General features: G+C 41.9%; 1 protein-coding gene and 1 pseudogene across 1 annotated transcript; both read right to left on the minus strand.

Moving 5' to 3' along the window:
• Positions 1-18,799: 18,799 nt before the first annotated feature.
• On the minus strand, positions 18,800-82,098 carry LOC124606292 (trypsin-1-like; the record flags this gene model as incomplete). Its single annotated transcript, XM_047138275.1, has 2 exons — positions 18,800-19,171; positions 81,790-82,098. Coding segments are annotated over 2 exons (681 nt in total), but the record flags the coding sequence as incomplete, so codon positions are not given.
• On the minus strand, positions 23,025-23,142 carry LOC124607785 (annotated as a pseudogene).
• Positions 82,099-144,179: the final 62,081 nt, after the last annotated feature.

Consider the following 144,179-nt stretch of genomic DNA (forward strand, 5'->3'; position numbering starts at 1 on the left):
TAAACCTATTCATATTTCGTAGACACTAGCCACATATACCATTGGATGCACCTGAAAATTGTATCATTCTGTTATACATAGTTCAGGAGATAGGACATCATAAACATTGAGCTCTTTGAAAGTGAAACTGCAGAGTGAAAATCGCTAGAGATACAGATGAACTATATGAACAAATACGTATGCTATATGTTAAAAACATCTGAACTACATCTGACACGAGCGGTCTCAGACAAATACACGGGTTAAAAGCTCATCCTAAAACTCTGGACAGATTTCAACCAAATTTGGTGAAGATATTAGTTACAATCTGAAAAGAAACACTTTGGGGATAAGAACCAATAGCTTTCTTTTGGAGTAGGGGTCGTCAAGTGGAGAGAGAAGGGAGGGAGGGGCAGATGGACAGACAGAGAGGGGGAAGGAGGAGATGGTTCGCAGATACGAGGAGGTTTGCGACAGGGGTAGGGGGTGGAGAAGACGGGCAGTGAGAGTGGGAGGAGGAAATGAACAGAGGAAGTGAAGAAGAGGAAATCGGCAAAGAGTGGGGAGACGAGGAGATGGACACAGAAAGGCAAGAGCAGGAGATGGAAAGAGAGGCGGAGTAGGGGGCAGAGCTGGCCGGGGGGGGGGGGGGGGGGGGGAGGGAAAGGAGATGGACTAATAGAAGATTGTGGGGGAGGGGATGGGAGGGAAAGGAGATGGACTGACAGAAGACTGTAATAAAGACAAACGCGGACCTTTTTTGTATATAAATAACTGTTTAACTGTGGTATAGCTAACTGAGAAATGAAGATGATAAATGTTCGAGAATATTAGGAAGATGATGATCATTGGTCTGCAGGTTTCATTTTCGAAGAAGCTGTACCGTAAAACGTTTGAAGGTTAGAATGTTCGTTCGCCTACACTTCATCAGATATAATGGTTTTGAAGAATGCACTTTTAACACTAGTATTTATTAAATGCTTTTGGTCGTCAAGTTTATTTTTGTTGCATAAAAGTGAAAGCTGAACATTTTGAAAAAGATGGTTTAGTGTATATTCATTGATATTTACTCTAAACATATTACACTTACGGAAAAAGTCGACACCAATATCGAGCGGGGTAGCCGAATAGTTAGCTCGTTGGACTCGCAGTCGTGATGACGACGGTTAAAACCCGCGACCAGCTACCCTGATTTAGGTTTCCCGTGAGTTTCGTAAATCGTTTAAGGCAAATGCAGGGATGGTTCCTTCGAAGGAGCACGGCCGCTTTCCTTCTCCTTCCTTCCCTAATCTGAGCTAGTTTTCCGTCTCTAATGATCTAGATGTCGACGCACGGTAAAAACCTCCTGCAACATCAAGGAGTTCTGCAACATAAACGACCGTTGGTAGGCGCGTTTCTGCATCTGAAATATGATGTCTATTCAAATTTCGCTCCAGCCACATATGCGTGGGGCTACTAGGTTTGCTTAAAACGGTCGTGAGGGTTAGTTACCTTTGAGATTGGACGTGGTGAGTTGTTAGTTAAGAAAACCATTAAGGCGACGAAGACCCTATTATAAACACCTCACTGACTTTGGACGAGGTCGTGTAATAAGACAAAGAGAAGCTGGCTGTTTCTTCCGCGATACTGCAAAAAGACTTGGCAGGAATGTAGCCACCGTACGTGATTGCTGAGATCTGTAGTCACTGGAATATATGGTCGCAAGAAGACCGGTATCTGGACGGTCACCTGGCAAAAGCGAGAGGGAAGACCATTGTGTTCCGCGTGTGGCTCTGGTGATTTTAGTGCATCTGCAGCAACGAACTGGGCAGTAGTTGGTACAATGGTGACACAGCCAACTGTTGTAAATCGATTAATTCAAGGATAGCTCTGAGACACACGCCTTTTAACGCGCATGCCACTGACACAAACCAACGCCATTTGCGACATCTGTGGTGTCAACGAGACCTCATTTGAGGACATGATGGAGATCTGTTGTCTCGTGAAAGCTGGTTCTGTTTCTGTGGCAGTAATGGCCATTTGTTGGTTAGAATGAGGTTAATTGATGGCCCGAACCAACCTGTCTTCATGCTAGAGACACTGAACCCAACCCTGGACTCTCGTGGTAATCTCACGCATCGTGATTACGTATTAGTACGTCAGTCTGGTGATTTGGTCTGTTGCGCTGCCATTCGTGAACTCCATCCCAGGGGTATCTTGCGTAACGATAACTCTCGCCTACTTTACGCTGTTATAACCCAACCTGCTCTTCATAGTGTTGACATGTTATCTTGCGTGCTCGGTCACCAGATCTGTCTCCAATCGAGAACACGTGAGACATCGTCGGAGGACAACTCCAGCGTCATCTACAACAGCAGTAACCGTCCCTGTAGTGACAGACCACTTGCAACACGGATGGAACTCCACCCAACAAACTGACCGCCGGTACCTCTACAACACAGTGCATGAATGTTTACATGCTTGCATTCAACATTCTGGCAGTTGCAACGGTTATCAATGTACCAGCATTTCACATTTGCAGTGTCTTATCTCGCATGTACATTACCCTGATTGGTGTTGTCGGGCTAACACATCGCGCTGCTGAGGCGGGCAGCCTCTTAAGGCCACTGGCATTGATGTTAGCGGTGTGTCGCCTTGTGCTGTGATGGTGCCCCACTCGGGAGAGTGTCACTGCCACGGAACGTGAAGACCACTGTGCACAGGTTAGTGTTCTAGCACCAAGTTCCACTACGAATCAGCATAGGAGTTGCTGCGGTCGTTAGATCGGAAGGGCTGAGGCACGAAGTCCTGTGAATGACATAGCGCAGACGGCAGGAGCAGCCCGGTCTCAAGTCTCGAACCCATGGCTGCTGGTGGAGCCCAGTCGTGTCGCCATCTGATGTTGCTCTTGTATCGTGGTGGTACTGCTGGCTTCCGGCGATGACAAATGATCTTCAACCTAAAATCGAGACTTAATTATACTCTTCCAGTGCCCATTTGTTTCACTAACATCCATGGTCTTGTAACGTTGCGAATACGAGAGACGTACCTGGTGTGACGACAGCGCCCTACTCTCTACACGGTTACGGTGTGGTAGGGAAGCTAGAAAACCTGAGAAGGGAAAATGCTATGGCTCAATCTCGATGCAGTGTGGAGTCAGAGAAGTGAATCGGAAAGGACCTCTGGTCAGATGAGTATAGGGCAATATCAACAGCAGCAGAAAATGAAACAACGAAAGTAGGTTTCGATATGAACTGGAAGGTAGGGCAGAGAGTGAGTTACGGTGCACAGTTCCATGATAGGACTGTTCTCATCAGAATCGATAGCAAACCAATACGGACAAGGTTGTAATCTTACCCTCCCACACATCACCATTAAATTTTTGTTAGTGTCTTCATTACTTTCAAAATCTTCGAGAGGTGTAACATTTACAAAAGAAAAACTTTTACTTACCTTCATTTCTTCTTCTTGTTGCTGGCTCCAAATCTTGCGTCTAGGGGATACATTCTTGATAATGAAATTTTTACTTGAAACGTTATGGGTTCCTGATGACTAAATAACTCATGAAGAACTATCTGTTGCTGTGATTTTCTTTTATTTTATCCCGTTCTTCTGTATCACACTGACTTCTCGATCTCCATTTTCATGCAACCACCGATTATACCACTGTGGACTAAATAAAAAAGAACACGTGTATTTCCATCAAAGGCATGATCACTACTCCCCACATTCTGCGGCACTCACAATATTCCAAAGAGTTTACAAAGCAAAAGAGTTCACAAAAATTCCTCACAAAAGTAGAATCTTTACCACATTATATAAGTATCTCATAAACGAATCCAGAAACAAATTTAATGATTAGCGTCAGATTGGGCAATTAATAATACGAATTTTAAGTATACCAGAAATTTCACAATTTCAAATATTCATGCAAGAAGAATAACTTCAGCTGTATCGATTGTAACAACTTAATTCCTTTTTATACATTTTAGCCTGAAATACAATACATCGTGAACAAAATTAAACGAAATTCTTTCAGAGAAACAGTTGAGAATGTTCACCTATACCAGATTCGACAGTATACATGGTATCGGTTATTTCTATAAAAAAAGAGTAGTGTTAGAGGAGGGTGTCCCATTGCAAGGTACACATGCCGACGTCACAAGTCGAAGATGAGGAGATAGAGAAAGTATATGAGGATATTGAACATGTAATTCAGTACGTAAAGTGAGATGAAAATCTAATAGTGGTGTGAAATTGGAATGTGGTTATAGGAGAAGGAGTAGAAGACAGGGTTACGAGGGAATATGGGCTTGGTACTAGTAATGAGTTAGGAGAAAGGCTGAGGTCTTCAGTAAATTTCAGGAAGTAGTTGCGAATACTCTATTGAAAAACCGTAAGTGGAGGAGGTTTACTCGAAAAAGGCCGGGAGATAATGGAAGATATCAGTTACATTACATCTTGGTCTGCCAGAGATTCCGAAATCAGAGACTGGATTGGAAGACGTACCCATGAGCAGAAATAGACCCCGATAACAGTTCAGTTACGATGACGGGTAGGCTGAAATTTAAGAGACGTCAGAAAAATCATTGCGCGAGGAAGAGGGATACGGAAGTACTAAGGAATGAAGAAATGCACTTGAACGCCTCTGAGGCTATAGATACTGCAATAAGGAATTGCTCAGTAGGCTGTTTAGTTGAAGATGAATGGAAATCTCTGAAAAGGCAATCACAGAATTTGGGAAGGAAAACATAGGTACAAAGAAAGTAACTTCGAAGAAACAATGTGTAACAGAAAAAATATTTCATTTCATCGATGAAAGAAGGAAGCACATAAACGTTCAGGGAAATTCAGGAATACAGAAGTACAAGTCATTTAGAAGGAAATAAATAGGAAGTGCAGGGAAACGTAGATAAAATGGCTACATGAAAAATGTCAAGAAATTATAAAGAAAATGATTGTCAAAAGGACTGACTGAGAGAATAGAAAAGTCAAAACAACAATCGGTGTAATTAAAAAGCAAGAGTGGTAACATTAATAGTGCAACGGGAATCTCTCTGTTACAGGGGAGAGAGGGATTGGGTGGAAAGAGTACGTTAAAGGCCTCTGTCAGGGGGAAGACTTGTCTAATGACATGATAGAGTGTCGACAGGGAAGAGGTAGGGCATCGAGCATTTGAATCCGAAATTAAAAAAGCTTTGGAAGACAACGATCAAAAATGTGAGAAGCGATAGATAACATCCCACCAGAACTTCCAGAATCATTTGGGGAAGTGAAAACAAAACGACTGTTGACATTGGAGTGTAGCAGGTACGATGTACTTTAATTGATTCTGTACAGAATTTAGCCAACTTTACCTTCACTCTATAACATTTACGTATTACCAAAAATTATGTCCCCACAAACTGTTATCCAAAAGCTCTTATGCTAAACTTCGTGTGATCTTTACACAAAACATACGTATGAATAATAGTATGCTTAACAATGTGAACAATGATTTAAAAAGAGTACAACGTTAACAGAGAATTTATTTAAAAATCAAACAACTTAATCAGTTAATATGATAATGAATTACTCAGGGAAGTGGGATGGCCTTTCTCTCAGCACTGAGCAAGTTAACTAGCTGTCAATAATCATTGCTAGCTGCGCAGTGCTGCAGTCTTACGTCAAACTTCTTCTCTACAAAAATAATAACATTATTCGAAGTAATATACTCTTCGCTTTCTAAGGTATTCGTCTTACTCATCCTTGCTGGGCTTTATACTCAAGCTTTCTTCATCTAACAGACACCATCACAAGTCCATACAGCACTAATGAATGCGTCCATCGCCTACCACACGTCAACTACGAATGTATCAGACTGCGCAGGGCAAAGACTGCTGCCATGACAAGATTGTTTAACAGTAACGTAGCTGGCTCTCTCTCTGACGTGCACACCGATGACATTAAAAATCGAAATGACATGACCACCTTACAAAGAGATTGAAGATATAACATCTCACCTCCGGAAAAACATCATCCACACTATTCTGAAGGTTGCAAGAGAGGAAAAGTGTTGATAATGGAAGCAAGGCCAAAGAAAAATCAAGACACGTTCATAGGGTTTGTCGATCTGTAAAAGGCATCTGACAACGTCAAATGAAGCAAGATATTCGAAATTCTGAGAAAAATAGGTGTAAGCTATACGAAAAGAAGGGTAATATACAATATGTACAAGAGCCTAGAGGGAATAATAAGAGTGGAAGAGCACGAATAAAGTTCTAGGATTAAAAATATGTAAGACAGGGTTGCAGTCTTTGCCCCTGCACTTCAATCTGTATACCGAAGAAGCAAAGACCGAAATAAAAGAAAGGTTCAACAGTGGAATTAAAATTGAAGGTGAACGAACGTAAATGATAAGCTGCGACCATGAAATTGCTATCCTCAGTCAAAGGTAACAAGAATTACACAATCTGCTGAATGGAATGACCAGTGTAATGAATACAGAATAAGGATTGAGAGTACATCGAAGAAAGACGAACGTCATGAGTAGTAACAGAAATGAAAATAGCGAGAAACTTAACATCAGGATTGATAGTAAAAAAGCAGATGAAATTAAGAAATTCTGCTACCTATCCAGCAAAATAACCCACGACGGACGGAGCAAAAAAGACATAAAAACAGACGAGCAATGGCTAAAACCGCATTTATGGCCAAGAGAACTCTGTTATTATCAAACATAGGTCTTAATCTGAGGAAGAAATTTCTGAGAATGTACGTTTGGGGCACAGCATTGTATGGTAGTGAGGTTCAGAAGTGGGATTAAAATTCAGGGTGAACGGGGATCAATGATACTGTTCGCTGATGGCATTGCTATCCTGAGTCAAAGTGAAGAAGAATTACAGGATTTGCAGAACGGAATGAATAGTCTAATTAGTACAGAATATGGAGTGAGCGTGAACTGAAGAAAGACGCAAGTAATGAGAAGTAGCAGAAATGAGAACAACGAGAAACGTAACATCAGGACTGCTGGTCACGAAGCAAATGAAGTTAAACAATTCTAGTACCTGGGCAGCAAAATAACCAATGACGGCAGAGCAAGGAGGGCATCAAAAGCAGACTAGCGCTGGCACAAAGGGCATTCCTGGCCTAGAGAAGTATACTAGTGTCAAACATAGGGCTTAATTTGAGGAAGAAATGTCTGAGAATGCACGTTTAGAGATCAGCATTGTAAGGTAATGAAACATAGACTCTGGGAAAACCGGAACAGAAGGAAATCGAATCATTTGTGACGTGGTGCTGTAGACAAATATTGAAAATAAGGTGGACTGATAGGGTAAGGAATAAGGAGGTTCTACACAGAATCAGAGAGGAAAAGAATATGTGGAAAACACCGACAAGGGGGAGGGACAAGGTGATAGAACATCTGTTAAGACATCAGGGAATGACTTCCATGGTAGTAGAGGGAGCTGTAGAGGGCAAAAACTGTAGAGGAAGATAGCGATTGGAATACATGCAGCAAATAATTGAGGACGTAGGTTGCAAGTGCTACTCTGAGATGAAGAGGTTGGTACAGGAGGGGAATTGGTGGCGGGCTGCACCAAACCAGTCATAAGACTGACGACTCAAATTTTTTTTATTTATTTCTGAATATATCAGGTTACTGTAATAAATATCGCTAATCTTTCCTTCGTAAGTGACTTTATATCAGTCTAACGTTTGATTGTATTTGCTTTTCAAGTGATGGTTTGCCTATTCTGACACATTTGACTTCAACTGCTTCAGTACAATACAGTTCAAGCATTTGAATACAAAAGGTCCTTTAGAATAACGTAATGATATATATCAATTATCAAGTAAGATTAAAAATTGATGGGAGGAAAAGATGTGTATATTTGTGACGTTATTTTTTTCAGCTGTGCCATGATTATGGCTTGATACGCTTTTTTATTCTATGTTGTTTCCTTTTTTTGAGAGATGTTATGAGTTAGTACTAGCTATGTAATTGTACTTGTGCATTACTTGTAAGGTTCTCAACAGTGTGTAACTTCACTAGTACAGTGATCTGGAAGCTAAGATAATGCTATGATGTACATCTCTGTCTTTATGTTTGCCTAATGTTGATTACTGTCTCAAAGGTGATACTGAAAACTTGCCTGTCAATTACACTGAATGAGTTCCACTCTCTATGAATGGTTTTGCATATTTTATGGAACCTGTGTTCATAATTTGAATAAGGATACGGCATTTTCACTTTTGAAACCTCAAAATTTGTTATTGCGGTGCCGACCATAAAATAACAGTTGTGATAAGAAATAGCAATGGTTAATCTATGACTGCAGACTTTCTCGGCTTCCTCCAGTGACATAATGTTCTCGTCTGGTTAGTCGATTCTCCTGAAAATAATGGGTACAAAACTAAATGAAATGTTGCGACAAGATGACGCCACCTCTCAGTTCATCACCTGAGAAATTTTTATTTTATTTATGACTGTCAGCTTTCTGCTTAGTGACAACTATGTCCTATGACATGACTATTTACGCTGCCTGAGAACAAGGTTGATCGTACGCATCTATGCCACAGAGACACCTATCCTTTTCCTTTCCAGCTCTAGCTGTGGATTTGAGGTAGGTAATTATATTTCCTGTAGATACGTACAACGTGTTCTGGGTAGATGAAATGTGGTTGTTATCATTTTTTTTTACAGGGTCCCCCAAAAGATTCTCCAGTATTTCTAAAGGTAACTCCAAACAAGATACTAAGAAAATTCTTTGAAATGTGAACAACAAATACTATGCCATTTTTCACTAGCTGCTTTCAAAAATTATGACCGGTAACTGATATCCTCAGTAGTTGAGACGTTGAAAAAAACCTCAGCAGAAGTTGTCCAAACGGTATTTTACGGACAATAAGACGCTACGGACTGTAAGATGTACCCTAATGTTTCAGCCATTTCATTTTTAAAAGGAGCGTTTTCACAATTTTATTTTTAGATTCCAAAGAGAGACATTAAAATTCTTGGAAGTCGTCATCTCACCTTCCTTCTTCTTCTTCTCCCTTTTTGCGTCATCGTCGTCCTTTGCGTATATAAGATGGTCTTCACTGCAACCTAGAGCTTTACGTATGCCGCACTTCTTGGAAGATTTAACAATAATGTCTTCTGTCACTGTAGACCACGACTGTTTCATCCACTGATACACTCGTTTGATTGCAGGTCGATTTAAAGCTCGTCTCGGCATGAATTCATGTTGGGTTTCATCCATCATCCACTTGTTCCACTCCTCTCTCATATGCGCATTAAGTGATCTATTTATCGAGACATCAAGAGGTAGCAGTTCGAAGTAAGTCCTCTAGGAATAGCCACAAAGTCGGTATTTCCCTGTCTTAATTGCTCTTTTACGGAATTTTTCAAATGACTACTAAATTGATCTAGGACAATAAGAGAAATATTCTTCAATAAAGCATCTTTCCTTCTCTCCCATCCTTTGTTAATCCACAATTGCACACCAGCCTCGTCCATCCGACCATTGTCATGTACGTGCGCCATAGACCGCAATGAGGCATCATGGGCTGGGCAGTGTTCTGGTTTTGTGGTAGCGGGGCGGGAGAGAGACAGTGATAGCAAGCTTGTGAATCAGACAACTCACGTTCGTCGCATCGGTGCACTTCCGCTGCCAGTTGAATCCAACGTTACCAGGTAGTGACAGGTTTCCCGCGGTGCCGAGTATATGGCCATTTTTTAGAGTAGCGGAAAACTGAAATCAAACGCTAGACGTTTTTATATTAATTTCGTGTATAAGACGCATCTGAATATTGGAGACAATTTTTCGAAGAAAAAAGTGCGTTTTATGGCCCGTAAAATACGGTAGTTTTTCGTGACATTTCCTGTGGAAATTTGAGGTGCGTGCATCTCAAGACCTCTGTGCAGGATTATCCTGTCACACAGTCCTAGGGCAGCTGCATGTTCAAGTGCTGAAAGCTTTGGAGACTGCAGAATGGACGCCCTAAAACTCGACTCATTTTCCGAAGCTGTTGCATTCCGAAGTCGGCCAGCAGATTTTCTTTTTAGAGGAGAACATGGTGCTCGAAAGTCTGATACCTGAACTCGAAGTGCTTTCCAATAGGAAGAGAATTATGTGCGCCAAATTCGAAGCGATGCAAAGTGCTCGCTGAGTAGTAATTACAGAACCACTACTATGAATTTACTGGTCCACAGGAAACTCATGATGTTTACCTAATCAAGCCATTGCGCCTGCTAGAAATGGAATATACACCGCTCTGGATCGATACCCCCCTCCATCTCTGTATCTCCACCAAAGCCCACACAGCGGCCTCTCCAAATACGGGAGGTCTCTTTGCCGGACCCTGTATAAGAACAAAATAGACTCTCCTAACCCGTTCAAACGCGAATATGGTTTACCCGGTGTTACGGGTCACTCCAATGTTCTGATGGCGGTCACAGTGTGGAGACTCGGTTTTGGGATGTTGTCTTTTTGTGTCTGTATATACAGCGTCAGGCAGTAAGTATAAAGTTTCCATTCGCTGCTATCGATAACTTTTGAGCATAATGCTTAACGCAGATCATTCATTTCGCGAGTTTTTATTTGCAGGCGAAATTTTTGTTTATCATGTCTTGGTAGTCAATCACGATTGTCACGTATGTGATGAAGAATTTATTTTATCAGAATTCAGAGTGGTTTGTGTCAAGAAATTGTTCTAATCCCTTCTTAACGTTATTCAAGGAGTATATATAGTCTGTTCGCAAGAAGACGAATGCATTCTGAACGGAGTGTGGAGAGCGGAAGAAGCAAGCTCTGCGCACCGACCCATAGCACGAGGCAGCGGAAGGGGGTTCAATCTGTTCATTTATTTTTGCTCCTCCGCGCTTAACGTTCAGCGATATTACTACTTATTTTCTACCTCCACTCCGTAATCTACTATTCCTTATCCTTCTCGGAGGAATGGGAAAAGTATCTGGCACTGTCCATAATGAGCCAGAAGTACCTTCGTCATTGATCAAGAGATGTGTTATTATAAGACGCAACACAGTCAGTTCGCAAAGTCTACTTACACAAGGTTCTGAGGTTGACCGCGGCCGGATACATAACATGAACGGACCGAAATTGATAGGCGACGCAGAACTAGGGTGCCCTCGTTCATCTCTTTGTGAATAGACTACACGCGAAATACACTCCTGGAAATTGAAATAAGAACACCGTGAATTCATTGTCCCAGGAAGGGGAAACTTTATTGACACATTCCTGCGGTCAGATACATCACATGATCACACTGACAGAACCACAGGCACATAGGCACAGGCAACAGAGCATGCACAATGTCGGCACTAGTACAGTGTATATCCACCTTTCGCAGCAATGCAGGCTGCTATTCTCCCATGGAGACGATCGTAGAGATGCTGGATGTAGTCCTGTGGAACGGCTTGCCATGCCATTTCCACCTGGCGCCTCAGTTGGACCAGCGTTCGTGCTGGACGTGCAGACCGCGTGCGACGACGCTTCATCCAGTCCCAAACATGCTCAATGGGGGACAGATCCGGAGATCTTGCTGGCCAGGGTAGTTGACTTACACCTTCTAGAGCACGTTGGGTGGCACGGGATACATGCGGACGTGCATTGTGCTGTTGGAACAGCAAGTTCCCTTGCCGGTCTAGGAATGGTAGAACGATGGGTTCGATGACGGTTTGGATGTACCGTGCACTATTCAGTGTCCCCTCGACGATCACCAGTGGTGTACGGCCAGTGTAGGAGATCGCTCCCCACACCATGATGCCGGGTGTTGGCCCTGTGTGCCTCGGTCGTATGCAGTCCTGATTGTGGCGCTCACCTGCACGGCGCCAAACACGCATACGACCATCATTGGCACCAAGGCAGAAGCGACTCTCATCGCTGAAGACGACACGTCTCCATTCGTCCCTCCATTCACGCCTGTCGCGACACCACTGGAGGCGGGCTGCACGATGTTGGGGCGTGAGCAGAAGACGGCCTAACGGTGTGCGGGACCGTAGCCCAGCTTCATGGAGACGGTTGCGAATGGTCCTCGCCGATACCCCAGGAGCAACAGTGTCCCTAATTTGCTGGGAAATGGCGGTGCGGTCCCCTACGGCACTGCGTAGGATCCTACGGTCTTGGCGTGCATCCGTGCGTCGCTGCGGTCCGGTCCCAGGTCGACGGGCACGTGCACCTTCCGCCGACCACTGGCGACAACATCGATGTACTGTGGAGACCTCACGCCCCACGTGTTGAGCAATTCGGCGGTACGTCCACCCGGCCTCCCGCATGCCCACTATACGCCCTCGCTCAAAGTCCGTCAACTGCACATACGGTTCACGTCCACGCTGTCGCGGCATGCTACCAGTGTTAAAGACTGCGATGGAGCTCCGTATGCCACGGCAAACTGGCTGACACTGACGGCGGCGGTGCACAAATGCTGCGCAGCTAGCGCCATTCGACGGCCAACACCGCGGTTCCTGGTGTGTCCGCTGTGCCGTCCGTGTGATCATTGCTTGTACAGCCCTCTCGCAGTGTCCGGAGCAAGTATGGTGGGTCTGACACACCGGTGTCAATGTGTTCTTTTTTCCATTTCCAGGAGTGTAGTTTTATGTGTTCATGCATGTGTCCACGTAATTGTTAGCGGCAACACTGTTTTAAAAATCTGTATCAGCCCATCTTTTGTTGATTAAAGCCTAGGACAGCTGCAAAAGTCAGCATGAGTTGTAAAGATCTGTCGAAAAATTATTCTACGTGTCTAGGGAAAAGTGTACTTCTCTCTATTTCTATATATAATTGCAAATAAATATCAATAACTGCACTTGAATTAAATGAACGACAATTAATCTTACTAAGTTTGCTGGCCAATTAGTTCAGTAGCGTGGATTAAATTTCGGGCACGCAGCCGCGCAATTAAAATTTATTCCACAGGTATTTCGGCCGCGCCCATCGTCACAGTGAGCCTTGCGACTCTCTGTGAGGGTGGTCGGACGACACGCGGCCTAAATGCCAGTGGAATAAATTTTATTTGCGAGGCTGCATGTCCGAAATTTAATGGACTATTCATTACGCCGCGAAAAGTTGATAAAGCGCAGAAGCGTATCGTGTTTCCCAGGTAGTTACTTCTCATGTTCAAATCAGAAATTATTAGAGCCAGTGGACAGTTAGCAAGCTACTGATTCCAATCTAAGGTAATAAAGTTTCACAGCACAGTTAAATAGATTATATCTGTGCAGTATTAGTTTCAATATACTATTATCACGTAGATTATTACACCAAAGCAGTAGCAACCATTACCAAGTTTTCGTGTGAACAAACAAAAGCTACCAAGTTATTGTTCACTGATGCTAGGTTACAATCTACATTACATTTAGAGTATTGCTGCAAAGTATTAACCATTACTAAGATTTCTTGCCAAAAAACAAAAGCTACAAGTTATCTTTTACAGATGCTAGGTCACGTTCCATATTACGTTTAGAGCACTGCATATAAACAAAATCTGCACGTTACGTTCGGAGTGATGCATTTACCACATTGCATTTTTGGAACGTTGCAGCACAGATAATTTCAGAGAAATTACAGGATGATTCCATTACTAACACACCACATTACATGTATGTCTTGGTATGCACACTACACAGCAATCACATTAGGACTATACACTTAAATTTTACACAATTACAACATGACACATGAACGTTAGACACCTAACGATTTAAAACATAACATAAACCTTAACGTACCTAAAAAAAATGTAAACACTTGCAAAAATGGTTGTTATAACTTTGAGTCTTGGGATTTAATTGACGGTTAACTCAACGCACTGCGATTAAACGCCTTCGAGCATGATATTCCTTCTACATACTGCAATTACTTTTCAGTATTACGTATGATTAATAATTAAATTCAACTACAATATACTAACCAATATGCAATGTTTTCAGAGATTTCCGTAGACGAAGATTAGTGTGCCTCAAGAACACTGAGATCATTGGCTAGAAACTTGTTATTAATTCAGCACGCACAACTTAGCTGCAAACGCCATCCATTCACATTTTTTGTAGCAAAAATGTTTTTGATCGGTTTGTTTCAACAGGTAACTTTTGGGAACATTGCTGTGTACAAAATGTGAACATCTCATTATACTTATTCTACTTGCAGCCAAAAGTCTGCAGTACAAGAAATGAATATGAATTATTAGCCTTTTCTAAGTCTGATGTTTGTAAGACAGGTGCTGACTATAAGTCTTCATTCGATCACAAATTATAGTTTTTCATAATCTCTGTCGTCGTTGGTGGTACTTGGTGGGCTGTCGTGAAGACTATGTTGTGATTTAAGAATTCAGCAACAACAACTGGCTAGTAAGAACTGATACGAATATAATGTTACTAGCTGAGTACCAGGCGCAGCCCTTGTATGTTTTTATTTCGATTTTCTGTGAGTCTCTCTCCTCCTCCTTCTCCATCTGCTCCCCTCACCTTCTCTCTCCATCACCAAGGTATCACCCCCACCGCTATAGCAGTCTCGTGATTCTTATCCCACAGTACATATTACCAGATAGTATGTAATATGTTTATCAACTTTGGTTGAAATCGAACCATGGGTTTAGGAGGGGCTTTTAACTCTCAGCTCTGGCAGAAAGCCGACGTATCACATGTAGTTCATATATCTTCGACATATTTCACATATATTTGTATACGTATTGCACAAGTATCCGTTGGGAATTTCACTATTCAGTTTCGTTTTCAGGCAGCTGAATTTCTACGACGACATATCTCTTTACCAAAGAGTTGTACAATGACATAATTTTGGAAATAAATTCAGTGGTATATTTGGAATGTCTGCAGTATGTGTTACAAAAAAACGTAATAAATTAAAACGTCATGCATGATGAGAAAGTTTTTCGATCATCTCAGTATTTATGTCGTCATACGTCCTGAACTACGCGTTAAGGAATGACGAAATTTTGCAGGTACATTTAGCGCTATACGTGGATATTGTATGCAAAATGTGTCATGAATACTGTTATAGTAGTGAAGAATTAATAAATTAAAACATCATGCCTTATGCGTCAATTTTACTGGATGAACAGGAAAATGTTCTCAGTGACAGACTTTTTCCTTTCATCATTTTCTGGGAATGGTTAGGGAGAAAAATATGTAAGGGTTTAAAATTATGCGAAAAGTTTGTTGCGTGTCACCAAGTCATCTCATTTAAAGATAATGGATGAATAAAATCTGGGTACTCCGCAACATGAGCTACACTCTTTTCACCCCCACGACAACCATTTGATACGTATGTAGTTCTTACTCCCACAGCGATTCTTTTCAGATATATGTATCAACTTTGGTTGAAATTGGTGCTGGCCAGTGTGGCCGAGCGGTTCTAGGCGCTTCAGTCTGGAACCGAGCGACCGCTACGGTCACAGGTTCGAATCCTGCCTCGGGCATAGATGTGTGTGATGTCCTTAGATTAGTTAGGTCTAAGTAGTTCTAAGTTCTAGGGGACTGATGAAATGAGTGGTTAACATTATCAGTTCTTTCTGCCTTATTCTTATTCTATCTTAAGATTTCCACGTCTCTTTTTAATCCTGATTCTAATACTGCATCCCCTATCAACTCCTGTTTCTTCTTCTGTCACGTCATTAGACGAGTATTCCCCTCATAGAGGCTTTCACGTTACTCTTTCTACTTACCCGCTCTCTGTTCTGCAATTAACAGTGGCATTTCCATTGCACTCTTAATGTTACCACCCTTGTTTATAATTTCACCGCAGGGTGTGTGCTGATTCGGTTCGCGATTTCGCCTGCTCTTCCTGTTTCTTTCATTTCTAGTGACCTGTATTTCTGTGTTCCTAAATCTCTCTAAACATTTTTGTACTTCCTTCTTTCATCAATCAACTGATGTACTTTTCTGTTATTCATGGTTTCTTCGGAGCTACCTTCTTTGTATCTATGTTTTTCTTTCCACCTTCTGTGATTGCCCTATTCAGAGATGTCCATTCCTCTTCAGCCGTACTGCTTACTGAGCTATTCCTTATCTCAGTATCTATAGCCACAGAATATTTCTACATTCCTTATTACTTCCGTATCCCACTTGTTTGCTCCTTGATTCTTCATGACTAGTCTCTTAAATTGCAGTCTACTCTTCATCACAACTAAATTGCGCTCTGAGTCTGTTTGTGCTCCTGGGTACGCCTTACAATCCAGTATCTGGTTTCGGAATCTCTGTCTGACGATGATGTAATCTAACTGAAATCTTGTCATATCACCCGCCCTATCCAAGTATACATACTCCTCCTGTGATCCCTAAACTGAGCATTCGCTATGACCAGCTGATGTTTATTGCCGAATTCAATTAGTCTTTCTCCTCCCTCATTCCTACAACCAAGTCCATATTCTGTTGTTACCCTTTCTTTACTCCTTTCCCTGTTACTGTATTCCAGTCACTCATGGCTATTAGGTTTTCATCTCCCTTTAGGTACTGAATTACTCATTCAACATCCTCATATACTTGCTCTATCCATTCATCTTCAGCTTGCGACCTGGGCGTCTATACATAAACTGTCCTTGTCGGTGTTGGTTTGCTGTCGATTCTGAGCTGTTCACAGTAACTCTCTCTCTACCCTAACCTCGTACTCGTAACGAATCTTACTCATGTTATACCGCTTTCTCCTACTGTTTATATTACCCCATACTCGTCTAACCAAGAATCGTTGCTCTACTTCAGTTCACTGCCCCCACTGTGTCTAGACTGAACCTTAGCATTTCCCTTTTTAGATGTTCTTTCTTCCCTACAACTTTCAGACTTCTGACATTCCACGACCCGACTCTTAGAACGTTGTTCGCTCGTTGGTTATTGAATATTTTTCTCATGGTCAGCTCCCCACTTTGCTGTCCCATCGCAGAGCTCTAAATGGGATCGAGCCCGGAATCTTTTGCCAATGGAGAGATATCATGACACTTCTTTCTGTTACAGGCCACATGTTCATATGTCTTTAACGCAGTTGTTTCCATCACCTCTTGCGTCCTAACGCCTTTGTTTATTGTTGATTCTTCCACCTTTTGGAGCAGATTCCCACCCCAAGGGCTAGGGAGTGGTCTTTGACAAGGGCTGAATGAGGGTGACTTTTTTTATTCGAACCCAGGTCGAGACTGTTTTGATTAATGATGAAAGACGATAAAACATAGTAGATCACTTTTCCAATATTTATCAAATTTTGCTAGGTCGTTAATCAAATAATGGGTATTAAATAATTAAACTTTCAGTCCTTTCAGAACTGTGTCCATCACCCAGATCATGTTTAAGTGCAGTTCCCACACTCACGATCACACAGTTATACTCGTTGTAGCGTGGAGGCAAGCAACTTCCGAATGTCATCTTGATGAATGTCTTGCCTTGCCTGAGAAAGACGTTGTGCCATTCATGAAGATTTCTGACTGGATGTTGATATGAATGTATATGTCCTCCACTCACATCTCAAGCATGATTCATGGGTGGCTGATCAAGAAGCTGGGCAGGCTGTACATTCTTCACAGTGACTGTGGTGTGAACTGAATTGTGGGATTTCCCATTATCCTTCTGGAATATGCCATTTAATCTTCTGTTCAGGAATGGTTTATCATTCTTACCACGTACTGGTGAGATTTCAGCCCACCTTCAGATCTGCGAAATCAGCCTTATACTCATGTACAATAGCACCTAAAGCAGGAGATACTATATATATATATATATATATAGTAAATCAAATATATATAACAAATAGTATATGTGTAGGCGAGACTGCCTTGATAACTTCAGTGACAATGCACAACAAGATCCGTGCCTCTTGTGGGATTACAGTACTTTCTGTGTGCAAGTAGTGAATGGACTATGGAATTTACAAGTGTGTTAGAAATTGAGAATTTGGACTCGACAAGACGTGTGTCCAAATGAGTGAGGTAATTAAAGGAACCACGCATGTTAAGTGGCAGATGTGGAGTCAGTTCCCAGTCCAGCACAAATTTTACAGTGTCACTGTCGAATTGTTTTCATGCCCGATCATGGCAAGTGCCAGTCTTTTCTCGAAAAGAACCTATGACTATTATCTTACAAGTATCTAGTAATCATCCTGTAAAAAATAAATCAAATCCCACATAACGATAACGTCATCGTATATACTTCTAGAGATGGAAAGATCGCAACTAGAGTTTCAGATTAAGTTGAACAAACACACTGTAGTTAGATTTTTCGTTTTATTCAAAAATAAATAAATGCTTACATTTATGATCTAAAAACCATTTCTACAAATTTATAGACAAATATTTTAATCGTTAGGGCAGGACAGCACTACACAATATACATGCAGAGATTTCATCGAATTGTTGTCCACTGAAATATATGGGAACAAATATCAGTAGTTCTGTTTAAAGTTCATTATTCGACTTGTGCAAGTCTTTAAAAGTGTTTAAAAACTCTGTTCTACATTTTTCAGTGTATGTGTGAGGGCTCTAAAGAGTATATAGTAACCCACATTTCGTGAAGACATTTTTGATGTAGGAAGTTTGATGTAAATCCGTCGCAAACCATAATTTTTTTAAATTTTGTTTCTGCGACCAGTGTTGATGTGTAAGTGATTACTTTTCTGTGTTCTACTTATGCTGTACTCCATACGGTAAGCTATACACCAGAAACAGAAGATTAAATATTAGCCAGATGACGACTTTCACGTCAAAATGAGTCGTAGAGTAATAAATAAAAAAGTAGCAGCTTGCTGAGGTTTTTCATCCAAATGTCTACGGAAAAATATGTGCAGCATTAGTTAAAGATTTTACAGGTACAGTGTGTGCTGCAGACAGAACAGAGGGTCGAGAAAGGTCAAGCGGCGCCTATGTGCTCAGTGATCCAGGGCCGCAGGGCGGCGACGTTGGAGAAGACGCCCGGCAGGCCGGGCCGCGCGCAGCCGAGGCCCCAGGACACGATGCCGACGAGAAGGCGGCGCTGCACCAGCGGGCCGCCGCTGTCGCCATGGCAGGCGTCCCGGCCGCCCTCGGGGAAGCCGGCGCACAGCATGCGCTGCGTGATGCCGCCCAGGAAGGCGTACGCCTCGCCGCAGCGCCGCGGGTCCAGCACGGGCTCGGTGAGCGCCTGCAGCTGGGTGGCCGGCGGCCCGTGCTCCGACAGCCTGCCCCAGCCGGTCACCGTCACCAGCGACCCCACGGCTGGCTCCTTTAATGGCAGTCCCGCTGCCTGCAAGTGCGAAACACGAACAAATATTGTATTTTCTCACTGTGAGAGAACTGAAGGGCCATCTGTTTTAATTGTAAAAAATCATTCAAGAGCGAAGAACGAATAAAATATCTCTTTATTGAAGACAACCGGTTTCGACAATCGTTGCCATCATCTTCAGGTCTTAAAATCTTGAGTTGTAAAACATGTTAGTTTTACGCTGAGCCTCAAGCACATGATGCCAGTTGAATAAAATTTGCATATTATAAAAGCTTTATCATCGCTAAATTTTTTAAAAACATAAAGCACCATATACGAGTACATATTGCTCAAAAATTCTTGTTGCATCATTCAAGCGTGGAATAAAAAACACATCTTTTTACGTATCTGGACATATTCTAAACTGTGCGAGTCCACTTTCAATTGCGTAGAAGGTACCTTTCCATTTAAAGTGGATTCGCAATGTTTAGAATATGTCCCACATATGTAAACAGATGTGCTACTGTGTGCCTTGTTCGTACGATTTAACAAGATTTTGTGAGCAATAGGTATGTAGACATGGCCTTTTTGCATAAGGTTCTTTATGTTCTTAAATATTTTAGAGATGAGAAACCTTTTATACTGTCCTGATTGTTCTCCATTTGACATATTGCGCGTCAGTCCAGACTAAAATGAATATGTTTTATAACATAAGGTTAAAAGACCTGAAGTTGACAGCAAAGTCTGTTGAAACAGGTTGCCCTCAATAAAGAATTATTTTATGTGATATTGGCTGCTGAATATTTGTTTACAAACAAATCACAGAAAACACCAGACGTCATACAATAATTAACCTAAATGTTGCATATTGCGGAAACTTTAATATTGAACTTTTTGATCCATAAGTATGTTATGATATCAACACATTGGTTAGGTTTTAATGTAATTCTAGCGGAAACAGTTTATGTTTCTGCCTTGAGGGGCAGTTCATTGTGTCTGTTGCAACCGTGTCACCTGTAAACATTGCAGTAGATTTCTTACGCTTCAGAACGTTTCAGACAACAGTAACGTATGATCAAGGGCTTCCTGCAGTCATTCAAACGAAAGAGGGAATGAGACAGATGGACTTGTCACTCTGAGTCAAAATGATATCTCCAGAATCTGGAACAAGTTCCTAGCGATAGGAATAGTTGATTATGGTCTCAGTAGTGGTCGCGGAAATAAACGAGTGCGCAGGACTGATATCTGAATATAAAAACAAGCAGAAATCCTCAACACAGTGCTACATGTTTATAGTGGTAGTTCCAAACAGCTGTAGGGCTGTAGGGGTGTAGGTGTCAACACAAACGATACGAAATAGGCTCCACAAGGAGCAATTACTTGCCAGAAGACATCTGAAGATTCCGCCTCTAAATTGGGTTCAGAGAGGGTCTGGTATCATATGGGCATGGCACCACTCTTTGCAGACTAAGAAGCACTGCAACACAACCTTCGTTTCTGATGAGACCCTTATCAGTCTCCACACTTATATGAACGTGTGGAGGCAACGTTTACACCCTAACTGTATCGCAGACCACCACCCTTCTCAAGACGGTTCAGTTATGTTTTGGGGTGGAATAATGATGACTGCAGGACATATCTTATGCCAGTACATGGGTGGTTATCTGGTGTGAAGTATGAGGATGACATTCTTGCATGCCATGTAACTCTTTTTTGTGAGGGTTTGGAGTGGGAGTAAAACAGATGGACGACAATGCACGCCTTCATCGTCACACTCTAGTGAACACGTTCCTATTGGAGCATAAATCAGTAAGACGGAATGACTGCAATTTTCTCCAGATCTCAGCTGCATAGAGAACGCGTGGGACGTGCGAAAACCAGCGGTCTGCAATCGCCCTGTCCAACCAGAGACCTCACAGGACATCTCAGAGGCCGCTGTTGAGGAACAGGACAATACCCCGCAGGCTTATTTGGACGGTTTGACAAGTAGTGGGCCTAGCCGCCTTCAAAAGTGTCCCCAGTTACATGGAGCTCAGTTGCTTCATAAACAGTGTGTTATACAGTATGAAAGTGAGAAGAAACTGTATGGTCTATAGTGGAGTTTTCTGTAAGGTTTTCTTCTCGTTATTTTTTTGTTTGTGTTATCAAATTGAAATATGTTTACCTTCTTTATTGTTCCTGATCACTGTCTCTAACACAACAAAAACAGTTTTCAAATGTTCAAAATGTGTGTCAAATCTTATGGGACTTAACTGCTAAGGTCATCAGTCCCTACGTTTACACACTACTTAACCTGAATTATCCTAAGGACAAACACACACACCTATGCCCGAGGGAGGAGTCGAACGTCCGCTGGGATCAGCCGCACAGTCCATGAATCAGTTTTCAATATAAAGAAAGTTTGTGATACGAAGTTCTTTATCAATTTATTTGTGTGTATGTACACTGGATTAATAGTTTCGACAGGACTCAGCTAACATCTTTAGATCTTCAAGGTAAACAAAACCACAGAAAATATTTACATTGTAGTAACTGCAGTCGTAAAATAACGATTTTACATAAGTTCCTTTGGCATACACACAGAGTACACGCTATGAAATCATACTGTGCGATATACTGCATAATTGTTTTCGTACCATCCAAATGGACAGTGAACTTGAAATAAAACAAAACTACATTTACAGAAATTATTGTGGTACACATATCCCTTCTGTTACTGGTACAGCCTGACTGGTATCTGGCAGTAGTGAGGCAGAGCTGAAGCTGGAAAAGTCAGAATTGTTGACAGATTTATTGAAGATGGTGTCAGTAGATACGGCAACATTGCAATGATTACATTAGCAGATGACATCATGGGTTTTTCCACAATGCAGTATCTGTCCCCTCCCCATCTATCTCCACTCACATTTTCTAACTAGGAATTGGAGGGAAACGTTCAGTCTGTGCTGAACTGTTAGTGTGGAAGGATCTCTTTATATCATCATTTTTGGCATGTGCAGGTGTTATCCTGTTTGAAGAATTTTCTTCAGTTCACAATACCACTTGAAATTGGAGGGGGGTGGGGGGAAATCACAAGAATGTAAGTAGTACCCTGTTGTGTCCAACAACAACTATGTGCCCTAAGTACACTGCTACAGATCATCAGTTTAAGTCAGTTACATAAAACTCATTTGAGCAGCTGCAGAGATCCATCACATATTGCAAAAACAGTACAGCTATAAATCTTATGTACAGATCATATAACGATACGATACGATAAATATCGAGAAAATCAGTATGCCAAAACAGCTAAATACCTTCCCTAAACTCAACCTACAAATCATAAAAAATCATAAACGTCTATATCCACAGCTACAGATCCAAACATATAGCAAATATTGTGAATCACAGTATACCAGCACTCCTAAACATCACAGATAATAAACATGCACCTTACATATCGAAAATGTATTCTAGATATCACAAACGGATATCCACCGGCACCTTCTAAGAGAGAGGCAAGCACATGAGCGTCGAAGGTGCGTGAGAGTAAGCGTAGTTTGAGGCTTACACGCTGCCAGCGCCCTGCCTCAGCATGTCCATTAACATCGGTGTCCAAAAGCCTAATGCATGTGCAGGGGTCACTAGAGACCTAACTACTGCTACTACTACTACTACCACTACTAAATTAAACTCCGTCCGAACAGGCCTCGAAAGACGCTAACGGTACCGACCGGCCACCGTGTCATCCTCAGCCTATAGGCGTCACTGGATGCGGATATGGAGGGGCATGTGGTCAGCAGGTATGTGGTCAGCACATCATTTTCCCGGCCTTGTCAATTTTAGTGACCAGAGCAGCTACTTCTCAATGAAGTAGCTCCTCAGTTTGCCTCACAAGGGCCGAGTGCACCCCACTTGCCAACAGCACTTGGCAGACCGAACAGTCACCCACCCAAGTGTCAGCCGAGCTCGACAGCGCTTAACTTCGGTGATCTGACGGGAACCGGTGTTATCACTGCAGCATGGCCGTTGGCTCACCAGAGAGCAAATGATTAAATGTAGAACCTCAAGCTGCCTCGCCTAGAAGTACTGTATCGCTGGCCCTGACTGCGTGCTTGGGCACAGAGGCCACCAAATTAAAACCACATGGCAGCTGGGGGAACTACTGCATTAGACACCACGTGACAACACACGCCAGAGCGCTCTAGCGGTGGCCAGCTGTATCTCAACGAACCCCCTCACCAGCTGGAGGTTGCAAGAAACCTGTTGCCCTTCGTGGAGACGTGTGCACGCTGACGTTTGATCCCACATCCTGCAGTGGTCCCCATTGTTGATCTGGATAACCACTTATTGTAAAGCCCATTGCAATTGCACAAGTGGTTCACAGTGCTCTCGGGGCACCGGTGGGACAAGATACCATGTGTGGGGCAGGTGCTTTTGAGGCTGAGCTTCCTGTCTTCAAGCAAAGACCACCAGCAAATCGTTAAGCATGGAAACGTTGTGTCTGTCGGCGACCTCGCAATGGCAGCGTTTCCTGTCATCACGCACATGTTTCAGAAACATTACTCAGTTTGTCCAGACTTGTAAAAGCCATCCTGTTCTTTCCTGGAGGAGGGGCAAGCGCCTGGCCTCTTAAATGTCACCGACATCCACATTTCACTGTCAACGAGCAATATGTTTCCCATCTTCCCACCAGCAAATCGTTAAACATATTGCCTCCCTAAAGATGTGCATTAGAGACACATCGGGTAACGCTAATGCTGTAGTGTACAGGAAGATGTCGAAGTTGATTGGCTGTAGGATACAAGATGACTTAGACAAAATTTCTAGTTGGAATAATGAATGGCGCAGAAGAGTAGCAACAACCAATCTGTAACCTTCATATCCAGTATTAGTAACCTCCTGCTTACTATAGTCACCACATTCCAATATCTGGGCGTAATGTTGCAAAAGATATGAAATTAAATGAGCATCAAAGGACTGGGACTTGGGTTTATTGGAAGAATTTTGAAAAAGTGAGGTTTATCTATAAAGGAGACTGCGACCTATTCTTGAGTATAGCCTGAGCCTTAGGGGATCAGTATCAGGTTGGATTAAAGGAAGACAGCGTACCAGTTCCAAAATGGACTGTTAGATTTGTTACTTGTAGGTTCGATCACAGACGAGAATTATCAGATGCTTTGGAACTTAAATGGGAAGGCGACATTCTTTTAGAGGATCACTCTTGAGAAAATTTAGAGAACCAGCATTTAAAGTTTGCTGCTGAATGACGCTGCGGCACCAACGTACTTTTCGGGTCAGGATCACAAAGATAAGAGACGAGAAATTAGATCTCATATCGAAGTATACAGTTAGCTTTTATTCTCCATCGCTCTACTGGCAAGTGGAAATGACTTGTAGTAGTACAGGATACCCTCTGCCATACACTGTTCGGTTGCTTGTAGACTATGTATGTAGATGTAGATGTAAGTTAAGTCTACCTATTAAGATGTCAGTCCACCGATTAGCAGACACACAAAACTCACGGAAGAAGGTTGTCTCTTATTTCTTAGAAAAAACAAAAGACGGAACTCCAGTTGATGATTGTCTCTTGGTAAAATACTTTTTTTGCCCCTAATTTTTTCATTGCAGTCACTTCGCGAGACGATGCGGGAGGGAGTAACATAGTTCCTCATAACACTTAGATGGAACTCACCTCTCTGCCTCCCTTTTGTCAGAGTATCTCTAGCCCTCTTACATTCTCAAAATTCTTCCAGGTTCCGATATGGCAGTTGTATCTTCCTGAGTTACAAATAAGTGATGCCTATAGCTAATTGTACCCTGCTAATTCTATCAAAATCCCATCACGTTGTGACAGCAGTGTTCCGTTAGTCAAAAGACTGGCTAGTCCTCAATCATCCATCGCTGGCTGTGTAGAGAGCTACCACAACGAGGAAAACAGTACACCAACGTACAGGTAGAAGTTCACCATCACGCGGGTTGCTACGTCCAGATATTTTTTCGATTGGTACTCGTTCTGGTGAATTTTAGTCAGTGGCGTCATAGAACTGTAGCAGGTCTCTTCGAATATCTTAGATTCAATAGCTACATTTAGCCATACTGTTCTCCAACTCCCACCAGTCCTCAAGCCTATGCAAACCTCTATAGCTAACCGGTGCCGGTGCTACAACCGTGCTATAGACAGAGCTTACTTCTAAATACCCATTCCGCAAACAACTGCAGCGTGTCGAATATTCTGTAGCAGTATTTCTTCGTTCCTTTTCCACTCACATATGTAATTGTCGAGCAGAAAGTGATTGTCTGCATGCCTCTGTACGTACTGTAATGTCATCTATTATCACTACGCCACATATAGTTAAAAAAAAGTGGCCAATGAAACCTTACTGATTCATCTGTAGTATGAAGAAAATCTGATTTATCTGCAGTCAATGACATCGAATGATTGTTCATAAACGTGCCTCTGTATGTGCGCTAGTCCCATTTATCGTATTGCAATGATCGCTACGATAGAACTACGACATCGTGGTTGTGTCAGAGTCTCCGCTAACAGCATAGTAATTCGTGAGAAGTACATCACAAGTATTTCAACTGCGATGTACCTCCATACTACGATTCTAACAGTTTGACAGAGGTTCCAACATGCACACTATCCTTTGCATCATTTACATTGGCGCAACTACCTCGCACCTACAGAGGCATACTGCAAGAGTAGGGAATGATTCGGGGTATAATCACAGCATTGTTCATCCCCACCCCCCTCCCCCACGTGTTATCCGATAGTGGACCGACGACGGTACCGCATTGCACCTAGAGCGGTGGATAGTGCGCATTTGTGTAGTTGTACTTTATTTATTTAGAAGCAGGTCCAGGAATTCCAAGCTTATCTGACTATCGTACATCGATAGCCAATCAACCAACACGTGCAAGTCAGACCAAATCAATGCCGATGTCTCCTCCAGCAACAGCAATCATCTTAGAGGTATACTTGAAAAAGAGACAGCATTGTTCGTATATTTTTTACTATTGCAAAATCGATTTTCTGTCACTGAGTGACCATCTTCAGTGCTATATTGTATAACTTAAATTGGGATGCACTGTTGTCACTAAACTTACGGCAATCACATAGATTGCCGTAAGTTTAGTGACAACAGTGCATCCCAATTTAAGTTATACAATATAGCACTGAAGATGGTCACTCAGTGACAGAAAATCGATTTTGCAATAGTAAAAAATATACGAACAATGCTGTCTCTTTTTCAAGTATACCTGTTACCTGGTCGTAGTGCACAAGACAACATGGAGTCGCCAATTAATCATCTTAGAGCCTTTTACATCCCGATCGTCCGAATTTTATCGCCACAGTCTCTAGGTGAAATGCTGACAGAATTTGCGGCCGTTCTCCTTCTACATTGCCACTTCTTTGTGTGTCGATTACACCCTCTTAATAATCCATGCAAATGATTTTGAGCCTGACATTCTTCTGCTCTAGCGCACCGACCTATCAGTTATTAGTCTTTGCGTTACTTCACTTAAGATTCCAGCAGATGAATAATAATCCGAATATGTATTCTACTTCAGCTCGCCCCAGATGCTTACTACTACTCATTTTACTGCAGTTAGCGCTTCCACTCAGTGTACGGGATTTCTAGTCCAGTTATCGTCTAATAGATTCAGTTGAATTCTGGTCAACTACCAACTCCATCACTTGTCTTCCCACCTGCTTGGAGACAACTCTGTCTCATGCGAACATTCAACATGTAAAACAATTACGCCGCAAATGGCTCTATAGGTGGGGGTATATCGCACCATTGTTATCGATTATCCGATCCCAATGTCAATAGTGGAAATTGATAATGTATAATAAGGTACGAAGGGGTTACTCGGTCAAATAGAGTGGCAGACGCTTTGTAGAAAACTGACATATATATCAAGTGGTAGTTGGCGGCACGACACCATCTTCTGTAGGAACAAAAAAAAAGTTCAAATGTGTGTGAAATCTTTTGGGACTTAACTTCTAAGGTCATCAGTCCCTAAGCTTACACACTACTTAAACTAAATTATCCTAAGGACAAACACACACACCAATGCCCGAGGGAGGACTCGAACCTCCGCCGGGACCAGCCGCACAGTCCATGACTGCAGCGTCTGAGACCGCTCGACTAATTCCGCGCGGCTCTGTATGAACATTAGATAGAGATGTGCTGTTCGTGATTTCGGTCACTCAACCGTTCTAGTGTCAACAGAAGTTCATTGCAGGATGGTACGCCCACTCCAGCAGGTTTTGCATGCAATAACTGTCGAATTTAAAGCAAACAAGAAACAGTTACTTGCGAAATACTGTCACATAGTTTCCAAACGTTAGTCAGTGTTATATAAGTACGGTGATATTGTGTGTGCTACTCCATCCCCGTAGTTGGAGCTTAACACAGGTTTCTTTTAGCGGAGGAAAATATAGAATTATCTCCCAAACGTTACGTAGTCGCACACATTCACTCTGACAAAAAATATCTAGCGGTTTATCCTAATCCATAACCTAATAGTCATCTATATAAGACCATTACAATAGAACATTCTGATGTTTCATTTCAATGTCAACCAGCTTTGCTTATGATGAACTTTTTCATTTCACACTACATACATACCAATTTCTCCTAATATACACCATGCTCCTGACTATGGCATATATTACAATGCCTGTAGACTGTACAGAGTTCTCCCTACTGCAGTACTGACATATGACATCGTGCTTCCATCCAGCATATATATCACACGTTAAGAAACCAAGCACCTTCGACCACCAATTCCGATTATATCTGTTATATAATGCTTTACACGAAAGTAATACTACGCTTGGTCGTAGGCAGAACTCAGATTTTCTTTTACTCTCTGCAATACACCCTAATAAAGAAACTAGTCACCTCAAGCTTTGTGGTGTGTTCATGTCACAAAGCTCTTGATACCAGATCATATGGAAATCTATAGCACATATCTTAACAATATGGAAATCTATAGTACATATCTTAACAATAGTAGTCTTCTGCAGAAGCAGATGGTGGTTCTTAGTTCGACGGAAGAATGTATACGTTGACGAACCGGTGGTATTTTGTCAGTTCCATGCTTTGACACTAAAAAAAAATCACGATTCTGCAATACAAGTCAGAAGGTGAAAAAATCACAGCGGAATCATAGCTATTATATTAAGAGTAAATGGCTCTGAGCACCATGGGATTTAACAGCTATGGTCATCAGTCCCCTAGAACTTAGAACTACTTAAACCTAACTAACCTAAGGACAGCACACAACACCCAGCCATCACGAGGCAGAGAAAATCCCTGACCCCGCCGGGAATCGAACCCGGGAACCCGTGTGTGGGAAGCGAGAACGCTACCGCACGACCACGAGATGCGGGCTAATTAAGAGTACAAATAAGTGTACCGATGTCGGGAAAAACAAAAAAAGAACGTATTTTAACACAATGGTTATTCTTCACAATGTGAATTATCAGAGTATAAGAAGTACATACCAAAATGACAGTATCTGTTGCAACGTCGTTGCGTTCGTCGAAAATGTTCTTACTGTAGCTGACACACAGCAAACGAGGAAAGGGTAGGTCTATATTTAATGTGGGCAGCAATTCGTCACACGGAAAGAATATTATTTCCATTCCTTGGTGAAAGAAGATTTTTACACAGGCGAGCATTGTCAGAAGCTCTCACAGTCACGTGACGTTCGGTGGTGTTTACAGAAGATTTTTTGTAGGTTTAATATTGGCTGCAACCTTTATAGTAATTTTTGCAACTTTTTTCTGACATATTATCCAGCACAAGCTCTTCTAAAATCACACACCGTATTCAACTCAATAGTTACCATTTCATCACAGTGTTTCAAACTGTTTTCCACAATGGAAACAAATGGTTTCACCTCCATCACCAGTATAAAAGAATACAGTTTCACCTGGTTTATCAGGACGATGCTTAAGAGAGCAAGACCAAACTTTGACAGGTGTCAGCCTCACATCAGATGTTCTACATTTTCAGTGAGCTAATCTAATCTCCTCCACAGCACAAATTGAATTGTATAATGATGCTAATTGAGGAGATGAATGTGGGAGTATCTTCATTCCGCACGGGTTACGAGTATCGTAGAAAACAAACAGACCCACATATATCTCACCAACACCCTCAGACATTCACCATGTTAGAGAGTGACCTGCTTTCAACGCTCCCCTTATATATAGTTTACTCTAAGGCTCCAAGATGCCTACACTTCCGCTCATGTGGTCAGGAATTCACTTCTGGCCAAAACTCTGATTCTGGCTGTGAATGGTCGGATGGAGTGGCCATGCGGTTCTAGGCGCTACACTCTGGAGCCGAGCGAACGCTACGGTCGCAGGTTCGAATCCTGCCTCGGGTATAGGTGTGTGTGATGTCCTTAGGTTAGATAGGTTTAATTAGTTCTAAGTTCTAGGCGACTGATGACCTCGCATAGTGCTCAGAGCCATTTGAACCATTTTTGGCTGTGAATGTGGTGCAACAGTGAACACCTATGGTAATTGCCCTGTTTTGCTGTATGTGTCTGTATCGGTTTCCCTCGGGGTCTCCAGAGCCTACCACGGCCCTATTGCTAATGAATCCACATCCCGACACCACCCCAGACATATTGCGTGTGTCTTCACCTGTGTACCCTATCCTGGCCGTATCGTGTGGAACCCTAAGCCAGCTGTAATGTCTGGTGGGTTCGCCTTCGAACCCTATCCCGGATCCAACGATGGTGGCTGTACCTTACAAGATGTATCCTGGTCCTGCCCCTGACATACTTGTTCCATGAGGGTCTCCTGCAAGAGACTTACATACATACGTATGAAAAATAGTGCAATTTTCGAGGTTTTTATGCTTGTGTTATATTCACAAGCAAATTTAGAACACATGGCTATAAGTTACGTTATGATAACGTGAACAGAAGTGTCAGAATCTTGAATCTTTAAATTAAGCTATATGTAAAGGTCTCTCTTTAATGTAGGGGATGTCTGACGGTGTTGGGTGTTGGGGAGTAATATCAGTGGGTCGAACTGTTTATTTTGTACAATTTTGTACCTTGTGGAGAATGGAGACAATACCACATTCATCTCCTAAATCAGCATCGTTATGCAGTTCAATGTATGATTTGCGAGAGATTAGGTTAGGTCACCCTAAATTCAGAACGTACGATGTGAGCCTGGCATCTTTCAAAGGCTGGTCTTTAGCTAAGTGAAGCTGAATTCCCTTAAGCCACTTTGGAATTGAAACCGTGTGTTTCCATTGTGTTAGAGGACCAAAATATTGAAATGAAAGAATAACCGATGGGTTGAACATACTGTATGGTTTTGTGGGCAATATTTGTCAGAAGAGAGGAGGAAAATTACAGAAAAGGCTGCAGCTAATATTAAACCCCCATCAAACCTAATGGAAGCAGTATCAAAACAAAATGTGATTTTGAGAGCTCCTGACAAAGTTCACTTGAGAAAAATGTGATCCAGTTAGAGGTGTGAGTACTATTCTTTTCCTGCAGAGAAATTGCTGCTTCCATGATATGTGGATATACTCTCTCCTCGTGTGCTGTGTTTCAGTGGTCTGTTCTAGCTACAACGAGAGCATTTATCACGAAGACAACTATAGTGTTATAGATACTATTGTTTTATATTATACTTTTATTCTTTCTTAATGCATATTGTGAAAAATGAAGAATTATCGTTAAAATGCATTCTTTTATTACTTTTTTCTACATAAATCACACTTAGGTTTTCTCTTATTCGGATAGATATGATAACACTATGTTCTTAACACCTCCTTAGCTCCATTGAAACATTGTGACTCTTTAGTACTAAGCAATGGGATTGATATATAATAGCATCGGTTTGTGGAATACAGTCTTCCGTGGGGTTAGGAAACATCATTTTCTCCGTCAGCATAGTACTATTGTTAAGATTTGTGCAACAGAGTTCCATATGATCCAGTAACAAGTGCTTTATGACATGTACACGCCACTAAGCTAGCACCAACTAGATTCTGTAATGGGGTGTATAGCAGGAAGAAAAACGAAATCTGAGTGCTGCCAATGGCCACGCATCTTATCAGTTTAGTATAAATCATTTCACAGTGGACGTAATCGGAATTGCTTGTTGAAGGTGTTTGGTTTCTTAATGGATGCTGTTTATGTTGGATGGAAGGTTGGTGCCATATATCAATACTTTAATTGGGAGAAGACTGTGAACTCTACAGTCATTGTAATATATGCCATTGTCATGAGCATGGTGTATATTAGGAGAAATTGGTATCTGTGGAATGGGAAATGAAGAATCCATCTAAAGCAGAAATGGTTGACTTTGAAATGGCCATCAGCCAATACTATTGCAATTGCTTTCTACAGATGACTACTACTTTCTGGATTAGGTACAACTTAGATTTTTTTTATCAGAGTGGATACATGCGACTACATAATGTTTAGGAGGAACTTTTACATCTTCCTTCGCTAAAAAGAACTTGTCTTAAGTTCTAACTATAGAGGTGGATTGTTCGAGTTTGATCCTATCTAAATGCTAGTGGTATAAAAACACATTACTAAAATCAGAATGAGAAGTATGTGGCGTGGAAGACAGTACTTTTAGTGGAACATTTGCTAATGATGAAAGAAAGTACCCCACACAGAATCACTGTACTTATACAGTACTGACTGTCTTTTGGAAACTGTAGACAATATTTCGCAAAGAATTGTTTTCAATTCCTCATTTTTTCCATGCACAACGTGCTACAGTAGGTATACCTCTTTTCAGTGCACTTTCATTGATATTACAACGACTGAGTGACCTAAATCACTAACAGCACATCTCAATGCTCTCACTACATTAAGCAATAAAATACCACAGATCTACACCCCGCTTCAGCGCTACACATCCCGTCTCTTGCAGAACATGTGGATTAAGTGCTCTTTGATGCTATAGAAATGCATCTTGTGGTGACCCTCGAGCTGTAAATTTTAGCGTAGAAACACGAAGTACAATGTGCGTTAACGCAGTAACACTGCTGCTGTCGAACACTATAATGCCAAGACAGAAGGTGTCGTACTGCCGTTAACTACCGCTCAATGTATACGTCAGTGTGCCACACTTTTTCTTCCCTCTGTCTGAAAGAGCTCCACCTTCGTACTTCACTATAGATAATTTTGAGGTAATTGTCAGCTGCTATCCCGACATCAACAAGCATTGACCCATTTGTGGTTGAGTGACACACACTTCTGAAGAGTAACATCGATTCGACAGCTCAGAACTACATAGTCTCTGTCTACCAATGCTGTGAGCTTACAGCCCACATCTGTCCATGTTATGCGACTGACCCACGAAGCAAAAGCAACATGTGGATGCTGCTAGGATGAATAGGTTGTCACATTTCATTCGAATATGTGACGAAGAAAAAAAAAAATCCCAGTGAAAGGCGACGTATTTTTCCCAGAAACATATGAAAGTATAGAGACAATAGTTTTCACCAGACCATCGTGTGATCTTGGGGTCGAAGGGTAATGGAGAATACTGGTGCGATGTACCCTCCACCATGCAATATACAGACACTTGTGGCGTATTTGTTTTAGATGTAGGATATTCGCAGTTGATGAAGTTGTGTGCAGCCAGGTGGGAGGAACTGGTACTTCATCCGAAGGTAACGGAATTTGTTGCACGTTAATAGAACTGAGAATCCCGTGCACTGCCAGAGGAAGCGTTAACTACAGCAAAATACGGAGCGGTAAGCATCTGGGGCGAGCTGAAGTAGAATGCATATGTCGGGCTCATATCCATTTGCTGGAATATAAAGGGAAGTAACCCAAACACTAGAAAGAAGAATGTGTCAGGCTCAAATTCATCTGCAAGGATTTCTAAGACATTATAATCGACACACTAAGAAGTGGCACTCGTAAGTCTCAGCTAGATACAATTGACATTTATCGAAAGTTGGAAGATTCGTTAGAATTCGTTACCAAAGAGACAATCCGGCAACGGAAGTTACGTCTTTTGTTTTCCCGATATATAAGAGAGACAAACTTCTTCCGTGAGTTTTGTGTTTCCATAAATCGATTGATTGCCATCGTAATAGGTGGACTTCACTTACATCCACATCTGTACCACCATATGGTGCATGGTGGATGGTGCAGTGTACCAGTAGTAGTCATATCCTTTCCCGTTCCACTCGCAAATAAAGAGATAGAAAATCTACTGTCTACATGCTTTCGTATGAGCTCTAGTTACTTGTGTCTTATCTTCGTTGTCCTTACACGAAAACTATGTTGGTGCAGTAGGGACGTTCAGAAGTCACCTGCAGACGTTGGTTTTCTAAATTTCCTCAATATAGTTTTCGGAAAGAACGTCGCCTTCCCATTTGAGTCCTGAAGGAACTTATTACCACTTTTGTGCTGTTCGAACCTGCCAGTAAAAAATCTAGCAGTCCGCCTTTGAACTGCATCGGTGTCCTTCTTTAATCCAACCTGGTAAGGAACCCCATCACTCGAGGAGTACTCAAGACCTCTATGCAGTCTCTTTAATAGATGAACCAAACTTTCTCAAAACGCTCCCAATAAACAGAAGTCGACCATTTACCTCTCCTGCCACAACCCTCATATCGCTTAGCAGCTTTACTCCGAGGTATTTATATGTGGTAACCAGTGTAGCCAACAGTTAAAGAGAGTTCCCCAAAGTGCAAAAACCACCAGAAAACCACTAACAAAAATACCCCTGCTCTCATAATCGCTAAAATTTCCACCAAATTTTTTAAAATTATTATGAAAGAAAATAATAAGTATATTATTAATTAGTTTCCTTTATTAGCAAGTAACAAAATATTCACAATCATTAAATGAACATACAATAAATAAATCATCAATTAAAGGTCAGGAACATACAAAAAGTTCTATGAGAACAGCTGATTATTTAAATGAATTCGTCTGCTTCACATAAATCATTTTTGTCTGCACTATCATCGTCGTCGGTTTCAGACTGATACTATACTTTGGTAGCGATTTGTTTTACAACGTTTATTGGAATATCATATTCGTTGCAGCATTTTCCTTCCAACCTCAAACCACAGAGTATTGTTAATATGGCAGTTAAAATATTTAACTTCGTTCTATTCCTCTGCTTGTTTTTTTTTTTTTTATTACACTCGTACTGTTAAATAGTCTCTCAACATCGGCACTGGAATGAGGCAGTATAAGGAGAGTAATCGCAAAAGTAGCTAATTCCTCAAATCTGGATTCCCCCTGAGATCTTTGAAATGCAGTACTTGATTCCAAAATTTATTTTGTCTTTGGACTTGTCTTAGTTCAGCAAATGAATTTGTTGCCACTGATCATCCACTCTTGCTATAGATTATAAAATTTTGTGGAACTGAGCCATTATATCAATTATATTTTGTTTGTTGTGATTAAGTGGTTGTTCAGCACTTACTCTGGAAATTTTTTCATCAACATCGATTTTTTTGTAACTTTTTTTTTATCTCTTCTCTCAGACTTACTACAAAATCGACTACGCAACATTTCTTCGTCTTCTCGTGGTAATCCTTTTCCTCTCATTTCAAGCTAATGCTTTTCAAAGCGGAATCCCAGATAACATCTTTGATCTTAGAAATGACGAATATTTTGAGTAAAAATTTTAGCTTTATTTACAGGTAACGTAATTCTGTTGACAAGCATATCTATCAGGTTGGTCAACTCATTAAAGAGTTTGGTGTGATCTGCATTTTTCAACTCGAACATTTTATTGCCTGTGTTTATTTCAATTAATATTGGAAATAGAAATTAAATATATGCGTAATTATACTCGTTCGTATACATAGCGTGCAATACCTCTGCCATGTAACACCTTTCGCGCACTTTAGCTCCGGAAAAATGTGTTTATAGCTGTGACCATTGGGTGTATATTCTTGATACAGCGGATTCAATTGATAACCACCTTTTCTAGTACGCTTGAACTATTTTTGACGATTTCTGTCCATCGTTGATGGTTTTGTGTAGCTCCTTAGAAAGAGGTTGTCTGGAAGAGGAGTGACTAAACCAATAATATGTTTCTTTAATCCAAAACTCCAAATTTCTCGGTAAAAATTCTTTTGCAGCAGCTAAAACAGCCAGTTGCAATGAATGGCACAAGCAACGTACTAAAATGAGGTAATTACTCCGTTATTTACTCCAAGCGTGACAGAGACATTTCTGTACCAATGCCCACTAAATTTTCAAGTCGAAAATCGAATCGTTGAAGTGTCTTCATTAGAGCAGAGACAATAGCTTCAGCATTACACTCGTGCAGTGCAGCATGGTTCAGATATGTAGATACTATTTTCTGGTGTAATTTAATGCAATAAACTATAATCAATCTCAAGTATTTATCTACAGCAATATCAGTAGATTCATCAATTAATAAGCTGAATGGTAGGAGGTGAAGTTTGGAAGGTAGGAGAGGAGGTACTGGCAGAATTGAAGCTGTGAGGACGGGTCGTGAGTTGTGGTTGGGTAGCTCTGTTGGCAGAGCACTTGACCGCGAAAGACAAAGGTCCCGAGTTCGAGTCTCGGTTCGGCACACGGTTTTAATCTGTCAGGAAGTTTCATATCAGCGCACACTTCGGTGCAGAGTGAAAATCTCATACTGTGACACCTTGCTTGGAGTGGTAGTTCGAGTTTCAGGGGCTTGAGGTGCTGTGCTCAGTTGCTTGCTGTCTGCCTACCCGGACACACGGCACAAGGCTTCCGGGCACTGCACTGAATGGGCACGCCGCGTTAGGGTGCTGTCTGCACACCAGCTGCCAACTGCTTGTGGTCTTAAGTGCATTTAACTCAGATGCTCATAATTATATTTTGGGCCCCTCTTTCAGTAGTACAGGTGGATATCCGTTCACGATATATAGACTCCGTTTGCAATATGTAGGGTCCATGTGTATGATCTGTAGGTAAAGTTTAGGGGTATTGGTGTTGTGTGGGCAGAAGAGCCAACACCGTGTTACTAGTGAAGGCCGAAATGCACACGTTTTAGCTCACGCAGGCTGGCGTGAGGAGGGAAGGTGTGGGGCGGCTGTTAGAAAATTTACTGTTGTATAAATGTTTGAATGTTGAAACACTTCCCGGTCGTTTAACCATATGTGGGGCGGCTGGTTGGAATTATTGTTGTTTATGATGTTCCTATTATTTATGCTGTCTTTTGCCGTTCTCTACACTGGCTCTCTAACTACAATATTGGCAACTAGAAAGTGATTAGCAAAACGTGAAGTCTGTAATTAGAATTCCTAGTGCCCACTTCATCTGAGAAATACGCTTATAGCTACAACTTAAAGCTCTGAGAAATTAGGACATTGTCTGGGATTCATAATCAAAAACGATTTTGATGAAAATAGTTCAGTATATTCTGAAAACCACAGATGAAAAAAAAAAAAAAAAAAAGAATCCACACAACCTGACTAACAGAGCAGTTCAGAGTCTAATGCGCTGATGCAACTGTAACTGTACAAATTAAATGTTTAAATGAATGCTCGCCATGATTTGATGATATGCTCATCAAACGCCACGCTAAATAATGGTAGAATGTCTGTCCCGCGGCGGCACGTGAAAATACGACATACGCAAACTGAAGATAGATAATTAAAGTCATCCCAGAATTAACACGTCACTCGAAACTAATTTCATGGCTACGCGTATCCCGAGTAACTTAATACGGCATCCGAGGTTGTATACAGCAATGATACCGATGCGACGCGACTCCCGACACAGATGGTGTGCTATTCAGCATCTGGAGAGAACTGGGGCCTTGCTTCCTCGCGCAGCGTTCTTATATATAAAGCCGTGGTGCGGACGGATAAGGGAACGCCTGATCAAATCGGCTCTCCCGACTAGCCGCTGGGCTAGTAACACACCACTTTAAGTCATTGAATAAATCATAGCTTCTTTTGCTGATGGCCGATGAAGCTCTCAATTTAAATGTGCATTCAGCACACAGGTAATAAAAGTTTGACGTGGCTAAGTTAAATATTTTGGGCGAGAGAATTAATTTAATTACACTGCACGCAGTAGACGAGCTCTGAACTTGCTCTTTGGAGATACGCCATCGCTATAGTTCTATAGTTATTCAAATGAAACTTCTCACATCTTTATTGTTATAGCGGATCTCGATTTTACTTAAATATAAACATCCTAGCCTTATTTATTAGCCTAGTTAATCTATCTTGCTTCCTTAATTTTTAAGACAAAAACCAGAAAATATTGAATTTCAACTAAAATCTTAATTTGTGAGATCCAAAGTACTGTTTCTATTAAATAATTATGAAAAAGGAATCTGAATATAAATTTTTAAGTCTCTAGCTCTTTTCTGTTGCGCCAATGATTTTTACAGAAAAACGTGCAAATTTCGAAAATGGTTAAAGTTATCGAACTGATATTCAACACATATTTATTTAGTATTACTCCTGACATGCTAGAACCGTTTTAGGTTATTTAATTGACTTTCAAAGTATTGCGCAACATTTATGACGTCAGAGCTAGTTACAGCGGACTGGCTGGCACACAATGGAAAGAATGATGCGAATTTATTACGGCGTGAGTAGGCTGCTTCCCTACATTACCCTCTACTTAAATTTTTTTGTTGTTGAATGTTAATGAGCGAAAAAAAATTCAATTACAAAAAGGGAAGCAAGAGTACAGCTTAACTCCCTATGAAAATTTAAATTGAAATGTAAACATGTAGAAATATTAAAAGAAAACTGATTACCTACATTAATTATTTAAATTGTTGGCGTGTACACTGCCTCTTAAGCAACATTATCCCTCAAAATATAAGCAAAATCAATTAAACACTTTGGCATACATATTGCCTTAGACAAACAAACACATAAAATATGTAAAATTATGAAAATCTTAAATCCATTAAATACATTTTTACATGCACAAATTCAAAGAAAATAACATGATACGTAAACAGATGATTATCTCTTAGCAGTCTTTTCCAAACCTGAAAAAAAATTTCACAAATAATTTTTACACACGTGGTTGTAGCCGCTTTGGCTGGCGTCCTACACTTCCATTCACAAGGATAGAGGAGGGGAAGTTGCTGTGGTGTGCGTCCTTCACGTTCACTCTAATTTACATGGGGAAAGGGGAGGGGTCACTGTGAGTTGTGTCCAAGTCACTCCACGCTTTCACGCAGCTACCAGGCTGCCATTATCTGGTTTGTCCTGTAGAACAAACAAAAAGAGTGCCTCAGACTCTGTTCACTTAATATCTAAGGGTGGGTCACAATGAAATGGGGATATACACATTTTATCTTTCAATATGTTGCTGGAACAAAGTTAACAGAACCTTTTTAATTTTACTCTCACGGTTACTTGAGTGTCATGAAATCGGTAAACAAATGGCTCAAAACGCCGTTAGTCACGTACTAGAGAAAATTTATGCTCAAGGCATACAATCATGAATCCTATTTAATTTCAATTTATTATTTCTGGGCCGGAACACTGAACCAATGCTCGGTACATTCCTGATACATTTGTATTTTATTCACTTAGCTGACTCATCTTTGATTACCTTATTCTTAGAGATAGTATGAGTATATTTGATTAGTAATTGTCTTCTCAGCTTCTTTGTACATGTGAGTAACTTGTGGTAATAGTACAGTTCTGAGTGTTCAAAACACACTATGTTTAGTTGACTACTACTCCACTTGTTGGTCCTCTGCTGCTGTGTCAGTTCCAGATTTGCAATTATGTACTTACTTTATCGAAGTGTATTTATGCTGAACTATAAATAATGTTTCACGTCTGCCATTATGTTACTCAATTATGTTGCTAGTGTATGTACTTATTTATCACTCACTCTATTAACATTTAAAGCACAGGATAGCACATTTATTTCGTATCTATAGTGTATTGTGGCTGATCAATTTGCTCACGTGGCAATCCATTTCCACTCGATCGGACGCTGAAACAACAGGTAGTCTCTCTCGACCTACCGCTAAAGTGCATTAAGTAATTATGGACGAGCGTAATGCTAAATTCCTTAAACCTATAGGACACCATGAGCTGCTCTGCCTCATCTAACATAAGGGTACCTATGGTCGCATTCACGCCTCCAACTCATAACCTCAATACATGTAGGTGTGTCCTGTTACACCCAACACCAAATAACGGCCAGCTCCAATCTTATAAATATTTCAGGGACGTGTCCTTCACGTCTCAACCACAAACACTGTTCAATTCTATTACACTGCCATTCCTTGCTACACAAGGTGAGTTCATTTTTACAACATATCTGCATATTTTCGTAACACTAAGCACTCTCTTCTACTATTTATTAGTTAGCTCTAATGCATACACTAGGTTTCACTGCCACTTCAGATCCTGCTTATACACGAACTTGTATATGTTTTTTAAATATTATTGTGGAACCATTTCCAATAAAACAACACTTTGTGCTTACAATATTACCAGGGTTCTATACATACTTGTTACTCAAATACATTTGTATCTTAATTATGTCATACTTCTCTATTGTTTACGTCACTGTTAGGTTTGCCACATTAGGTATTTTTCTTCACTAATCGGTGGATAGAATGGTTACAGACCTCATGGCTTGATAGCCATGACGGAAAATTTTCGTATTGGAAAGAAGAGGTCGAAATTTTAGATGGATAGAAAAGATGAAGAATGAGTGAGACCTGAAATGGGAAAGAAGATCTCACACAGCTGGGACTGCACAGCTGCCACACTGTGTAGAGGTTACAGAACAATCTCCTCGCTATAGAATTCATTGGTTTCAGAAAATGTTTCATATTGGAAAGAAGGGGTCGAAATTTTTGTGGATAGGAAAGATGAAGAGAGTGAGTGAGATCTGAAAAGGAAAGAAGATCTCACACAGCTGGATTGCACAGCTGTCACACTGTGTAGAGGTTACAGAACAACCTGCTCCCTACAGATTTCATTGGTTTCAGAAAATTTTCATATTGGAAAGAAGGGGTCGAAATTTTTGTGGATAGGAAAGATGAAGAGAGTGAGTGAGATCTGAAATGGGAAGGAAGATCTCACACAGCTGGCACTGCACAGCTGCCACACTGTGTGGAGGATACAAAACAACCTCCTCCCTACAGCATTCATTCATAACCTTTGACCACGCCACGTCGATCTGAAAATACCTTATGATGCCTTTTTAGAACCTGTCCCAGTTCTTACTTCTTATTAGCTGAAATTTTATCGATTTCCTGCAATTTAGCTTCTATTTTGTCCAAAATAATTGCTTCTTCTTCTTCTGTGTTTAGCTTACTTGTACAAAGATTAACACCTTCGTCCCAATATCTCCTATTTTTCAGAACTCGTATAGGCAGCTCCCAAGTTTCATCATTAGTTATTACATGTTTATCACTAAAAGGTACTGTAATTACTCCGGTTATCGGCACGACCATTTTTAACTGGCTTCTTTCAAAGTCAACAACACTCTGATATTTTGACAAGAAATCTATGCCAATTAAAACCTCAATACTGAGATTATTTACAATTAAGCATGGATGATCAATTAAATTACCATTAATGTTAAAGGGCAGCAAAGCTTCTTGCTTTACCGTTCTTGACACCTTGCCAGTAACACCAATTATTCTCAGTCCTGATACCCTCATTACTGTAAGCTTGTCTTTACAAGGTAAGGCATCAAAGAAGGACTGAGATATTGCACTCACCTCACTTCCACTGTCTAAGAGACAACGTACATTGATACCCAACATATTCACTATTATTATAGCGTGGCTTATTCTAGTTTGTACTACTGTTTCCTTTATTTCCATTATAGTTAACTGGTACAGCATTGCTTTCCGTACTGTTGTTTACCTGCATAATTTTGTTTGGAACAAAATTACTATCATTTGGATGCCATTGATGGTTCTGATAATTACTTCTCCAATTCCTACCTCTCTTAGGATGGCGCACACCTACTGTTCTGATGTTTACGTTGCCATTCTGCTCGTTCTTAAAATTACTACTATTGTTATTAGCATTTCTGTTATTACGTACTTGCTACTCATTGGCAGCAACACGTTCTACACGTTCCAAATACTCAATGAAACGATCCAGATTGTCTCTAGGGGCAGATATAATTCTAGTTTGCCAATACCATGGCAGTTTGGCTTCAAGACCTAGTATTATTATTTCAGGTTTTAGCTTTTCCGCCAAATGTGACAAACGTGAAATCCATGACCTAGCAAATTCTTTAATACATGCCTTGTCTGCATTGAAGCGTTTTCCACTCCAAAATTCTCTCAACACTTCATTTTGCTTATTACTAGACCAATACTCATTAATGAAAGCTGTTTTAAATTCCGCTAATGTTTTACACTTCAACTTAACATCAGCTGACCAACGCATAGCGTCACCTGCTAAATGGCTTCTAATAAATGAGATTTTCTCTCGTTCTGACCAAGTTGGTGGAATCACATCTTCAAAATCGTTCCAGAAATCTAGCGGGTGGATATTTTTATCTGGATCGAACCGCAAGAACTGCCGACACCCGATAAAAGCGGCGTTTGCAGCTACAACTTGTTGTATACAACCATTACCAGAAGTTACTGAAGCTACTTTTCTCTCAATGTTAGCAATGTTAGCACTAATATTTTCTACTCTCATTTGAACATTATCTACTCTTTTCACAATATGAATAGTATCAGTTTTGATTGCAGCTACTTCTGCTTGACATATGTTTACTTTTATATTAACATCTTTGAACCTGTCTGAGCACAGTTCAGATTCCGCCTCGATCTTTTCTGTTAACTTGTGCTCCAGCTTCGCATCTTCCATTTGGAAGTCTTTGCGAACCTCTGAAACTTCGGATTTTACTGTTTTATACATTTCAGAAAATTGTTGAGCAACCTTTTTCTTAATATCCTCATGGTTGTAATCAATTTTATAATTCAAACTGTCCAGATCCTCTTTCAACTTACTGCAACCAGCCTTGAAGGTATCGTCCATTACCTCCAATCGTTTATTAAAATTGGTTTGGCTGGCCACAATCCTGTTATTTACCTCAATTATATCAGATTTTAATTCAGCTGACATTCTAGCATTACTGGCTGATATTTTTGCATTACTGGCAGCTATTGCTTGTAATATAACATTTAAATCAATAGCCCAGAGTCTTTGGGTTGCTCACTTGCTGGCTTTTTATCACACTCAGGTGACGAAAAACTAGCTCCAATACCAGAATCATCAAGACTAAATGAAACTTCAGTTTAATCAGTCATATCTAACTTCTCCTGTTTAAACTCTACCACCTCTGATGGCTGTTTCGTTTTTAACTCATCAGATAAACTATCATCCAATAAATCAACAATTTCTGATTTCTGCTTTACTACAGGGGTCTCTATTATTGAATCATTGCCCCTTTTTACACTACTGCCAGGAGACAATACTTCATATTTCACTTTAACATTACTACTTTCATGCATATTTACACTTGAACCGTTGTCTGGATTTACAGTTCCTTCAACAGACATAGGTTCTGATTTAAGTTTAACCTCAGTTTCTTTTGGTGGTTCCATCTCCGACAGTCTTTTAGTGCAGGTTAGTAAAATTTTTAACAGCTTTTCAGTTAACTTAGTTCCTTATGCACGACGTATGGCGTTGCCGGCGCGGCATACCAGGATTACTGATGCGACGCAGCGCACTGAACTGCAGACGGCGCTCCGACGTCTGTTGTGTTTGCGTGGCCCGCAACTGCAGGCGCGGCTCTGGCTGCTCCAGCGGACTACTGCGGTGAGGCGAAACTGGCTTCTCGCGATGCCGGCAGCACCGCTAGACTCAGTGCCAGCTCTGTTAGTCCAGATGCGTTGTTAATCCAATTGCGTCGTCCACATACACACGTAACACATTCACTGTTCTATTACTCAGATGCGCATCGCATTTCACTCACGAATCCGAATATTTGAAAATCACTTTCACTTTTACTGAGTTATTTCCCGGCCGATGCACCATATGTGGGGCGGCGGTTAGAAAATTTACTATTGTGTAAATGTTTGAATGTTGAAACACTTCCCGGTCGTTTATTGGAATTATTGTTGTTTATGATGTTCCTATTATTTATGCTGTCTTTTGCCGTTCTCAACACTGGCTCTCTAACTACAATATTGGCAAAACGTGAAGCCTGTAATTAGAATTCCTAGTGCCCACTTCATCTGAGAAATACACTTATAGCTACAACTTAAAGCTCTGAGAAATTAGGACATTGTCTGGGATTCATAATCAAAAACGATTTTGATGAAAATAGTTCAGTATATTCTGAAAGTCACAGATGAAAAAAAAAAGAAATCACACAATGGAAAGAATGATGCGAATTTATTACGGCGTGAGTAGGCTGCTTCCCTACAAAGGGCTATACTGACGTGAGGTCTGGAACACGACAAGGAACTAGTATTCAGAAAGTGGACGTAGCTTGTTTGATACTTAACTTTAATCCGTTAATGAGAACGTCGCTCTTGAAGGTACATGATTCACAATATCAATATCAATAGTAACTGAATATTGCGCCTTGCTAGGTCGTAGCAAATGACCTAGCTGAAGGCTATGCTAAACTGTTGTCTGTGCAAATGAGAGCGTATGTAAGCAGTGAACCATCGCTAGCAAAGTCGGCTGCACAACTGGGGCGACTGCTAGCGAGTCTCTATAGACTAGACCTACCGTGTGACGGCGCTCGGTCTGCAATCACTGATAGTGGCGATACGCGGGTCCGACGTATACTAACGGACCGCGGCCGATTTAAAGGCTACCACCAAGCAAGTGTGGTGTATGGCTGTGACACCACAATTGGTATACTGTATAACACGATATTTGCAATGTGTTTGAGTTTGTAGCTGCACATGTAGATGTTTATGATCTTTTATGATCTGTAGGTGACGTTTAGGAGAGTCTTTTAGCAGTGTTGATGTACTTGTTTAAAAAACAAGATCTAGATTGAAGATCTGTAGCAGCGTAATTAGGACATGCTGCTATTGTTCGACCCAACAGGGTACTTTTTGTATCCTCCTGAGCTTTTTCTGCCGGTTTCGTGTGGCTTTGTGAAGTCAAGAAAATTTCTCCAACAAGATGTCCCAAAAAATGATCAAAGAAAGAGATCCTTTCACACCTACAGCCCAGCACAGACAGAGTGGTTCCTGCCAATTCTCAGGTTGGGGTTGGGTTTGGGAATGGGGAGGGAGGGGTGGTGAAGGGAAGGGAAGGGGTGGGGGTGAGTGAACTCATGAAATCATCCAGCGACGTTGTCAGAGCAATGTTGCCACATCTACTGACGCTATCCTGAATCGATCTGACAAAAATACAGACTGTCCCAGCTTTCGCTTTGTCCCACTACGTCTGGCATTATGTTGGTGGTAGCCAACCCAGACATGAGTGGCACATCTGTAAGTCTCTTCTTTCCATGTAGACAGGCTATACTTTTTAATGTTCTTCTCTATTTTTATTTCGAGGTAATGTTATCTTTGGAACAGATTGCAATTTGTATATTTATTATAATATGTAAACGCAGTTTGTTTGGTTTGAAAGTCACTGTCCGTTTAGATAGCAAGAAAACAGAGGAGTAGTTTATCACACAGAATGAATTCATAGCCTGTACCCTGTGGGTACGTCAAATAGATGTTATTTTACTATTACAGCTACTACAGTGTAAATATTTTTGTAATTTTTGTAACCTTGCAGATCTGAAGATGGTGCCTTAGTCCTGTTGAAACTAGTAATCTAGATCAAGGTAGCAAAACCCCTCGTTTAAGAAGCGTCCTTTACAATGAATTAACTGATCGCTCTCCAGATGGCAATGACAGGTATTTATAAAATAAGTTTTATTCCCTGTTATCTCCAGTACTGACAATAAAGCATTATGCAAAGTTTATTTTGACTACTGTAAAACCATGTATTCGCTAGTCATCTGGCGTGGAGTTGGCACTTTTAATGCACCCAGTAATCTTGTCGAACATGATCATTTTGATGGTGCAGGTGCTGTGCTGTAGGAATACCTGATTTTACAAGGGTGTACTCATCTTCAAATGATTGTAAATTTACACTTGATGGTCAACGTTATTGAGGCACTCCACTCCTTCCTCACGTGCGTCTTTTTCAGAGCTTCATTCGACCCTGACCTCATTTTCATGGATGACAATGCGCGACCTCATCGAACAGTAAAGGTAAAGTAACTCTTGGAACTAGACGATATTTGGCGAATGGACTGGCCTGCCCATTCTCCCTGCCTAAATCCCATCGAGCACGCATAGCATGCATTGGGGAGACATGTCTGCTGCTCGTGGGCTAGTGGCTAGCGTTGCTGCCTCTGGATCATGGGGTCCTGGATTCGACTCCCGGCCGGGTTGGGGAGTTTCTCTGACCGGGGACTGGGTGTTTTTGCTGCCCTCATCATTTCATAATCATCATCATCTTCATCATTCGTGACAGTTGCTAGGTTGGACTGTGTAAGAAATTGGACTGCGAAAAAGTTGGGACTTTGTACAGACGCTGATGATCGCGCAGTTGGGCGCCCCAGAAACCAAACATCATCATCTTCATTGGGGAGACATGTTGCAGCTTGTTGACATCCACCAACAACCAGCTACAGTGGAGCCAGCGAGAGTGGAGCGTCCTATAACAAAAATTCCCTGCCAACCTTCAAGCCAGCGGAAGAGCGCGGTGCACTGTATACACACCCTATTAAGAGCCATGCATCGCCTTTTGTAATGTCCAAGGGACAAATATAAATCACAGTAATTTTAATGTAATTATTTTCTTTGAATAAAAATTTCATTTCCGTTCGTCTCATTACGTATGTCTTTCAGTTTTTTTCTATGTACGGTTTCATCGAGCTATGTTATTTGACAGTGACACATTCTGCGAAGTTTATTTCGTGCTTAACTTTTGCCGACCTGTGTATTTGTGTGGTTTCAACGATAACTGTTTGGAACATGCCACGATGGTGTAGTACAAATCGAGACGAACAATTCGATATGGTCACTTGCAGTCTTTCAAATAGGGAAACTACCTACAAGAACTGTAATGGCACTAGTCGTTGCCATGCGCGCTACCATTTGAAACTCCAGCTGCCGCCAGCATGCGTAGGAAGAACGCATCGTTATAGGAAACACCTGGGATGCCGTAATGACCGGGGACGTCCCCCCGCCGTCTCGAGCCGGTCTGTGCGACAGGCGTTGGAAGTTGATGATTTCTTGAGGAATTAGCGACCGACAGGTCAACGCCATCTGCGAAGACGGAGCTTACGTGAGGCAGCCTGGCGCGTGGACTTGTCCAACTGGACTAGCAACCATCCATCATTTCACGGTAGGTACCAATCTGACTGAGTTGGTGCGAGAGAGGACTCGGAGTAACAAGATCACATCCTTCAATCCCGTGGTCCTAAGTCCTGATGGTTCGTGCCTTGGTCAAATGAGTCAAACTCAAAGGATGTCTGCAGCTATCGATGTTTCTGTTCTCTCTCGCCCCGTGCTGTGAAATTTGCTCCTTTGTTGACCAGCGAGATGTTTTTGTAGCAGCGTTTCATATCCGATGAGCAGTTTACAAAACAGTGTTCTTATTGTTGTGGGTAGTTAAATACGCAACTTTTGCTTCATGCATAAGCGACCGTCCATCGACGGATTTCAGTTCTGTACACATGTGTGGTTCAAATGGCTTTGAGCACTATGCGACTTAACTTCTCGGTCATCAGTAGCCTAGAACTTCGAACTAATTAAACCTACCTAACCTAAGGACAGCACACACATCCATACCCGAGGCAGGATTCGAACCTGCGACCGTAGCGGTCGCTCGGTTCCAGACTGTAGCGCCTAGAACCGCACGGCCACTCCGGCCGGCCACACATGTGTGCTATTGGTTCTTAATTATAAGGGAGAAAGTCCTGTGAGCTGTTTATTGTCTTGTCGAATAGCTGAGCATAACGTCATTTATGTACCACATGTCTTGGTGCCCTCCCCTTGGGCTGTAAATGGTCATTTGTGTAATCTGTTGTGGCCCGTTGGTATTTCGTCTTGACTAATCTCTACTCACGCGTCATTCCGGCGTGCCTGACAGAGTACTGTTCGTCCTTAATTCTGTGGCATTAACCATTAACAAAGTTAAGCGCATGTTAATTTTTGATATAAATCTTTCAGGTTACTGAAAGCGTAATTGGAGCCTGAACTTGAACGGACCTTGTGTTTTGCAACTGTCAGTTGTGTAGGTTGAGAAACTTGGACAGATAGTTTGTTTAATCATTTAAAGACGTTAATTTGAGAGTGCTGTAGCTGGAGCTTGACCAGCCTCATTCAGTCAGATCTGTGTTATGAAAATTGTAAAATCGTCAGTCTAATTTACTATTTTCATATTCGATCTTTTACGAACTGTGAAGATCTATAATTTTCTTAACACGATGTTTTAATATTTTGTGCAATAATTGTGTGTTCATAACTGGAAACTGCCTATACATTCTCTCTGAGTGGGAATTTCAGTTGTTTGAAGAAATAACTGATTTTAAGGTGTATACACATCTCTCAACCCACCACTACCTTTTCCCAAATTCCAGTTCTCGCTACAAAAACCATGTATAACGTCTTAGCACATTCCCTGTCATTTTGCTATTTCTTCTTCACAGCTGATCATAAAAACTGCAGCGTCAGGAAGGGTATCCAATAACTGTGCTTTGCTGTCTGTTGTCTGCGCTACATGATTAAATTTGTTGCTGATATAGGGCCATAGAGAGTCCGAGAAATAGAAAACGGAGCTCCTATACGGGGTGATTAAGCTGCCCCTACCTCTGAGATTTATATAACCCGCAAAACCTTTAAAAACCATAGCAAGAGCTTTATATTCTCTCCCTCGCTGAGCGCAGAATGTTAGTCCTACAGAAGAAATGAACGTTGTTAAATTTTTTACTGGGATACGTTTTCACTAGAGATCATAGTTTTGGAATTATTCCTGAAAAAATGTACAAAAATACCTCCGAATGCGTTTTTCTTGAATAATTCGAGAACTATGGCCTCCAATGAAGACGTATACCAGTACAAAAATTTATCCCCTACAAAAAGGTCTTACTAATATTGTTCTCTGGGACTAATAATTTGCACTTAGTGAGACAGAGAGTAAGACAATCTGGCAAGTGGATTTTAGAGGCGTTGGGGGTCGCATGAACTGATAGACATGGGCAGCTGAATCACCTTGTAAGTAGCAACAACAGCTCATACACAACTAGGTATTGACTCGTACTTAGCTAGGATGGCATGCATAGATATGCCATTTCATATTGCTTCACCTATGTGCCAATTTTCATCGATTGCAGTGCTTAGCGAGTGGTGGCACTCCCATTTCGCAGCAACACATGACCAGATATTTTCAGTGGGTGAAAGAACTGGAGAATCTAATGGCTGAGGTAACAATAGAAGACACTTTGCATCGAGGGAGTTCTGGACAGCAATTTGCAGTCTGGCATTATCTTGTTGGAAGATAATGACACAAATATATCGAAGACAGAGCTCAGTCACCGGCCTTAACACACCAGAAATGTAATGCATACTGTCCAAATTACATGTTTTTGCAACCGCAGGTGATTTTGTTGGGACTCAGTGGCACTCTGCACCATCATACCAAGTGCTGGGCCCGTATGGAGGTCACGAACGCTATCTGGAGACATTCTTTCTACTCGGAGCTTCCACACTAGGATACGTGCATAGAGCGTAACTGAGACCCATGTGAAGAGATGGTATGGCGCCACTCGTGCTTCTTTGCTGTCACTATGCGCAATAACGTTCGTGCTTGTCTTTGTATCCGCGTAAAGGAAAGCCGCAACAATGCACATCCCACTGCCAGTCTTCGGTGCTGCAGACATCGTTGTTCTGCGCGTGTGGATATTTGTACGCTGGAAACAATCCTGTACAGCGGAGCAATTAATGTACTTGTCCTATCGGATGGTAGTATCTTTGGACCCTTGAAATCCTGCATTTATATGAGTATGGCCACTTTCAATCCATAGTACTAGCGCCATTATGTGCTGTTAATCGATATTTTTTCTTTCTTATATTGCGTAGTCAAATATCAAATATATCCCCCTCATAGAGGCCTTGAATATCTCCTTGATATCTACTCTCTCTCTCCTCTGAAGTAACAATGGAATCCCATCAGTACCGCTAATGTTGGCGTCTTTGCTTTTTAGTTCTACGAGAACTTATTTTGAGTTCTCTGTTTTCTGAGTGTTATTCTGGCTACCATTTCGTTTCTATCACTTCATTTCTATCGTTTTCCCTCTATCGGCCTGTCACTCTTTATTAATTTAAAGTTTAAGTTGATTACCCTGATGTATTCCTTTGATTCCCCGAAATTCTGTAATTCCTTGTTTCGTCGTTTAGTTGAATTAATACTTATAATCCACTTTTTCTTCATCGGAGCACTTACAATTATACTTTTCGCCGTTCAGATTTCTTTTGTAAGAAAGGCCATTCCGTATCAACGCATTACCTACTTTGCTGTCGACTATTACGACGTCTTTCAGTACTAAAATATAAAGCTCGGTCAACTGGCGGTGCAGTAAAGACTGGATGAAGTCACATCTTCTGCAGTTGCGTCATTTCGGATTGTTATGAAGTGTCATGGTGTCAGGAAATCGCTCTCCCGGCCATTGTCAGTTTGCTAGACGTTGAAGCTGATTCTTCTCAACTCAGGTGGCATCACGTGATCGAGTGCATCACATTCCAATCCTACAAACAATGAAAAATCCTCAGCAAAACTAGGAATCGAACCCGGGTCCTCCACATATCAGTCAGACACAATGATCACCTAGCCGCAGAGCCAAATATCTTTCAACACGGGAGACATGTGTTAAGCCAAATGACAACACAAAGGCGTTAGTTCACAGCTGACGTTAATGCTCACACGAGCTATCGTGCCCCACGAGATGACATAAACAGAGGAGTGAAATGTAACTAACACACACAACAAAAAAAGTTTTCCATCACCTCAGTTCCGAGAGTACCGGAACCTGTACAGAAAATTGGAATACAGATCAACATAAACATCATTTCCGCCCTTTTTATTGCTCTTGAAAACCACACATTGCATATTGTACCACCATACAGCGAGACCTTCAGAGGTGGTTGTCCAGATTGCTGTACACACCAGTACCTCCATCACCCAGTAGCACGTCCTGTTGCAGTGATGCATGCCTATATTCGTCGTGGCGCACTATCCTCAAGTTCATCAAGGCACTGTTGGTCCAGAGTGTCCCACTCCTCCACGGCGATTCGGCGTAGATACCTCATAGTGGTTGGTGGGCCACGTCGTCCATAAATAGCCATTTTCAATCGATGCCAGGCATGTTCAATAGGGTTCATGTCTGGCCAGTCTAGTCGAGCGATGTCGTTATCCTCAAAGAAGTCATTCACAAGACGTGCACGATGGGGGCGCAAATTGTCGTCCATAAAGACGAATGCCTCGCCAGTATGCTACCGATATGGTTGCACTATCAGTCGGAGGGTGGTAGTCCCGTATCGTACAGCCGTTACGGTGCCTTCCATGACGCCAGCGGCGTTCGTCGGCCTCACATAATGCAACCCCAAAACAGCAGGCAGCCTCCGCCCTTCTGCACTCGCTAGACAGTGTGTCTAGGGCGTACAGCCTGAGCGGGTTGCCTCCAAACACGTTTCCGACTATTGTCTGGTTGAAGGCATATGCGACACTCATCTTTGAAGAGAACGTGATGCCAGTTCTGAGCGGTGCATTCGGCATGTTGTTGGCTCCATCTGAACCGCGCTGCATGGTATCGTGGTTGCAAAGATGAACATCGCCATGGACGTCTGGAGTGAAGTTGCACATCATGCAGCCTATTCCGCACAGTTTGAGTCGTAACAAGACGTCCTGTGGCTGCACGAAAAGCATTATTAAAACTGGTGTGAGCGAGGCATGTCATCGACAGTTCCTGTGTCTCCGTATCTCCTCCATGTCCGAACAACATCGCTTTGGTTCACTCCGAGACGCCTGGACACTTCCCTCATTAAGAGCCCTTCCTGGCCCAAAGTAACAATACGGACGAGATCGAACCGCGGTATTGACCGGCTAGACATGGTTGAACTACAGACAACAGTAGCAGTGTACCTCCGTCCTGGTGGAATGACTGGAACTGAACAGCTGTCGCACCCCATCCGTCTAATAGGCGCTGCTCATGCATGGCTTGTTACATCTTTTGGCGGGTTTAGTGACTTCTCTGATCAGTCAAAGATACTGTGTCTGTGATACAATATCCACAGTCAACATCTATCTTCAGGAGTTCTGGGAACCGGGGTGATGCAATACTTTTTTTAATGTGTGTAGTTCCTCAAATAAAGACTGGCGAAATGTGTCGTTTGTGTGTAAGCCTATGGTGCAGGATACTCTCTGCCCTGCTAAATTTTGCCTCGGCGAGTCTGCATCAAAGCCTGCTGGAAGAAAGATGGGTTAAGTTATCTGTTTCATTTTGTCTACATTCCTTCATAGTCTATTTCATGTGCGATGGAGTTCGGTGACAATGCGGGTTGTTGGAAATTAACGCATCATCGTGGTACAGGAAGTATCATGAAGCACGAGCGGGAATGTCGGTTTGATTTTTCAAATGCAAACGATAACATTCCACCTACTTGGGACTTGACAAAGACTTGTCTTGTATGAGAAAGAGGGCAGTGTTTAATGTCGACTTTTGCCCACCACCTGAATGAATGTGTTGCTCTAAATGTGACAAGTAGGTGCTTGTGTAAGGAAGATGGGTAAGTGCTGAACCGAAAACGTGGGAACGATTGGTGTGTGTAAGTTCTAATGGAAACTTCTCCTCACTTCATGCTGGAGTTAGTTCGAATGATTAGAGGGAGGTATAAGACGGAAAATGGAGAAAAACCGAGTACCGTCTCACGACCCATGTAGGAGCGTTTCAGAGCCACCCAGCATCTCACCTTCTCTACCTGCGACCGAATTCCGTTCTAGGGGCGACACAGATGGACAAATGTGAGACAGAAAGAGGGACACAGAATTGTAAGCCTTGAAATTATTGGACGTTTTAAAATTTAGCGATCTTTTACCTTCCCTCTTTGGTCATTTTCAAATTAACAGATTTTGCTTTTCTGCAGATTTATCGATCACGGGATGACTTCACTTGCGCACAGTTACTCTGGGCAAAGTATGTAGAGTGAGAAGCAAGCAAGTAGCGGAGCCGTCTGGGGCGCTGATGGGCGTCTGACTGTTGTCGTGAGTCCGTCCAACGGGTGCGCAGTATCTCCTGCTGTTCTTGGTTTGGGTTGGGTTGATTGGGGGATGAGACCAGACAGTGAGGTCATCGGTCTCATCGGATTAGGGAAGGAAGTCGGCCGTCCCATTTCAAAGGAACCATCCCGGCATTTGTCTGGAGCGGTTAAGGGAAATCACGGAAAACCTAAATCAGGATCGCCAGACGCGGGATTGAACCGTCGCCCTCCCGAATGCGAGTCAAGTGTGTTAACCACTACTCCACTTCACTCGGTGCTCTTCTTTGGAGTACCAAATTTAGGCCATGTTAGGTAACGTGCCTCTTCGTTTCTTTATGATTAACTGATTCTGTCACATCAGATAATCGTTTAGTGTTTTTCTTACGTCTCATAATGTCTTAGGATAAAACTACAGTATCCATAGTGGCCCGTTCCGCGCTAGGCCGCAATTTTTCCTTTTTATGACACCAGTGTTTGAAATATGGATCTAAAGTTAGCGGAGGCGGATTATTCTCGGGTGTGTCTGCAAGATATCTGAGAGAACAACAGTTTTCCCTCCTCATACGTAACAATAGCCCCAAGTTTCCTCCATACATGAGTGTATTCCTGATGTCTTTACAGAGTTGTGTTAAGTGAACCATACCTTGTTGTGCAACGTTTTGGCAGGCATTCATTGTTTGTACGTCCTGGGGATAATGTTTTTTTCGCCTAGCTGATCAGGTCTTATGAAATAACGGTCATATGTAACACAGCCAAATCTCCCCTCAATGATGCTTAAGCGAAACACCAACTTCCTCCAGTCCATCTTCTACCACCTGCCTGGCAGAATTCTTTTCCACTGTGTGACGCTCCATGATTATTATCTGGACGGCAGTTTAACCGCTCATCCTAATTTCTATAGCGGTAGGGAAGGAAGATAGGTTAGAAGTTCATGCATAAGTTTAATGTTCCATTTAATTTAACCGATGCGAAGCTACTTTAAACATATTAGATACTCGACAGACGTACTTTCGCTAAAATGGATCAATACGAAACGTGGCAATGTGCTGCGCACGAATGACCATGCTTCAGATAAGCAATAGTTTTAAGCCTTTTTAATTAAGCGAGTGTCGATTAGAATTCCGCGGAATGGCAGACGGACGGCCGGCCAGAGTGGAGGTAGCGTGCCGAAGGGTTACGATAAGAGCCGAGTCGGGCGCGGTAGGTCAGCACGCTGAGTTGCAAGAATGTGAAGGCGGAAGGACATAAAAAAGCAAGGGGTAGCTTAGAAATACGACGCAGCATCCACAGGCGGGCACCCCTTGGGGATGCAGAAGCTGCAGCGGTCCGACTAGAGGCTGCTGAAGTGCAAAAATAATAGTTCGTTGGTAAAAGCTTTAAATTAGGACAAAGGGCCAGAGTAAAATTTGCAGAAGAATGAAAATCGAAAATGTATTTGCGCAGTAAGCAACAGGGAAAGTACAAAGTAAAATGCGTCTGTTTTAAGGGCAGAGATGGTGGCTGACGTCACAAGCGGTTTAGTGGGGGAGAAGGAGCGCACAGTTCGCCATTGTTAGGGACTAGCGATTAGACCGGGGGGCAGTACGGAGGGCCAGCGGTTGCGCTGCCGCAAGATTACCAACTAAGCTTTGCTTTGTGGTTTATCTGCTTAAGACGGTGTCAAAGTAGCTTTTGCGTCAGTGGTGAAGTTATGTTGATTGTGAAGGAACGTTTATTTTAATATCTGACAATTACTGAGGTATAGACGCCAATAGTTAACTGAGCAAAGCTTAGTTCATGCAACAACACGAGTGTCAATCAACACGGTAAATCAGCTGCTGTGCTCGCTCCTGCTGTTGCAAATTTTGTTTTTGTTTTCTGATAATCATCATTATGTCCCATTGGTTATGATCACGCTTATTTTTATGTGGGGTATCAAGTGTAAGTGAAGAGTGCGTTCCGTGGTATACGTTAATACAAGATCCTGGCCTTGTGCACTAAAAGACCAGCTGAGTGATTTATATTAATATAAGATCACAATTGGGATTAGCCTGATTGAGACAAAATGCAATCGGTATCCGACAGTGGTCTTAAACTCACTTAGAGGGGCATATCCGTCTGTCCGCTATCTGGCTGGATTCTGGCGTGAATAAAGTGTGTCAGAGGATTTTGAGTCCAATATAACTGCTTTTATCAGAGGTGTGTTGCATTATTTAGTCGCACCGGAATTCCTCTCCAAACCCTTAGTTCTACGTATTTACGAAGACCAGAAGGCAGAGTAACGTACGAGCGGCTGAACTGCAGGTCAAGAAAGTGCAGAGGCTGACTACGCTGCTACCATGTAGGTAAGTCACAAAGAGGACCTGCCACGAACCCCTGTAAATCTACCGCTTACCGTACCAGACAGTCCAAGGGGTCTCGTGCATTACATGTTAGGGTTTGTCATTTCTGCAGAGGGGATGTTACCAAGTAATACATCGGCCTAGGGAATGTTACAAATAGACTTTCAAGTGTCCAAACATCAACAACCAGTTGGTGACAGGATCCGGTCATATGCTATTACTTATTTTCTTTTACATCGCTCTAGATTTTGTACTTAATTTTTAGCCAGCTTGTGGAACATATTAGTAGCTCTATCGAGAAATATTACGAAATTTGATTCGTAAATTACTCCAGCTGTATTATTTATTGGTATCAATCGAAAATTTATGCTGGACTGGGACTCTAACCTGGATGTCCCGATTTATGTGAGCTGTCGCTTTAAGTGCGTCGGCTATGCGAGTACACCTCCAGGACCGACCCGAAATTCAATAGATTACACATGTCCACATTTCCTCCAGAACCGACCCGAAATACCACATACTACACTTGTCCACATCTCCTCCAGGAACCACCCAAACTTGTATATGTTACACTTGTTCACATATCCCCCAGGAACTGTCCAAACGTCCATATATTACACTTGTCCACATCTCTTCGACGACCAACCAAAACTTCCACGTGTAACACTTGTCCACGTCTCCTCCAGAGCTTATCCAAACTTCCACAAGTTACATTTGTCCACATCTCCTCCCCAAACTACCTGAACTTTCGTATGTAACACTTGCTCACATCGCCTCCAGGACCGAGCCAAATTTTCATTTGTTACACTTGTCCACATCTTGCATGCTTACACGCACACACACACACACACACACACACACACACACAGTGTGGTTCCCAACAGAAAGGGATACTCGATATGATCATCGTTTTAATTACAATATTTATTATGTAATCGTACAATGTCTGAAGGAACTTTGTAGTACGTGAATTGTCAACAGAGACACTGTAAGATTATGCGATACCTAATAAGTAATATATTGCCTTCATGGGTTAAAAAGCCGATCGTATTGAATGTCCCTTTTTGTTGGGAATCATGTAGTTTGTGTGTGTGTGTGTGTGTGTGTGTGTGTGTGTGTGTGTGTGTGTGTGTGTCTTACGAGATGTGAACAAATGTGACTTACGGAAGACTGGGTCAATCCTGGAGACGTGCTCGCGTAATGTGGAAAATCCGCTGTTCGAGTCCCGGTCTGGCACAAATTTTCAATTATTACCAATAAATAGTACAGCTGGAATCACTTTAGATTCACAATCCGCGAATCAAATTTCTTTATAATTAATGAACAGCTGTGGTCGTCATGCAGTATCTGTTGCTTCAGACATGCACGCATGTCTGAAGGAACATTGTTTCACGTGAGTTGTCAACACAGACATTATACAATTACCTAATAAATATCTATCGAGTAAAGTTGGAAGTGCGCAAGTAATGATGGGAGAGATTGAGCACCTGTTGTTTCACAGCTCACAGACAGGCTAGGCGCTGGCAGCAATTTGGTGGCGAATGACTTTCAAATTGTCTCGCCTGGAAGAGCAAGATTTCAGCACCCGCACCAAAATGGTGTAGCGTAAGTGTTCTACTAATAACTCCAAATGAAAGCAACGTCTTAGACCATCTTGGTCTAAGATCGTGTCTTAACCATATAATCACACATTAATTAATACTAAATGATCCGTTAAAAACGTGTGTAACATATACTGTTTACTCAGTTGCTAATGACGTGCTAATGGTTATGCAGATGACAGTTTTGTGACAAATAGTCGTACTGAACTGACACACAATTTGTAACACAAACTACCGCTAATCTACAAAGCAAGTATGTACCTATCTACACTTAACTCTTTGCTACTACCCATAGACGAATCAGCAGAATAGAAAATGACAACGTACACTTACTCCTTGTAGGTAACTGCGATATAGACTGGCATATCTCCGCTATTTATCTAGTCTGTTTGTTTGTCTGTTGTCGATGTATTATGCTCGCAGTAAAAGGTCGTAACAACGTGATAAAATTGTCTCTGATAGTGCTGTTAAAAGAATTACTGTTTGTTGCGCGTATGAAGAGTCTTGGGAGAGACGGCTGGATATTTTTACCAACTATTCATACATGAGATTGCAGGTTCGAGTGCTGTTGTCAACGTCTCTTCCCGTCCACGTCGCATTCAATCTGAAGCAATTCTGCTATTTCAATACTTCCAAAAATACTAATAAAGGTCGTGACGCTCACCTTTGTTCTCATGAAATAATAACGGTTTATTGTGTCTCTTGTACAATTCTCCACATGACATCAAAAGAAGCGAACAGAAAACTCTAGTTACCCTTAGTTACGAGTAATCCACAGAGAAAGTAATATTCCGAGTCAACGATATAATTATCAGAGAGTCACTCAGATAACGTCTTTGCCACTTAACTTTCTCACAGTCGATTCAGTAAATTACATACTTATTACACTACAATGCTACGTTCTTTTGTTTCGTGAAAATTTTAAGTTAAAATAAGTTGGTAGTCTTTGCACCATTTTGAAATCATAAGATTCACACAGTGCGTCGAAAAGCCTGAGGTTACTATTAATATTGTCTGCAAGGTCTTTGATATGTAATATGAATAGTAGGGTCCCAACACACTTCCTTTGGGCACATCTGAAGTTTCGGTGATTCTCCAACCAATATTACAGGCTGCGTTCTCCCTACCAGAAAGTCCTCATTCCAGTCCATACTTTCACTTGATACACAATATGATCGTACTTTTGACAATAAGCGCAGGTTTGAAACTGAGTCAAACGTTTTTCGGAAATCAAGAAATACTACATTTACTTAACTGACTCAATCCAAAGTTTTCAGTAACAGTGTGTCATGAGAGAAAGGTGCGAGTTAGGTTTCACGTGATCGACGTTTCCGGAATGCATGCTGGGTGACATGGAGAAGGTCAATCTGTTCGAGATACCTCACAAAGTTTGAGCTCAGAATATGTTATAAGATTCTACAAAAAATCGATGTCAGTGACATTGGACGGTGGATTGTGGATTATTTTACTATCCTTCTGGTAGACGGGTGTGACCCGTTCATTTTTCCAAGAACAGGGAATGGTTTTTTGTTCGGAGGATCTACGATAGATTGTAGTTAGAAGAGGGGCTAATTCAGCCGCAGATTTAGTATAATGATTTGACTGTTTCTCAGTGCCACTGACACTAATACTTACTTCGCCCATCTTTTCAGTGGTACGAGAATTAAAACGGGGCAATTTCCTGAGTTTTGCTTTGTAAAGGAACATCTGAAAATGGAGTTAAGCATTTCAGCTTTTTCTTTGATACCCTCAATTTCAGTTCCTGTCTCATTTGATAGGGACTAGACACTGATTTTGGTGCCACTATTGGCCTTTACATTCGACCAGAATTTCTTTGGTTTTGTAAAAGATCATTTGACATTTTCTGCTACGGTATTCACTAAGGCTATCACGCATTACTCTCTTGCCAACCAAATGAGTTTCATTCAGCATCTCTCTATCTACAGTCCTACAGCTTGTGTTATACCTATAACGCAGAAATCTCTGGTTCTTTAGGTGTTTGTTTACAGTGACTATATCCCACGGAGGGTCCCACCCATTATGAGCTGTTCTACTGGGTACATACCTAACCAGTTCATAGTCACTTATTGTTTTAAACTTGAGCCACAGCACCTTTGCATGCTCCTGCCCTGTGCTGAAGTTTCAAGTTCCTCATTGAGATATGACACTACTGATTTTTTATATAGTTTACTGGATGTCTATATCTTTCAGTTTGTTTTAGTTGGCCTTTGAACTTTGGTAATCATTGTTGCCACAACCGCATAATGGTCACTGATACTATATTCGATGCGGACATTCTCATAGAGGTCCGGTCTATTTGGTGCCATTAGATCCAATATATTTCTATCATGAGTGGAGATCAGAACAATATTTTCTAAGTAGTTGTCAGAGAAGGCATTTAGTAATGTTCCACAGGATATATTACCACGCCCACTACTAACAATACTGTAATTTCCCCATTTCATTGTTGGATGAATGAAGTCTCCAAAACGATTACATTATGACTGGGGAACTTACGTGCAAGTGAACCGTGGTTTTCGGTTACATCAGGAGGTGAGTCTGGTGGGCGTTAGAAGGATTCAGTTATCATTTTGTACCCACCCCTGATACTGAGTGTTGCCCAAACAATCTCAAATGGAGCTTCAGTTTCTACGTTGGTGGTCAATGAGGTTCTGGAAGGTACCCGCAGGGATGTGGAGCAATGGCGACTCGAGTCCGGTGGCCATGTGCGCCAGGTTTCTTGGTTGAGGACTGATGGGCGAACAATCCGATCGATGAAGTAACACAGATTCGTTGCATGCGAGGAGTATGGTGGACAGTGAAGTACAGTAAGCTCTTCTACATTTTTCGAACTGCGCACCTACAATGCGAGCTCTGTGACATGTTTCACTGTTCTGCCTGTAGAAGTCAGCGTGCGAGGAAAGGCAAACTGCATGTAGGGGTGGACATGTCCTGTAACTGTGCCTTCCGGAATGATATCACCCAGGAAATGCCAAAAAAACATTTTCAGACGATAATGCTTCCTCCTCCAGAATGGTCACTTCCGACGATTGTTCGGTGGAATTTGCTTTCAGTCCGATGGAGCAGAAAATGTGATTCATCTAAAAAAAACTACCTTTCGCCACTCAGTGGATATCCATTTGCTTTGCTGTCCTGCGATTTCCAGTTTCTTAGCCGACGATCAGCAGTCAGCCTGAATGCACGAACCGGGCACCTGCTGCCGAGGTCCATACGTAGCAACGTTTTCTGAATGGTCGTTGAGGAGACTTTGCTAGTATTCCCTTGGATCATTTGGGTGGTCAGTTGCTCAACAGTTTATGTCTATTCGCTGGTACACTTCTATGCGTCCGTCGTTCACCGCTGTTGTCTATGGCCCGTTGTGCACCACAGATGCCTAGGCGCCCGTTGTGGATAGCGTCATTTTGCCATGAACGCCATACATTAACAACTGGGGCACTCAAACAATTTAAAAACCTAGCCGTTTCGGAAATGCTTCCAGCTTTGACCCGAAAATGAACGACCATGCTCTTTTAGACGTCAGATAAATCGCTCCGCTTCCACTTTACGATGATGACTACACTGTTTCCCACGTCCCTCTCCCCCCCCCCCCCCCCCTACCACCGCCACCCTTCCACGACACACTTTATATGCTCTCCACTGCTAGTGTCGCCACCTGCAGCCTGTGAGTGATTATTGCACCTCGACGTCGAAGGTAAACGGTGTGACATTAAAGTGACTGGATCGTGAATATTTGTCCTATCGAGTTCCCTACGTTTGTATCTACTCTGCTGTCACCAAACAACCTTCTGTACACGTCTTAGGTAACGTACGTGCCATTATAGGGACTGTCATCTCAATTCAGATTTTTGTAATGCCCATTACAAGAGTCTTTCATTCCATATGCTCACGTTGGGTTCTATGTCCCCTTCCGGTAACAGAATTTCTTTGATGCTTCCAAGCATCCAGTGGACGAGTTCACATAGAACGTTGATATTTATGCAGGTGCATACATCATAAAATTTGATTGAAGCAACATGGATGTATACTATAGTTTGCTCCTGTATAACGTTGTGAGTATGAGGTAATGGTTATCAGGGAAACATTATTTCGCAGCAGCTCAGACTGCGTTGTTACGACACGTTCAAATTGTTTTGCTTAAAATAGTCATTTTGCCGTATGTCTTTGCCTCTTCTTATAAAGAGACATTCTTGCCACGGGTAAAATAATGGCAAATAATCATTACTTTTATTTGAAGAGAATGATTTCAGGTTCAGTGTGTCGTAAACTATGACGGTAAACGACATACTGTTGATTTGCAACTGTCATACTGGGTATGTAGCCATATGCACTGCTGTAATGAAATAAGCGTACACAGTCCCACGTATTTTCTAACCTGTTGATTTTCTTTAATACGTCCGTATGTCACTTGAGCACCTCAGCTAGTGAGGGATGTAGCTTGTTTCACGTTGTGCAATCCAAGTAACTCTCAAGAAAAAGGTACCCTTGGTAGCATCGAAATCTAAGTCAGGTCTAAAAATATAAATCGGCAGTTGATCAGCTGCGTAATTAATTAACTGGAGAAATATATGTTCTTAGTTATATGGATAGCGTATATCTTTAATCAGATAAATTTTGAGTAGAACTGTTTACGGTAAATTTTCGTTTAACTGGATTTGTAATTACGCAGCCTGCCCTTGCTCCACACTCCAGAAACTACGGAACGTAGCCCGCTAGAGATAAAGATTCCGAAATGTCGTTCGCTTTCGAAGCGACGCACTTGTATAGCTAGAGATTAGATAGCTATCACCTACTTGTGTGTTACGTACACTCCTTTCTTTGAGCGTCAGTTACGTAAACAGCCGGTATTATCTAAATAGCTAATGTAGGATACAAATCATAAGTATCTTACTGCAATATTTACTATTTCAGAGAGTAGATAGTATGAATAAGGGGAGAATAAAGAATGTTGCCTACAGTATTTTGTATGCCGCTGCAAGTTCAGTCTTTATCTCCGCGTTTCGCTGTCTCCGTAATCACAGTAATTTGACAGCGTCACGAAATAGTGATTCATCTGTTTCGAAGACCCAGAATATTGTTCATCATTTCATTTTCTTCAGCATTACTCGGTGTGTGGTAACAACAGAAATTTATTAGCAGCTTTATTTGACAAATGCTTCCTAAGTCTCGGTTGGTCCCCCACCTTTAGCTTTACTGTAGTTCCATAACATTCGTCTCGTTTGTTCTCCGGCATTTCTCTATGAGTCTCCATAATTCTGTGACAGTAACTTTGGGACCTGTTAACAGTCCGTCTGGGAGGAAACCTCTACTTATGGCTTTCACAGAGTAGTTTTCCAGATTAATCAATAGTGGATTAACATCGATATTAAATCGATATTGTTGCCAGTATCATCCAAAGATAATAGAACAATATATATAAATAATTTAAATTCACTTTTGTGATATAGAAATTGTTTCTTAGGTAAGCATCTTTGAACAAATTCTGCAACTCGGGAACTCCTATACCTAGCAAAAGTTAGTATTTCGCAGTTGAATATTCATATTTTAAGATGTAGTTCTTCTATTTCGCTACGACCGTACATTTTAGTAATACTTTATTGATTTGGCAGGTGTAATAAGATAATTTCCACCAGTTCAAAACCTCTCAGCAATAGAGATCGCAGTGTAGACACTTGTATTGTTCCAAGATGATCGGTTTCAACAGTCTTACGTTGCCATCATCTCTTCTTGCGGAATTTGTTATAATACTGCCATGTTAGATTATATGAAGCAAAAGCATAAAAGTTACTCCCCATGTATATATATATATATATATTTATATAAAGCCAGTTGATAAAATGAACACATTTTTAATTCTGAAGAAATGATAGTATTTTTGGACCATGATCAGACGAAACAAGGTAGTGTTACTTCTGCTACAGTAAGGACGCTGATAAGGACAACAGGAGGGACCTCAAAAAACACAAGTGTTCAGTTGTTTTAGACAAAACAACGTAGGGAAAAAACGACAATTACATGCCACCAGAAATGAAGGTTTCCAAGTCACGAAAAGCTTTACCCTCAACGAATGGTTTTGGAAGGCAATTTAACAATTTCAGGTTACGAAACAAAAGATTATAAACCACTCATAATACTCAGTTCTCTGCATCGCATTGCCACAGAGATGACGGACGTAAAAAGAATATTCTGTGTTTAATTTCATAGCAACATCCTAACTAATAGCAAGACAGAGCTGATAAAAGGGGAATTTTCTTCGTGGAATTAATAGCAGTAAATGATAAATCCTCAAGTGGAGAAGAGAATCAATTACCCGCAGCTGCAAAAGATTGGTTCAGATGGCTCTGAGCACTGTGGGAATTAACATCTGAGGTCATCAGTCCCCTAGAACTTAGAACTACTTAAACCTAACTAACTTAAGGATGTCACACACATCCATGCCCGACGCAGGATTCGAACCTGCGACAGTAGCTAGCGATCGCACGGTTTCAGACTGAAGTGCCTAGAACCGCTCGGTCACAGCGGCCGGCTGCAAAAGAATGCCCTACAAGCCAAGGCACATGATGGAGTTACTCGCCAACAGCGGAGAATGCGTGAGTTGGATGACCATAAAAAAAATTGATGTTCTGTCTGCGCATAAAGATTAAACATAAAATGTGGACAAACATGCATCAAACGCAAGAAAGATACTCAAAAGCATAGTTTGTTTATAAAGGGATATATTTTATGAACAGAACGTCTTGTGTGAGCCCATAAAACTGAAAGGTTTGGTTTAATCGTAGAAAAATTAAACTTATAAAGTGAAATGAACGTATCACATTATTGGCTGGGAGACTCCATCTGGGATTGTTCAGCCGACCATTGCAAGTCTTTTTTCTAGTCGTTACTTTGGCAACTTGCGGTTCGATGATGATAAGGACAACACAACACACAGCCACCAACCTAGCTGGGGATCGAATCCGGTTCAGGACCTCTCCCCTTCTCTTTCACACCCTCATTAAGGACATCCAGCGTGACAATAAAAGCTAAGCGTGTACTTTCAATAGTCACATACTCTCGACCTGTATACGTACGGCACCATGTCCACTTTTTCCGAAGGAAAAGTAACGAACGTTCGCGAAGAATGACACAATTTCCAGTTAAGCGGGTCAGCTGGTGCCGCAAGATTAGACAGTGATAACTTTTCTTTCCTAACAGGCACTGCCGATAGTTTGGTATTAAAGTAAAAGCAGGATGTGTCAAAAACAACGGAAGTAAAACATTATTCTGATGTTACTCCATTATCATAGCCATAGCGTAAATAAATCTTTCACTGGGCAAGAGACAATAACTACACGAAAAGTTCTCACACTAAAGGGACTGGAGAAGGTACAGGCTGTGGGAATCTACATCTACAGCTGATCTACATCTGTACTCTGAAAACAACTGTGTAGTGCATGGCGGTGGGTACATGCCACTGTACTACTTATTAGGGTTCCTTCTCGTTCCCTTCACGTATGGAGCGCGGGAAGAATGATTGTTTAAATGACTGTTTGATTGCTGTAATTAATCTACTATTGTCCTCACGATCCCTATGTAACCTATACAGACGTGTTTGTAGTGCATTCCTAAAATCACCATTTAAATCGGTTCTTCAAAATTAATAAGTATGCTTTCTTGGGGTAATTTTCGCCTATCTTCAAGATTCTCTCTGTTCACTTTCTTCATCATCTCTGTGAAACTCTACCACAGGTCAAACAAACCTGTCATAAGACGACTGAAAGAGAAAAATTCTGGTATCTCTTATTGATACCACCTTATGGGCGTCAAAGCTGGAAACGGAATTACAAGTTTCGTCAGACGCCGAAAGCAGTCATGCAGGATCTAGCGGACCCATTGGTGCATTCCTGCTGAGCCACGGCTCCAGGAGCGTCTTCTGCCGCCGCAATATATGATGGCCTTCAGCAGCCACCCAGACATTCGCACTTGAGGGCACTTTGCTACGTGACATTACGCAGACGCCGCCTAATCATAGCTCTGACACCATCGTTCATGCTCTAGTTGAGAGAGCCTCATCCTTGTTGACACTTGAACTCTATCTCTTGCTGCAATATGTGTAATGACTCTTCGTTCACTTGGAGAAATACAAGTAAGTAAATTTTCTGTTTACTGTGTTACCTTGTCCGCTGATCATTTCTGCTCATGTCCAGCTTCCCTACAGCAACTGCCACACCACACCGTAACCCACCTCCCCATACCGTTGTGAGTAGAAGTCGTACACAACATTTGAAAACTTAAGCCTACCACAAGGGACCACTGACTTCGAGAGGTTAAATTTTACTCTATCACACTATACTGATTCATGTATTGGCTCACCAGTCTACAATTCGGACCTTTGTTCTCAGTTTTCAACCTGCGTGGTGTGCTGATATTGGAGAGTTCAGGTCGACGTTTAAATTGTTGAATCTTTCCTGAATTTTGCTGCAGCGAGTAATAAGTCACTTTATATCTGTAAAAGAGGTGAGTTACCTTTTTTCCCCAATCAAGCGTTCTCTACACACAACAATACAGTTCAATATTCTGCAGCGAGTTGAAGAGCAGCCACGATAGACACAGGGACCTTGATTGCTGCGGGTTACTCATTTGGCGCATCCTGCTTCTCGAATTTTACCCGCCACTGAGAATCAACGCCGAAGCATGGCCTTAGCTGACCGTTTAAAGCTGGGCCGAGCACGTCGTGGCAAACTTCACGCGGATTGAATGTGCGGGCCACGGGTGGTCCAAGGCTCTGCCTGGGTCGCCTTTACTCGTGTCTTCCCCGAAGAACTCGGTAGAGCACGACATTTCATTTAGTACTGCGGTGTGACTTTTTCGGTTGGCGCAACTCTCTTCAGTTCGGCAAAATCGAGATGTCAGCGCTGTTTACCCTACGCTATTTGTTCGTTGTACGAAAGACATTCACAGGTTCAGTGGATGTTTGCACAAGAAGACGCAGGGATGAGAATTCTCAACACATATTATACAGTCACGAAAGTCACGGGTACTGAAAAGTTGCTAGGAAACGAAATTACAACACCATGCACAAACAAATTAGAGATTTAGTGGACAATGAAAGAGCGAAGAATTACAGCAATCGGCAGGCGGGATTCATTGTCCAGTACATCAAGAAGAACTTTGTGCTAAATTTGCAGGCATGCAGCTCGTGAAGCTATTGGTGATATTAATACTAAATTTCCTGGTGTCATACGCATTATTTCACTGTCGGTTGCAACTGTTTTCGATGCAAATGAATGAAGAGTATCGAAACTATATATTTATTGCCGAGTACTTTGTTTAAGTCAAGGGGCAAGACTGGAACGAGTTTTTGATTTAAACTCGCTTTTACTGAATTTATGAAGGAAAAAGGAGTCCAATAAATAAATTTAGAACATCCAGAATGGATCGCAGACCTTGCGTTTTAAGTGGACTTGAATGCACATTGCAAAATAAGGAAGAATTTCTTTCAGTTTCGATGAGGATACATTTAAAAGAAAACAGCATTGTAGAAGGCACATATTTTTTACAAACACAGTGTAGTTCCCGAACTTCACCATCGTTAAAGAAAACGTGAGGTTTCAAGAATTCACTGTGGCCTTAAAAGAACTACAACGATAATTTCCTAAACTTTCTAAGGACGCTGTCAATCCTACATTTGTTTTCGAGACCGTTTGCCGTTTCTGTTGAAAGCGCTCCTGTGCATGTGCACATGTAACTGACTGATTTGTAAGGTAATTCACATTTTAATGACAAACCCTTTTACGTTAAAACTATCCAGGACGTCCACATTTGCTTACTTCAGATAAAGTTCCCATGTCTCCATAATGAGGATGCAAAAGTGATACAATACCTCGAGTGACATATTTGTGCGAAAGATTTTTTTTTTTTTTTTTGGTTATGAAACTAAATAAGTCACGTTTACGTAGCAGACTGAATGTGAAAATCTGTGAAATTGTCTGAGTCTGTCCGTATGCCGACAGTTTGTACCAGTTAAAAATAATGTTTTCAGCGCACCAAAAGTAACTAAATAATGCTGAAAGTTTGTTAGCCTGTGATCTGTGTTGTTGAGACGTGTGAAATACAAAACGGAGTCGTATGCGACTGCACTGCCACTTAAAAGTACGCAGTTCCCCCTTTAACCCCTTCTCCCACTCAGACAGATTGGCTTGGTGTTGGGGGAAACGCGCGGCGAAGCTGAGCGCTATGGCGCTCGTGCCATGGCACAGCCCGCGAGCTAAAATCTGGGCCACTCCTAGCTTAAACCAGTCGAGATGGTGCGGTGGCAAAGCACCGGACTTGTTTTGGCGAAGACACTGACAGGCACACCCGGCCGGCAGCCAAATTACTTTTTCCATGGCTTCACCAAACTACTTAAGGGATATACCGGAATAGCTTCTTTGAAAAGGAGCAGCTGGTGTTTTCCTCATCCTTCGCCAATCTCAGCTTTTGCTTCGTTTGCAATGACCGTGTCGTCGGTGTGATGTTAAGCCTCTTTCTAATAGTGTCTGTTATTGTTTCTATGTCTTTGTAAATATCTCTAGTTGGCCTCTTCATCCAAATTCCTCCCCGAAACACTGCTCCATGTATTTTCCTCAGAATTTTTCTTTCCTGCTTTTCAGTCTCTCTGAACTTCGTGTGACCACGAATCACTGTATTTTTTGCAGCATAATGTGCTACTGGTAGGACTACTGTGTTGTAATGCCTTAGTTTCGCATTGACCGAAATAGATTTCTTATTATAGTGATTCCAAGTGAGCTTATATGCTTTTTGTAATCAGGAGATTCTGTCTTTATTGGCTATTGAGTTCAGTCCTGTTGGTAGGATTATCACTCTCAGGTATCTGAAGTGGGAAACTTGTGCCACTTTCCCGTATTGAGTAGTAACAAGGAGATTTTATACAGGTTTGTTTTCCATGTACTGTATTTTCTCGTGAGAGATTTGTAGCCCAGTTTTCTGTGAGATTTGGTATAGTTTCTCCAAAGCAAGTTTGGGTTCCTCTCTATTGTGTCCGCGAAAGCCGGACACTTCACCCTCATTCTCTGCCCCTTTTAAATCCCAAGCTGAATTCCTTTTATTTCCTTTTCTCATGTCCTCACAATTTTTGCAGAATCATGTTGAATAGTAGGGGGGACATTCCATCTCCTTGGCGAACACCAGTATGGATATGAAATGCTTCTGATATTTCTCCCATGAATTTAACTTTTGAGGCTGTATCTGTTGATGTCTATTGAATAATTGACCTTGTTTTCCTGTAAATCCTGAACTCCTCTAAACTGTGGAATAATGTTTGTCTATGTATTGAATCGTAGGCCTTTTTAAAATCGAGAAAAGTTACCACATTATTTCTACATTTTCTCATTTGCAAAATTGGTTTTATGTTTGATATCTGTACGATGCAAGATCGACCTTTGCGAAACTCTATCTGATACTCCCCTATTAACTGGTCCGCTGATTTTTCAAATCTGTTTAAAAAGGGCCTTTGAAAGAATTTTGTATGTTACAGGGAGCAGCGAAATTCTCCCTGTAATTATTTGGATCGGTTTTTGCACCTTTTTTGTGGAGAGGGAGAATTAATGCACATTTCCTCTCTCGAGGTATTTGTTCAGTTTCCCAAAAGTTTGATATGATTCTGTGGGTTGCTTGTGATTATAGTCATTTAATTTACGTACTTCTGCTATGATTCCGTATTCCCCTGGAGACTTTTGTTCTTCAAAGAATTGATTATTTCATTTAATTTACTTCTTTAATTGATGGTGGATTTGAATCGGGACTGAATGTGGGTTTTTCGAAATCTAGTTGTTCTGTCGGAGGCTTGTAGTTGAGAAGTGAGTGAAAATATTTAGCTAAAATTTTACAGTTCTTTTTAGGGTTGGTTTCCAGTGATACATCAAGCCAGCGAAAGCACAGATTAGGTGGTTAATAGCCTGTTGGTTTTCTCTGAAAATTTTGTAAGAGTTTCTGGTGTTGTTCTTGATAAAGTCTTGTTCAATTTCTTTAAGCCGGCTTATATAATATCTACGTTTTTCTCTTCGTATTGCCTTGGATGAACTCTTCTGTATTCTCAAAAATTCCTGTCATTTTTCTGTAGTTTTATTGCTACTGAATGTTTTCCAAGCTTGTATTCTTTCTTCTGTTGCTTGATCACATGGGCTGTTCCACCATCTGCGTTTTCTCTTCCTTGGGAGTTTGCCAAGTTTCAGAGTGTTTTTCAGTACTTCTGCAAGTTCCTTTCAGTTCGTTGCGTTTGATATATATATATATATATATATATATATATATATATATATATATATGCGATTTTCCTTCTTCAGCAAGGCAGAGATGGATCAAGTGGTATGCAAGGTAACCCTTACTTTGTGTAACACTGAGCTGTTCTGGAGGCAGTTAACAAGTCCATTTTCACCGGATTATCTTCCCAGACCAACAAGACGACGATGAAATGACGATACCAAAAATCAACTACATATTGCAGACTTAATATGTAGCAACAGTTACCGGAATAACTTTATGATATGACTTTTCTCTCGTAGGAATTCCACACCGAACAGCGTACGACGGAGGTGTCCTCCACAGCTAATCACTACCGTGTATTTCCGTCAAACCTGTGTCACATAAACAAATTTCTGTTCTTTATATATTTGTCTATGTACGCCTCTACTCATATGTAATGAAAACGTCACGCTAATGTTGTGTCCCATGTTTTATGTGATATGTGTACCGTATACATCTTAACATCTGTAATTTTCTTAAGACGGAACCAAGAAATGAAGAACACCAGGTGAAATTAGGATGCTGAAGCGTAAAGACTGACGGTAGGCCCATGTCGGTTTAATAGTGGGAAAGGACTTGTATTTTTGCAGGAATCAGTAATTCTTTGTGGCATTAGTCGGATGGTGTAAAATGGAACAGTGAGAGTAGTGTGACAGTGAAATCAATTTTTGAGTGCAGAGACGAACAAGTGAGGATGTTCCTAGACACTTATTACGACACCATTTCGCAAGGAATCACCAGGTTACCGGAAGAGGTAACGATGTTTGAAATTATCAACATAGAAGACTCAAGAAACAAGAATATAAGAGAGAAGATTCAGGAGACAAGACGCAAGACTGAAATACACTCCTGGAAATGGAAAAAAGAGCACATTGACACCGGTGTGTCAGACTCACCATACTTGCTCCGGACACTGCGAGAGGGCTGTACAAGCAATGATCACACGCACGGCACAGCGGACACACCAGGAACCGCGGTGTTGGCCGTCGAATGGCGCTAGCTGCGCAGCATTTGTGCACCGCCGCCGTCAGTGTCAGCCAGTTTGCCGTGGCATACGGAGCTCCATCGCAGTCTTTAAAACTGGTAGCATGCCGCGACGGCGTGGACGTGAATTGTACGTGCAGCTGACGGACTTTGAGCGAGGGCGTATAGTGGGCATGCGGGAGGCCGGGTGGACGTACCGCCGAATTGCTCAACACGTGGGGCGTGAGGTCTCCACAGTACATCGATGTTGTCGCCAGTAGTCGGCGGAAGGTGCACGTGCCCGTCGACCAGGGACCGGACCGCAGCGACGCACGGATGCACGCCAAGACCGTAGGATCCTACGCAGTGCCGTAGGGGACCGCACCGCCACTTCCCAGCAAATTAGGGACACTGTTGCTCCTGGGGTATCGGCGAGGACCGTTCGCAACCGTCTCCATGAAGCTGGGCTACGGTCCCGCACACCGTTAGGCCGTCTTCCGCTCACGCCCCAACATCGTGCAGCCCGCCTCCAGTGGTGTCGCGACAGGCGTGAATGGAGGGACGAATGGAGACGTGTCGTCTTCAGCGATGAGAGTCGCTTCTGCCTTGGTGCCAATGATGGTCGTATGCGTGTTTGGCGCCGTGCAGGTGAGCGCCACAATCAGGACTGCATACGACCGAGGCACACACGGCCAACACCCGGCATCATGATGTGGGGAGCGATCTCCTACACTGGCCGTACACCACTGGTGATCGTCGAGGGGACACTGAATAGTGCACGGTACATCCAAACCGTCATCGAACCCATCGTTCTACCATTCCTAGACCGGCAAGGGAACTTGCTGTTCCAACAGGACAATGCACGTCCGCATGTATCCCGTGCCACCCAACGTGCTCTAGAAGGTGTAAGTCAAATACCCTGGCCAGCAAGATCTCCGGATCTGTCCCTCATTGAGCATGTTTGGGACTGGATGAAGCGTCGTCTCACGCGGTCTGCACGTCCAGCACGAACGCTGGTCCAACTGAGGCGCCAGGTGGAAATGGCATGGCAAGCCGTTCCACAGGACTACATCCAGCATCTCTACGATCGTCTCCATGGGAGAATAGCAGCCTGCATTGCTGCGAAAGGTGGATATACACTGTACTAGTGCCGACATTGTGGATGCTCTGTTGCCTGTGTCTATGTGCCTGTGGTTCTGTCAGTGTGATCATGTGATGTATCTGACCCCAGGAATGTGTCAATAAAGTTTCCCCTTCCTGGGACAATGAATTCACGGTGTTCTTATTTCAATTTCCAGGAGTGTATATTGAAAAGATATGCACAGAAGACAAACGACGACCGAAGATTTCAACACATCATAAGAAGGGGATCATACGTAGTTTTCATTACAAGAAAGAGTATATTTGTTATACCTGCATGGACTGTGTACGAAGGAGACAAAGGAATTATTTCACATAAGTTAATGAGTGACCCTACAATTACAATGAAAATGTGATTCGTTTTGTAAGAAAAGTTATCGAGCATTTGTGTCTGCGAAAGAGACTGTGAATGAATTAACTGCTATTTACTGTGAAGCCAAAATTATTCATTATAATGTGTCCCTACACCACTCATATCCGTCATTACGTGACTATCCATTGTTGTGCATTAAAAACGTTTTCGTAGATCATGCCAGCACATCCCATTCCAATATCCTTCCTAACGAGTTTTAAAGAGTTTATCAGTCAGACGGTGTTGTAGAGCGGTGCTTGGTGTTATTAACATTTCTGGTGTTAATGTGTTCATTTAGGAAATAGCATGTCCTCATATTAGGAGATTCGTATGGACTGCAGAACATCTGACGCACTACAGCTACTCCAGCGGTCATCTGGAGCAGCTGTTAAATTTCAGGTGAGGCAAAGAGGAATCGTATTGATACTTCTTTAGACGCAGCGATTATCTCCGACACTGAAACCGAATGTTATACAGCAGTCTTTATATATAGGTAACCATAGAAGAATGTTGATTTTCAGTTAGTTATTTCAAAATAATAATTACAAACCTAAATATGAAGCTATATTAATTTTTATTCAAACACAGACTTATTCGCCGTCGAATGTTTGGCTGAAGAGAAATTTGATGTTCTGAAGGATGAGCATCAAATCATTGGAAACTGCTTTCAACTTCTTTATAATTTAACGTATTGACAGCGAACTTCACAGTGACATTCATGCCAAACAACATGACATATACTTCTAGGACTTATAGAGGGTAGTGAGTGATGTGTTGGCAAATGTGCCAACATCTTGTAGATAGAGGAGGCCGAAATGCACGCTATCTAACGCAGACGGGCGTGAATTCTGGAACAGGATAAGTAGTGAATGCTAATAAGAAAAGTATGCAGCTCCTCGAATACTTAACTTTTATTCCTTCATGTGAATACAGCATTCTTGATGAGACATTTCATACGATAACTATCAAACTATGTAAGGCTAATGGCGCCTTGCTAGGTCGTAGCCATGGACTTAGCTGAAGGCTATTCTAACTGTCTCTCGGCAAATGAGAGAAAGGCTTCGCCAGTGTAGTCGCTAGCAAAGTCGTCGTACAATTGGGGCGAGTCCTATTCCGTATCTCGAGACCTGCCTTGTGGTGGCGCTCGGTCTGCGATCACACAGTGGCGACACGCGGGTCCGACATGTACTAAATGGACCGCGGCCGATTTAAGCTACCACCTAGCAAGCGTGGTGTCTGGCGGTGACACCACAGTGAGTACCTAAAATTTTGAATGGGAATCCATCTCCGGAAACGCAAAGTTACCGTTCTATGACGGTTTCAGTTCAGATGTTCAACTCATCTACTTTTGCTTGAGGAACTGAATTAGGCGTGACGCACTACAGTTATAAGTAACAATTCGAAAGGAAACATAACGAAACGTCCATTCATTACTTAAGCACATTTGTTTGTATTAAGACTTAAACATTAAGTATTTACATAATTCCAAAACAAAAAAGAACCCAGCATACTGTGCGTACAGGACGGTACTGATGCATTACAACAGCAGTTCGATGAGACGACCACCATCGTTCTTTCAGACTTTGTACCTACGAAACATATTCTGGTACACACTCTCCATCCCACCTGGTGTCTTTTTAATTTCTAGTGCAGCGGTTAGAACTCTTGCCAGTAGACCTTTCTCTGTCTCTACACAAGTCTCGTAAATCAAACATTGGGTAGGACCCTACTAGAAGACGTCCATAGGTGTTAAATCTGGCGATCCCGACGGCCACTCAGTTGGAGCACTTCGGCCTCTCCAGCTTTCACCACATCGCCTGTTTCTCTGAACGGCAGGTGAGAAGTGAGGTTGTGCACCATCCTGATGAGACCATATTTGCTGACGGACATTCAGTGACACAGTTTTCAAGAACAGATCCAATACGTTCTGCAGGAAGATCAAGTATGCAGGAAGGAGGTACGACTCAATCGCATGACCATCCAGAATATATGGCCAAACGTTAATGCCAAACCGGTACTAAAATCCCTGACCATGCGTGACACGAGGGTTTTCGTGTGCCGAGACATGGTTGTTTCGCGAACTTACAACAAAATCTCTAGTGAAATTATATTCTTCTGTGAACAGAACTCGATGTGGGAACGGAGGTGCATCGACACAGCGGTGTAGCGATGCAGCAGTGCAGGAAGCACGTTCAGTAGGCAACACGTTGTAAAAAATCGGCTGGACCCGTAGCGAGGATCCTTTTTAACTGGTAATGTTCCAGGCGATATTAACACCCATTTCGCGTAAAATTGTTCGAGTGCTCGTTGATGGGTTTTCATGAAGGCGATGCAGTACATTTCCTTCAGATTCGGGCGTGCGGCGTTGCCGTGGAGCAGCGAAGTCCTCTCTCCTCACGGTGAAGGTACCTGTTTCTCGGAGCCACCGCGTAACTTGGGCAAATTGTTTGTGCGATGGCATGCTACGTTGCGGAAAACGTTCGTGATACAGCCGACTGGCAGCTGTACCGTTTCCTGGAGCTTCACAGCGCGTAAGAATCATGTCTGTGTATTCCAAAAACGTGTACCGATGCATTTTTACTGTGTCGGAAATGCACAGGCACTGAATAGGTTTCGCAGTAAGGAAGTCGTAAAGTGACCTTAGGTGACCATCTGATACAGTACACGTCATCCTCTCTACCATATTGCACACCAGGACAAGCAACACTGACACTTTCCTCTTTCCCTTAGCAGACGTGGACGCGCTATACACCTGAACTGAAACCGTCGTAGAACGTAAACGGTACGTTTCCTGACATGGGTTCCTATTGAAACCATAATATACTCAATGCCCTCTACAAGTCATAGAAGTTAGTAACTGGCATTTCCGGACACCTTGTATGCGGTAGTAAACTCCCAGTAGACATTTCACGTGACAGATTCTGTCTGGTCATAACTTTTATATTTAGCTTGACCAAAACATTCGATAAATTTATAAGATCTTCAACATTTCGCGGCCCTGTCAGCAACTGTATAAATATTAATTTAAATTTTAATAATGAACAGCCTCAGTTGCACCGTTTACCTAGAATTTACCTAGGTTTCAGTAGGGGTAAGACAACCTTCTTCAGAATAACAGTATCTATCGTCTGTCCATAGTGCTGTACTGCACTAGTGGCTGCCGCATCGCGGTCGCGAAGTGTATCCGACGCAGTGCCAGATACGTTTTACAGTCTGACGATTATTTATGGATTTGTAGTTTTAGCTTGACGATGTCCACTATGGACAAACGATAGATACTGTTATTCTGAAGAAGGCTGGGTTATCCCGGCTGAAACCTAGGTAAATTCTAGGTAAACGTGCAACTGAGGCTCCTTATTATTAAGATTAAAATTAAAATTTATAAGAGGTTAAACATTTTTAATTTCACATTAAAAAGATCACTCCAGCTACATCCATAAATAGCAGTTTAAGCAAAGGAGAACGAAACTTATTTGTAAATAATTGTACAAATATTTTTGTGATTTTACATTTGTGTTTGTTCTGAAAGTATGACTATGCTTTTGCTTGTGTTGAATTAAGACATCTGTCATATTCATGAGCAGAAGTGAGAGGTAGCCAAGAACAGCTTAGCGAAAGCAATCTCTGTAGTACTGATCTATTTTGATGAAACGTTATCAGCCACGATAGTAGCATTTCGGGTGTCGTTAATCAATAATGACAGTTAGCATACCATTAGGCACTCCTTCATATCTATGTTGATATCTATATTCAGTATTTCAGTGTTATTTAGGCAGGTAGTCAGGCATATAACCGTTGGAGCCAAGCAGCATGGAACGCTGTTCAGGCTGTGTCCACAAGTAATTGTTATTTACATGATTTTAATCACGTGTACATACAAACTTCTCCGTTTATTTAGACGAGTTGTTACCTCTGAACTTCTCCTCTTACAACATCTCCCCCCCCCCCTCTATCTCTTGCCTTTTCTGAGCATTTGTCACTTCCTCTCTGTTTCTATTTACATTGTACACAAAAAATAACCTGATAACAACGACATAGCAGGGCAGGAGATGTCGAATAGAGCGGAATTTTCCAGATGATAGTACACAGGGATTGCAATGTTGTTTAACAAGGGCCATAAAACTACATCCGGCGAGAACGTTGAGATGTGCACATTTAAACTAACTCACCCAACTAATACCTGATATAATAAACAACACAGTTACCAATTAAACTGGCTGAAGGATTTTGTTTCACCATAACAGTCAAAAGTAGGCAAACATTAGAATCCTAGCCATAGCTGGCTACAATAGTCTCGATTTATGCGTGGCGTTTACTAGATAAACACAAACGACAGTTTAGTAACATAGCCGGCCTGTGTTCTTTTTAAAGTGCCATGTTATTAATTATTAAATTTAACAGTTACATGCTACAATTTTACTAATGTAAAGAGAGCGCGAATGCAATCTTATTCTAACAAGCAGAGTATATCAGTTAACGAAGAAGGAGATGAAAAATAAACACTCATTTACCTTAAATCCCATGTTTTCAACAAAGTCTCGAAATTCCTGCCTGCAACTGCTACAAAACTGGCATTGTCGAAGAAATGACTACTGCACCGTTTAGGAAATTCCCGGCACATTACGAATGACTGTCATAGCTTAAAAAATTCTTGCGAGCAGCTGTTTACGAGTCTTCACTTACGAAAGCTCTCCACTGATCGGCGGACGTTTTGCAGCTGTACCTTGACAACGGCGGGTTTCTGTCCTGTTAATATTATTTGGTAAATTTTGTTCAGGTCCACTCCTCTTATTCTGCTCTCTCTTTGGTTTGCTCTTATTTTCCTCCCATCAGTCCAAATTCATCTCCATTTCTGTTTCTCCTCTCTCTCTCTCTCTCTCTCTCTCTCTCTCTCTCTCTCTTCTTTCTTCCTCTCCTCGCTCTATCATTCTCTCTCTCTCATTCTCTCTCACTCTTAATCTCCTTCACTAAATCTCTACCCTTAACTTCGTCATTCTCGGTCTGAACAATGTCTAAGGAGTCTGTTATTGCGGGATTCCTAAAAAAATAAAAAAAATGGCTCTGAGTACTATGCGAATTAACTTCTGAGGTCATCAGTCGCCTAGAACTTAGAACTAGTTAAACCTGACTAACCTAAGGACATCACACACATCCATGCCCGAGGCAGGATTCGAACCTGCGACCGTAGCGGTCGCTCGGTTGCGGGATTCCATTTCCTTGAAAATAAATGCTGTGGCAGACAGCTTAGGCACGTAAATGACGTCAGAATTAACGACAGGAAAACATTTGCTCGTGATTTAGCAATTAAACCATGTATACCACAGAATAAATCAAACTGTCTTCATGTAACCACAAAATATCTAATCTAGATTATGAATTACTAATGTTTGAGTCGTGGCGCACGGAGGAATGGCCACAGTTATGTGCACTGATAAAATAAAGAATGAGGAGGTTTTCCGCCGTATCGGCGAAGTAAGGAGCTAATGGAAAATACTGACAACAGAAAGGAAGAGGATGATCGGACAAACGCTACGAGATCTGGGAACATCTTACATGGTACTAGTGGCAGCTATAGAGGGTGACAACTGTAGGAGAAGGCAGAGATTGGAATATACCAAACAAATAATAGAGGGCGTTGGATGGCAGTGTTATTGTGAGATGAAGAAATTATCACAAGATTGGAATTCGTGGAGGGACGCACCAGACTAGTCAGAAGACTGACAAAAACCCATTTCGGACTGAGGAGGATTTCACATAGCGTTTTGAAAAGTTGTCCCAACATAATAAGTAGCGATCTTATATATGCAATGAATCACTTCACATGAAAGTTATCGAGAAAGGTTAAAATTGTAAGATGTCAGGCAAATCCAACACCTTCCATGAAAACCCTGACATGATAAGCAAATCCAGTAGTATGTCACACAGCTCCGAAAAAATCGTGACATTAAATTAACCAAAGTAATACGAGTAACGAGTGAGCAAATGGAATACCACAGACTAACACAAGAATGCCTAAATGCGTGTCATACCTTCCCACCGTGAGACAGACGCAGTTCCGAGGGGAGAAACGAGAACAGAAGCCGAGAGTAGAAACTTGTTAAGCTGGAAGGCCCTACGATAAGGGACGGACGGACACCCACGTCGCCAGCTGACTGCTAGGACCACACCACCCGCAAGTCTTAGCGTGAGACTTTTTCGCGTCTCTGTTACATCAAGACCACCCCCCCAGCCCATGTTAAAAGCTAGAGCCCTCCAGAAGAACAGTATAGGTCTTACTATAACACAAAAAGGGCTACACCACCCGCAAGTTTTAGCGTGAGACTTTTTCGCGTCTCTGTTACGTTAGGACCACCCCCCAGCCCATGTTAAAAGATAGAGCCCTCCAGAAGAACAGTATAGATCTTACGATAACGCTAAAAGGACCACACCAGCTGCAAGTTTTAGCGTGAGACTTTTTCGCGTCTCTGTTACGTTGCAAACTTTAAAAACATTGCCCCACCACGAAAAGTATAACGCTTCTCATTGGATAGACAGAATTTTTGTAGACGGAGCTTAAGGTTAACATTGAGACCCTGATTGGTCAGATGAAAACACAGCCAGATAGTTTTTTTAAACCAACTTCGGTAAATTGTAGTAAGGAGAAGTTAGAAGCGAGTTGCTTCGGAGACGGCGAGGTGAGCGGAGCTGTGCTGCCTGCCGCCCCCTGACGAACACCGACAAGGTAATGAACGCACGCGATGCCGCATAACAGCGCATAAAGCTTCACTCAGAACTGCAGAAGTCTCATCTGTTACACCCCCTTTTTGCGTAATACTAGTGTCGATCGTCAATTAAAGCTCATGGTGTTCACATTTGCCACTTGAAGTAAAAATCTGAAACGCGATGATTTTTCTGTTATATAGTTATTGAGAAGCCACATCAGCCACTGTAATTTACGACAAGTTAGATAAGTAATTAAAGATAATTGAGTGTCACTGTAGACCATTTTGATAGTTTTCTCTGTTGTGAAACCTAATTTATACCTAGATTATAGATGTGATATGGCATAGGTCATCCTTCGATCCATTGTATAACTTGGAAACACATTCAGGGAATATTCGTTCACATTTTTGTTGAACGCAGAAGGTTTTTACCATCCTGTATTAAAACATTTCCTTTTAGCAATAGTGCAATTTATAAACAATGTTTTGTGAGTAGAATAAAATTTCCAATGGTAAACTTAACTGCTTTTTCGACGTTATTTTACCAGCTAACTAAAAATAGGAAAGCCTTGGACCCCTTCCACTAAATTTAGTCAGTATTAAGATTCTTTTACAGGGAGTGCAGTGGAGCTGACGCTGAAATCATTAAGTATTTGGTTATATCATCGCTAGTCTCACTGAACTCTTCTGAATTCTACATGTCATGTGTGGCCTGGCGTCTCCTTACCAGCAACAGGTCCCAGGTTCAAACTAGTCAGTTCCCTTAAAAACACGCACAGAGCGTCGTTGCGCGAAAGTGGTATGGAGACACGATATAGAACAAACAGACACCACGCAGAATGTTTAAAAAATATGCAGTTGTTAAACCGCTTACTAAAAAAGGTAACGAGACAGACTTATGCAGTTATCATTCAGTTTCCATACTGACATCTTTATCATAAGTATTCGAGAAAGTAATGTACTCAAGAATAGTCGAACACTTAAGTGGAAAGCCCTTACTTAGAATTTCATAGTTTGGGTTCAAGAAGGGTTGCTCAACTGAGAATGCTACTTATACATACACTCTTCAAACAGTACAAGCCTGAAATAACAATACTCGTATATCACCAGTTGGCATATTTTGTGATGTTTCCAAGGCATCTTATTATATAGATCACGTTAGTCTCTTAGAAAAACTCATGTTTTATGGAACTGGTGGCGTTAGACACAGCTTGTTTGAATCATATTTTCAATGGGAACACAAAATAACGTGCTGAATAATTCAGACAATGTCGGGAAAGTAGAAAATTTTTGTAACTTGGAAAAAAATCATAAATGGAGTCCCTACACTATTCTTTATAAGTGTGAATGACCTTCCACTTAATAGTCAACAAGCCAAATTGCTACTTTTGCAGACGATACCAGTGTTATAAAAAATCACATGGGAGGGAAAGCTAAATGATATTTTCCAAAGCATTATTAAGTTATTCCCTGAAAACGGAATCTCCCTAAATTTTGAAAAAGCGCGCTACGTTCATTTATGTACAACAAATAGTGTCAAACCAATAACTGATGTAGCACATGAGTAGGAGTCAGTAAATCGAATAGAATGCTCCACATTTTTGGCTGTACATATTGATGAAAACTTGGGCTGGAAGAAGGATGTTACTGAGCTTCTCAAACAATTAAGTTCAGCTACTTTTGCTATCCACATTCTTGCTTATCCTGGAAACGAACATATCTGCCTCCTGACATTTTTTGCAGACTTGCATCCGATAATGTCTTACGGAATAATTTTTTGCATCCGATAATGTCTTACGGAATAATTTTAATCACTTTTCATCGCTTGGAAAGAAACTACTGATTGCACGGATGTCATGTAGGTACAGTAAATCTTCAAGGAAGTAGGTATTTTAAATGCGCCGTCGCAATACATAATTTAGCTAATGAAATTTCTTATAAAGAAAGTACATACCTACAACATTAGAGGGAAAATGACATTTATTACGCATTGTTAATGCTGTCAGTGGGTGAGAGAGGAGTTCAGAGTGTAGCAATCAAATTTTTGTTTACTAGCCCAATAACATAAAAGTCTGACTGGTAGCGAAGCAAAATTTTAAATCTAATATATTATTTCTCCTGAACAATTCCTTCTATTCCACTGACGAATTTTTGGTTAAAAACTGATAACTAGAACAAAAAATTTTTGTTCACTTTCATGATTAGAAATAAAATGATAATGTGTTCATTAATTTTAACAGTGTTCAATATACACATATATAATGTGAGCTGGTTCGTCCCACACCGTTTAGATAAAACAATCGTTCAAATGATCTATGGAACATGTAAGTAACTAAGTGACCGAAACAAAAAATATGAAGACTTCATAACAATCCCTCGTGTAAGCTGTACTGACGGAAAAACATCGCAACATCAAATAGGAGTTAATGTAAAATAAGGAAATTTTAGGAATACTTTCACTCAGGTAACATATTAAATTGACTAACATTGCAAGATCACAGGTTAATGTACGCGCGAGATAAGCCATTACAAGTGTGAAATGTTGGTACATTAACAATCCTTGTTACCACTAGAATGCTGAATGCAAGCATGCAAACGTGCATGCACTGTGTTGTTCAGATACAGGACGCCATTTAGTGGGTTGGAGTTCCATGCCCGTTGCACTTGGTCAGTCAATACAGTTTCTTAATTACGCTGGAGTTTTTGTAGGATGATGTCCACGAGGCAGATTCAGTGACCAAGCAGACCAAGCTTACATATCGACACTCCGTAGAGCGTGTTTCGTTACAACAGCGATATGTGGTCGAGCGTTATCCTGTTGGAAACACCCCTGGAAATCTGGCAGCACAGCAGGTCGCAACACCAGCCTAAAGTACAAATTTGCAATCACTTTGCGGGGGATAACAACAAGAGTGCTTCTGCTGTCATACGTAATCGCTCCCCAGACCATAATTCCAGGTGTAGGTCCAGTACGTCTAATACGCAAACACGCCGGTTGCAGGCCCTCAGCTGGCCTACTAACCAACACAAGGCCCTAAATTGCACCAAGGCAGAGTTAGTTTTCGTCAGAAAACGCAACAGACCTCTACTCTGCCCTCCAATTAACTATGTCTGCAGCTCGTGGTCTCGTGGCTGCGTTCTCGTTTCCCGAGCACGGGGCTCCGGGTTCGATTCCCGGCGGGGTCAGGGATTTTCACCTGCCGCGAGATGATTGGGTGTTTGCGTTGTCCTCTTCATTTTATCATCGTTCATGAAAGTGGCGAGTTTGGACTGTGCAAAGGTTGGGAATTTGTACGGGCGCTGATAATCGCACAAACCAAACATCATCATCATCCAATTAGCTCTCGCTTGACTCCACTGAAGTTGCAAATAGCGGTTGTTTGGGATCAATGGAATGCACTCTACACGGCGTCCGGCTCGGGGCTGTCCTAGAAGTAAACGATTTTCAACACTTCGTTGTGTCACTTTGGTGCAACTGCTGCTCAGACTCTGCTCAGACTCTGCTGCAGATGCGGTGTGATGCGACAGAGCCATACGCTGAACACGATGGTCTTCCTTCGCGATAATGCCACGTGGCCAATCGGAGACCGGTCTTCTTACGGCCGTACATACTCGTAACCACCGCTGATAGCAGTCATGTACAGTAAGTGTATTCTCGGCAATTCTTTTTGCAATAGTGCAGAAGGAGCAGCTAGCTTATCATAGGATTACACGACCTCATTAATACTGAGCGAGGTGTTGATAATGGTGTCTGTTGCCTTAAAGGCATTCGTGACTAGCATCAACTCCCGTCTAGCACCAAGTCCCGCCTCAAAGATAATTAACGCTCACGATGGTTATAGCGTTATTTAAAGTGAACCTGATCTGCATGCTCATAGTGGCGCTACTAGCGCTAATGTTGTGCGATTGGCGCGGAATTGGAAGTGACATCAAGTTTCTGATGAAAAAACACATCTACCAAGTTTCGTTTATGTCGCACAACTCCTTTTTGGTGTTGCGACTTTTTCCCGCCTGTTTATACGCAGAGAAAGATGCACGTGATGGTCAGTTTACCTGAATTGTTGCACCGAAGACAAAGGGGTCCGCGACCTTCACGAGGCCGACGTCGCAGTCGAAAGAGGTCCAGGAGAAGCCGGGGTGGGGGTGGACACTGGAGGCGGCGCGCACGACGCCGCCGCTGCCCCTGGTGGAGGTGCCGGCGCGGACGCTGAGGCCGAGCCCAAAGTAGGAGGCGACGCAGTGCGCCGCCGTCAGCGCCCACTGTGGCCTGACCAGGGCGCCGCCGCAGTGGTGGCGGCCGCGCTGCTGCAGAGACACCTGCCACGGGAAGCGCTCCACGGCCGCCGCCTGCCCGCCCACCACGCGCGCGCCCGCCTCGGCGCCGCCGGCCGCCGCGCCCACCACCAGCAGAAGGCCCACCACTCCAGCCATCGCTCTGCGAGTGCCGGCAGCCGCCCGACCAGTCCATTTATGTTACGGTGTCTTCCCCTGCGGCCTTCATTTACGAGTTTTGGGGCACTCGTTACTGACCCAGTAACCTCACGGCGGTTCACCTGTGCGAGATAACATTATTTACCTCTTCAAATGTGGTGTCCTGTAACGCAAGCCTTTCTTACTCCGATGTTGACACTTTCTTTTATTCTTACATAACTCTGAGACGTTCTCCTTTTAGAGTTGATGTAACATCTGTTTCTGCTGTTGCAAGACCACAAATGTATGGTCCGATTAGGAAACACCACAGGAATGCTTTCATACATATTACGTGCTTGCATTGATTTCTTACATGGGTTATTAACTGCCGCTCCAAGAGCTCTGCATCGCGGTTTTTTAATTTTTTTAAATTTATTTTTTTAAATTTTGCTAACTACATGAAGTGAGCCATAAATTCCTCTCTTGTGCCAACCTCTTCATCTAAGAAAAGCAATGCTGCCTTTTTCTTATTTTGAGTGGTCATTCTTCTGACTGATTTGATGCTGCCCGCGACGAATTCCTCTCCTCAGTCAAACGCTTCATCTCAGAGTATCCCTTGCAAACTACGTCCTCAACTATACGCTGGATGTGTTCAAATCTCTGTCTTCCTCTACAGTTTTTACCGTCTACACCTCCGTCTGGTACCACAGAAGTTAATCCCTGATGGGTTAACAGGTGCCCTATCGTCCTGTCCCTTCTTCTTGTCAGTATATACCGGGTGATCAAAAAGTCAGTATAAATTTGAAAACTCAATAAATTACGGAATAATGTAGATAGAGAGGTACAAATTGACACACATGCTTGGAATGACATGGAGTTTTATTAGAACCATAAAAATACAAAAGTTCAAAAAATGTCCGACAGATGGTGCTTCATCTGATCCGAATAGCAATAATTAGCATAACAAAGTAAGACAAAGCAAAGATGATGTTCTGTACAGGAAATGCTCAATATGTCCACCATCGTTCCTCAGCAATAGCTGTAGTCGAGGAATAATGTTGTGAACAGCACTGTAAACCATGTGCGGAGTTATGGTGAGGCATTGGCGTCCGATGTTGTCTTTCAGCATCCCTAGAGATGTCGGTCGATCACGATACACTTGCGACTTCAGGTAACCCTAAAGCCAATAATCGCACGGACTGAGGTCTGGGGACCTGGGAGGTCAAGCGCATCTGTCGGACACTTTGTGAACTTTGTTTTTTTTTGTTCTAATAAAACCCCATGTCATTCCAAACATATGTGTTAATTTTTACCTCTCTATCTACATTATTCCGTGGTTTATTAAGTTTTCAAATTTATACTGATTTTTCGATCACCTGGTATATTTCCTCCTTTGCCAATCCTGTGGAGAAGTTCCTCATTCCTTACCATACCAGTACACATTGCTTTCATAATTCTTTGCTAGCACCACTTCCCAAATGCTTCGATTGTTCCCTGCTCTGGTTTCCCCATAATCAATGCTTGATTGCCGTACAGTGCTGTGATACCAAACGTACATTCTCAGAAATTTCTTCCTCAGATTAAGACCTATGTTTGTTATTAGCGGACTTCTCTTGGCCAGAAATGCCCTATTTGTCAGTACTATTCTACGTTTTAAGTCCTCCTTGATCCGTCCATTATGATTTTATTCCTACCTAGGCAACAGAACTCCTTATCTTCGTCGACTTATTGTTCCACAATTCTGATATTGAGTTGCTCGCTGTTCTTATTCCTGCTACTTCTCATTTCTTCCGTATTTATCGATTTACTCTCTTGCACATTCTGTACTCATTAGACTGTTCATTCCATTCAACAAGGCCGGCCGGTGTGGCCGTGCGGTTCTAAGCGCGTCAGTTTGGAACCGCGTGACCGCTACGGTCGCAGGTTCGAATCCTGCAGCGGGCATGGATGTGTGTGATGTCCTTAGGTTAGTTAGGTTTAAGTAGTTCTAAGTTCTAGGGCACTGATGACCTCAGAAGTTAAGTCCCATAGTGCTCAGAGCCATTTGAACCATTTGAACCATTCAACACATTCTTCACTTTCACTCAGGATCGCAATCTCATCAGCGAATCTTGCCACTGATGTCCTGCCACCTGAATTTTAATCCCATCCTTGAACCTGTCTTTTATTTGTATCATTGCTTCTTCGATGTTCATATTGAACAGTAGGGTTGAAACATTACGTCCTTGCTTCACACCTTTTTGTGTTGGAGTACTTCGCTCTTGGTCTTCCAGTCTTGTTGTTGCCTCTTGGCATATTTTTCTCGGAATTTCGAACATCTTGCACCATTTTACATTATCGAACGTCTTTTCCAAGTCGAAAAATCCTATGAACGTATCTCGATTTTTCTTCACTCCTGTTTTCAGTATCAAAGCCAGAACTGCCTCTCTGATGCCTTTACCTTTCCTAAAGCCAAACTGATCGTCATCTAACAATCCTCAGTTTTCGTTTGCTTTTGTACTTACCTCCAAAGTCGTTAGTTTCAAGCTTTTATTCTCTGCAGCTCCCCCAAGTACCTTGGAAGTAACTCTCTGATGTCTCAACACATGTTCTGTCACCCTGTCACGTCTTTTCCATGTTTTCATTTCTTTGCCAATTCTGCAGAGAATGTCCTTGTTCGTTCTCTTATCGGTCCAACTAATTTATAAATCCTCCTACGGCACCACATCTCAATCGTTTCGATTCTCTTCACTTCCGGTTTTCCTATTGCCCATGATTCACTTGCAAACAACGTTGAGCTGCAATGCTAGATGGTCATAAATTTCTTCCTCAAATTAAGGGCCATGTTTCATAATAGTTGACTTATTTTGATCATTATTGTCCTCTTCCCCTGTAATAGACTGCATTCTAAGTCCTTTTTCCTGCGTCCATCATGTGATAACTCGCTTCCAAGGCAGCACAATTCCTTGACCCCGTCAACAGCATGGGCACCAACTCTGATGTGAAAGGTGTGGCTATAAAATAACGGAACTATTCTTATAAAAGATTTTATTTCAGAAACATATTTATTTACTTACTGTCACTCCCAATACACTCCCACGTCTAGCCATACAACGTTTCATGCGAATTTTCCTTTGATGGAATCAATGCTGGAAGTCTCCCTCTGTGACGCCTACCGCTTTTGCTTTCACTGCTTCAGCTGACTGCAACCTTGTTACTTCTGATGCAGATTTGACCTTGAGGAGCAGATAAAAGTCACATTGTGCTAAGTCAGGCAAATGAGCTGTGTTGTCTAACGCGGTGATGCTGTACATCACAGTAAACTTCTTAACAGACATGCGGTGTGAGCCGGTGCGTTGTCGTGATGCAGGTTGTTTTCTCCTCATTTGTTCACGGATTTGAGCAGGAACGTCAAGGTAGTAATGTTGATTAATAGTATGACCTTCAGGAACCCAGTGAAGATAAACAACTCCATTAATTTCGGGACAATAATCATAATCGCTTTGTATCTTAATTTGCTCTTTCCAGCTTTTTGCGGTCTCGATGAACTTGGGGGCCCTTCCAGTGGAGTTTCTTGATCATAAGTGAAAAACCAAGATTCATCACTCTTTCCAAGATATTAGAATCACTTTCCGTCGTACTAACAGTGTCACTAAAACATCTCCACGAGATTATTTTTGTTCGACCGTGAGAATTTTTGCCACCAGTTCTGGACGTAATATTCCCATGTTAAACTGGTTACGTAAAATTTGTCTTACGCATTCTTTGTCAAGTCCTACAGTTCCAGGAAACGAGCTAATGCTCGACCGACTGTTACATCGAATCAGATTATCTACTTTTCCGATATTTCATCCCTGTTTGATGTTGAAGTGCGTCCCGTGCGTGAATCATCTTCCAACATACTCTCGGTCATCTTGGAAATGAAACTCTCAACAATTCAAGAAAGTGATAAAAAAATGTCGCTGTACACTTCTTTCAATAAAAGATAGGTTTCAGTGGCAGTTTTTCCAAGTTTTGTGTGAAACTTCATACCAATTATTTGCTCTACTATAATTCTTATGATCTTTCCGGGAAAACAGAACAACATATCCTACGTAAACGAAGGCCACGGCCACACTGATTTGTCTGCAGACACCAGAGAAGCTGCATTTGACTGTGATGGTTTAACGCTGCACAGTTATTCGTTGTTCACCGTTGGCGCATGCGTCCCTACCCTGTCACTTTCGCAGACCCATTGTTTTACAACCACACATCGCATAGTTTATCGCTAATCTCATTTCTGGTACATCTCATTACTTTCACCTTCTTCGAGTTTACTCTTAATACATAAACGGGACTCACTACAGTGTTCATTCCATTCAACAGATTCCGCAATTCTCCACGTTCGCTGAAGTTAAAAACGTCATTAGCGAATCTTAACAGTGGCATCTTTCCACCCTCTATTCTAATTCCACTCCAAAAATTTCTGTGAATTTCGGCATTGCTTCGTCGAAATATGCTGAGTGGTTATAATTAAGCTGCTTGAGATAGCCCCCATAAAGGACGAAGGATCTCAGGTCAACGAAACTCAAAGGAGACATTTGTATGGACACATGGAAAAGAAATAACAAATTAACCATTGAATGAAAGGCTTCATAATTTCCACATGAGAGGGCAATATTTCTCAATTTCACACAAACGTTTCTCATTGAGGCGACCGTTGCATCCACAACCTGGAACCCCACTACAGATGCCATTTCCTAATGTTTCGCAGCACTTTTCGAACTGTGAACCATGGAATCTATAGCTGTCGTGACACAATTCGTACACTGATTGAAGATCACACATTGCGTTCAGCATTCTCAGCCATGACAGCTGTAATTTCATCAAAAAATTGTGGCACAACTAACCATGCCATCGGAGTCTCCCTGGTGCAATCCCCAAATCGTCTTGGGTTCTTCAACCACGGTACGAAAAGATGACCAATTCGTTTTCCTTTAATGAGTCGATACTCGTGGAGCGCTGTAGAGCTGTTGCTGTCGTTTTGATAACAAAGCTTTACTAGTAAATGTTTGTTCATCTTGTCAAGACCCATGCTGGTTGGAAATACGTTGCACACTGATGTTAAATTTTTTTTTCGGCCTTACGTCGTCGTACCGTAACAGGTGTCTAATTGCAGGTCATGACACTAACACTACTAACAACACACAACCAGCAGCGCAGTCTGGACGTTATTCCTGTTATATGATTAACATACGCTAAACAACTTTCTGTCTATACAGTGTCAGGTAGCGAAAGTCTAAATACCCAGCAGTCTGAAAAGTAGGGGGGGGGGGGAGGGGGGAGGGGGAGAGTGCATTCCTGTCCTTAATCCTTTCTAACCCACATACTTCGTTCATTCCCCTATTTTCCTTCAAAATATTGTTCATGACCCGCCTTCTCCCTAAAGGTTTCTTTGCCTAAATATTTTTCTCGGCTAACGATAGTAACAAACTTTTCCTATCCTTTTCTTATATATGTTTTTTTTTCTTTTTAATCCTTTCTTCCCTTGTCAAGCACAATGTCAGAGTGCCTCCCTTTACGAATGTCACGTTGATCATGTGACAGCTCCTCAGTTTTCATTTCCATGTTTACATATATCATTCCTGTCGGCCAGTTGAAGCATGAGTAGTTGATTACGTGATAATTCAAAAATGGTTTAAATGGCTCTGAGCTCTACGGGACTTAACATCAGAGGTCATCACACCCCTAGAACTTAGAACTACTTAGACCTAACTAACCTAAGGACATCACACACATCCATTGCCGAGGTGGGATTCGAACCTGCGACTATAGCAGTCGCGCGGCTCCGGATTGAAGCGCCTAGAACCGCTCGGCCACCGCAGCCGGCCTATGTGCTAATTCTCACACTTGTCTGCCTCCTCGCGCTACACAACTGTGTGGATGATATTTTTCTGGAAGACTGATGTACGTCTCCGATCTCAAAGACTCCACAACACCAACTTGAACAATCTTAAAATGATTATAGATATCGTACAGAATCTTTTCTTTTTGTTTTATTTGCTCGTAAGCCTCCCAGATACGGTTCAAATGGCTCTGAGCACTATGTGACTTAACATCGGTGGTCATCACTCCCCTAGAACTTAGAACTACTTAAACCTAACTAACCTAAGGACATCACACACATTCATGCCCGAGGCAGGATTCGAACCTGCGACCGTAGTGGTCACGCGGTTCCAGACTGAAGCGCCTAGAACTGCACGGCCACACCGGCCGCCTAGCCTTCAAAATCTGTATTTACCTCTAATACTTGATCCCCTTTGTTTTCTATCTTGTCTCCCAATTCCCTCAGCTATCACGCCATCAGGCAATTCCTCCTGTTGTAAAGTTCTATCAGTAATCATTTCTTTCTCCATTTCTTCACAGTTTTGTCTACGAGTAAATCCGGAATTGCGAGTAGCCAGCTTGTATCGTCTGGACCATGTCTTTTAAAAAGAACGCCGTCCTTTAAGAAGTAGAAATGACGAATGCCGCATTGTCGCGATCGTCCCCTTTTCGTCTAATGGCTCTCAACACCTCATCTCTGGCCTGCTCTGTCCTGTTCCTGAGAGAGCCTGTAACAGCATTTTCTCCAGCCATTCCTTTTAGATACAGGATGCTGAAGTTGTTTTCTCCATGGTAACCATCTTCTGGACTTAGTAATCCTACAAGTACACATGACAGGGCGTCTGTAATGATGTTTTTGTGCCTGGGAATGGACTCCACAGCAAACCGGAATTCTTGGAGGTACAGTACCAGCCGCACCAGTGTTTTGTGGGATAACTTCCTGGTTATTAAGAATTGCACAGCTCGATGATCGGTGAATACCCTTTTCGTTCGACCAAAATGGTACTAATGGTATGTGATAAATGCCCACACCATGTGAGCGCATCCAATTACGTGACCGAGTAATTTCATTCACAGTGAGTGAGCACCCAGCTTGCGAAGGAAATCGTTTTCCAAGATGATGGATCGATGAAGTTTTCTGTTTGGAATAAAATGACACCCAAACCTGACAGTGAGCAGTCAGTCATTACACAGAAATCTTGACAGAGGTAGGGGTGTGCAAAAAGCGATGCCTTGACTAATGCCTTTTTAACTTTCGTGAATTCTTCTTGTGCTCGCTGGTCCCAGATCCACGGAGCGTTTCTTCCAGTCAGGGCACAAAGATATGGTGTGGAGGTCAAGTTTAGATTCACAAAGCGCTTGTAGGAATTACGTAGTCCAAGAAAACTGGTTGAAGTTGCGCATTCCGCAATTGCACTAATTATGTCCAGGTCGATGTGTACCAGGAATCTTTTCTTTTCTTTCTGCCGAATTGTGACTTGTATAAGTTCACAGTCACTCCAGCATGTTCAAAGGCTTACAATAAACGATGCACCACTTCATTGTGGTCTACCCACGACTTCTCTGCCACGAGAATGTCATCCACATAGGGTGTTACACGTGATCGTAAGTCTGCAAACATGAGAGGTGAAAATTATCTGCCAGAAGCTTTCGCATAAATCAATCGACGACAATACTTTTATTCCATGGAAACGTTGTAGAAGCTCGTTCAGTCTCTGGGGTCTATCTGTTTCCGGAATAATAATGGTGTTCACCAGTCTTGAGTCTAACACTAACCGCGCAGACCCATCACCTTTAGGAAGTACAAGGAGTAGTAAACTGTGCGATATCACTGCCCGTTCAATCACGCCTTTGTCCAGCATGTCGTTGATTTCTTTTTCAACTTGAGTTTTACATGTGAGGGGAATCGGGTATGGCTTTACAATAAATGGGTGGTGCTCATGCAACCTAAATTGATAGATGAAACCTTGGATCGCGCCGGGCGCGTCCGAAAATACCCGCGCATGGCTCCGCAAAATATGGTACAATCTCTGCCGGTCTGCTTACAGTGCTTCGCAGTCTTTGTGAGAATGGCATCTTTTTGACGCTCATCAGACGGATAACTCATCTCACTAACGTAGTTCACGAGGAACTGCAGTTCGGGTGGCAATCGGGATCGAGTGCGAAATTTTAAGCAGCTCACCTCCGACTCGTCCCACAGTACGCACTCAGCAAAAACAAGTACAGCGGTCCCTTCCCCAATTTTAACGGTCATCGTCGGGTCAATTACTGCCTGGTGGGTATGCAGAAAATCGGTCTCCAGGATTGCTTCTACATTTAGCAGGGGCACGATTAGGAAATTTTATTCGAATTCTCTACCTTGACACATAAATATAATGCGAGTCTGCTTCCTGATTTCAATACTCTTTCCATAGACTGCTCCATGCAACGGAAGGGTGGGTTAAGCCCCCGTCTTCTCACATCTTAGAAACGTAATTTCGGTCAGGATGCTGAAGGGACTTCTTAAATTGAGATGATAACCACCGGATTAACGTGTGGGACCATCATACTGGTTGTTTCGCGCAGTGATTCTTACCTCATATCTTCCTTAGCAATAAGCTGCACATTGCAGATTTCCAGTATATTGTGGGTAGTGACGACGCTCTCCGCATTTGGCAAGTATCATTGAGGCGCGCGCGGTCTGTTGTTCGGCCGATTGTGGCGGGGATCGGCTGACCTTACTTCAATGTCAGCTCCCGGAGGCACGTTGTGGTTTTGTTGTTCGCCACGGTCACGGGGTAAACGATCTTGATTACCGTAACTGCTGTTTGGTTTAAGTTCCTGGAAACGTTCTTCGAGCGAGGAAATGACCGTAGTATTGTTTCCTGTTTTGGTATCCGTGCGCCTATTGTCCGCTGCCCTCGAGAGACTTTAAATTAGTTTGAGTTCATTATTGCAGTTTGCATCATCTCCTTTTCAGCACGTTCATCATTAGTTAATAATGGTTATACTGATCGTGTGTTCAAAGTTTTTAAAATTTCTTAGATGTCAGATGACATTTGATTGTTTGGTTTATACATTCTTTGCATAGTTATTTGGCCGCCTTATACATTACAGTAATTGAATACAGTGTGGCAAATTTGCATTCCCCGTAAAGATATTGACTGACTCGTCCATTTGGGTTAGAGGTAACGGGAAAACCTCGTACTACTAAAACTCTGCCTGGAGTCTTCAGACTGGGAATGACTGGACTTTACATAATAATTTCCAAATCCTTTACGGGTCACGTTCTTCCAATGATTAAGAATGCAGTAAGAAATATGAATAATTTCGTTATGGTTACGAAATTTACAAAAACATATTTGTAATATATAGAAAATTACAACATTCGTTTGCAAGATTGTCATTTGCATATCAGAAACAGGAATGAATTCAAAAGTCTTTGCCAAAAATGGTTTGGTAAACAGTTCATACTGATAATATTTTTACTGTTTTAGTTAATGAATAAATACATAATTCTTCCTTAGTTGCATTGGTAGCGGCGGTGTGCGTGCGCTGCACTGGAACAGAAGCTCACGGTTCCACGTGTGGTTGGCCGGTGCGGCGCGACGGCTCGAGAGTACACGAAATGGCACCGATCACAGAGACACAGGAATGGTGATTTAGATATAAGGAAGTTATGTTACTCTGCATTCATTCCACAGTTTTTCTTGAGTGTGAATAAATGCTCGCGTACGTTATATAAAGATATATTTCAGTCCAGGTTTCGTACACGTTTGGATCGTATGAACTAAATGTTTTCAAGATCCTACACAAAGAATCACTTTTTATTATGGCACAGCACTTCTGACATCCCGCATCATCTGTACACACTATGGTGAGCGTTCGTAACAGTTTTGTCTGTTTCAAGTGTTTATTGTTTTCTTGGTTGGTACACCTCGTGTTGCAGCGTTCAGATACGTTCTTTTTAACTGACAGCGTCCGCCTCGCGAGTAAACACAGCTGGCTTCCACTCGCGCGACATAGTAACGGTCTCTTTTTCTTACTGTACAATTCTAGAGATATACAAGTGTGAGTGAAGCGTCACTCAACTAAATATTTAACTGAATCATTGAGTTCACTGATAATATTTTTGTAATTAGACAAACACTGTTGTTTTGCCTTGTTTCACAATTTTATTATTAATGTTACTGCACAACTTAGGTTTCGGGTTATAAGCCCATTTTCAAGTACATTACTGATGATTACTGATAATTATATCAGTCGTATGATAACTGTGACTGCGCAGTTTTTGTCTATTTGCGTCACACACAGTTTAGAGCTAGAATAGAGTGTTCTTGGACTTAAAGCACAATTTATATTCACAAATTCATACTCAGACTCTCTTTCACATTATTCATTCCATACATTGCAGGTGATGAGATAGAAGCGCTATAAGCTTATAAATTCGTGCAGTTCATGAGCATAGACACAAAATGTGACACAGATTTACGTGTTACATTTTTTCATTAACAATACTTCGATATTTCATTCCTTATGACCACATCAGAAGTAACTTAACATCCCTTCACGCCGAAAATTTGACCATTTGGTCATTTTGGACTAATTCTTGTGGTTTTACATTCATTCAAACTGATGCATTTTGCCAAATACTGTCACCTACAGGACACGGCTGCATCCTGCCAAGCTTCGCTATAACATGTAGAATCCTCTCGCGCGTGAATGAACAGTTAAGAACATACGTATAAAGCGTACAAATCTCCACAATAAGGGCATGTCTCATCCTGGATGGGACACAATTACGGGCAAGTAAAAATCAGAAAGGTCTGTATAGTAAATCGAAATCATAAAAGTGTTTCCGGAGCATGCGATAGTTGCTTACTGAGGGCACACTTTGACTTAAAACTGTTAACATGTTTCCCATACCGTTGTGGTCAAAAAAGTTCAAATGTCAGTGACTTTCGTTACCATCTCAAAATCAAATAAAACATTACAAACGTACATATATACAAACAGAAAAATTTAAAACCACTGCCATACATACATAGACATCAATTAATAACACATAGGAATCGTATTTAAAGTGCTATTTTCTTGAGCGAAAATTTTGTTTTTTCTGTCATACGACATGGCGTACTAATGTTCAGTTATTCTGCAGTAGTGAAAGGTTTCAAATCACGGTGCAATTATAATTCATTCAACGTCAAAGTTTTTGGGTTTGCGAGGACGCAGCAACCTTCATACCGTATCTTTACAACCAAGTGTGGCCCTGTGTGTAAAAACCGCCACTTTTTATTGACCCTTTCTAGGCTATAGGCTCTTGGGTGAGTCCACAGGAAGACAAGATTGCCCTCTCGGTGCTCATGAGTAGCGCTCCGTTGTTTCTTACGTTTGTGACTTCTGATTTTCCCATATTCGCCTAATGATATTAACCTTGCTCGTTTTTTTCGTCTATCGTCATCTGTCTTGGTATCTCCATGTCGTAAAGCATCTCACTCCCTGGGACTTTGATGTTTGTTCCCCCATGTTTTCCGGTCGTGTTCGCACAGGAATGATTATCTCGTTCGTGTCATGAGCGTCAATCATAAGGTGAATGCTATCGTCCGACTTTCGGACTGTGACCAAAGGGCTCCTGTAAAAGGATAAGGAGTCTCTATTATCCCTCGCTTGATCATCCGTTGTATCTTTTTGGATACAACGTCTTGCTTGGTTCAAGGAACAGAGTAGCTAGTCGGCAGTATGTTTCATGCCGTTAAACTTGCCTGTCATAAATGTATAATTGTATTGTGGTTCAAATGGTTCTGAGAACCATGGGACTTAACATCTGAGGTCAACAGTCCCCTGTAACTTGAACTACTTAAACCTAACTAACCTAAGGATATCACACTCACCCTTGCCCGAGGCACGATTCGAACCTGCGACCGTAGTGGTCGCGCAGTTCCAGACTGAAGCGCCTAAAACCGCTCGGCCATACAGGCTGGCAATTGTATTATGCCCAGTGTCTCCTAGAATACCGCTGCATAATATTCTAGCAGCTGTGCGTGTTGATGCTGCTGGCTTCCGTCGAGAAAATTTGACTCGGTGATCATAGTATCGACGTCCCTTTTTATGACGTCTATCTCATTCTCGTCGTACCTACATATAAGTGGGTAGTCTTCACGCGTATACTCGCAGGCAATGTACAGTAAGTCCGGCCGGTCATAAGTAATCTTTAACCCTCTAAATACTGTGCGTGCAGGGAGGTTATATCATTGCCAGTTCTACAATTCTGCCTTCATTCCATAGTGAACAGAGAGGCGTAAAAGGTTTGTTTTTGCATCCCTCTCTCTCTCAAAAATTCTCATCCCAGCATAGAGGCAACTGCCAAATTCTTTACAAATGGGAATGAGAATGTAATCGCTTCGTTTTCACTTGTATAATGGCCTGCACCAGGTTCTTGATTCGTTGCATTCCCACACGTATGATGTCGACAATTTTGCTGTCTTGCACCGACAATGACAGTAACTTACGTACCTGGTTTGTGGACCTGAATGAATCATAATCATCACGGATACACTTGGACCAGTGTCAGTAATATTCACGGGCATTCCATGGGCAGTTCTCTTAATAGCAGATTGCTCCAGTTCACTCTTCCGTTGCCCTTATTTGCGCGTATCAGTGCACAATTCCTCCTTCAGGTCCAGCCTCTGGCTGGATGTATTTGACAACTCCCCCCCCCCCCCTCCCCGCTGTGCCTCCACGACCACACCCGGAGAGCTTACATGGGTGTGGTGTGGAGTTTGACGCTTGTGACGCGCTGCGCTGGGTTCGTCAACAACCTCAACAATCCTAACGCCATGAGACTGCTGCTGCATGTGCGGCCGGATCTCATTTTGTGTCGGTATCCACCTTTGTTGCTGGGGAGGAGTTAGCGTTGGTATTACATTGACATTATTTACAGACTAGTGTCTATCCCGTGGTGGATTCGACTGTCAGGTTACTGGACATGTTCTTCGTCCAGGCTCACTCATGTCACGCAAGTATCTAGGTTGGAACTGGGCATTATAACCATCTTCATTCACCCTTTTCCTATTAATATTACTGTTTCCATTGCGAAACTGGTAACTGTTCAATCGGTTGTTATGATTTTTGTTACAGGTGGGCTGATTTACATGCCCGTTTGCTTGATTACTGTTATTCCATGTACAGTAATCATTCCCCACCTTTCCCTAATCCGATGGGATCGATGACCTCGTTGTTTGGTCCCCTCCCCGAAATCAACCGCCGGCCGCTGTGGTCGGGCGGTTCTGGGCGCTTCGGTCCGGGGCTGCGCGGCTGCTGCTGTCGCGGGTTCGAGTCCTGCCTCGGGCGTGGGTTTGTATGGTGTCCTTGGGTAGGTTGGGTTTGGGTGGTTCTAGGTCTGGGGGACTGGTGGCCTCGGATGTTGGGTCCCGTAGTGCTTGGAACCTAATCAACCAACCAGCCTGTTCACGGCAAAGAGGGAGGTTCACAGTGAGAAATTCCGAAGATATTAGTGTCGCGTGGCAGCGTGTAGACTGAAGGAGCAATGTCCATCGTGAGCTAGGCTCGACTACCGCGTGTATCTTTGGAGATGCCTTTCGGCACTAAATATATGTGCCGAATAAGCGTATCGTAGTTATGAAACGAGCCTAACAGCCACGTAGGCTAACATGGGTAGGTTTCTGAAAAATAGCGCCGGGAGAATGTCAGGCATATCTTTTGCACTACGTAGGCCTACTTTGTTTGGTTGTAAAACTATTTATTTCTGTGATTGTTGATAATGACAGTAACTGGTATTTTGTTTATTAATCAAATGGTTCAAATGGCTCTAAGCAATATGCGACTTAACTTCTGAGGTCATCAGTCGCCTAGAACTTCGAACTAATTAAACCTAACTAACCTAAGGACATCACACACATCCATGCCCACGGCAAGACTCGACCCTGCTCCCGTAGCGGTCGCTCTGCTCCAAACTGTAGTGCCTAGAACCGCACGGCCACTCCGGCCGGCCGTTTATTAATCGTGGCAAGTTACATCTAATAGGCATTTTTTAGTACTTCATTACTGCATTATTGTACGACATACGTGTTACGAAAGTTCTTAGATTTAGAATGGAATCTAACACTTGGAATCAGTTATGACAGAAATAGTAAAAACAGTACTAGATGTAGATTAGCTCTCTTTAGACCGCTGTTATGTGCACTGATGCTATCCTGGTTTTTTTCTTTTAACTGTTGTCTTGACCACTGTTCACTGCTCCGCTCTGCTTCGCATCCTCTTGGATAAGATCGAGCGAGTAAACTGTGACCATAAATGTGTGTATCAGGGATGTGGAATAGTTTCTCTCGTATAGCGATCGGTAATCTACCTTTTAAAATTCTTAACAAGTCGCGCGAAGACATGGGTTCATCCCACTACACCGTTTTGTTCAAGTACTTTTCAAAGTACTTTCGCACATTTCCCAGCTTTGAGTGCACGACTCAGGTTTATAAATTTGTTTACTTACGCGTTTTTGTGCACAATTCAAGTAGAAGCGACCCAAGAATGCCTTCTCAAATTCGAAAAATGTTTGGCAGCTATCAGCGATCTCCATCTCCCACAGAGCTGCGTCGCCAGTCATACATGATATCACGAACTGGATCTTTCGTCTTTCAGTCAATGACGTAGGCATTATATTCCGGAAACTCTTAATAAATATCACCGGATGCACAGTTTTCTTCTTTTCCGAGAAGGTTTCGAACTGGTGGTGTTTTATTAAAGACTCCTCACGTTTTCTGTGTGCCAACGTTGGCACCGCAGCTCCAGCGCTCCCTGCGCCAACAATCCGTTCTTCGCTACATGTGCTGTACCTAACACCGGCACTGTGATTCAAACTCTCGCAACTCGTAGCGTTGGTTGGACTATTTCCATACGATAACTTGTAGTTGGAGTCTCAGTAATTTTTCGATACCTGTTGTCGTTATTCTGACGCTCTGTGCAAGGTATAGGCTGCGGTTCTTCATGCCCATCCTGCGGCAATCGTCTATTATGTTCGTTTTCCTCCCAATTCGCTCTACAATATTCATACGCTGCAGAGTCGCCGTTACTTCGGTTTCAAACCATCTACAGTCGTCGTAATATTTTAACCTGTTCTTCAAGTGCTTGAAGCGCTTTTCCTAAGGTAGTGAGTGACTCGTGAGTCTAGTTCGCTCACTTTGTTAACCAAATCTTTATCTTACGCGCTGAGTTCTTCGACCTGGGAGCGCATTTTATTTATTTCATCTTTAACATGGTAACGATCCACTACCTCACGCCTCGAGGTACTTATTGAGCTGTTCTGCTAACCTCTTGTCTCTTTCGGTTTCTCTTAGCCTTTATTTTTCTTCGCGTTCCAGCTCCTTAATCGTTTCCCTCTCTTCTCTTTCTTTCGCCTTCTCTATGTCCTCGTGTTATAGCCCCTTAACATTTCCTTTATACAATGGATTCATGCAGAGAGAAAGTCATTTCCTACGTCCTTAGGCAGTATCACGTTTCCTGTCGTTATTGCGTGCTCGGTACGTACCTTGGCCATCGATGATCTAGCGTCTGTCTGTGGTTCTAACGTCTCCACTTTAGAACCAGACATTAACTTCCTTAATTCAGACTCTTCGGTTTCCAAAGCTTGAAATTCAGGGCAGAATTCATCTGCATCAGTACACGGTAACTCTCTGGTATTCTCGGTCTCCTCTGAATCTGTAATACAGGCTGTATCAAAAACAATCATCCGATTTGGAACGTCTATGTTTCTGAGACTATTAAGCATATACAATAAATTTTGTTTTTTGATGAACGGGAAACTCAAAAACTTTTTTTCATACGTTTCCATAAGTGTTCAATATGACTCCTTGAGATGCACGGCATATGTCAATGTGGTATTCAGATTGTTCTCACACTGCAGTGAGCATGTCTTGAGTCACGTCTTCCACAGTTGTTGTTATCCGATGTCTTAGTTCACTCATTGTTGTTGGTAACAGAGGCACAGAATAATCAAACTTCCACAAGAAATAATCACATCCGCATTTCCCGATGGCAGTGTGGCGCTGTTCCATCCTTTTGGTAAATGAAGGCTTTCGAATCAGTCTGCAACTGTGGGAAAAGAAAGTTCTCAAGCATATAGAGATATGAGCTTCTGTAACAGTGTTCTCAGCAAAGAAAATTGGACCATACACCTTTTCCCGTGAAACTACGCAAAACACATTAAATTTTGGAGAGTCCTTCCTAGCGGGAACCATGCTAAACTCGAGAGTTCGCTCTTTCAATCAGTACGGTTTTCACACATGTATCTCAAATAACATAATAGTTATGATGTTATTACATCGGATGATTCTTCTTCATACACCCTGTATTGTCATCTTCCGCTCTGTTCTTTCTCTTTGGCCTACCCATCCTTGATGACTAAGTATTATGTACACACTAAATATGCACAAATATAACACACAAAACACAAAAAATAATATGACACTGAAAATGTTGCTATAAACTGAATAAAAAATGTTTCCCCTTTACTAAACCTACTCTCTAACAATCTACTGAAAGAAATCTGTGGGTGAAACTGTCTCCCATAGCGCTGCAATATGTGCAACAACAACAAATACTTTTAGAAAACATGTACAAACGCTAATCATTTACTGTATGTCACCAACGCACTGTCTGAATACGTATGTGATTGAAGCTTGGTGGGTCTAGAAGCGTCTCCTTACCTTGAATGTTCTATCGTATAGCAAACTTTCTCAGAATCTGTGTTACCAATGCCTCCTCTCGCTTGTAGAATCATTGCCAGTCAATGTTTATCTCGTTGTATTCGACGTACTACACGAAAAAAAATATATAACGCGTATTACAAGGAAGTACAAATCTTGTATAAACTAACCACAAAAATATTTCTGGCCACGCGGCAGGGTGCCAATTTTTTTATGTGTTTTGCGTTCCGGGTGTTTCGTTCTGCATGTCAAGTGGTGCGCTTTAATTGTGTGTACATGTGAAGTTCATTAAACTGTTTGATTTGTAGGTACATATACATATAGTTACACATCAAATTACGCAACACATACTAAAGTGACAACACAAATTATCTCGGACAAATTACACATTTTTTTATGGAAATATTATTTGAAGGTTTAATGCCTGCAATATGAAACATGTAAAGAGCAGTGTGAAGCACAGTACTAGCTCGTCCGTTAACACAACATTTCAGGTTCTTTTTCGACTGCAATTTCATTGAAATTAATATTGGTTTAATGTCATGGGTACTCGTAGAGAAATATTACTGTGTGGTGTATTTATCGCTAATCATTTCGGAGTAAGTTAATTTCTGTGGATTTACGTAGCTGAGTTAAAAGATAGTCGTTACGCGACAACCACAAGAATTTAATTAAAACCGCTATTAATCTTTGCAAATAATTTAAAAACACACTAATGTTAAACAATGTAATTAAAATGCAAACTTTGTCAGTTATTGCCTCGGCTGTGTGCTGTTTAATGTTGGCAATATTCGAATAAGACTTTGTGGTCGTGCAAAAGGCCGACTACAATCAGTCATAGGCTCGCGCTGTATTGCACGTTCTGATAGTCTGAAAAAATAAGACATTAGTTTTCTAACATGTAGAGATGCTAAAATACACAAACAAAGGTTTTAAGAGCAAATAAACACATATATGTAACCGAAATGCAACGTACGTACACTTACAATGTTTCTCAAGACCAGAGTAGTTAATTACATAAAATCATTCGACTGTTTCACAGCTATTAACATTTTTAACAAAGAATAATGTGCATAATAAATCGATATTCTTTTTAAATACAATTACATTGAATGATAAATGTTTTTCTGTAGACTTTTTGTACGTCTTTCAACAAGCATAAAAATCTGAATTCATAACGCTGCTCGTCATTCCATATGAATAAATATTGTTCTCCCCAGGGCAGCCAGTACAAGGTGTCTACAGTAAATGAGTGTAGGAGGCTACAAGATGACTTGGACAAAATGTCTGGTTGGTATGATGAACGGCAGCTGGTTCTAATGGTAGAGAAATGTAACTTAAATCAGATGAGTAGGAAAAACAATCCCTCAGATTTCGAATACGACGTTAGTATTGTGTTGCATGGGTTACATACCTAGGCCTCTCCCTTTGATTGCTGTTGACGAGTTCACTCGGCATGCTACCTGCCACTCCATGGGTGCTGATGACAAGTTAAGTCGCAGCCGCCGGCTTCCCGTTTGCCGGCCGCAGAGTGCCAATGATAAGCATAAACGCGCTGCTACCAGAGTGCTGATGACGAGACAATTCGCACAGCGCAATTTAGCCGCATTCCTTAGTAGCCTTTTGCATTTCTGGCCGCTAACTTGTCCTCCGATTCTCTGTATGTTATGTGCCTAGGATTCGCACTACAGTTCACTGTTCATCGGAATTTACTTCAGTAGTCTTACCGTCCTGTATTTTACAAAGAAAATGGCAAGACGTCGTGGGTGCACTGAGGGAAATCATGGATGTTCTTACGCGAAGCGACAGTGAAGATGAACTACTCGATCTTACGGAAATGGTAGCTCTTCCACAGAATCGGAAAGCTGTAGTCATAAACCGTCCACATCGGCATGGGTGTCAATGCAGTATCATGTTTCAACAAGAGATGTTAGTTGTTCTTAATCTGAAGACTCAGAAAGTGACAGTGAAACGTCTACGAAGAAACCACATCTTAGCGATAAATTAGACTGGAAAAAAATGATTTTCGGACAGCTAATCACGCATTTGATGATACGCTATCGGCACATGTGTGCCAAATAGGGAATGAGGCAAGTATTCTGTCAGTTTTCATGTTATTCTTTACAGAAGTACTGATGAAATACATAGCTGACGAAACGAATCGGTTTTATTTATTCACCAAGGAGAATACTCTAGAATAAGTGCAGTCTCAAATATCAAAGTGGAAAGACACTGGATTTGAAGATATGTATTGTTTCATAGCTGTTTATCTTCTGATGCCTCGCGCGAAAAAACTGAAAATTATCGAATACTGGCCCAAAGATGTTCTTCAGAATAGTCAAACTTTTAGTGAACTGATGTCAAAAAGACCGCTTTTCATTACTTATGGGAATGTTACATTTCAGTGACAACTCTGGAAATACTGGAGGAGACAGATTATTCAATATTAGGAACGTTGTTAATAAAGTTCGTACAGCTTTCCGTTGCGCACTTCATCCACAACACTGCATTGATAAAAGTTTGTTATTTTCAAAGGACGCTAATATTTCAGACAGTTCATATCATTGAAACGGAGTGGATTCGGAATAAAAACATTTGAATTGTGTGATCTTAAGACTGGCTAAGACTAAGGTTTATTTTTATACAGGGACAGCAACAGAAACTGAGTTCCAAAATGTGGGGAAGAGTAGTGACGTAGTGGCTACACTAATAAAGCCCTGTCTAGAGCGTGGACGTACCATCTACCCCGGTAACTGGTACTCAAGCCCAGACTTTCCTAGCTTCAGAGACATGGGACGAACGCAAGTAGTACTGTCCATAAGAACAGACGCAACATGGTGAAAGTTTAGAAACTGTAATCAGGAGATATTCAGTTTATGTGCACTAATACAATTCTTGCTAGCAAGCGGTGTGACAAAAGGGAAGTGTGGATGTTGGCCACATGTAACACCACAAAAATGATTGACACGGGAAAGGCTGACGGGAACACTGGAGAGGAAATTTATAAACCTGTAAGTATTGTAGATTACATCTTGAATATGGAGCAGTTGACCGTTCTGATATGCTGCTTAACTCTGTCGGATGAATACGAAAAGCAATGACATGGAACAAGAAACTCCTTTTTCAAGTTCTCGATCTGTGTGTTTTAAATGCTCATGTCCTACATAGGTCACTAACAGGTCGTAAAATGTCGATAGCAGAGTTTCATCTGTAGATGGTAAGGGAATTTAGTACTGTTTCGACAGCTTAAATAAACTTACATCCGATAATCTAACCATTCAGGCTCATAAAAGCCATACAATTTGTGTAAAAAATTCTCAGATCGTCGCAGAGTAGCGACCACCTGATATTTCAAAGAATATCTAACGCGCCACGGCGCAGAACACAAATTTTTCATAAATTGTATCGACAGCGATATTTTGTGTTTCTTATTTTTTGACAGCTGAATAATTGTAATCCTATTCTGTTTCCACAGTCCTGATACATTCTTTAAAGACGGCGGATGTTTATCTGGTGCGGTCCTATCACGGTATAAGTGTATATTTTTATTTTTATAATCATATATTTTATGATTTTGGTTGGTGTGGCTTTAAATATTGTTGGCTAGCATGAGACTTTTAATTAACTTATACAGCGATAACACTAGTACGGGGATCGGCTGCCCCGAAGTAAGTACGATATAAATTTTTTAAACATAGCGCGCGACTCACCGCCTTCTAATAAATAGTTTGCGTGAGCGCTGCTATTTAGAAAAGAAAAGATGCGTATTTTTACGCAATCAGTAACTATTAATATTTACTATTAAAAACAGTCTTGATCACGATTTATTTGTCAAGGTGACCGGTTTCGACCACTACTGTGGTCATCTTCAGACCTATAAGTCGTATACAAAGCTTTAATTAAAGGGCTACATACATTAAAGAAAATACACAAAAGTTATAAAGCTATGAAACGATGAATTACCATTGAGTAGGAACCTCTTTCTGTTGGAGAATCACTACTGCAGTAACCAATGCTTTTTTTTTTCTTTATTGTTATTTTCAAACCCGTACAAACAGGCAGGCTGTCAGCAGCATGTTACGCCGCTCTTCAGCCAAAGAGTAGAAAGAATACACAGATGTGACATAACGGTGGGTAATAAAACAGTAGACACAGAAAGACAAACACGGAGCCGTTCACACTCGACGATAATCCACACTACGAACTGTTGTCACGACGCACTAACACTGAAGATGGCGATGGCACAGGTGAACGATGGAGTGTGACGGTGAACACTGAACACTTAACACGACGGCACGCACGAGACATTGATGGCGAAGATCTCTGGCGCGCGAATGTCCACTTAGCGTGTCCGAGTCCGGGGACCTGCCAAGAGGGGAAGAAGGGTGAGGTGGGGGAGAGGGGTGAACAAAGATGCCAATGGCTGAGGAGATGGGGGGAGGAGGAGAGGGACAGGGGAGGGATAGCCCTGGGGAGGAGTGGGGAGTAATGGAGGAGGGAGGGAAGAGGGAGAGGGAGAGAAGGGTGGGAGGGTGCCCAAAGGAGAAAAGGAAGAGGGAGGGAGGATCAAAGTTGGTAGGAGGGGTAGATGGAGGGGAGGAGGGCATCATTAGGGAGAGGGAGCTGGCAGAAGCCACCTTGGGAGAGGGTAAGGAGGGTGGAGAGATGGAGACTGGGTGGGATGTGGGAATACAGGCACGGCAGTGGGCGGGGGCGGGAGAGGATGGGCGAGACAAGTGGGTGACGAGGATCGAGTTTGCAGGAGGTATACAGGATCCGTATCCTTTCAAGGAAAAGGAGGAGGTGGGGGAACGGAATGAGATCGTACAGGATGCACATGGGGGAGGGGAGACGGATGCGAGGCGGAGATTTGGGATTTATAAAAGGTTGGAGGGGGGGGGGCGTAGATCCAGGTAAGATGGGCGTAACAAAGGATAGGGCGGATGGATTTATAGGTGTGGAGTATGGTGGAGAGGTTCACTGGAAAGGAGCTTGAGAAGATGGAGTCAGGAGCGTGCCTTGGCTTGGATTGTCCAGAGATGGGTGGCCAGGAGAGTCGACGATCAGGGGTGACGCCAAGGTACTTAAGGGTGGGGGTGAGGGCGACAGGACGGCCATAGATGGTGAGATAGAAATCAAGGAGGTGGAAGGAAGGGGTGGTTTTGCCTACAATGATCGCCTGAGTTTTGGAGGGATTGACCTTGAGCAACCACTGGATGCACCAAGCGGTGAACCGGTCAAGATGGGATTGGAGAAGGTGTTGGGAGCGCTGCAGGGTGGGGACAAGGGCAAGGAAAGCGGTGTCATTGGCAAACTGGGGAAGGTGGATGGGGGGTGATGGCAGCGGCATATCTGCCGTATATAAAAGGTACAGAAGGGGATAGAGGACGGAGCCTTGGGGCACACCGGCGGAGGGAAAAAAGGTGTACGAATCCGTGTTATGGATGGTGACATAGGAAGGACGGTGGGAGAGAAATGAGCCGATCAGACGGACGTAGGTAATGGGAAGGGCGAAGGTTTGGAGCTTGAAGAGAAGACCGGAATGCCAGACGCGGTCATAAGCATGTTCGAGGTCCAGTGAGAGGAAGACTGCGGAGCGACAGGAATTAAGCTGTTCGGAAAGGAGATGAGTGAGGTGAAGGAGAAGGTCGTCAGAAGAGAAGGACAGCCGAAAGCCACACTGGGTAACGGGAAGGAAGCGGTGCTGGTGGAGATGCTGGTGGATGCGGCGGGTGAGGATAGTTTCCAGGACCTTGCTGAAGACCAAGGTAAGGCTGATGGGATGGCAGGAGGAGACGGCGGACGTCAGTTTACCAGGTTTCAGGAATATCAGGATATGGGAGGTTTTCCACAGGTCGGGGTAGTAGCCGGTGGACAGGACTACATTGTAGAGCCTGGCCAGGGTGGAGAGGAAAGAGACAGGAGCTTCACGAAGGTGACGGTAGGTGACACGATCATGACCAGGAGCGGTGTTGCGTTTTGTGCGGAGTGTAGCAATGAGATCCTGTGTAGTGATAGGGGCATTGAGTTCTGTGTGTGCAATGATGTCCAAGTACTGGAAACCAGGTGCAAGGGGAGGGACAGAGGTGTCAGTTCAATCGCAGACATCTGGGAAGAGGAAGTAATCGAACTGGGGATCATCGGGGTTGGAAAAGACATGGGAGAGGTAAGAGGCAAAGTGATTGGCCTTACTAAGGGTGTCAGGGAAGGGGGTGATCATCATGGAGAAGAGGATAGTAGGGGGAGGGCTTAGTTCCAGTAAGGCGACGGAAGGCTGACCAGAACTTGGACGAGTTTATAGGTAGGGTAGCATTTAAACGGGTGCATGTCTGTCGCCAGTCCCAGCGTTTCTTAGCCGCGAGCAAATTTCGAATGTGTCGCTGGAGTTGCCGGTGGCATCGGAGTGTGTCCGGGTCATGCGTGTGGAGGAAGGCACGGTAGAGATGGCGGGATTCACGGAGGAGGAGGACGGCCTGTGGGGGTAAGGTAGGACGGTGGGGGTGGATGGCGACAGTAGGGACGTGGGCCTCGAGGCCTCAGACAAGGTCTGCTGTAGAAAGGATGCAGCATGGGCTACATCGTCAGGGTGGTGGTAGGTGAAGGGGTGGCTATCGACCTGGGTGGAGGGGGTATCCCGGTAGGCATTCCAGTTGGCATGGGAATAGTCATGGACGAAGTTTGGGGGAGGGTCATTACGAGGGTCAGGGCAGGGGCGATGACCGTCTGAGATGGTGAGGAGGACAGGGAGATGGTCGCTACCAATAGGCTCTAGGACATCCACAGTTATGCAGCCAAGGAGGTTAGGGGAGGAAAGGATAACATCGGGAGTGGAGTTGGATTCAGGACGGGTGTGCTGGGGGATGGGGATGAGGTCGCCTTGAAGGGAGAAGAGGAACCGATGCCACCGCCGTAACTGGGCGGCGGAACGACTGTGGATGTCGAGGTCAGTGGCGATCACGTAGGAGGAGAAGGTACGGTCAATGTGGGAGAGGAAATTGAAGGGAATAGGGACGTTAGGGTGGACATAGATGGTGGCGCAGGTGACGGTAAAGCCGGGAAAGAAGAGACTAAGGATCAAGTGTTCGATGAGGTCGGGAAGGAGAGGTTGGAGACGAACTGGGATCTGGCGGTGGTGACCAATGGCAACTCCGCCACGCGCCATCGGGAGGGGATTATTGGAGCGATGAAGGAGGTAGGGCGACATGTGGATGGTGTGGTGGGGTTGGAGGAAGTTTCATTGAGGAGGAAGACATCCACGCGATGGGTGGCAAGGGTGTGCAGGAAGAGGTTCTTGTTGGCGGGAAGGGAGTGGATGTTGTTGAAAAGGATACGGTGCTGTCGCACCATGACAGGGAATTAGACAAGGGTGTCAAGACGGGAGAAGGAGAAATGGGCCTGGTTGTTGGAGTAGGTGGCATACATTTTTAAGTGGAAAATGGAATGGGCAGCGAGGGAGACCTGTTGGAGGGTGTGAAGGCGCTGGAGAGGGTGGATGTTTTGTAGGAGAATGGTGAGGAACCTGATGATGTCCTCAGCGGTGGGGGGGGGGGGGGGAGAAGGGAATTGCCAGGAGGAGTGGGGCGTCCAGAGGACGGACAGGGATGGTGAGTTCAGGAGTGGTCGGAGGGGGTCGGGCTTTAGACTTTTGGGAGTAGGTGGGATGGGGAGATTGCAGGTATTGCAGGAGGGAGGCGATTGAAGGTTAGGGCACTGCCGGAGGAAGTGCGCTTACCTTCAATGCGGGCAGGTGGGGGCCTTGTGGCACTCGGCTGTTGGGTGTGCGTTATTGTGCAGACACCTCTGGCAGCACAGGGATTGAGGAGGGGAACGGGAGGGGTCGACCTTATAGCGCTGGAGGAAGAGAGGGCACCCTCCTTCAGGAGACAGTCAATGGAGGGGGCGTCCTCGGAGAAAACCCGTATAAGGCGGGTGGGGCCGACCGAGTTGAAAATGTGACGGACCGATCGCACCTCCAGCGTGGGATGCACCTTGAGCTCCACCAACACCTCCTTCTCCATGATCGATGGACTGAGCCGAGTGATCACGGCGGTGAGGGTCGGCGGGCGATGCGGGGGTTGGGGTTGGCGGGTAGGAGATGGAGAAGGAGCAGGGGTGAGGGAGGCATTGGGGCCAAAACGGGTGATGGGGAGGCGGGAGAGGATGTCAGTATGGAGGGTTGGGCTGTGGGAGGAGATGAGAATGGAATCCAATCCGGGAGTGAGGAGAGAGATGGGGGCACCAGGGAAGTGTTGGCGGAGGAGGAGGGAGAGATTCCGGGCCTCGATAAGGGAAGGATCAGGATGGGAGAGGAGGTATTTATATAAAGAGAGAGGGGAGGAGGAGGAGGAGGAGGAGGAGGCAGAGGGAGCAGGTCCAGGCGGGGAGACATCCATGGCATCCTGGGGGGAGGGGGAAGGAGGATGGGGGGGGCCTTTTTGGGAGCAGAGGAGGTGGTGGTGCCACTAGGGCGTTTAATGGCGGCAGAAGGGTGGGTGGTGACATGAGGGACGGGAGATAGGGAGCTATAGGGAGGTGGCGGGAAGGGGCAGGTCCCGGCGTGGACGCAGCAGTCGGCTCTGGAGATGGTGACGGTGAAGGTGACGACGATGGCAATGGTGGTGGCGGTGATGGCGAAGGCGATGGGGAGAGTTGGGCATGGGCAGTGGCCCGATGGGCCACCACCCTAGCTGGAGCTGCAGTGACAGGCTGGGGGAGTGGGGGGAAAGGATAAGAGGGAGAGGAGTGGGAGGAATAAGCTGGAGAGGGGGCGACAAAGAGTGAGGGCGAAGGGAGAGTGAGAAGAGGAGGGACAGAAAGATGGGGGTGTGACTGGGCACACCATGTAATGGTGGTGGTGGCGGCGGAGCGGGAAGTATAAACTATGGCTGTGGTGGTAGTGGTGGTGGGGGCTGACATGACGAGAGGGAGAAACAAAAGCGCACAGGACGAAAAGGAAAGGAAAAAACTGGGGACAGACGAAGACGAAGACGGATGAAGACGAAGACGGTTGAAGACAAATACAGGTGAAGACGAAGATGGACGAAGACCAGAGTCCCACGCTGCTGGCGCTGGCGCTGACGCCGACGACGGCTGGCAGGAATGCCGCAGCTGCTGCTGCTGCAACGGACGGGGCCGGGACCGCTGCTGCTGCTGCTGCTGCCGCTGCCGCTGCTGCTGGAGGGCTGGCTGGCTGGACCGCTGCTGCTGGAGGGCTGGCTGGCTGCTGCTGGCCGGGCCCGCTGCTGCTGCTGCTGCAGCAGCTGCACGGCTGGACTGCTGCTGCTCGTCTGGACCGCTGCTGCTCGGCTGGACCGCTGCTGCTCGGCTGGCTGGCTGGCTGGCACCTGAAAACCTAGCGCTTCGATTAGTGCTGAAATAGCACAATCGAAGGGCGGTATCCTTGCAGAGTACCGCCGGAGATGTAACCAGTGCACGTCTTACTACATATAATGGAGGCTCCACCCTCTTCTGACGGCATGATGTCATTACTAACCAATGAGTTATAAGTGGAATAACAATTTAAAATTTATTAGTTAAAAGAACATAGTCAAGAATTAAAAATAAATACACACTAAACTTAGCTTATTAAACAGCTATTGCCAATTAAGAAGCGTTAAAAATATTTAAATATATAGGTTAAATGAACTTGGGTTTCGCAGTTCATGGGCCCTCTCAAGGCCTGTTAGTGAACCATTTGGAACCACTGGTTGCCATGGTGAAGTGGGACGCCGTTCCAAAGATGAGGCAGCAGGCTTCTTTCCACTGAAGTTGTTGTAAAGTCGATAGGCGAACTAGTGGTTACCATGGTGAGGACAACAATAGTATACATGCACGAGGCTGCTTTTACCTTATTCTACAACGCTCAGGCTCCGCCATCGCTCCCCACGACCGACCCAGTAAACTCGACACACACGACTGCTAGCTACTTACTCCTACTACCGCACAGTTCCTACAGCATACAACACTGCTCTCTGGTCTGAGATTCTCTTACAGCTTACATATCGCAGGCAGCGCGTGCGCAGTCCATCGAAATTACATCTGCTCTAGTGCGCTAGCAACAAATTCCTTAATCATGGACCTCTTACAACGGGTTGCCCTCTCAACGCGTGTTAGTGAACCATTTGGAACCACTGGATGCCATGGTGAAGTTGGACGCCGTTCCAAAGATGAGACAGCAGGCTTCTTTCCACTGAAGTTGTAAAGTCGATAGGCGAACTAGTGGTTGCCATGGTGAGGACAAACGCCAGTGCAAAGATGTGGCAGCAGGCTTCTTTCTAACGAAGTCGTTGCGAAAGTGGAATGGCAGAAGTAAAGCTGTGAGTACCGGGCGTGAGTCGTGCTTCGGTAGCTCAGATGGTAGAGCACTTGCCCGCGAAAGGCAAAGGTCCCGAGCTCGAGTCTCGGTCGGGCACACAGTTTTAATCTGCCAGGAAGTTTCATATCAGCGCACACTCCGCTGCAGAGTGAAAATCTCATTCTGGAAACATCCCCCAGGCTGTGGCTAAGCCATGTCTCCGCAATATCCTTTCTTTCAGGAGTGCTAGTTCTGCAAGGTTCGCAGGAGAGCTTCTGTAAAGTTTGGAAGGTAGGAGACGAGGTACTGGCAGAAGTAAAGCTGTGAGTACCGGGCGTGAGTCGTGCTTCGGTAGCTCAGATGGTAGAGCACTTGCCCGCGAAAGGCAAAGGTCCCGAGTTCGAGTCTCGGTCGGGCACACAGTTTTAATCTGCCAGGAAGTTTCATATCAGCGCACACTCCGCTGCAGAGTGAAAATCTCATTCTGGAAACATACCCCAGGCTGTGGCTAAGCCATGTCTCCGCAATATCCTTTCCTTCAGGAGTGCCAGTTCTGCAAGGTTCGCAGGAGAGCTTCTGTAAAGTTTGGAAGGTAGGAGACGAGGTACTGGCAGAAGTAAAGCTGTGAGTACCGGGCGTGAGTCGTGCTTCGGTAGCTCAGATGGTAGAGCACTTGCCCGCGATAGGCAAAGGTCCCGAGTTCGAGTCTCGGTCGGGCACACAGTTTTAATCTGCCAGGTAGTTTCAGATCAGCGCACACTCCGCTCCAGAGTGAAGATCTCATTCTGGAATGTCTATCTGCTTCTTCTAAATTCTTGAAAGAGTAGCTGCAGTGCACAGGGCTGAAACGCCGGTTGTCCGATTTTTTAGGACTTTCTCCAGCTTCCTTAAAGGGCTCGGGATGACCTCACATGACGAATGTCGTTCGAATGTAGTCGATAATAATTTCCGGCCATCTTCCGGAATCTGAGTCAATTGTGTCTTCTAGTTTACGCTCGCCTTCAATCCCTTCTCCGGTGGTGAATACCTCGGCTGATGTGCCTCCGGTATTTTCCGAATCGGGTCGCTTAATTTCAGTTGTGCCTGATGTTCCAATCTCGGAGCTTTCGTTACAAAGGTCTGTTGAACATTTTGTTGATGGTCCACCGTCAGCATTGCTACTGTATGCGCTGGTCGCAGTACTGTGTTCGTCAACTCTCTGGTCATGTCCTGAAGATAAATATGTAACTGCAGTAGCTCCACTGGTTTCTGTACTTTCAGGATCTGTTTTTCCACCCTTGCCGCTGCTATGTCGTTGTCCCTTTGGCTTGAAATATCGTTGTAGTGCTTCCTTTTGCTTCTTATCGTCATCTTCCTTCGGCGCCCGTCTTTTCCTATATTCACTGCCAGACACTGTTTTTCCACCGTCGGACATGATTCGATCCAGCCTGTAAAGAACGATTACGTGAAACTAACTGTTAATGTCAGTGCACCAACTTTATTTGCAACATATTTCGCAGACAACTTCCTGATATTCCACTGCACGTAAACGGAAAATTATGTTACTGTAGGATACACTGTTCAGGAGATGAAGTCATAAGAATTGATCCGCGTGAAATTGAATTTCAGGCCGAATTTCACTACAGACGCAGGTGAAACGGTCAAAGAGGGGGGCGGAAGACAATGGAGAGAGGAAGAATAAGGAGATGGAGTAACATAACAATGCAATAAATACACACCCGGGCCTCGACGGGTACTAATGCTAGTCGACATATATTAACTCACTGCACTGCGGTTGTTCATTTCAAAGAACTGACACTCGACATCTGTCGTAATTTCCATATCTCACTTCTTTCGTGTCTGATTATGGAATAAGGGGTAACAAATCAGTCATCGCCGTGATCACTTCACTTTTCTTCGCTTTATTTTCGTTCTAGCTATTAGGCTACCGCTATGGTCGCAGGTTCGAAACCTGCCTCGGGCATGGATGTGTGTGATGTCCTTAGGATAGATAGGTTTAAGTAGTTCTACATTCTAGGGGACTGATGACATCGGCAGTTAAGTCTCATAGTGCTCAGAGCCATTTGAGCCATTTTGAGTCTAGCTATTGGGACGACGCGTGCCTATTTGCCAACTTGCCAATTTTTGAAGTGACATATCGTAAGAAAAATAAATTTTCCTATTCTGCAATCTTGAAGGAGAAAAATTCTAACTTACGAGTAACATGCATGCGCAATACTAATTGTACGTTATATGAAAAGCACTTACCTATTACATCCCAAGTGGCAACAAATTCGGACGCACTAATTCTTCTGTTCTTACGAAACGCAATGTAACTGCTTCTGACCAATCTTGACTCCCTCAGCCAACTACCGAAACGAATTCTATACATTTCGTTGTAGAGAACGCAACAATACCTATTGCCTGGAAGGTCAAAGTGGTGACGCGGCAGTGCCAGGAACTAGGTCACATGAGGAGGTACAGCGAGGCTATTGTTAAACTAGCGCCCAAGAAGAAGCCGCAAGAAGCTCACAATAAGTATGTGACCAATGATATGGTTAAATGTATTACCATGCAGCAATTACTATGGCATTACGAACAATAGAAAGAAATACGAACTTTCCGAAAAAAGCGCAACTTTTGTCAAACAGAAATAAGCCTCAAGGCTAGCACGGAAACCCTTAGAAGCAATGTCTGTCTATGGATTTTCGTTTTAGGAGGCGTCAAAATTAACGTTTTGTTTTGTGCGGACGAGACGGCATTGTTGCTAAAAGACCATACTTTCTCAGGTTTTCATCAGAATCAAAGCGACCAGTAGTTTACAAAGATGAAACATGGATTCACACGCAATATACAGCAAATAAATGTTGGCAAAGTGATAAGTGTGAGGGTAGTATTGTCAAACAGAGGTGCTGGTCAGAGTTTAATTGTTGTTCATGCAGGCGGAGACAGGTGTTTCATGGCTCAAAATCCAAAACGTCCGACTATCACTCAGAAAAGGATAGCAAAAATTTTCAAATCTTTGACGAAACCCAACTTATACCAGGTTTATTAGCAATGTGTTTATCCCTTGTAATTACTCGCAGCGTATTTACCCATTCAGAATACTTCTAGTCATTGTAGGTGTTGGACATGTTTGACTGTAGTAATTTTAAACCATTTTTTTCCATAAAGCGGGAAGAATAAAACGCTCAGAAACTGCCATTGAAGGTCTTAGCAAAATTGCTTCAGGCTTAACATGTAACCGCAGTATCGAACATTGCATTCGAATTTCAAAATTAGATTTCGTCTTCTGCAAAATTAGTTGTGAGTAAACGCACGGCGTGTAACAGGCTCGCAACGCTCACTCATAAGAATACTGGCGTGTACGCCACACTGCTTCCACCTCTCTATTCCTCCGGCGTAAGCACGACGATGCTGCCACAGTGGCGAGGAAGAAATTAGTCCTCCTCCCTCCCCTTGTTCAACAGGGGCGGCCGGCAGGTAGTCGAGGCGCCATGCTACAGTTCTCGAAGCCGCTCCCTCCGAGATTTCGAAGTTTGGTTTCGAATCCCCTCCTGGACATGAATGTTGAGTTCCTCCTTAAAAAAAAAAAAAAAAAAAAAAAAAAAAAAAAAAAAAAAAAAAAAAAAAAAAAAGATGGCAGATTTGCCGCCCCTCTGAAACTGCCGCCCCGTGCGGCCGCACGTTTCGCACGTGTCTTGCGCCGGCCCTGCAGTGGAGGTTACGCGGTCAACAATTGCAATGAGGGAAGAGCGCGCGGTAGCGACGTTTGCTGCTAATCGGCCGGCGGCTACAAGAATCAACAGGTGTCATACGGAAATGGACAATTTCGACCTGAGGACAATAATAAACAACGGTACAATCCAATGGATAATACATAACGGCCACAGTACGGAAACTCAACACACGATTATCCACAAAATCAGTACGGAAACAAACCCCCACAGCAGGGAAATTATCAGAGCGCACCAGCCTTTAACAGGGCGCGTGAGTGGAAATCAAATAAATGCCATAGGACGAGTGGAGAACAACATCACTTTGCTAATAATGACAACACAATACACTACATGACCCAGAACACATTCCGACCTCCGACAAATATAAATTTTTCCGGCCACTCAAACGATTATGCAGGAAATCCGAAGCCGAAACGGAAAAAGACTGCACAAATCTATTATGCGCAAAGTGGATCGTACACGGGACAAGATCCTTGTCCACCACCCTTCGTGCCACAGTCACAACACCAACACGAAACGGAGGAGACGTTAAGGGCGATATCCGATAGGGAGAACCACCACAATCAGGAAAACTAGAAACAGCATTTTTTAGCCTCCACAAGAATGCAGCAGAACGGGATGGGGGCACGGAATCTATCAACTCATTTCAATTAGATGCAATAAAATACGACAAAGGCACCGACTTACGTGATGACTTATTGCAAGAGACTGACAATAAGGACAATGACGACATATGGGACGAACAAGTTCAGGCCTCTACCAAGATTTCAATAGTTAACATGCCCATCATCGCTATTATTGATAAGGGAGCCAATATTAATGTTTTATGTTTGTTTAAGCAAATTTCTTCAGCGAGTAAAGTTTTATCGCTCCCTAGACAAGGCTGTACAGTGTCTGGAGCCTGTGACACAGTGTGTAATCTTGCAAGTAAATATTGACTTCATTTCTATTACGCGCAATTTTCTTGTAGTAAAGAACCTATCGGTACTATGCCTCCTTGGAATGGAGTGTCTCAGACGGACAAAAGCAAAAATTGATATTGAAAATGGGACTTGTAGATTAATGGTGAACCAGCAGGAGGTAACAATAACATAGTTACACAGAAAAGTGAAACCAGTGATTAACAAATGTCAATTTAAGGTGTGGTACTTCACTGACAGACAAAGTTACGGACGGGTAGATGACGAAACAGATCCTGTAGATATTTGTGAAGACGGATATGTTGACTTACTACCTGACAAGACTGAGTTAGATAACAAAGCTTTTGGAGCGACTGGTTTGACTAAGGATCAAAGGAGTGAGCTTTTTGACTTGCTAGTTAGTCATGTGCCGATATTCTCCAACAAACCTGGAGTAATAAAGGGATATGAGTATCGTATAGACGTGCTTCCCCATAAGACCTACTGCAGAACGAGTTACGCAGTTCCCCAATCACGACGTGAAGCTGTCAAACGTGAGATTAGGAAAATGTTACTCTGGAATGTGATTGAACCATCACTTTCTCCGTATTTGAGCCCCTTGTTATCAGTTTTAAAATCTGATGGAAGTGTGATTAGTTTTAGACGCAAGGCTGATAAACAAAATAATAGTGCCGCTTCGAACGAGACCCGAAGCCCTGGAAGAATACTTGCAGAAGTTTAATGGAGTTAAATTCCTCAGCGCAATTGGCTTAAAAACAGTTATTGGCAGGCGAGATTAGCACCTGAGTCAAGAAAATATACAGCATTCATATCTGCAGGCCAATCTTATCACTTTACAGTCATGCCCTTTGGACTGAATGTGAGTTCGGGAGTTTTTATCTCAGCGTTAGACCATGTTTTAGGACCAGAGTTATTGGACGAAGTAACGGTGTATGTGGATGACGTCCTAATAGCTTCGAAAACATGGGAAGACCATGTGAAGATACTGCAGAAAGTATTTAAAAGATTTATAAATTATGGAGTCACGGCCAGTCTTCAAAAGTCAAAATTCCATAAGAGTGAGATCAAGTTCTTAGGACACATGGTCACAACAGAAGGGATTAGGCCCGAGCCTGAGAAGTTGGCAGCGATTAAAAATTTTCCCACGCCCACAACAAAAAGACAACTGAAAGGTTTTTTAGGCATTGCGTCATTTTTCAGACGTTTCATATCGAGTCAGGCAATGAACAGTGAAGCTCTTCATAATCTGTTAAGAAAGAATGTGTATTGGAATTGGAATTCTGAGTGTCAGAAAGGGTTTGAACAAATTAAAAATAGTCTTGTTAACAGCAATATCCTTCATCATCCTAAGATGGATAAATAATTTTATATTATGTCCGATGATTCGCTTGTGGGCATTGGATCCTATTTGTTCCAAATCGACATCGTTGATGGACGTGAGCAAGTTCAAGTAATCAGCGTCGCAAGTCGAGTCTTATCAGAATGTGAGAAGTCGTATTCTGTTACGGAGCTAGAAGCCCTTGCCACCATCTGGGCATTTAAAAGATTTAACTACTACATCTACGGTAAGAAGATCAAAGTCTTTTCTGATCATCAGGTACTCTCTTTTCTTCAAACGTGTAAGCTTCAACATCCCCGCTTAACCAGGTGGTGTATGTTTCTACAGGATTATGATTTTCAAATAGTCTGTATTAAAGGAAAAGGCAATATCATTGCCGACGCTTCATCCCAATTAGCAGAAGGATTGCCTGAAACCAGCGAGTTAGTGGAACAAATGTATAATTTCCGGATAATCTTAATGAGAGACCCGATGCACAGAAAATATTTTCTTCGGTTGTGTAAATATATCCGAGTTTTCCAAGATACTGATCCAAAATGGAGAAAAGTTAAGCGAATCCTCACAGAAAAGCCTAATCATAAAGTATCGAGATTTTAGAAATTTCATAATCAGGTTGTATTTCGCAAAAATTCCGGACCGATCGAAAGATGGTGCGTATGTATTCGAAAAGGTTTTGTTGAACATCTATTGTGGCACACACACAATTCCTTGGGTCACTATGGCCCGGAGAAATGTAAAAGAAAAACTTCTTTGTATTGCAATGTTCCAAATCTGCATCACCAAGTACATAAGTTACTAAGAGATAGTATCATCTGCTAGAAGGCAAAAGCACTAAATATTTCTATGTTGATTCCCCACAATCCTATTCTTCCGAAGAAAAACGAACCAACTGCTGAGTATTGATTTGGCTGGACCATTTCCGTCTGGACGAGGAGGTGAAAAGTATCTAATAGTCATTCTCGACAATTTCAAAAACACACTAGATTGTATGCAGCAGAATCTTCTTGAGTCAGGCCAATTGTACTGCGTTTAGAAAGTGATTATGTCCTACGATTCGGCGTACCCGAGTCGATGCTGTCCAACAATGGCTCGACCTTCCCTTGTCGTACTTGGCGTGAATTTCTCGCACGCCACGGCATTCAGCAAATTTTAATACCCTATTATCGACCTCAATCGAATTAGACTGAGAGAATATTCAAGGAATTTAACCTATTCATCAGGACCCATGTTCCTAACAGGCAGACTAAGTGGGTCGAATTTGTTACTCCGTTTGAAGAGATTATTAATAATCTCCCACACTTGTCAACAGGCTTCACACCGCATGAACTCATGTCATCCAACAAAGAACGAAATGAATGGATCAATCCTCTTCCTAATGTGGAAACTAATTTATACACCAAAATCAGGTAGGCGTTGATTTCACTGAAACGTGTGCAAACCTCCGTAAGAAAACATTTGACAAAAAGGTACATAAGGTTATTGAATATAAAGAAGGTGAGAGAATCTTACTAATGACTCATTTTGAGCCATGGAAGCTACGAAACAAAAATCGTAAGTGGCAGCCCGTTTATGAAGGCCCGTATGTTGTTGTCAGGAAGCAGCACACAGGAAGTTACTTGTTAGCCGACCCCGTGACCGGAAGGATTAAAGGTCTCTTCCACCATAGTGACTTAAGAAAATTCCACAATGGTAACACAAAAAAATTACAGGTGTTAGTAGTACGAGGCCATTACAAAGCATCATCAGAGAACAAGGTAAGTCTTCGACGTCGAATGATAACTCAAGAAAACGGATAATGCTATATATATTTTCGCTAATGAAATATTAAATGCTCTGAGTAACCGGAAGTCACCCGTTGGGATTTTTTGTGATCTATCAAAGGCTTTTGAGTGTGTAAATCATGGAATATTTGTAGATAAGCTGAAGTACTGTGCTATGAATGGGACAGTGCTTAAATGGTTTAAATCATACCTAACTGGAAGAGTGCAGAAAGTTGAAGTAAGCAGTTCACATAATAGGCAAAAAACTGGTGATTTCTCAAACTTGGGAACAATCAAGAATGAGGTGCCGCAAGGCTCGGTCTTGGGTCGTCTGCTGTTCTTAATATATATTACTGGTGAAATTGTAAACGATGTTTTTCAGAAAATCATTAAGTGGTTCAATGCAAATGGGCTCTCATTAAACTTTGACAAAACACAGTATATACAGTTCCACACAGTAAATGGAATGACACCATTAATAAATATAGACTTCGATCAGAAATCGGTAGCTAAGGCAGAATATTCCAAATTTCTAGGTGTATGCATTGATGAGGGGTTGAACTGGAAAGAAGATCTGCTGAAACGTTTGAGTTCAGCTACTTATACTATTAGGGTCATTGCAAATTTTGGCGATATACATCTGACTAAATTACCTTACCACGTGTATTCTCATTCTCTGCTTTCGTGTGGCATCATATTCTGAGGTAACTCATCACTGAGTAAAAGAGTGTTCATTGCCAAAAACGTGTAATCAGAATAATTACTGGAGCTCAACCTACATACACTTATTTAAAGTGCTAGAGATCTTGACTGTAGTATCACAATATCTATATCCACTAATGAAATTTGTTATTAATAATCCGAACGAATTCAAAAGTAATAGCAGTGCACATGGCTACAACACTAGGAGAAAGGATGACCTTCACTACTCAAGTTTAAATCTAACTTTGGCTGAGAAGGGGGTAAATTATGCTGCCACAAAAGTCTTTGGTCGCTTACCTAATACCATCAAAAGTCTGACAGATAGCCATATAGCATTTAAAAGGAAATTAAAAGAATTTCTTAATGGCAACTCCTTCTACTCATTAGATGAATTTTTGGATGTAGTAAGTGGGTAATTTCCCCAACACCCACAAAAAAATTAAAATATTAAGTGTCATGTAATACTTTGTGTAATGTAATATCTTGTATAGACACCTTTTATTAACCTGACACGTTCCACATCATTACGAAGTGTCGTATTCATGATCTATGGAACAAGTACTACTCTAATCTAATCTCTAATCTAATGACAAGCCAGTAGTTAATACGGCTGGAGATCATCATATATTGTTGAATGTGTTCTAATCTCTACTCTAATGACAAGCCAGTAGTTAATACGTCTGGAGGTCATCATACATTGTTGACTGTATGAGGAAAGTTTGTAGCGATCTGTTAATTGAATATAGGTAAAAGAAAATGTCAAAGAGAGAACTTAGCACTAGTTTTAAGTTAGTATATAAGTATATGATGCATGCTCGTCTGGCAATCAGCATCCGAGATGTATAAATCAAAGAGGAAGCAGTGATCAGTGCCTTTCTCTCAGGTCTTATAATGAAGGATTTTTTTTTTTTTTTTTTTTTTTTTTGAGAAACTAAAGTCTCTCAGAGGACAGGTTGTAGTCCTGTGTAAAATAAAAGGTCATAACTTTTCGTGACTAGAATCAAAGAATAACAGAGGATATCGTAATAAGAGAGACACATTACCAAACAAAAATAAATAAATAAATTATAATTTGCTAAGGAAGATGTGTAAGATCCGAAGATTAGATGAAGTAATGTATGTGGAAATCTTCATTAGGAACAGAGTTTTAAAGTCTATGACAGATACGTTGTGCTGACGCAAATTCGAAGGTGTAGCAAGTAAAAGAAGGGGTAGAGATAACGCCATATTTTAAGTTCCATGGAAATACCAGCCGCAAGACTAAGTGTAGCGATTAATAAGTGAATGACAGGTAAAGAGCAATTGCAGCAGCATAAGTGCTCGCATATAAATGTTTCTTGTTTAGCACGAAAATTTTTGTAATGGCCAGATTATTTAAATGCTGGTTTTTGTGTTCCTTTATAAAATCTTATCCATAATACCGACTCTTGATAATCCTTCAAACATCCTATTCCGAGGATCAGCTCGTAGAGCTTTACTTGTACTGTCTGGACGAGGCAACTCATATGAAAAGCATTTAGGTTCGCGATGAGATCAGTTAAATTTTGCTTGTTGAAGCCAGTTAGAGTCAAGCCACTTGTTTGGCGTGCAATTGAGTTTGTTGTCTTTGTAACGCGCGGTTAGTTAATCATCGCAAGTATATTTTTAAGCGAATAGTATTCCGCATGGTAAAGGAGGCAGTCTCTCTGTCTGGAGACTGTCCTCAATTAAAATAGCACAGTAAACACAAGTTAATGGACACATAAATGAAAAGAGTGATAGAAAGAGGCGTGTTCTCAAAGAGGCAGTCAATTAGTTTGTCTTTGAGACAGTGAAAATGTAATAAGAATTTGACGGTAAAGAATAAATGAAACTGTTAGATGAGTTTATAAGAGGAAATTGAAAAATAGTCATAAGTGGAAGACGTAAATTTTAACTGGTAGGCAAGAGACAGCCACAAAGAAAATGATCGACAGCAGTTCTTTACCGGATGTGACCATCAGATTAAGAATATACATGTATGTATAAGCAAACCATGTAAATATTATTAGTCAAGGTATCTTGTTATCCTTCTGTGAAAGTGTTATTTTTTCAAAGAGAAAGTGAGATGATGGACAACGTTTAGTTCACGAACGCCTATCAATGTGAAAGTGAAAAATTTATGCGTCGAAAAGAGAGTCTGAGTCACGACTCTTTATGCTACACCTTGTGTGTATCAGTTTTATTTTTAACGTGTGCAACGGTAAGTGAATAAGTATCGTTCGCCATGCAGCCCTCGCAAGTCAGTAAAATAACTTCTTTTCACTTACCTGTGAGTCCTTTACGGACAGTTGATAAGTGGTATGACGAGATGACTTCGTGCAGGCTTCCTCGGTGACGCAGGAGCAGCAGTCCTCAAACAACGTGCTTTAAACGCAGCACGTTATCGGCGGACAACAAAACACACAAGAAATCTACGACTGCGCGCGCGATACTGGCCGGTGTTTGTCTGCCAACATGGCCGGGCAGCGGCGTATGACGAAATAATAAATATTTGAAACTTTAATGGGCGGGTCAGCGTGGCGCGCTCCGACAATATAATTGTGACTTCATACTACTTTGCTATGTACGTATAGAACAATGTTCTTCAAACGTCATATTTTAGAGACTGAAAGAGTAGGATTTGTATTAAGCAAAGAATAAAATGGTCACGACTATAACAAATTTCGGTCACGGTCAGAACAAGGTTGATATTTGCCTTAACCGCTGTCATAAACAAGAGCAAAAAAATGGCTCTGAGCACTATGGGACTTAACATCTCAGGTCATCAGTCCCCTAGAACTTAGAACTACTTAAACCTAACTAACCTAAGGACATCCAGACTGAAACGCCTAGAACCGCTCGGCCGGCATAAACGAGAGCAGAAATCAGTGCGAAATGAAAGAAAGAAAGAAATGAACCTTACCCATCCTGTACCCATTGTAAATAAACCGATAATTTAAGTAATTCTAATGCAGAGTATTCCCTATTTATGTTCCATATTCCATGCGTTGACGAAGAATGGCAAATTCCATTCAGTGAAGTGGTAGAAAAGGGACTCCCATCGTGAGCGGTTCTTGACAAACAATTCGACGGCACAGTGTGGTCCACGAAACAATGTACAACGTGTGTAAAATAAGAAGGAATGTTACGATGAAATAAACACGAGCCTATCGAGCTTGTAGAGACATTCAAAATTTGGAAAACATGTGAAAGAATAATGAAAATGTCGTGTCAATTTCAGAGTTTGTAAGCATTTTAGGATTTTATAGGTACTTCTATGTACATGTATTTAATTTTCTATGCGACAATGCCTGTCATCTCCACTTAATGTATATAGGTCATTATTGTGAATAGTAATACTTTCCGTGTTGTTGTAGATGTTAAGAAACCCTGTGACCAAAACACAGATGCAGATGAACTGCAGAAAGACAACTTTTACTAATGGTCTTAACAATGAATATTTTCTCTATTATGGTAACTTTATGAATCGCCAAGTGTATATTACTATATGACTACCCAGTTTCAGCAATGGACATGAGGACGGAAGTAATACCTCCGGTATTCCTCCCCTCCTCATGGGAGACAGTGTAATATTAATATCTGCTTCGATAGCTTAAATCAACTTGCATTCGATAATCTAGCCATGCAGCATCGTAAAAGCGATACAATTAGTGTAAATATTTCTTAGATCGTCGCTGAGCAGCGACCACCTGATATTTCAAAGAATATCTTACGCACCACGGTGCAGAATACGAATTGTTCATAAATTGTATCGATAGCGACATTTTTTGTTTCTAATTTTTTGACAACTGAAGGATTCCACTCCTCTTCTATTATCACAGTCCTGATATATTTTTTAAAGACGGCGGACGTGTATGTGGCGCTGTACGCATTCACTAATTAGTTATTATAAAGTATTACTATTGTTCAGTGCTACGTAAGAATTAATGTGTACATCTAAGATGAAATATCGATGATGTTAAAGGACTTTATTTAAAGAAACAGCCAGCAAGATAGAAAATTGAAATTGTACGGAGCCTATTGTTAGCAATACTGATTAAGGTAATTAAATTGGTTATTGTGCTCTCAAATGCTGTACTGCCTGCATATTCGTTAAAGTATTTCCATGATATCCATCTCCTATTAATGGCAACAGAAGTAACTGTGTTTTTATAGTTTTCATACAACTACCAGGGACCGACTGCATGTCGGCAAATGTCGTAGTTAAGGCAGAAGGCGCATTGCCATTTACCTAGTTTGTGATTTAAATCCAATTTTATTTGACGTGTGGTGTAGTATAGGAAAGAAAATTTCCAGCTCTGTCTGGTCCCTTACGTTTCCCTGTTCGTAGTTGCTATGTCTCATATCCAGTCGTGATAGAACATGAGCACGACACACATAAATTATGTGGCAATGCGAACTCTGTTCTTAATCTTGCGAACGCTACGCCTTCTGAAAACGATTTCAGGTGACATACAAACTATTACATACAGTACTTAAGTTTTTGAAAAGTCTTTGGTCTTCCCGCCAAGAAGTGGTGCAAAACTGACAACAGATTTCAGAATCTTCACGAGAGAATAATAGTTTCATCAAAAACTAAAGATATATTTTTTTAAACAGCACACTGTCCATAAGAACAGACGCAACGTGCTGAAACTTTAGAAACTGGAATGAGGAGATATTCAGTTTATATGCACCAATACAATTCTTGCTATCAAGCGTTGTGACAAAACGGAAGTATGGATGATGACCACATGTAACACCACAGAAATGGTTGACACGGGAAAGACTGACAGGAATGATGGAGAGGAAGTTAAGAAACCATAAAGCATTGTAGATTACATCTTGAATATGGGAGTAATTGACCGTTCTGATATGCTGCTTAACCCTGTCGGATATACACTAAAAGCAATGACATATTATAAGAAATTCCTTTTTCAAGTTCTCGATCTGTGTGTTTTAAAACGCTCATCTCCTACACAGGTCACTAACAGGTCGTAAAATGTCGATAGCAGAGTTTCATCTGTAGCTGGTAAGGGAACGTACGGAAACGTATGCATCAGAGCACAGAAGAGCTGGCAGGGGAAGATGTTATGATGAGAATCCTCCAAGGTTTGTGGCAATGCATTTTCCAAACATTATAACATTCCAAGAAAACTACGTATGTAAAACATTGCAAGGTACCATTGTGTGTCGCACACTGTTTTCAAAATTGCCACACGAAAACGATTCACTAATCGCAGTACAGGACGAGTACAACAACTGTATCAGAAAAAACTTCGAAAACTAAAAAAAAATTACAATAGTATATGTTTTTAACTTCTCCAATTCCGGTTCAAAGCCGGGATCAAGAAGAATGGAAAATATATCCACAAAGTGTCAAAGAAACTTTGAATCTCCTCTGAAACTGAATTTAATGTGCTAACAAGAAGACAGAGATTTCGCAGCTTTAAAATTTTGGAAAATCTGTTGAGAACTTATGTCAAGCAAGTTGAAGGGTTTATTTCAATAGTGGTACAAGTCCATTTTTGTTCATTCTGAGATACAGTGTCCGAAAGTTAAATCAGCGCTGTAAAATCTGCAATTGAGATACCAGAAATATTCAAGCATATATACTTGAATATTAAAACTTTTATGGTACTCCAACTGCAGATTTTTCAGCGCTCATTTGAATACATTCATGTATATATACTTGAATATTTCTGGTGTCTCAATTGCAGATTTTTCAGCGCTCATTTAACTTTAGGACTCTGTATTTCAGAACGAACAAAAATGTACTTGTACCACTAGTGAAATAAGCCCTTGAGTTAAAAGTATAGCACAAGAAAAATTATCTGTAGCAGACAATAAGTCATTTCCGACGATTCCAAATTATAACAGCACTGATTACCATTTGCAAAGGACAGCTACATTTTTGCCTGGACGGAACACTTTGTACAGTGTACGTATTACAAGTAAAGAATCTGACAGCAAATGACTAAGCACACAGTTGGTTGTATTCTCCAATCAAATAGCAGGCAATGTTAGATTTCGAAACACGTCACAATGCGAACTTACCGAAGTGAAATATAATTGTTCTTACCGTTTCTCACAGTAAATTCCGATGTTGTAGTGTGATACGGATGATGATCTGCATGTCGATTTCTCCTAGAAACGACGTAATACGACATTTTCAAGTACAAGAACAACGTACAGTTATCTCTAATCTATAGATTATTTTATTAGTTTTTGAGTTAGTACAGTGAGAAACCCATAGAGAAATCCAGATGGTATAGACGGGTATGCAGGAAATAAGAGTAAACTATTGAGGTAAATCTAATGAATTACGTAGCTTTCAGCATAATCTACAAGAATCGTGTGAAAAAGCTACAAGAGACGGAAAATAGTTTTCACGATTCAGTTTAATTCTGCAGTAACACATCCGCAGAGAAACTATGTAGCAAGAGCATTTACTCTGCATCAGCCGTGAGAGGGCACATTGCTTATCCTGGAGTCGTAGTCTCTCCAGAAAAATTCAGCACGGGACGGGTGAGGTAGCGCGGTCCGCTTCGGGCCCGACCGCGCCTCGAGGAATAGTCACTTGCCGCAGGCAGCCGAATTACGCCGCGGGCCTCTGCGCGTCAGCGCGCCAAGCACATGGTGCGACTCCAGCAGTCAAAAGGCTATGGTTGCAAAGCGGTGTGAAATGGGAGGAACATGCGAGGATCGTAGCAGAGAAGATGGGTGGTGATCTTCTGTTTACTGGAACAAATTTAGGAAAGAAAGGTTTACGTGTGAGTGAGGCCGAGTACAGATGCCTAATACGACCAGTTACTTAGTACTTGTAGAGTGTTTGGCATCTTCACCACGTTGGATTAAAGGACGAAATCGAGGTAATTGAGAGTCGGGCCGCTAGATTTGATGCCGGTAGGATCGATCAACATTCAAGTATTGCAGAGGTGCTTCGAGAGCTGCAATGGGAATCTCTAGAGGGATTTTCGGGGAGCACTCTTGAGAAAATGTAGACGACCATCAACTGAAACTAACTGGAGAACGATTATACTGCGACCAGCGATTCGCGTGAGGAGCACGAAGATAAGAGAAATTAGAACTCATACAGAGGTAACTATATAGTCGTTTCTCCCTCGCTCTATTTGGTCTGTTTACGAGTGGAACAGGAACGAAACTGATTAGTACTGTTACAAGGCTCTCTCCACCACGAACCATACGGTGGCTTTTGGAGTATGTGCGTAGGATTAGAAATAAATATCGCTTGCAACTATCAGGCGAAAACTCAGTCACGCAAATTGCCACTACCCATAGCTTGACCTAGGCTTTCAACTAACGCCAGGTACTCTGCTCTTGTACAACGAGACACCCTAACCCAAACTGGTAGTACAACACAAACATACAGCGGTAGCCTTGCTAGTAGTGCACTAATATTCAGATGGATGATACTGCGTGAAGAGTTTGACAGAGCAGTGAAAGACCTAAGTCGAAACAAGGCGCAGGGACTAGACAACATTCCATTAGACTACTGATAGCCTTGGGAGAGCCAGTACTGACAAAACTCCACCATCTGGTAAGCAAGATGTATGAGACAGACGAAATACCCTTAGACTTCAAGAAGAATATAATAATTCCAATCACAAAGAAAGCAGGTGTTGACAGATGTGACAATTACCGACTATCAGTTTAATAAGCCACGGCTGCAAAATACTAACGCGAATTCTTTACAGACGAATGGAAAAACTGGTAGAAGCCGACCTCGGTGAAGATCAGTTTGGATTCCGTAGAAATGTTGGAACACGTGAGGCAATACTGACCCTACGACTTATCTTAGAGAATAGATTAAGGAAAGGCAAGCGTACTTTTGTAGTATTTGTAGACTTAGAGAAAGCTTTTGACAATGTTGATTGGAATACTCTCTTTCATATTCTGAAGGTGGCAGGTGGAAAATACAGGGAGCAAAAGGCTATCTACGATTTGTACAGCCAGACGGCAGTTATAAGAGTCGAGGGGCACGAAAGGGAAGCAGTGGTCGGGAAGGTAGTGAGACAGGGTTGTAGCCTATCCCCGATGTTATTCAATCTCTATATTGAGCAAGCAGTAAAGGAAACAAAAGAAAAATTCGGAGTAGGAATTGAATTCCATGGAGAAGAAATAAAAACTTTGAGATTCGCCGATGACATTGTAATTCTGTCAGGGACAGCAAAGGACCTGGAAGAGCATTTGAACGGATTGGACAGTGTCTTGAGAGGAGGATATAAGACGAACATCAACAAAAGCAAAACGAGGATAACGGAATGTAGTCGAATTAAATTGGGTGATGCTGCGGGAATTAGATTAGCAAATCAGACGCTTAAAGTAGTAAATGAGTTTTGCTATTTGGGGAGCAAAATAACTGATGATGGTCGAAGTAGAGAGGATATAAAATGTAGACTGGCAATGGCAAGGAAAGCGTTTCGGGAGAAGAGAAATTTGTTAACATCGAGTATTGATTTAAGTGTCAGGAAGTCTTTTCTGAAAGTATTTGTATGGAGTCGACGATACATAGTTTAGACAAGAAGAGAACAGAAGCTTTCGAAATGTGGTGCTACAGAAGAATGCTGGAGATTCGATGGGTAGATCACATAACTAATGAGGAGGTATTGAACAGAATTGGGGAGAAGAGAAATTTGTGGCACAACTTGCCTAGAAGAAGGGGTCGGTTAGTAGGACATATTCTGAGGCAACAAAGGATCACCAGTTTAGTATTGGAGGGCAGCGTGGAGGGTGAAAATCGTAGAGGGTGACCAAGAGATGAATACGCTAAGCAGATTCAGAAGGATGTAGGGTGCAGTGGGTAATGGGAGATGAAGAAGCTTGCACAGGGTAGTGTAGCATGGAGAGCTGCATCAAACCAGTCTCTGGACTGAAGACCACAACAACAACAACAACAGATTCAGAACAGCTCTCGCTGTAGTATTTTTTGTTTACAGCTCAAGACAGCCTCGATTAAGATAGTGAACTCGAGAAATTATTTTGTGACGTCAGATACCATAAACATTATCAGTGAGGTCGCCCCCTGTTAGGCGCCAGCAATGTAGTGAATATGATTTCTTTTCTCTGCCGTCGGACGTGAAATGGCGAGCAAATAACTGATGAGATTGCCACACGTTACGAGCCAACAACTGACATCAATATTTACACTACTGGCCATTAAAATTGCTACACCATGAAGATGACGTGGTGCAGACGCCAGATTTAACCGACAGAAAGAAAATGCTATGATATGCAAATGATTAGCTTTTCAGAGCATTCACACAAGGTTGGCGCCGGTAGTGACAACTACAGCGTGCTCACGTGAGGAAAGTTTCCAACCGATTTCTCAAACACAAACAGCAGTTGACCGGCGTTGCCTGGTGAAACGTTGTTGTAATGCCTCGTGTAAGGAGGTGAAATGCGTACCATCACGTTTCCGACTTTGATAAAGGTCGAATTGTAAACTATCGCGATTGCGGTTTATCGTATCGCGACATTGCTGCTCGCGTTGATCGAGATCCAATTACTGTTAGCAGAATATGGAATCGGTGGGTTCAGGAGGGCAATACGGAACGCCGTGCTGGATCCCAACGGCCTCGTATCACTAGCAGTCGAGATGACACTCATCTTATCCGCATGGCTGTAACGGATCGTGCAGCCTCGTCTCGAACCCCGAATCAACAGATGGGGACGTTTGCAAGACAACAACCATCTGCACGAACAGTTCGACGACGTTTGCAGCAGCATGGACCTTCAGCTCGGACACCATGGCTGCGGTTACCCTTGACGTTGCATCACAGAAAGGAGCGCCTTCGATGGTGTACTCAACGACGAACCTGGGTGCACGAATGGCAAAAAGTCGTTTTTTCGGATGAATCTAGGTTCTGTTTACAGCATCATGATAGTCGCATTCGTGTTTAGCGACATCGCGGTGAACGCACATTGGAAGCGTGTATTCGTCATCGCCTTACTGGCATATCACCCGGCGTGATGGTATGGGGTGCCACTGGTTACACGTCTCGGTCACCTCTTGTTCGCATTGACGGCACTTTGAACAGTGGTCGTTACATTTCAGATGTGTTACGACCCGTGGCTCTACCCTTCATTCGAGCCCTGCCAATCCCTACATTTCAGCAGGATAATGCACGACCGCATGTTGCAGTTCCTGTATGCTCTGGTTACAGAAAATGTTCGACTGCTGCCCTGGCCAGCACATTCTCCAGTTCTCTCACCAATTGAAAACGTCTGGTCAATGGTGGCAGAGCAACTGGCTCGTCACAGTACGCCAGTCACTACTCTTGTTGAACTGTGGTATAGTGCTGAAGCTTTATGGGCAGCTGTACCTGTACATGCCATCCAAACTCTCTTTGACTCAATGCCCAGGCGTATTCAGGCCGTCATTACGGCCAGAGGTGGTTATTCTGGTTTACTGATTTCTCAGGATCTTTGCACCCAAATTGCGTGAAAATGTGATCACATGTCAGTTCTAGTATAATATATTTGTCCAATGAATAACAGTTTATCATCTGTATTTCTTCTTGGTGTAGCAATTTTAATGTCTAGTATTGTAAATACAATCAAACACGAGTGATATGACACTAAGGCGTTCATGTTTTTTTTTTTTTTTTTTTTTGTTCATCAATCTACTGACTGGTTTGATGCGGCCCGCCACGAATTCCTTTCCTGTGCTAACCTCTTCATCTCAGAGTAGCACTTGCAACCTACGTCCTCAATTATTTGCTTGGCGTATTCCAATCTCTGTCTTCCTCTACAGTTTTTGCCCTCTACGGCTCCCTCTAGTACCATGGAGGTCATTCCCTCATCTCTTAGCAGATGTCCTATCATCCTGTCCCTTCTCCTTATCAGTGTTTTCCACATATTCCTTTCCTCTCCGATTCTGCGTAGAACCTCCTCATTCCTTACCTTATCAGTCCACCTAATTTTCAACATTCGTCTATAGCACCACATCTCAAATGCTTCGATTCTCTTCTGCTCCGGTTTTCCCATAGTCCATGTTTCACTACCATACAATGCTGTACTCCAGACGCACATCCTCAGAAATTTCTTCCTCAAATTAAGGCCGGTATTTGATATTAGCAGACTTCTCTTGGCCAGAAATGCCTTTTTTGCCATAGCGAGTCTGCTTTTGATGTCCTCCTTGCTCCGTCCGTCATTGGTTATTTTACTGCCTAGGTAGCAGAATTCCCTAACTTCATTGACTTCGTGACCATCAATCCTGATGTTAAGTTTCTCGCTGTTCTCATTTCTACTACTTCTCATTACCTTCGTCTTTCTCCGATTTACTCTCAGACCATACTGTGTACTCATTAGACTGTTCATTCCGTTCAGCAGATCATTTAATTCTTCTTCACTTTCACTCAGGCTAGCAATGTCATCAGCGAATCGTATCATTGATATCCTTTCACCTTGTATTTTAATTCCACTCCTGAACCTTTGTTTTATTTCCCTCATTGCTTCCTCGATGTACAGATTGAAGAGTAGGGGCGTAAGGCTACAGCCTTGTCTTACACCCATCTTAATACGAGCACTTCGTTCTTGATCGTCCACTCTTATTATTCCCTCTTGGTTGTTGTACATGTTCTATATGACCCGTCTCTCCCTATAGCTTACCCCTACTTTTTTCAGAATCTCGAACAGCTTGCACCATTTTATATTGTCGAACGCTTTTTCCAGGTCGACAAATCCTATGAAAGTGTGTTGATTTTTCTTCAGCCTCTCTTCGATTATTAGCCGTAACGTCAGAATTGCCTCTCTCGTCCCTTTACTTTTCCTAAAGCCAAACTGATCATCACCTAGCGCATTCTCAATTTTCTTTTCCATTCTCCTGTATATTATTCCTGTAAGCAGCTTCGATGCATGAGCTGTCAAGCCGATTGTGCGATAATTCTCGCACTTGTCAGCTCTTGCCGTCTTCGGAATTGTGTGGATGATGCTTTTCCGAAAGTCAGATGGTACATCGCCAGACTCACATATTCCACACAGCAACGTGAATAGTCGTTTTGTTGCCACTTCCCCCAATGATTTTAGAAATTCTGATGGAATGTTATCTATCCCTTCTGCCTTATTTGACCGTAAGCCCTCGAAAGCTCTTTTAAATTCCGATTCTAAGTGATTGTGGTCGGATGTATTACACAGGTCCTTGTCATGACTACAAAGGTTCTGATACGGAAGATTTAAAAGCCATGGCAAAGTGGTCCATATATGTTCACTTGTTCCGTCGCACACTCACCTCGAAGAAAACAAAAATTCATGTATGAATGTAAAAGATTGCCCATATGATCAAACTATGAGAGTTTTGTATTTATTTTTGTGCTGTTTACGCAGAACAAATCAAAATTACAAATCTCAGAGCCGATTTGACTGGACGTGGACACGAGTCAGTTATTAAGGAGAAGGGGGAGGGAACGAATCGTGTCACCACTCTTCGTTATCGTTCGTCGTGTAGTGCTCTCGGCTCCAGGCGCTGAGTCGGTACGGTGCGTCGCCTCGTCTCGGAGCTGTGCAGCGAGTGTCGGCTGCGCTCATCAGCAATCGCGGCGTTGCGGCGAGTCACAGGTACGATCACTGCGTTGCCTGCCAGCGTCGCCGAAGCTGTGCTATCATGGGGTCGGAAGGCGGATGTTCTCCCTTCTCATCCATATCCCAGCTCAACTCCTCTCCGAAATATTCTTCCTTTCAGCGTTGTCACTGGCGGACGAAATTTTCAATGCAGCCCAATGACAGATGGCCGTTTTATCTCCACGCCTCTCCAAGTGGGGTAGAAATTTTCTATCTGCGTTGGGCTGGGTGTGCCTCGTGAATTAGCACCTTTCTCACGATTTCAGATTCTTAAGATGTTTTCCAAGCCTGTTGGGAGAGCAGCAAAATAACACTTCTTTATAACCGCTCTCTCTGCGGAGTCTTGGACAGACGTTTGGGCTCCATCTCGGAATCTGCGGTGCCGGTGATTTATAAGGAATGTCCTCACTGTCGAGGAAAGCATCGTCTTAAGAATGCTGGCTTCTTTCACACACCTCCCTGCGCCAATTCCCCGTGCTTTTTGCAGGCTCCTCCCTGTGCCCGTCGGGTGCTGGAAATGTCGGCACATCTCTGCTTTCCAAGGCAGGTAAAACAACTGGGGCCAGGCCAGAAGAACTGAGATGCTTTCCCGCGTACATTCTTGGCGATGCGTCCTAGTGGCTGCAGATGTCCGTCAGTTCTCGGCATGGCACGCTTCTCGTCAGACTGGTCCTTTGCAGACACAACATCAGAGATTCGTAGGTTTCTGAGACGTTCCACAGAGTCCAAGGGGATGCGGATGTGATGGATTGACTTTCCCACATATGGTGCTAACATCTGCTTAAAGTCGGTAAGTGTAGTGCAGGTGGATTCACCAATATTGCTTACAATTAGACGAAGTGGTAAACGCTCTTTTTGTTCTTTGGGTAATCCATGTAACCTGGGAGGTACTTGTGCCTTAGCTTTGAGTTGCTTTACAACTTTCTCAGGCCATCCTGTATCTTTAAGAAGAGTCTTGGTTTCCCTGTTCACTATGCCGGTGGGCCATTATCTAGTGGGCTGTAAGCAGGGTCTTTTAAGAGTTGATAGACCTTCTGGTCATAGTCAGTCTTCAGCAGTATGACAGTATTCATCTGTTCCGCCGATCGCACTACTAAGCTCCTGAGGACGATGATCTCGTCTCTTGAAATGTTCATTTTTGGCGGCCTGGCTGTGATTAGATACTACAAGACGACAACGAATCGAAGTTACTGAACGAAATAGAGGAGAAAGTGTCACTGACATGATACAGGATGTGGGGTGGACATCATCAAAACAAAGGCGTTTTTCTTTGCGGCTGAATCTTTTCATGAAACTTCAATCACCAACTTTCTCCTCCGAATGCGAAAATACTTTGTTGACGCTGGCCTGCATAGGGAGAAAAGATCATCATAAAAAATAAGGGAAATCAGAGCTCGCACGGCAATATATAGGTGCTCGTTTTCTTCCGCATGCTGTTCGAGAGAGAATTATTGTGTTTGATAAACTCTCTGCCAATCACTTAAGTGTAATTTGCAAAGCATTCAAGTAGTGGAAGATGTACTATCGAATCAACGGAAGAAGGTTCCCTTCGCCTGTATTGAATCTCCGATGACCAGGGGAATCAAACCTCCTATGGAACACCGGGCGGCAACTATCTCCTCGGGAGAAAGCCACAATGGTCACGGACAAAACAGGCAACAACATCAAATACCTGAAACGTCAGGCACCACACAACGTGGGAGCAGATATGGGACAGAACTCCAGAAGGTGACCAACGACACGAGACATTGCTGCAGTCTGCCCAACACGATATGCAACTCCTACAGCAGCCCGATGCCACAGGAAACGCACCTTGCAGGCGCATATCGAACTCAGAAGGGCAAAGGAAGAGAATGGCACGGACACGAGAGGCAGCCACAGTGGTCAAGAAGAGCATAAGAAACGTCTAGAACATTACGGTAGTATTTGGAACACGCCTGGTGAACGCGGTCCTAATATGGATTTCCATGGGATGAGTGTCGCAGAGGAAAGCAGCCGCAACAGGTGGTGGTGGGAGTGGACGGCGTAGTGAACACCAGACACCACCCAGGCATATTATGAGACCTGGTCAGCTTGTCGACCTATCTCAGGAAACATCCGATGAAGACGCCGAGTTACGATGTCGAAATATCATGTTGGGAAGGTGTGGAACGTCGACAGGTTACCCGATTCTACAAGATGAGAAGAAGCATACTACAAAATACATGGTTAGTAAGGAAAGAGTGGTACTTCAACGACGTTTGACTGAAAGAATGTACGTATTTAGTTAAATTGCCAAAGTTGTTTCTGTCTCACCCAAGTACTGTTAATCCCTCAATAGGTTTTCCATCGGAAATATTGTAACATTCCAAAATAAATCATCACTCTGTATAGACATACATATTTTTTGTTTGAACACATTGAGATTTTACTAAGGTAATTACACAGAAAGATGAATTGCTATATGGCATAATACATAACATTTGTAGAGTAAATGTGAACAAAAGCAAACACGTAAAAAATAGAAATTGAAATATCCACTGGCATAATTTTTAAATATAGGTTGGGTGGCACTCAAAGAATTGAGAGGGATACATAATTACTGAAAGCTGAAATGTTAACTAATAACATTAACAATATATTAGTCACAAAATTATCTTGCTCCCTGGCGACTTTTATATCATGATTCTGTAGAAACGTATATTAGTTATAGAAAGTTGAATTGCTCCTTCTCAACGTCTATGACATGACACTTAGAAAAATGTATTCTGTAGCTTGAATAAGCAATGAAAGAGGCTATCATGACAGAAATAAATATATGAATTATTGTATCACCCACTAGCAAAACCTGTGATAATATGCTCAGATAAACATACTTTAATTATGAGAAATTGAATGTTTTCTGATAAAGTTTTTATGCAACTATTGTAGAAACATTTAGAATTAACAAAAATTCAATTGCAAATGTGCAAAGTTTATAACATTATACTGAGAAAACATGTATGAGTTACAAAAAACTAACGTGCCATTGGCAAAGTAAATGACATGACACTCACATAAACATAAATTAATTATGAAATTTCATAATCCAATTATAAAGAATATGCTATGAGACTCTGAAAAACATACATGACTTGCACTGAATTACATACTGACAAATTCTGGAACATGGCACTTAACAAAAAAATACTTGCATTATGAAACTGGTCTGCACACTGGAAAAGTGTATCACATAATACTCAGAAGAACATATATGAATAATGAAACTGAACTGTCCATTGGTAATGTCTGTAATATGATAGTTACATCCATGTTTGATGTAACTTGAAGTGCATCACTGCTGTCAGCTTCAGCAGAACATTAAGCAGACTAAATGGCGATGAGCAAAAATGTGCACTGGACTGGGATATGAACCTGGGATCTCCTGCTTACTAGGCATGTGCATTAATCACTGCGCCATCCAGGACACAGGATCTTTGCAACTGCATGTACTTCCTTGACATGCCTCATGGCCGATCCATGTTCCCACTAACTGTGACCTACCTGCAGTCCCAGTCCATTGCACTAGCTGACCATGTGCTCATAAAACATATTTGAACCATGAAAAACTGATTTGTTCACTAGCAAAGTTTCTGACACAAAAACATTATAACAATATGAAAATTTAATAAACATGAAATCCCTCTCATATTACGTTCATGACACAAAAATCAGATATATATGCACGAATTAGGAACTCACACTGTCCACTGGCGAAGCCTATTGTGAACATGAATGATCAAAAGTCGAACTGCCCACTGCAAAATTTCCAAACACTGCTATGATTAAAATAATCATGAATTAAGAAAAATTGAGCTGTTCACTGGCAAGGCTTAGGATCTGGCACAATGATAATTTAAAATAAGTATGAAAAGTTCAACTAGCCATTTGCAAAGTCCACGACATAACTATGAAGGAAACACGCATGAATTATGGAATACTGCAATTTTCCTAACACAAATACCACTAAATTAAGGAGAATTAAAAGTCACCCTGAAAAAAATTCCTTTTTCTACTAGGAAATCTTACATGAAGTATAAGATGTGGAATTGTACACTTTCGAAGTCTATGGAATTAGTGTACCAGAAAAATATATGAATTATGAACCTGAGCTACCCACGTGCAAAGTCAATCAAAAGACACTCGGAAAAGGAAACATGACTTACGAAACTGATTCCACTAGCGGAAAATTATGTAATATGACATTCAGCAACACCAACATGAATTATGAAAAATTTAATTTCATCTGGGCAATGTTTATGATATAACATTCAGAAAAACCAACATAAATTATGAAAATGAAATGCCCACTGACAGCATCTGTGAGATGATTCTCAGAAAAATTAAATTAACTCCTGCCAAATTTCTAATAGCATTAGCGATAACACATGCAAGAAATACGATAAATAAAATTTCTCACTGGGAGAGTTAATGACATGAAACTCAGTTAACATACATGTGAAGTAGTAAAAATTGCATTGCGCTTTGGAAAGTCTATGACATGAACGTCAGGGAAAACATTCCAGAATCATGAAATTAAATTACACATTGGCAAAATGAATGACTTGGCAGTCAGAAAAATATTTGTCTTTACAGAAACTATGTTGAACTTTATCAGTGCTTATTACATAATGCTCAGAGAAATAAACGTGAAGTATGTAACATTATGAATGTCTGTGACATGAAACAAGAGTAAACATACACGGATTACGAAAAATTTAAGTGACCCCTGGGAAAGTATCTGAAGAAAGCCGATCTCAGAGATCTATTTTGCGTGATTTTTGACTCTGAATTTCGATTATTGAAACTTGAAAAAGAAAAACACACTTCAGAAGTTAAGCAAAAAACAGCTTCAGAGTTTGCTAGCAATTTGAAAAGAATATAAAACACAGAAAATCCAACAAAATAATTTCGTCAACGATGAAAAAATAGGCTGCAATTTTTATTTTAGGCCATAATGGCTACGTTCAGTTACAAATAAATAGCCAAACAATCTCATGCAGTGTCGTGAGTATGCGGTGATACAATGCTATATTGATTATAAACACGATTTATGGAGCTTACAGCTGTCAGATTCCAAGTTTGTGCCGATAGTGTGCTGTACACCATTAGTGAATGGGCAGCCTTGCTATGATTGGTCGGTGCTCATAATCTAATGAGGGGTGCCACATACCAAACCAAACAAGTAACTGCATTTACTGAAACACAACACACTTTCATGGAAACATATCTGTCCAAATGAATACGTTTAGACACATGCAATAACAATTACAATAAGATATAGAGAAAAACGGAAGTAGTTAATAGTAATGAGTAGTTTACATGGAGTCAACAATGTCAATACTGACTGTGAACACCCTTTAGAGAAGACACATTTATTTAAGAAAAGCAAATTGTAAGGAAAGTTCCTCACAAAGTGAAAAAGGAATTTCATTTGGAACGGTTTACGACGATTTTACTCTATGTAAGGGAAGAGAACCATGCAGTGCAGGTTTTCTGCGCCTGGTCAGTGAGTTGTGACGTCGACGGTAGCTCTGTGGCGCTGGCGGCGTAGTTAATGTAGCTCCATCAGCGGTGAAATTGCAGTGAGTGTGTCTTCTGGCTTGGAATATGACTCTCCAGGCGGCTAGATTTCCCTCCTTGGTATTCCTTTGATCACCGTTCGGTCGGATGGAGACATTGCTGTATGAATTCAAAGTCGTATGTGCATGGCAATTACATTTCTTACACATATGTCTCAGGTACCAATGGCCCGTAAACAGTTTCAAAATAGCATAACATTTTCTGTAACCCGCCATCGTGAAACTCAGTCCATTCACATTTAGCAGTAAGGTCACCAATCCACAGTTCTGGCGAAAACAGTACCACGCCTATTAAACAGTAAAAAAAAAGTCTTCAGAGCAACAATTAATTTTTTGATGCACATAAAAACCCATTAAGATGCAAACAAGATAACTTCAGATTAGTTCGTAGAGTTCAATTATCAGCAAAACAGTTGGGTGCTAACAACACTAATCACTCTCCATTTGTGTGAGCATTGTCACCGCTGTTTATAGAACTCCATGAAAATTACAATTTTCACACAGTCTAACGTTTCGTTTCATAACGTTCACATCGAAACTTAGTTTAAACGTTGACCAAAAAATCAGAATGTGGCCATAAATTTTGTGTGGCTCTGTCGAAAATTATCACACCGCAGAAACGCTTATACTCCACAGCACTGCACACCACTCACTGTCACTTTTAGACTGCCACTATTGATATCTGTCTCAGACCATATTTCATATATCTGTAATAGTACTTTTTGTTTAACAAAGCGCATTTAACAAAAGCGTCATATAGAAGAGCAAACATACATTGATACTTTGCATGCTTCACTAAGATCAGAGTCATGTAGCAATATAAGCAGACATAAAGTAGTTTATTTCATACCACAGAACAAAGCAAAAAATACTCGAAAATATCAAAGATATGTGTACAGAATAAAAAGAAACAAAGGAAAAGAAATAAGAAAGATACATTTCTATTGTATTGGCCAATATCTCAATATGTGCCTCCCAGATTATGATGAGATATTCTGAGAAGCTGTTGAGATAAGGTGTTTTTGCCACATGCAAGTAATACGACTGCATAAAACTTTTTACATTTGAGTGTATCAAATTTAAATACTGAAAATTAGGTTCAAGTCAACAAACAAGAGCCAGCAATGTATCATGGATTAATATGAAATGTAACTAACAATAATGAAAAATAGTATCTTACAAAATAATAATGCTCAAGAATTCAATGACTGAAGAAATAACCAATATTATGTTCTCAGAATTAGCAATAAGAGATGTTAGTATTGTTAGAATTTAAAAAATCAGGCAAAATAAATGGTTATAAAAATTTATATATTGAAGTCATCTAATTGGATGTTTACCTACAGTAATTTTCACTTTCTATGACAAACTTTCAAATGGATTTTTAATTTATTCATTTATGGTTACGTAATCCTTGAGTCAAAGTAGTGACAATTTTCTGTGCTTTAAAACAATAAATTCGCTTGCAAATTATCATTGCATTCGTGTTCCTTATTTTATCTCATATCTGCTGGAGCATACTGTTCAACACTGTGATACAACTCTTATCAGATTACCAAAGCTATTAATTACTTGTCTCATCATATTACCAAACATCTCATTCTGGTTGTCAGCTTAATTTTTCGCTACAAAATCAATATTTAAATCCACTAAACTACAAAATCCCTTAAATAAGAAGTCATATGTAATACCCCCCCCCCCCCTTACCAACAAATTAACCAAGGTTGTAAGTGAGTCCAACAACTCACCAACACTGGGAGAGAGTCCACATTCTGGACCCTAAGTACTACAATCAATACCTACACCACTCATTAAATTCACTGTCTTTGTTTTCGAAAGCAAAATTACACAACTGTACATCAATTAATCCTTTTGGATACAGTTAACGGCCAGTTACATCTATTTCTTGGCAGATTTTAAAAAATAGTCCCATTTATATTCCCCTATTATTATTACACTACATTTTTATTGTGGCTGTGTACAGTTTTCATGTTCTGTTTTAACTAACCCTCCTTCGATACGTCATGCTGCAGAGCACTTAATTAATCCTCACTTCCTGCATCGCTTACTGATCCCACAAAAATATTTCAAGTTCCTTCCACTTGATTCTAGATTGAATTGCACTCAGCCCTCTTGACTACACCATGATGAGTTCCTAAGAACTTCTACCTATAATATTCTCTTCCCATCACCTTACCTTATTTCTCTCGTCTCTAGCCTTTGTCACATATTCCAACCATCAGCATGTCTTACCATTCTTCGCCTACTTCATCATTATTTTCACCAATATATTCTTTATGCAGCTAATTATGTAATATTTTTCCTAACCATCTCTCTCTCTCTCTCTCTCTCTCTCTCTCTCTCTCTCTCACACACACACACACACACACACACACACACACACACACACACAACACACATCAGTTAAACAATCCTTCAGTCACTATTTCTACACAGAAACTACAAACTCTAAACCCTTTCTTATTTCGCTTCATATTACGTGGTCTAAACTATCATACCAGCCTAGCTCTTTATTGGTATTCTTGAATTTAATGCAGAGACATATTCGCCAATAATTATCTTATTCTTGTTGATTTACAGAGCTTTCACTTAAAACCACCCTATCATCTCATCATCATTGAGATCTATGTCACATTTGAGAAGATAGTCAAATCACGTTATAACTACTCAATCTCTGCTCTGAATAGTTTGATAATTCAAAAGTTGTTTTAACAGATACAGAGAGTAGGAAGCAGAGCAGGAAACTAAAGTGAGGAACATCATTGCAACAGCTTGTGACCCTATATATGCTACTGCTCGTATATATACTGAAGAGTAGTGAATTTCCTGAGGTTTGCTTTGTCACAACTGATTCCTCCTCTACCATGTCCGCTCCGATAGCTGAATAGCCAGCGTGACGGATTGCCGTCCTATGGGCTGGGGTTCAATTCCCGCCTGGATTGGGAATTTTCTCCGCTCAGGGACTGGGTGTTGTGTTGCCTTCATCATCACTTCATCCCATTCCGGGGCGCAGGTCGCCCAGTGTGGCGTCGAATGTCATAAGACCTGCACAAAGGCGGCCAGACCTGCCCCGTAAGGGGCCTCCCGCCCAATGATGCCAAACGTTCATTTCCATTTACTTCTCTACCATTCCTGTTGGTTTCCACAATTCATAATCTAACCAAAATTGTCGCTTCTCTACTGATAACAGCCAGATTATCAATTACCAATACCCGTCTCACTGTTTAACAAATTTTTTAGTCTATAGTTCTGACCTGTCAACCTGTAACTCTTCTGATAAGGCAAATTCTCCTCCAAAACATAATCAAAATCACTTCCTTTCCCTATATTGCATGAATGTTTTAACTGAGTTTAACACTTTCTCATACTTCCAATTATACCTTGGATGTGTCTGATAAACTCGTATTATATCAATCTGTTCACCCTTGAACCTCTAGACCAGTAAATATGCTGTGGTAAGTTCTTTAAAATATTTGTGTCTTCCTAGAGCATATTTGCCCCAAATCAATTATTTTCTCTTTAATCTAATACCGTCTTATATAAGATTAACGTTTCTGAACATTAGGTGGTTTTTAGCAGTATTTAAAACGGAAATGGAGTTTATTTGCACGCTATGATCACAAAATACGTTGTCAATGTTACCATCACACTGCACGTGCTTCAATAAAAGTTGCCCCAACAATTTATTGACTTAAACATCATCATCTACCTAAATCACCTACTTTACCCTAATTTTCGGAAGCAGTCACATTAATTCCTTCCACTTCTGCTTCATTCTCCTTACTGTATTTCTGAAAAACTGATCACTGTCACTTTGTGCTTCGACATTCCCATGTTCGTCCTTAACAACTATGGGCTTCAAAGTTTTTCTACAAGCGTCTTGGCTGTTCATTTTTGATAGTATGCGATGTATTTTGTTATGTAAGTACTGTACTTCTAAAGCCTTCAAATGTCCAACTACTTTTCCACCCAACACATCTAACATTCCATGCACATAGTTCTGTGATTTTTCTACCTTTTTTTTGACAGTTTGTAATTACTGGCAAACTCTTTCTATGTTTTCTGACGTTTCCGTCTGTGGTTCATTAACAGCATCTAACCTTTCACATAGTATTTTTTCTCAACAGTCACTCCTGTTCTGTTATGTTAACAGCAATTCCAACGTACTCTCGAACCCCACGTTTCAAACTCAAAGCAAACAAACCAGATAAGAGCAATTGCACGACCACTAAAATGAATAGATCCCGTCAAGACAGAAATAAAATAACACTTTACTGGGGACATAAGATAGACATGTGTGAAGAAAACGGTTCTCAGAGATCTACTTTGCGTAAGATTGATAGTGAATTTTGGTTATTTAAAACCCAAAAGAATCCGTCTTACTTTCAAAGTTAACTGAAATAATCATGAAAGGGTGGCTAACAAACTCCAAAAGAACATAAAACAAGGAAATCCCACAAATAATTTCGCAAATGATGATGAAACAGGCTGCATTATTGTTCACTTACACAAAAACAGCCAAAAACTTTGCAGCTAGAGATTTATATGCTGTAATATGAGATCCTACTGAATGTAAACTTCGTTTAGGTAGCTGCGGCTGTTAAATTCAAAGTTTTTGCCTATAATATCCCTTTCATTAATAGCGAACGACCAGCCTTGTCATGATTTGTTGGTGCTCGGAATCTAATGGTGAGTGCCACAGCTTACACGTTCTATAACATACCAAAACAAAACATGTAATTGCCGCTGATAAAACACTACACAATTTCACAAAAGCACATCCCTACAAAAAAAATGTTTAAATCTTTCATGTATAATATCTAGCTTGCGTATATTTGAAAAATAAAAGGTCAAAATGGGTCTTCCTTCGTAATAAATAATACAATTTTCTAATAAAAGAATTTTGAGCTGTCGTGTACTGCAAATCTGTAAAGCGGGACACACACATGTTCCATGAAGCTAGGTAGATCCAGATTTTCATGTGAATCTAGACTTTTGAGAGTTAAATATTTACAACAAATTGGTACCAAAGCACATTTATTCTTCATACAATGAAAAACATGAAATATCATACACAAGTTTTCACCATGATGTTAGAAGATGATTGTGACATACCAAAGAGCAGTGTTTTTTTTTACATTCAGTGAAGGTCTCTAAGCCATATACGTTCAGCAGAGACAAATTATGTAGAAACCAGGAGAATTACTAAGGTGTGTTGTAATGTTTCCAAACGATGTCTGTGATGTATCAGAAAACAAAATTAATTTGGATATTTTTGGAATGGAGAAGATGGTGATTTGCTATGATGTTTATGAAGTGGTGCAATGTGCCACCTACAAATAAACAATTCTCCATTTTTTTCGCTCACGACCTTCTACATATCCACCCCATGGTCTGCAGTCCTTTTCTCCAAGTTCCGAAAGCATCTCGCTACATGCTAGTAGTATATAGAACTGAGATATAAATGTCGCAAAGCTCAAAACTGAGTATTACGTTAGTGGTACGTAAGTGTCCTAACAAACGAGTACAATAAAATATAGAGAATCGTTGAGTTGCAAATAATAGTGATTACCGCTCATGGTGGGATCAACATTGTCAACACTGATAGCGAATATACTCTACAGAAACCACTTTTATTTAAGGAAATCGTATATTAAGACATGTTTGTCACAAAAGAAACAAAAATTACATTTTGAAATGTTTAAAACTTTTTAGTCTTTATACAGGAAGTGCGCTGTGCACTGTAGCTTTTGTCTACGTGATCTATGCATTGTGACGTCGACAGAGGCTCGTCGGTACTGTGAGCGTAATTAAAGTAGCCCTCTCAAGTGTCTAGTTGCAGCAAATGTGTCCAGTACCTGGAATATTAACCTTCATGCGTTAATATTATCCTCTTTGGTGTTCTTCTGATTACTGTTCACTCGGATCTATTTGTTTCTGTATAAAACGAATGTCGTATGTGCACGAAAATAACGTTTCTGTTTTAACACTGTTTATAGGCGATTAATAACTGAATCGTGTGATTCAATTAACTATCGCCTATAAACAGTTTTAAAATAGTACGACGTTCACATTAACTCGTCGATCACGAAACCACAATCTTTCTACTTTCAGCATTCACGGTCGCTAACTTACAGTTCAGGCAAAAGAAGTACCACACACAATAAACAGTTTGAATGTCTCTGCGGCGACAGTGAACGTTTTAAAGTACACGACAACCCAGTAAGATGCATTCAAGATAACAACTTCAAAGTACATTATGCTCTACAGTATGATTAAACTTGGAACAGTTCGGTAAAAACAGTGACTAACACTGGTCATTGTCGTGAATATTGTCACTGCTGTTTATAGTACACCAGACTCCAAAGAGCTCACATTATTCACCCTTTCTAACACTTTGTTTCCAGTTTCTATCACAGTTACCATTACAATGTACATAAATTAAGAAAATTTAAATTACTTCTTGGCAAGGGTAATGACATTACACTCAGATAAAACACGTACAGTACGAATAATTGACTGGCCCACTGACAACATCTACGATATAATTAGAAATGAATTCATGATTTACGAAAAATTGAAGTGGCATCTGGCAGCGTTTGTTAAATAACAGAGAAACAATGTTTAACCATGGAAAACTGAGCTACCCACCGATAAAGTTTGTAACACAACGATCTGTTAAAACTAACATCATTTATGAGAGATTAAATTGCTCACTGACAAAGTTTATGACATGAAGCTCAGAAAAACCTAAAACAATTATGAAACTGATTTGCCTATTGGCAAAATCTATGACAAGACAATCAGAAAAAATAGTTCATTATGACAAGGCGAATTGAGCACTGGTGAAGTCTGTAATACAACTATCATTAAAATATACACAAATTAAGTAAAATTAATGTTCTCACTGGTGAAGTGTATGACCTGACCCTCAGATATCATTCATGATGTACGAGAAATTCAGCTCCCCACTAGCAAAGTGAATCACATGACACTCACAAAACATCTTAATTACGAAAAGCTGAATTGACTGCTGACAATTTTTCTAACACATATGCTGTTAAAATATACATGAATTAGAAAAAAACTAAATTGCCCAACTGAAATGTTTATGACATGACAGTAACATAACTGACATGAAATATGTGAAGCAGAATTATCCACAGACAAAGTCTATGACAAGACAATCACAAATATACACATGAATTATGAAACTGAGCTACCCACTGGCAAAGACTAACACATGACACTCAGAAAAATAATATACGATTCTTTTTAAATTAGACTCACCCACTAGCAAAATATGTGACATGGGACTCAGAAAAACATAATTATGAAGAACTGAATTTTCGTTTGCCAATGTGCAACGTCTATGACCTGATACTCAGAAAACAAACATATATAATAAAATATTTTATTGCCCACTGGTAAAGTTTGTAGCACAAGTCTTGAGAAAAACATTTATGACTTATTAGTGATTCAAGTGCTCACTGAAACGTTTATGGTATAACACTCACAAAAACAAAGATGAATTATAAAAATGAATTACCCACTAACTAAATGTATGACATGAAACTTAGAGTATTATACATGGGCTGTCACCTGGAAAAAATTTCTATTAAATTGTCATTAAAATGTACATTAATTAAAACAAGTTTCTTATAGGTGTAATTAATAACATCAAGCTGAGATGGCACAGTTAATCACATGACACACACACACACACACACATTATATATATATATATATATATATATATATATATATATATATATATATATATATAAGTATGGAAAACTGCATTTACCACTTGTGATGCCTGTGAAATGACAGACAAAGATGCATTAATTACAAAAAGCTCAATGCACCCTAGCACAATTTATTATATGTTACTCAGAAAAATTGACATCAACTCTGAAAAACTGATCTGACCTGAGCCACAATTTGTATTGTAATGATCCGTAAAAACATATTTGTGTTATAAGAGATAAAATTGTTCTCTGGGTACGTGTATGACATGACACTGAAGAATCTATCAATTATGAAACAGTATTGGCCACAGGCAGTCTACAACATTACACTCAGGACAACATGCATCAATTGTGGAAAACTGAACAGATCATTGGTGAAGTTTCAAACCCAACTATCACTAAAACATACAAGAGTTAAGAAAAATTATAGTTTGCTCTGGATATGTTTATGGCCTGACCCTTAGATACCATACATAAGTGTGGAAGATTGAATTTCCATAGTCTATGAAATGAGATTCAGGAACATATATGAATTATGAAACTGCTAACTGGCAAAGTCTGTCTCATGAGACTAAAAATAAAAAATAATGGAGTATGATACTGAACTGGTCACTGACAAAGTATATGACATGATACACAGAAAAACAAACTTAAAAAAAAAAAAAAGCTGCCCACTGGCGAAGTTTGTGACAGTAACCGTAGAGAGATACATAAATTTAAAAAAATTATCTGTCAAAGTTTGTGACATAAACAAAGAAAAATATACATGAATTATGAAACTAAACTGTCCATTAGTAGAATATA

The sequence above is a fragment of the Schistocerca americana genome, chromosome 3 (assembly GCF_021461395.2).
Source record: "Schistocerca americana isolate TAMUIC-IGC-003095 chromosome 3, iqSchAmer2.1, whole genome shotgun sequence".
NCBI lineage: Eukaryota > Metazoa > Arthropoda > Insecta > Orthoptera > Acrididae > Schistocerca > Schistocerca americana.